Here is a 109,784-nt window from a genome sequence, read left to right as displayed (position 1 = left end):
TAGGCACCCAAGTTACAATCACTGGCTGTCACGCCTGCAGATCAGATTCGGCAGGATGCAGTCATACACAGTTATGCATGCAAGACCAGAATCAGGCTCCAGCAAGTCTTTCTGTTGGCTTTCAGTTCCCATATTGGACCAGATCTTGAACTGATGTAAATCAGCAATGGAACTGCGCCAGTTGACAACAGCTGTGGATCTGGCCCATTGTGTTTAACATGACTAATGACGCACCATACCCTGTGCTGCAGCACCAACTGGTGGCTAGCCAGGGCTGTTAACTGCACAGAATCTGTTGGCACAGGAGAGCTGAATTCATTTGCTTTTTGTCCCGACAGAAAACACTTTGTAGTTAATCCAAGCACGTGCCAATCCTCCTATTTACATTGATTTACCTAGTCACAGATGAAGATAAGAAAATCACTAGAATTTAATACGCTCACACACTTTACATCACTGCCACTCTCCAGGGTGGAATCGGAGTGTGGGGACTTAATTATACTCTTAAACCAACGCCACTAAATCAAGAAAAGAGACAGTTAAAAATAGAAAAACATTTAGTTCAATTTATTTAGCAGCATCTTTATTGCAACAAAAAGGATTTGTAATAAAACGCGGCAAAACTAATGTTTCCACTTGACATGATTAAAAGCCATGTAGCTAGAAATGGAGGGAAACCCACTGGGTGTGAGACATGCAATTTTGTTAATACAAGGCAACGCTTAAACAGCAGGCACTTCATGTTCTCAATTAAACACCTGAACTTCTACTGTGCAGAACACCAAAGTAAAAACCACAGAAAGACCTGTCCTTTCAGAAGGGCGGCCCGAAGCACCCCAGCGGATACAGGACTTGTATTGACAGGGGTCTGGTAACTCAAGTAAACAGGCAATTCAAGGCATATTCTAATCTGGCTGATTTTCCCCCACCTTGTCATTGCCTTCTCCATATTCAGTGTCATGCTAGCAGCAAAACATACTGCTCTCCACATGGAACACAATGCTCAGCAAGAAACACAATCAATTATTTTACTCTGACAGGTTGTCTCAGGACCCTATTTTGTCAGTTAAAATCACAGCTGGATTCTTTGCTAGATGCAACACACCACACATACACAGTTCTAAAGAGTTAAATCTTCAGCGCGTCAAGCCCATCCGGAAAGTCTTTGCTAACACTATTCCCAAATGCCCCTATTAGCAGGGAATACATTTTCCATTTTAGTATAATTAAGGTAATTTATTTTCAAAGCTTCACATGCTGATCAGAATTAATTGTTTCATTAATATTGGACAGTAAACGGAGTTTATAAAAATGAAGTTGTTTTAGGTAATGAGTAATATATATAGATATATGAATACAAATGATATATTTGGAAATGTGGAAAAAATGCAGATTATTTGCCCCAATCTAAAATGTTCCCTGCCTTCCCTCCTATTCTTTATTAAAAGGAAGATTGCCTTAAGTAACGGAAAGCACTTCAAAACATTACACCATAGAATCTGTCCCCACTGAAGCCAACCGAACTCTATTCCAAACAATGAAAACAGTCAGAAAAGATATGTATACTGGCATCCCTATTCAACACCACTAGTCCCTCAGTCGTCAAAACCCAGCCTTTAATAAATGCTCTATTGTTTTTCAGCAAAAGTTAAATGTGTAATTTTATTAGTCACAGGATTGGGTGGTAAGATGCAAAGATACCTACAGCCGTAGAAAAGAGATTTACATTCAACACTTAGGGCCCACTCTTGCTATCATATACCACTAGGTGTAGTGGTTATTGCTGGGAGTAACCCCGCTGAACTCAAGAGGTATGTCTACACAGGGATAAAAAAAAACTGTGGGCTCATTTGGCTCAAGCTTGCAGTGCTAAAAATCTGTGTAGACATTTGGGCTCAGGCTGGAGCTCAAGCTCTGGGACCCTTGACATCTACACAGCAATTTTTCAGCCACGGAGCCCAAGCCCCATGAGCCTGAGTCAGCTGACCTGGGCCATCCAGGCTTTTTCTTATCCCCATGTAGACATCCCCAGCTAGGGATTTATTTCGTGGGGCAAGGTGGTGATCTCTCCTCCATGGAATATTCTGTTCTCATACTTCCTGCCTAGGGAGTTCACAAGCCCTGCTTAACATTTAAAGTAACATTACAACTTCGCCATTTTGAAAGTAAGTCCACAAACAATTTAAAATAAATCCAAACATAAAATATCACGGGCAACTCAACTCCTCTTGGGTGAAAATGCCATCTCACCAGTCCAGAGATTTTGGACTTGGATTTAGGCAATTCCAAGCATCCAAAATGCTGCAGTAACACTGCCATCATTCACAGTACTCCAGACTGATACTGCAGTGACACTGCCATCATACACAGTACTCCGGACTGATATTGAACTGTAGCATAGGAAGACTGGCTTACAGTTGGCAATAGGTGCAGAACTGCTGATCTTAGCTGTGGCTCGTCCCTCCAAGACCAAGCAGGATATAGTATTCTTATCTAGTGAGCAGCGTCTCCAGTTTTGATGGACTCACACTTAGTATTTCACAAGGCAGTGCTCATTCCCTGTGGACTAGATTGTGCCCCTTTAAATAAAACAGGAATTCAGTCATTATCGTCAAATGGGAGCTGGATCAGACCCTATGGGATATACCTTTCATTACCGTTACATGTGGCAAGCATCCTTTGTACAGAAATCTGAAATACTGATAGTAAATCCTTCCAGCATTTTCACAATGAAAGAAAACATGGAGTTTTAAAGTGCCTGATAGCTGTAAAGGAAATTATTTTTGTAGAAAAGGAAAACATAATTTATGTTGCAAAACAGAGGACATACTTGGTACTTTAATAGTTTTCTGATATATATTAAAATAAAGAGAATGCATTATTAAAAAGTTACATGTAAGCAATGTTATGTTCAGTGCTAAACCAAAATCTAGATCTGATTACCAGAATCGCATTTAATTCCGCCTTTGCTGTAAGCACTGTTCCATAGAGGCCGTTCTGTACAAAATAATTGATTTTTACTTCAGAATCATACACATTTATATTCAAGAGAGAATCTCTGGAGGAGGAACAAAAATATACCCCCAAACGCCAGTTAATTTAACATTGAACAAAATATAAACAACCTTGGAAAATGTGATACCATCCATGTGTTATTTTATACATATACGTATATATGGACTGACGCAGGGGACGTCTACACAGCAACAAAAGAACCTGCGGTGCGAGTCCCAGAGTCCAAAGCCTGAATGTCCGCACTGCTACTGTTAGCCTGCAGTGCAAGCCTGAGTCAGTTCACCTGGGCTGTTAAGACTTGCTACCCTGGGTTTTCTTTTGCTGCGTAGACATGCCCATAGATATATGCATATATACACCTCAGCATAAATACGTAAAGAACCAGGTGGGATACCATAGTAACAAATTTGTAGTTTTTATACTAACTGGCACACTGTTATTCTTCAAGCTTATCAATGTACCAGCTTGTCTGTAAATACTAACTACAGCACATGCCATAGGATGGCTAAAAACACCAGCTTTTTCTGAAGCGAATTCACTTCAGTTACAATAATTAGCTATTGTTGGTACAGAGAAGACTGTGTAGACACTGGGCCCCTTACATTCCCCCAGTTCCCCAAAATAAAAACCTATAAACCTATTTTCCATATGCTATTGGTGTAAATTACAGGACTTTAAATATCATCAGTCCAATTCAGAATAATTGTGTGTGATCTGGGGAAAAAACAAACAAAAAAACACCATATACGCTTACAGGAAGTGTGTTTGCTTTGACTACCTTTAGCATAAGCCAATGATCCTGATTCTGATGTCTCTTATACAGCTCCTATATCCAGGTGATTCCACTGATTCCAGTGGAGTTATTCCCAATTAATACCAGTGTCACGAACACCAAAGTCAGGGCCTATTGTTTTAAATGTTAGAGTTCTAGGGTCTGCTGATCATTCATACACCTACACAAGTTATTAAAGCACATTGCTACAATATTTGGGGTATTTCAAGTAGGAACACAAGCCACAGGGCATCCAGATTTCAAAAGATGAAAAGAGAATCTTGCTCTGCTTCTCTCTCTGTAGCATCAAAATAGAAGGGAAAAAGTTCTTGGTTTTTTAAAAGAAAGTACCTAAAAATGATGGGAAGCTAACGCAGAAACCCCAGGCACAGTTTTCTGGTTTAAAAGTAATAATTTGACTATGGAGTTCTATTTTAAGCAACATTTTGAAAGTTAAAAGTATTTTCAAACACTTCACATTTTTCAGCCAAGTCCATATCACAGTTAAAACCACACTAGCAAAGAAAATCGTGCTTTAATGTGATTTTACATTGCAGGGTGCTAGGTTCTAGCAGCATTACCTTAAGCAACACAGACAAGGGTTTCTCTCGGAGGACAGCATATGACTATGCTACACCGCAGTGCTAGAGATGGCTCAAGGGTGATGGAGTCTGTGTATGTGTGTATATATACATGGGAGCAGGGTGACAAGGACAAACTTTCTCAACACTGATCTGAGAATAATGCTAGAATAATGACAACAAAAAATTTAATAAAACACCATTTGCACTGCTTCAACGTAGTGTTGATAGGCCCCCATCTTACCAACTCCCCAGTGGACACTTGCACTTAGGTGTTGGAATTTTAAAATCTTAGTGGGGGAATATTTATATACCCACCTGCTGAGATAGGAAAGTATTTTGAAAATAGCTCCAAAATACACATTGGGACAAAGTCCCTGGGAATAGGCTGTATTTTTAAAATATGAGAAATATACCGAGTTTCAGCTGTTTGGCTTAAAACTAGTTTGTGTCTCAGCATACAAGGCTAACTTTTCTGCCCATGTTATTGTAAAATACATTTTTCACCTCCCTGTGTGAAATCAGGTACAAGCTGTTTATCACACTACAAAAGAAAAAAAGCAGCAAGATCTGTACTACGCAGAGATGAGCTCACTGAAAAAACTGGCCTGATCTTAGTTAAAACCAAATTATAATCTTCTTCAGGAGGCAGCTAAAAAAAGTGTTTCTTTTTAAAAATAAATTATCCCCAATGTCTGGTTATATAATGTGTCTAATGTGCAGCTAATTCCTAATGAACATCCTAATCCCTTGCATGAGGCATAAACTATTACACATTACATTTTTAAATGCTATCCAAGTTGTAACCAGACAGATTTTTGCCATGAGTGAGCGAATCATCCATTACCACCTTGTAAGAAACTGAGAAACACACTGTAAAAAAATACACCAATTAGACTCGCACAGCTCAGTGTTTTCAGATGGTGAAGATACGGTGTGCTGGAAATGTGTTACTGAATTTTCAGCTTCTTCCAAAAGAATTTGCATGGTACTGCTGCATGCCACAGACATTTGATTTTATTTCCATTTTAAAAATTATTAGGCCATTGTACTGTAGTTTCCTTGTATGGCACCTAGTTTACTTTAAAAAAAAAGTGTGTGCGCGTGTGTGTGCAGATGTGGCAGGCACCAAAATGCAACATTCTGTTCTATTTTCTCTAAAGATCAATTTCCTCATTTGGTTAAGCAGCCAGTGTATCAGAGTTCCACAGAGGTCACAATTACATTGCCTTCAGGGCAGCAATGTGAGAGCCAAGATTCTCTTGCAGATAATGCAGCAGATGGAGTTCATAATGCTCTCCAGACTCGGGGACCCTTATGCTGTGTCTTTCCTGAGGGTAAATCTAAAATAGAAAATAAAGAGTCATGAACACACACAACTGGCTAACAGCAGCTCTGAAACCAGCTCCCTGACACAGGTTAATGATGTGCAAGGACCTGGGTGAGCGATTAGAGAAGCATGTTTGACATGGAGCAGGGGTTCTTGGCCCTTTCCACATCCTGACCTCCATGTTACAATGGGGGGGGGGGAATGAGGGGGAGGAGAGAGAGATTCAGCACCCCTCTCCCAAGTAGCAATAAAAAAAGGGAGGGTGGAGGCAACCCAGGATCTAGAGAAACCCATTGGCAGGGAAACCATTAGTCTCTATAGTAAAATACTGGATCAATATGCGACTTGAACATTTTTTGTTGCAATAAAAAATACCAAATAAAACTGTCCCTGTCTCTTTGATGGAAGGGTGAAGGGGAGAGAGGGAAGAGCTAGAACCAGGTCGATGCTGAGTATGTGTCTGGCCTGACACCCCCAAGAGCAGGGCAGCAGGCTGGACGGTCGAGCAGCATGGTTAGGGAATATCTACGTTTTCTTCTTGGTGCAGGGATTGAAACCCCAAAATCCCAGCACTCAAAGGAGAACTTTCCCTTTTACAATATTCTTATTTATCTATAGAACAGAACTTGGTGGGGAAAAAACCTACAACTACTTCCTTCCTCTTCCAAATCCACAGCAAGTGTAAACACAAATGAGTCCAAATGGCTAAACCAAATGTTAACACACTTCACTGTCCATCCTGATATTAATTTTGAGCTGGATGTGGAAAAAACATTCAGTTTTTAGAGTAGGCTCTTAATCCCCCAGTCTCGTCATTAGATGTTTATGGTCCACAACAGATCAAATACACTCCATGTGTTCCAGCCTGGGTTTCCTCAGCCCTACCACAAACCAAAGCAGAGCTGTATCATCTTCATATTCAGGTTCTCACAGTTTAGAAACCACTTACCTGTAAATCATATGGTTTTCCAGCCCTCACTAAAAAACTCAGCAATATACTTGTGTGTGCAAAGTGAACATTCTCGTCCAAGAAGCCATGCAGCAGCAACAGACGGTGTGGTCTGAGAAAGGCAGGAGAAAAACGTTTAGGTGCTTCCTGGAATTTTCCAGTCAGTCATTCTGCAAACCGTGTGAGTCCCTTACAAAAATATTAATTATAGAAACACTCCTTTTGGTTTAAGCATTGCAAAACAAATGGCCCAATCCTGCAGACTGCTCTCAGGCAGGAATACCACTGGCTTCCAATGCCAGGCTTTCCTTCCCTGGGAGTTTTTTGCATATACAAATCAGGACTGGGCCTTATATTTGCATATCTACTTTAACCTCCCCAGAAACATTTTTGAGCGGGGATACTAAAATTGGTTTATATGCGCTCAAATCGCCACTGGACACTAATTCCTTAGCAGGACATAGCAATATCTTTGCATTCTAAACACACACATACAGATATGCCCTTACCTCTAGGATAAAGCATTTTTATCAAATACAACTTTTTGCCTAGTTCAATGCAGCTCAGACTGAGGAGCTAATTACATAATTGAAGTTATGTCTGCCATTTCTTTATGCATAAGAGATATTCTTTAATTACACCCAGTATAAAAGGGATTACTTGGAAGGGCTGTAATTATGCAAATGTTCATTCAAGTTTATTACGTGGTGTTTTAATACTGGCATTTATGGTTTCAGCATTTAATTGCCAAGAACTAGGAAATAAAAATGTGGGTGTAGGTTTGAATGTCACTGGCAGGGGGCGGGGGAGAGAAGGCACTGAACTTACTCTGAAGGAAACTTCTCCGCTTGCATGGCCACTGATCCTAGATAATATCCCTGCTCGTTGTGATCAGGATGTCCCATGTAACGCTCTGTGTAGCCCGTGTCATAGAATATCCACAGTGTGACTGGCGCTCCAGCAATGGCAACCTGGAAGTTCCAACAGGATCATCGGCATAAAAAAAGGGATACAGGCAGCACAGCTACTGACAATGTCCAACTGTGATCGCCCAAAGGAGGCACATAACACCCACGGATATTTATGTGAACTCCGAAAAGAAACCAATGCAATGATAAAGCCTGCTCTGAAAGGCATTGGCAATAAGGTAACCAATCAAAAATAAAAAGCAATGGTAATTTAATGACCCAACACAAAGCAACAAAGCACCTTTTCCAACCTAAGTGACCTGGAAAAGGCACCGGGGGGGAACATCTCTCATCCTCCCTCTCACACACACAGGGCCAGAGACTCCGCTTGTATAACTCACCATGGCTCCATTGAAATCCATGGCTCTACAACCATTTACACCAGCACAGGCTCTGGCACCAAAAGCCTCTCTTTGGCTTGGTCTACACATACAAGTTTTACCACCATAGCTACGTTGGTTGCGGGAAGAGGGGGACTGATCTTTCACTGACATTTTCACTGGGCTTATACCAGCTCCCCAAACCAGCATAAGCTGTACCAGGATAAGCACTTTTATACGTATATAATTGCATCCGCATTAGCTATACTGGAATGACCATACCAGCATAGAAAAGGACTTGCATTAGAAATTCAAACCCTGTTCGTCCTTGAAGGCCCTTTGGATGAACAAGGAACTACACTGAAGAAGTGAAACCCGAGGGAGAGGGGAAGCGGTTGTCATTGAGACCAGTGAAAGGTCTGGTTTTTGTCTGCAATACCTCCATCCACCAAATGCCTGACAGATACCTGGAAGAAAAAGCTCTCCAGGATTTGACAACCCCAGTCTCTTCAGTTAAGGGCTGAGATAGCTACCACGCCACATGTCAGTATGCTCCTGGGAAGACCGCCAACAAAGCCAGGAAAGGGACTTGACATTGCAAATATTTTTTAAGGTAAAATAAATATTTTAAAGGTCTTTCAGGCCTGCTTTACACATTGCAATGAAGCAAGAAGAGCCACAAAGAACAAAATGCATACTATTAGTATGACACAAAAATCAACAATTATAATTGTATTTTGCACTTCTTTAGCACCTTTCATCTAAGAACCTCTAACGCAGAGGTGGGCAAACTATGGCCCCGTAGGCCACATCTTGTCCGCGGGACCATCCTGCTCGGCCCCCGAGCTCCTGGCCCAGGAGACTAGCCCCCGGCCCCTCCCCTGCTGTCCTCCCTCCCCCGCAGCCTCAGCTTGCTCCGCCTCCGGCACAATGCTCTGGGTGGCGGGGCTGGGAGATCCTGGGGCAGCGCAGCTGCAGAGCCCGGCCTGACCCGGTGCTCTGTGCTGCGTAGTGGGGGTGGCATGGCCTGGCTCCAGCTGGGCGGCATGGCTGTAGTGCTGCCAGCCACCGGTGCTCCAGGCAGCGCAGTAAGGGGGCAAGGAGGGTTGGATAGAGGGCAGGGGTGTTTGAGGTGGTGGTCAGGGGACAGGGGTGTGGGATAAGGGTCGGCGCAGTCGGGGGGGACGACACGGGGGTTGAATGGGGGCAGGGATCCCGGGGGGGCAGTCAGGAAGGAGGGGGAAATTGGATGAAGCAGCGGGGTGTCGGGGGCAGTCAGGGGACAGGGAGAAGGGGTGGTTGGATGGGGCTGGGGTTGCGGGGGGGGGCTGTCAGGAATGAGAGGAGGGGTTGGATGTGGTGGCAGGGGTCAGGGAACAGGGAGTGGGGTGTGTGGATGGGGCCAGGGTCCCAGGGGGGCCGTCAGGGAACGGGGAGGGAGGAGGTGGAGGACAGGCCACGACCCCCTCCCCAACCGGCCCCCCATACAATTTACAAAACCCGATGCGGCCCTCAGGCCAAAAAGTTTGCCCGCCCCTGCTCTAATGCCTTGTCTAGACACAGAAGCATCACTTTAACAATACCAGTATAAAGTATATAACATCGCTAGTGTGGACACAGTTATACCAGTATAAAGGTGCTTTACACTAGCATAGCTAATCCTGTATTGGAAGGGGAATAATTGGCTATACCAGTATAACTGAGTCCACACTAGGAGATGCATTGGTATAAACTATAACTGTTTAAAAAAAAAAAAATTCTCATGCTGCAACCGACAGTTATACAGAGACAAAATCTCTGAGCAAACAAAGATTGCTTTGCAATCGCTAACTGACATTCACAATATGCTATGGTATAGGAACATACCATTCCCGTATTACAGACGGTAAAACAAAATGACTTATTCAAGGTCACACACAGAGTCATATCTGTTTACTGTAATATATCCTGAAACTCAGATTAAAAATATACGGTATCTTGAATTTGAAAGCAATAATTTTGTAACATAGTGAATACTGTCTATGTTCAAAACAAATCTAAGTACAAAAGTTTGAATTGAAATATTTTCAGGTCCACACCAGGTAGAAATGTACTTTGGAAATGGAAATTTACTCTGCGGTAACTCTGTTAGGTCCAATGCCCCTCCACTGTTTGTATCTTGGGGTGAAATAAAAACCAGACTATTTTGCACAAGCATAGCACTCACTGTTTACAGTTCAAAAGTCTTTGTATCTACAAACACATGGGACATGGAGATATAATCTGATTAAGAAACATCCTTCCTGTGCCACAGAGATAAGCCCACGATACATTAACGTACCCTGAAGAGGTCTGACCTCTGCATTAACGCCATCAGCGACAGGTATCCTCCATAGGACCAGCCATGAATGCCAACTCGGTCTAAATCAATGAAGTCATACTGGGATGCTAAATACTGCAGCCCTTCCACTTGGTCGTCAATTTCTATTTGACCCTGTTGGATAAAGATTTTTTTTTTTGGTTAGTTCTTGACAAAAGGATTCTCAGAGTTTCCAAACAACAATCAGCTTTGCACATGATGATTAATGATTTCTATTGCAGTACCACTTAGGAGCCTCATACCAGGACTGGGCCCCCATTGGGCACATACAAACATGGAACCAAAGGATTGCCCCTTCCCCAGAGGACATGTAGGTAAGTACATGTAAGGACACCTTCCCACCACCCCCCTCAGCTTCCTCATGGGAAAACATTCGTACGTGTGGTGTTCTGGTCTGTGCTGTTCTTGTTTGGGGAAAGGGGACTGACTTAACCTCAGAGACAAATTCCTCTACAATATCTAGGGCCAGATTCTGGCTCTGTGCATCAAACTGGCACAACTGCCCCCCTCAAAACACGTGCACATCATCCCTGCAAAGCAACACAAATTTGGCACTTCCTTCCCCTCCAGAGCTCGGGGCTGAGCTGGTTTCCTCTACAAACAGGACCCTAGGAATCGCCAGGCCCCATAGTGGAGCGATCCATCATCTGTCTGAAGGTATCCCACCTTTGCATGGCCAGCGGGAGCAGGTTCAGAAAGACCACAATGGAAAGTTAGGGACTAACTCACCCATGTCAGAGGTTGGCTTATACCCTGAAGCAGATGCGGTTATACGCCTTATATTTTATATCCTCTCTCGCTATCAGTTTTCCTCCCCAGGTCCATACCGGTTGGATGTGTCCATCCCCCTCACAAGCCCAGGGAGAAGAACACTCTACAGTTTTGCGTAAGAAGCACTGGAATCACTGCCAGAGCACTAAGGCAAGCTAGCTCGTTAGCCTTCTTCCGTAGGATGACTCACCAAGACTCGCTCCCCCTGGCTCCCCATCTAAAGGCCAAGGAGCAGGCTGCATTGCTCAGAACCACGTATGCCAGTGTCCCAACATCCCACCACTTACCATTTTGTATTTAAAGGCACCTTCAAACTTAAGCCCTCGGTGGCAGGACCCCCTGTTGTCAATTACAACAACTACGTAACCCAGCGAGGCCAGTGTGTTCAAGCGAAAATACTTGACTCCTTTAAACCGATTGTTCACCAGCTGCACCTGGAAAAAGACAACTGGAAATATTAACAGAGCGACACCAGATAGACCACTGGAAATAAGTACAAGGGGCTACAAGCTACCAAATTGACTGCTCATCTCTTAATCCAATTCAGGATTGTTTGGTACCGTCCCCAGTGTCTCAGCTCAAGTCATGCACACACAGAATTTACCACCTCATTGTGGGGGCTGTAACAAATCCAGGCCCCTTGTCTTCGCACCTCTCTTTATGAACATGTGTAGAGGTACCGAGTTCTCCTTTGCAGGGGTAGGAGCCAAGCGGTTCTTCCCAACATCTTCCCCTTGAGAATCACAGATCAGGTTCAGTGCTACACGGCAGCCTTCCAAAATTCTACTCATCCCCCTCATTTGAGGAGAGTTTTTCCCTGCTCCCAGGTATATGAAATATTGGGTTTTCCAGGACCCAGGTGAATCATTTTGTACGGGGGATGGTAAATCCTCATGGTGATTTTGCAGGACTGCGGTCCCACATTAGATTTATTCCTCCAGCCTTACTACCTTGAAGATGCTGTGCATTTCTCCCACACCAGTAAAATTAAGTTACAGAAAATGCTTTAAGTCTGTTTCATGATCAGTCAGGGTTAATCCCCACCACAATCCCATCTCAGGAATAGTAAGTACAAGAGACAAAAATTAGCAGGTATTTCTATTAGCCTCTTTACACTGCACTCACCTGAGGCCCTCCGTATATGAAGAGGACAGTGGGGTATTTCTTCCCAGGTTGTAGGTGGTGAGGTTTGTACATCATGCCATACAGTGTAAAGCCTGAGGAACTCTCAAAGGAGAAGATTTCTGGGGGAATGTAGTCCGGAAGAGGACCTGCAGGCAGGCAAGAAGAAATGGGCCCATTTTAACAAGGATCTGATGGACAGTGGAAGCTCACAGCCCTGCCTACACTAGAGATGATGCCAGCATGAGGCAGGATTGTTATGTGTTTTACGGCCAGAAGGGACCACTATGATCATCTAATCTGACCTCCTGTATAGCACTGGCCATAGGACTTCCCTGGATTAATTCTTTTTTGAACTACAGCACATCTTTCAGAGAAAGATTTAATCTTGATTTAAAAGCTGTCAGTTATGAAGACTTCACCACAACCCTTGATAAGTTGTTCTGGTGGTTAATTACCCTCAATGTTAAAGATTGGCCCCTTATTTCTAGTATGAATTTGTCTAGCATCAATTCCCTGCCATTTGATCATGTACACCTTTGTCCGCTAGATTGAGGAGTCCACCATTAAAGTTTTGTTCCTCATGTACATACGTGTTTCTGGCATAGTTCTAATGCAGTTTCTTCCAGATCCCCCATCTCCCAAGAACTGTGTTAAAAAGTCACTGAGAGGAAGCTGGCACTACAGGAGGGAGGGGAAGGGGTTTAATTTTGTCTACAGCACACTTAGCACTGGAGTGTCTGCACCATGTAGGTCCAGCACAGATCCAAACCCTCCCAGAGTTCAGGGATGTTTGGATCTGTGGGTTTTCATTAGGCCCATTACTGGCTAATAAGGGTCTCATTCACAAAAAAGTTCTGAGGCAGGGATCCCATGCTAGATGCATTCTAGGAAGGTTTCAGCAACCCCAGCAGGGCCAGAGGTGAACTCTTCCACCCTTTGTGGAGGTCTACACTGTACTCACAGAATGTGCTCGCCACTTGAGCTAGCTAGCTCTGGTCCCAGAACAGAAGCTACAGCTGGACAAGACTCCCTTAATTGAGCTGATTTTTCTGCAGGGGAGAGTGGGGCACTATTGGAATCACCTGCTCCTAAAATACATTTAAGATGATTATGAAAGAGAAAACTTCGTGTGTCACCAAAAAAAAAAAGTAGTATGCAATCAGCCCATGTTCTCTATGAATGAGACATTTTAATTCAGATCCCTATGGCACAGTGTAGATGTTGTTCTGCCCCGGGTAGTTTCCTACAGTTACCTTGGCTAAGGAACTCTGGGTGAGGCATGTCGGAAGCATGATCTGTGCTTCTGAGTCAGAACTGAGACTCCCCCTCCTGCACGCAGGCAGCTGGTAGAGAAGCAGCAGCTTGATGAAAGAAATCATCTTCTGACCAAAGTACAGCACATCGAGCCAAATTCAGCTCTGTCACATCAGTGTATGTTACGAATCACTCCATTAGTCCCTCAGCGTGGCTCCGGATGTACAGCAGATTTTAACTCAACGCCTAAATGACACTTGGCCGTGGACGTTGTTAACCAGCCCAGGAGCTAACTCTGCACATCATTATCTGCAACAAGCTCCAAAATAAAAAGCAGCCTTTGGCCACCACAAAGGTACAAAACTGGTGGGGACACCCCCTTCAAATCTAAGAGTTTTCCAAGTACATGTCCTATTAGCCCTGTACCTTTCAAATGGTTTGGAACATCACTTACAAAAAGACCAGTGTTTTGTTGATAAGGCCCAGCAGTACATTCAAACTTATAACAGACTCGAATACTGTGGCCAGCTACCCCCTCCAGACGTCAACACAAAACCAAAGGCCAATCCAGCAATCCTTACTCGTCACATATTCCCACACAAGAGCAGCATGATCTAGTTCATGAAGAGGAACACAGAGTACTGATGAGCTGTAGCTCACGAAAGCTCATGCTTAAATAAATTTGTTAGTCTTTAAGGTGCCACAAGTACTCCTGTTTTTTTTGCGGATACAGACTAACACGGCTGCTACTCTGAAACCTACAATAAACATGAAGCTAGAAGTCTTGATTGGGAATCTGAGGCAGAACTGTAAAGGAGAGCCGAAGTTATTACCTGCCGAATCTAGAATGGTGGCCCAGAATTCCTTCGTTCTGTGAGCAACATCATCTTCAGAACCAGTCAGCCTGTACAGTGACACACAGTGCGGGTTCTTCTGGTTACTGAATTTACTGATGAACATGTCACAGTCCTACACAGAGATGACAATATTTTCTTGAACAACACAGTGAAGAAACACGAGCCCAAAGCTCCTTTACTTTTGCACTTACAGCTCTCTGAAGAAGCTCGGATCAAATAAAAATTGGGAGTTCCAGCTCTTGTGAGAGAGGAGATAGTCTTAGGGGCTGTAGTTTTACTCAGTTACAGGCAGCATAGTAGCCACAATGGTGTTAATATTCCAAATGTTCTGCCAGACACTGAAAAATGCACCTGCAAAATTAGCGGTGGCATTAGTCCATGTCTGCAAGTTGGCACCGATTCATGCCATTCGCCAGTTTGCACACCGAGAGGTCAGGTTTCTGTAGTTGCTAATATATGCCCATCCCTGCACCCACGGTTTTATAACAGATTTAAAAAAGCTGAAGCCAACTTCCATATATTTGAACACAGCTAGAGCAAGGCGTGCCAAAAACCACCAGGCCCAGCTCTTTCCTAAAAGAGAGTCCCACAGAATACAGATACCTGACTAACGGAGCAGGCGTGAGAGTAACTACGGTCCGTCAGCCGCTTCACCTCTCCGGGATTCTCGTAGCTAACGACGTACAGGTGATGCTCTAAAGGGGAATCCTTTGTGCCTTCAAAATACACCAGTTTCTTTGCTTCATCCACGCGGATCTGCCAAAAGAATCCAAATACAACCTCAGTTTGTACCAGCCAAATCACTGAGCTACCTGCACAATGATGCCCAGGACTCTGCCCCCACCTCCCCAGGTGGTTACAGTTAATTTAGAGCCCAGCAATGGACAGAGCTAGTACAAATTAGCCCTTCCAATACACACAACTTTTCATATGTCAACACTAAATTTCATTTGCTACCTGGTCTCCCAGGTCTGTCAGGTCCCTCTGATTTTCCTTGTTTTCTCTGGTCTTGATTATCCTAAAAAATTCTGTGTCACCTGTAAATTTCCCCAATTCACTGTTCACTCCCTTTCCCAGATTATTAATACATATATGTTACAAACAGCAGCCCCAGCATGAAACCATAGGGGCACCTGTCTTTCAACTTTTTGCCATGGTACAAACTGACCATTTTTTCCTACTCTTTGACTATGTAACAGGAACAGCTTCTGATCCATGACAGTTCATCTCTCACCCCACGACTACTTGGCTTCCTTAATAATCTCTTAGAAGGGCCTCTATCAAAGGCCTTTTGAAGGTCCAAGCAGCGGATTCTCTCAGATCCACTATTTTATTGACACTCAAAGAATTCTAGTAATTCAGAAGAGAACTGTTTTCTTATACAGAAGCCAAGCTGGTTAGACCACGACTCATGCTAATCCAGGTGTACTGTAACTATTTTTAGTAATTATTTCAACCAATTTCTCTGGTGCTCAAGTAAAGCTGATTGACCTATAATACCCATGATCGCCCCATACATCTTTTTCAAAAACAGGCACGACATTTGCTACCCCCTAACCCTAGCGTACAGCTACTGATTTTAATGAGTGGTTGTATATTTTTTCTTAGGGGCCCAGCCACCAATTGCAGCAAAAATGGTCTCCAAACAGAAATTGTTGCGTTATCAAGATTGCCATCCCTTACATAAACTGCAGGAATTTCAGCTCTACTCAACTCATTTCAACTCATATTTTTTTTAGATAACAGAGAAACGTGGTCAGAGCTGAGTAACCACAGACATTGCTCACTCGAGTTCTTTAACATTTAAAAAAAGAAGCGATTATAAAAGTAGTGTGTATTTTATCCCAGCAGGAAGAATTCAATGCAAAACCTCAAAAGTGGACCTGGAGACACGAATATTGGGCCTGCATAAAAAGGAGAAAGAAGAGGCGAAAGCTGAAAAGAGAGCAGTGCTGCCCAGGTGTGTGTTAATCCCTTTGGGGGAAAAAAAAAAAAAAGTCCTCCGATACAGGACAGCAGCTGGATGGCTGGGGCTTCAGCCCTTCCATCCTACTGCTCATGAGGTGCTTGGAAATTTTCCTTCCATCTACTTGCAGTGCTATTTCTCTCCCCCTTCCACCTCCCTGCAGGTCCATACTTCATTATGAACCTCTTTACTAGACAGTGGCAAACTCTTGAGAAACAAAGAGCACAAAGCAAAGGAAATCATCAGCTAAAGATGCCTCTCTGTGCTGCTCATCTCCATTATCGAACCAGAGACTCAGGGCTGGAATGGCAAGTTAAATAATGAGCTAAGAGGACAAGCAGCACTTTTGCTAACATTAAAAGCAAAGCAGCACTGGCTACTTCTTTTAAAAGAGAACTGGATAAATTCATGGAGGTTAAGTCCATTAATAGCTATTGGCCAGGATGGGTAAGGAACGGTGTCCCTAGCCTCTGATTGTCAGAGGGTGGAGATGGACGGCAGGAGAGAGATCACTTGATTATTACCTGTTAGGTTCACTCCCTCTGGGGCACCTGGCATTGGCCACTGTCAGTAGACAGGATACTGGGCTAAATGGATCTTTGGTCTGACCCAGTATGGCCCATTCTTATGTTCTGCTCACCAGTTGAACCAATCAATCACCCCCACTTTTGTACTTAAAGCTGTGGCTTGACTGGAGACCCAGTTCCACTATTAATTCACCAGGGTACTATTCTCCCTAGGCAGACTGTCCACACAAGGTCTACCCTCCACCCACAGCCTTCCATTGGGCTTTAGTGGCCCAAGAGTGGTGCCTAGTCCTGAAAGGTGGACAGATGTGGAGCACAGCCCTCGCGCTGGCTCTTTGCCCAGGGGTGAGTTTAACCCAGAATGAATACAGCTTGGGCAGGTTTCTCGATATTGCCCCAAACCTGACCTCAAGAGGTACCCCATGCATGAGAGAAGGGTGACTCAGTTTCCAGATTCCCTACAATCTCTTGCATCTCTACTGCATCATATATGTGGATTTCCATGTTAGTTTTCTGATGTGAAAGGTCTGATTATGGGGGCAAAATTAATGAGTTTGTGAATAGCACTTTTTATTCAGCAAACAGCAAGGTCACAGCATGAGCCTAGACAGCTGAAAGACTTCAAGCCATTCCAGGCAGCTTTTCCTTTTCTCAGCCTCTCAGCAATCCTGCCCTTCACAGAAACTACAATATGGGCACTTCTCTTCTCTCACAAAGGGTGGGATGCATGGCCAAGACACCAGGAGCAGAGCTACATGAGGAGTGTCCAGCCTGCGTCTTCTCCCCAGCCTCCAGAACCAAGTGTGTAACCTTCAGCACGAGAGAGGTCATTCCCCTAAGAAGAAAGTCCCCAGATTGTGCCCAGAGCCAGTTCCCATTTAGTGAGATGTTCTGGCAGGCACAACGCCAAGATCGAATTCACAGGTTTTAAGGCCAGAAGGGATTATCATGATCCTATAGTCCTGCGTAACCCCAGACAAACTGAGGCGTCCTCCATACAGCTCTACCATTCTATCTAGATCCTCACCACTACGTGCCCTGGCTGTTCCTTAGCCCTGACTGGCTCCCTCTCTAGTCAGAAGAGGGTAGCTGTATAGTCTGGCAAGATAACCACGAGGGACTTAAAATTAGTTGGGTCCTAGTTTGTTATATAACCCAGAGTTTAACCCAGGCTATCACATAGGCCTGACAACGTATCCTACAGATACAGATCTTCATTCAAGTAAAATAAAGGGACGTACATTGGAACCATGTCTACCAAGCACTTCCCATTCTCCACTGGTAACTGCTAATTCCTCTTTGATGGGACACTTGAAGTCACCTATAAACAAGACACATACAATTAGAGATTTTATACTTTTCCATCACAACAAAGCCTTACAAATAGAATTTCACCTTTCAGGCTTTGCTTGCTTTAACCTAGTCACAAACAGGGGTTGGGAAAGAATCACATCCCTGCCACTCTCGAGCGCAGCATTACACAGCTGGCTGGAGTGTTCCAGGAAGAGATCACTGACATACGGAAAAAATAGCAAAGAATTCTCAATTCAACAGTTTCTCCCTATCTCGTTCTGCAACCTTGGATGTTTCCCTTTCCCACCACACTTGCACAAAAAGGCAGGTTTTGCGCTGAAATATGCGAAACCTGATCTATGGAATTGGTAAGGGTAAGGTGTTGAAAATGAGGGATTTTGCTGGAAAAAAATAGCACCATTTTTGATCAGGTCAGCTCACTTTCATTCAAAAATAAGTTCTATTTTGAGTGAAGCTGCAAAGTCGAAGGATTTTGCAAAAATCAAATGGAAGAGTAAAACTCTGAAATGTCAAGGTTTTCTAATTTCCCCAAGAACATTACACACAGCTTTATGTTAAATGGAAATCTTGCCTTCCTCAGAAACATCAGCTATTTACCACTGTCAGAAGTAGGAAGTCAGGCTAGACAGACCAATAGACAGAACAGTACTAGGTTTAGTACCAGAAAGAACAGCACTAGGTTTTTAACCAGTATAGGAATAATGAGTTTTATTTCAAAAGGGGATTTTACCTTCTGAAAAAAAATCAACTGCCTGACACTGGGACGCTATTAGTAAAATTAGATGCATCTTTCTTTAGTATGCAGGACTGAGCATGCTGTCCTCACATAGCAAATAGATCAATAGTATCCTAATTGTCTCCAGGCAGAGGCTGCAATGTAGGAGTTTAACTGAAAGAATACACCGTGTAGCAAGATGTGCAAGGGTTCTGTACAGAACTGTATTGTACACCTGACTGGGGCCGAAGTTTGAGCTAACCTTGCAAGTAACTTTATTTTATTTAAACTGAGTGTTCCTGTGTTTCCATTTGCAGCAGCTGCCAGTATTCTTCTTCTGTTAATTTCTCTGCCATAAGAACTTAAGAATGGCCACACTGGGTCAGACCAATGGCCCATCTAGCACAGGATCCTGTCTACTGACAGTAGCCAATGCCAGGTGCCTCAGAGGGAATGAGCAGAACAGGCAATTATTGAATGATCCATCTCCTGTTGTCCAGCCCCAGCTTCTAGCAGTCCGGGGCTCAGGGACACCCAGAGTATCTTGGCTAATAGCCATGTGGGGACCTATCCTCCATGAACGTATCTAATTCTTTTTTCAACCCAGTTATATGTTAGGCCTTCACGACATCCCCTGGCAATGAGCACCACAGGTTGACTGTGCATTGCATGAAGAAATACTTCCTTTTGTTTGTTTTACACCTGCTGCCTGTTAATTTCATTGGGTGACCCCTGGTTCGTGTGTTATCTAATGGGATAAATAGCATTTCCCTAATCACTTTCTCCACACCACTCTACCATATCCTCTCTTAGTCGTCGCTTTTCCAAGCTGAACAGTCTCAGTCTTGGTAATCTCTCCTCACATGGAAACCATTCCATACCCCTAATCATTTCTGTTGCCCTTCTCTGAACTTTTTCCAATTCTAATATAGCTTTTTTGAGATGGGGTGACCAGAACTGCACACCAGTATTACAGGTGTGGGCATACCATGGATTTATATAGGGGCATTATGGTATTTTCTATCTTCTTATCTATCCCTTTCTTAATGGTTCCTGACATTCAGTTAGCATCTGTCCAAGAAGCAGCTATAATAGACACAGCACTATGAACAGTCTTTGTTAGGGCCAGCACACTGGGTATAGTGGTGTGGTCTTTATTTCCTTCCCCACCCTAAAAACAGGCCAATTTTTGGCCCCAATCAGATATCGAATACTTCTAGGCATGAAACCCAAGGCACATCTTTTTACAGTGCGGTAAGCATGTGCTCTTTACTTTAAATCTCTGTATTGCAATCTATGCCTAGAGGCAGAGAGGAGACTGTTATTTTTACACGTTACATGCCAACAGTCCATACACAGTTCTGTACACCAAAGAGCTTTACTACTTGGAGACCCCAGATTTCACAGTTTATTTCTCATTGGACATGACCCACATCACTACTAGACTGGTTAATCTGCAAGACCAGGACAGCATGTCAATAAGCCCATCATTTATCTTGACCAAAAAAAAAAAAAAAAAAAAAGGCCAACAGAGCACATTTCTCACTTCGGGCTGGGATGTGGGCACTTAATTCCCATCTGTCCCTCTGAAAAATCTCCCCCTTTGTTAATTAAGAAGAACCATGATTAAAATGAAGCCCGTTAAGTACAGAATATAGAATTATCTGTGCCATCCATCCTTCCTCCTGCTACAAGCATACAGGCAATGCTGAGCCAGTGAGCAGACCCAGTGATGTCAATGACACTAGTGCTATATAAAAGCTAGGGATTATTATGATTATGATGTACATGCTTCAAAACTTTGCTGGATGGGGGCCAGGCTACACTAGGAAGGGAGGAAGAGATCTGTCCCGCCCTCTGCAGTTACTTCACCAATATTCGATGGCAAGTGCCCAATTAAAGAGAGATCATGGTATTGCTTACTTGGAGCAGGGAGACCTCCACATGATCGCTTGTATCTGCTCTCCTTCAAAACCGAGGTGATTTTGTACAAGTGCCGGAACCCCGTTTGACATTCAGAGGCGAAAATAAACTCTATCTCGTCTTGGCGGGTTTGAGGGAAAACGTGGAAGATATCATGGATCTGCAGAAACAAAGCAGTTTGTTCATGGCTATCGATAGGACTTGGACCACAATGGAGTCCCTGTGCAATATTACTTCTCACTGATCCGGCACAGACAGCTGCAGGAGATGCATGTTATACCGTAGTGTAGGGGTTCTCTCAACTTCATTCTGTGGACCACTCTGGGCAGAAAGATCCTCTCTGGGGTCTATCCCCACACACTCATTCAAGGGGTCTCATTCTGGAGAGCAGATGGAAGGGTTCCAAAAACCACCTACAACCCATAATTTGAGAACCACTCCTGCAATGGATTACCTTGCAGATTGCCGTGTACATTAGCCACATGGGCCGTGCAAGCCCAGCCAGTGTCTTCACTCGCTGTCCTGCTTTCCACTGTCCTTGTCACCATCCCACTCCTTTAGTGCCAGCCCACAGAAAAAAACTCTACCAAGTTCTTTCTTCCCTGCAGTCCCTTGCTCAGATCAGGAGGCAGTTGAAGGGTTCTGCAGAGGAAGATGGGCAGCCTCTGACAGAATGCTAGCTGCAGAGAAGTTCTATATTCAATGGCCTCTTATTTTGAAGTCTGCAAGGCAGACCCTGGAAGGGAAAGGTTATTTCAGAGAAGAATGGTGATCTGGTGTTAGTCACCTTTTGCTTGCCCTCTGGGGGATGGTAATTTTAGGTACATGGAGAGAAGGAGCATTCACATGGTTTCAGCTGAACTGTATGAACCACAGTGGGAAAACAATTAGCACGCTGGGGGGAAAAAAAAGAGACTATACGCCCACTGGTACAGCTCTCAGCCCCTGAGCGAGCGAGAGACACACATCTTGATACATTGCAAGTCTCATTTTATGACCACAAAGAGAATACAGCTATATACAAAGTGTTCATTAAAATGCCCTGTTAGAGAGCATGATCACTGCTGAATGATCTAATTGTAATCAGTGTGTGATGTTTCCAAGTCCTACTGTGAGTAGACAGTTCCAAGAAGATGGCATTTCAGGGAGATCAGTCTTACATCTGTGCCATACTGCTGCAATGCTGTAAGCAGCTCCCTTTTTATGGTGTTGCACTAATGCTCCAGAAACTCTCATACATTTCACACTGCGAGGTTCTACAGACTGTAGGACAAGTGTAAGCGTATTATATAGGACAGCCCCAATGAGCAAACCTTACAGAGGTAGAGGGTGAAGCACTGTGAATAATTTTAATAAATGAGAGAATTTTTCAATGTGATTAATAGATACTGAGGGACATACCGGTAACTCTGTTTTAGGTAAAAGGACGGTTTTAGATAGTTGTGATTAGGATAATCATGTGGGCTCTTTGGTTTTGTGCTTAATTCTAGAAAATATTCTGTGCTCCAAGCATCAGTCTGGCGGAATCTGCTGTCAGTGACAGATCTAAGGAGATCTTAAGGAGCCTGAGTCTAATCTAATGCAAAGCTGACAGCTAATGTAGTCTAATAGACTGGGTGCTGGATGGGTTCTAATCTAAACTCTGCCACATGAATTTGGACATCATTTGCCCTCTCTGCTTTCCTAACCTTTTCCTGGTTGCTGCACATTTGGTATACACTGCAAGCTCTTCAAGGCAGGGACTGTCTTCCTGTGTGTGTCTGTAAAGCACCTACCACAACGGAGACCTTTATCCGGATTGCACCCTCTAGGCACTACAGCAGCGCAAATAATATCAATGCCATTAAGAGTGCGACAAATAATGCCCATAACTACATACTGTTGAAGAGTCTAAAAATAAAATTCTTACATTTATCCAGATGTCTGTTGTTTCTTCATAAATAATAAGTGGCGTGACAGAGTCAGGCACAGCGTCTATTAGTTTCTGTCTTTCCATAGCATCATCTTCTACTGCGATAAATAATGCAGGAGAGACTAACACTATCTGTAGCCGTGTTTGGGAGCGATCCAGCAAGATGGACCAGGCACTATTGCAGAAAAAAATATTAATAATTATGAGTGCATTTTTTCCTAAGTATTAGACAGCTGAGAGAATTGTATTTGACTCTCAATAACACCAAGCATTTTGGTGGCATCAAGAATGGTCAATTTCAGATCCAGTAAGAAGATGCTTTTAACTTTGGCCAGGTAAAACAAATTTTCCCTCTAGCATTTCAAAGAATCACGTCAGCTCTGAAGTAGGGGTAGAAGAACTAGTTTTGCCCACTCAAACCCTGTGGTTTCTAAAGCTCAACTGGCTCAAATGTTACCAGATTTGGATTCTGCTTAGGGCAGAATGTGGAAATAGGAGCAAAGAAAAGAAAAATCTAAAGGGAAGGCGGAAGCTGAAGTTTGTAAACTGAAATTTAAAAGCCACTTGTGAAGATATTTCTAGTCTTCTTGGATGCTTAAAAAAATTATCCTGAAGCTGAAATGGCTCAACAGTGTCCTCTCCAGCAGATCCAATCAGCCTGTTGATAGTTACCCATGTAGCCTTGTTAACATTTCTGTAGGAAGCCAACCAACACAGGAAGCAGGCTCCTGAATTTCTTCCATGTTAAAAAAAATGTTAAAAGGAGAATGTCAGCTTTTGATCCAAGAGGTAGGATAAGTACAATTCTTGTGAGTTAGAAACACTGCACCATCTTGTCTTTAGGGTTAAAAGTTTCATGCAAATGTAGTTAGCACTTACAGTGGGGTTTCTGGCCAATGCGTTTGGTCAGCAACGATGGTCCAGTGGTTAAGGTGCTAACCTAGAACTTGGGAGCCCTGTGTTTGATTCTCTCCACGTCCACAGACTGCCTCTGTGACCCTGGGCAAGTCACTCACTCTCTCTAACACTCAATTCCCCATCTGTAAATGGGGATATCATCACTGCCCTGCCTCCCAGGGGGATTGGGAGCTGGGTTCCCTCTAAGCCACATGGCCGCCCAAGAGTCAATCAAGTGCACACATTTGATTAGCAGAGCAGCACACATTCAGCAACATGTGTTCAGGTGCCCTGCCCCCCACTGCTCTGCAGCCACATTGCTCTTGCCTTGAAGCCCCTGGCCAGCTGCTCCCAGGACCCTCCTGCTTGCTGTACAGAGAAGAGGGGGCTGCTGATGTCAGGGTGTCACCCTCCTGCCACCCAGATACCCCATCTCCGCAGAGCGGGGGTGGGGAGACAGGGCTCAGGAGCAGGACGGTGCTTCTGGCAGCTGCTGCGGTCTGAACAAGCCGTCTGGTGAGTGCTGCTGTGCTTAAAGAGACAGCATACGGTCTCTCAGACTTCCCCAGCAGCCAGCACACACACAGTCTCTGTGTCTCTCAGACACATACATACACACACTGTCCTCCCAACACATATTTGTGTTACTGTTGTTATTTTTTGGTACTTCCTGCAAGGCACATATATTCTCAGTCACTGTATTCTTTCAAAGTGCTATTATTTTAGTTTTTTACTGGTCTGTGCGTTTCATCATTTTATTTTTCTCTTCTGCTTAAATTTAATTCTTTGAGTAGTGAGTTCTAAAATGCCTAACCTGTCCTGGCTGCAGCAATTATCCCTATGGTAACTTATTAAAAATACATATTATATTTAGGGTTTTTGTTTCTACTGGCAGTGCACATCTGCACATGATATCCATATTGGTGCACGTAACAAAATTCATTCCGCACATGGATGGAAAAAAAATCCGAGGGAACATTGCTTGGGAGGATAAATACATGGAAAAGACTGTGCAATGCTCCGCTACTATGGTGATGGAGTCAGATAAGTACCAGAGATTGATTTGACTCTCTTTGATTTTGATGATGTGCTCCCATCCCCTTCTCTCAAACCAAGGTGGAGCGATGCATAAACAAGAGGAGGCTTAGGCCAGAGGGAAAGACAGAGCCCAGAACAGTCCATTTCTAACCATCTCACCCCAACCCCTGTAAGCAGACACAGGTTTAACATACGCACTATTTTCCTTCTGGAGTCCACCCAGCTCTGGCAATATACTCGACTCCTTCAAACAGGATCTCAAATGGCTGCACGAGTTCTTTATCCACGACAGCTGCAATCTGTTGAAGAAGACAGCAATTCAGTGATACTGAAATAACCTCACCAAGTTACAGTGTGTGAATGTGAGTGTGTACGTACGTACGTACACACACACACACCCACCCACCAGGTATCTGACACTAGAGTGGGCCTATCTCGTTTGAAACACTGATCCACAGATAAACAATTTTGACAATCGCGCTTCAAAGAAGTCTGTTTGCTTTAACATGAGATACTAACTAAATAAAAAGTCATAAGTGTCAAATTAACGTAGGAAATAAATGAACCTTAAAACTTACTCTTCCTTCAGCATCAACTGTTATTTCAGACATCTTGAAAGTGACCTTTGGATTTGCTGTACCTGTAAAACAGACAGGCATTAGCAGTCACACACAAACTGTGCAACAGACAATGTGTTTGCCTCCAGGAGGACATACCCATAATGTTCTGAATAATTCCTAAATTCAGCTCATATAGAACTGAAAAAAAAGAAGAACAGAACGCTCTTCAGCTGATTAGCCTAAATGTGCTGTCTGTGCAGAGCATGAATTCGGGTCAAGGAAAGTAACAGACACATCTGAGATTTAGGGAGAGGAGGAGGCAGCAGCTCTCCAGAACAGGTGTTGACCTGTTTAGACTTGCAGCATGATCTTCACATGCAGTTGTAAGTTAGCTCTCAGCATGCTTCTGTGTCAGTTCTGCCTACCCACTTCCAAATATCACAGTGCTCGTTTCCCACCCTCCTGCTGCAATACACCATCTGTAAAAACCCAAGCCTGGCTGCTGGATACTCTTACTCTGGATACTCTTACTATTCCAAGGGCAGTGACAGGCCCACTGGCTGTAATATTGGGTCAGGAGCACACAAAGTTGGTGGCCCAGACTCTAAGCAGAAAGTGTCTGGTCCTGGAGAGTGCCCAGGAGCACCTAATGCTCCTAACCTCCATGCCACATCACTAATGCACTGCCAGCAGCTAAATACAAAACCCTCAGTGAAACACGTGTGATCACTCTGCAGAGTTCGCACTGAGATATTGCAAAGAGAAACAATGCCACACAGTCAGATAAACATATGAGAGCAGCTCCAAAAGAGGGAAGACATAGCAGTGTGTTGCCAACTCACAAGAGGCCTAGGTTCAGCAGTGAACTTGGGACCTACACCACATTGTGGCTGGAAAGCTGGCATAGCTGCAAGTAAGTAGTCTGACCTCCGTGGAGGCTGCTTCCTGAGACATATTCAGTCCACAAGCACAGCAGTCAATTAAGGAGCCACACAGGCAGCATCATTCATACAACCTTGTCTTTGGAAGCTAGGGTGGGCATTACCATAAAACAAGAGGAATACGAGAGCGTCCCAGGCGATGAGACGAGGGAAAGAGGAGAGAAGACAGCAATGGTCTCACCTGTTTTGGGATATCTAAAGGAATCTGTCCTCCTGGTCTCCAGCATGGGGGACGTGACGTGAATAATTTCCACCTCTGACTCATCATTTTCTTCATAAAGAATCCTAAGAATTTTGCCTCCGGTGACAGCTAGAAAGGAACAAATACATTTCACATTCAGCACAGCTGTAATAGTATATGTATCGTACACAGCAATACTGTTCCTTTGGGTACTAGTGGGGAAGCTATATCATATACCACATGCTCCAACTATCCAGTAAACTGTATTTGACCTTTCACTACACCACACAATCTTGAATCTCTTACAAATGCTGTTATCAGGTGGGTTAGTAAAAATCTCTTCTTTCCAGGCTACGTGTCCAGAGCATGAGCTGACCTCTCATGAAAAAGAGAGAGATTAGCGTCTCGGCTATATATTGTATGTACTTCCCTTCCTTTGTTCTTTTCTCCATTACTACTATAGGGACACTTGTCTACAAGCAAATCTTCATTCCTTAAGAGCTTATCTCCCACTCTGAAATCATGGTTTTGTCTGGGGCATCATGCATTAAAAAGCAAACTGTTGCAAAGTTACAAACAGAGGGTCATACCGGAAAGTGCGCTGAGAAGCAGGAAGTGAAATTAGGCAGTGGCGCTGGAGACATTTCCACACAATTTCTAGAGAATGTCTGACACTGGCAGACCACATGCCAGCTCATGCCAAGGCCTGATCGAGCACTGACAAGCGTATAGCCAGAAACCAGTCTTGCCTATCTGTGTGTTCGCATTATCAAAATAAGTATTAGATGTTAAGTTGATAAGAATGTGTTTAGTGTCCTATAAAATGCTTGTAGGATGCCTCATGTATTGTTCTCACTCAACTACACCCCACGTTATAACAGCAAACATTTGCACTGTATATACCCCTGCAACAAGTAACCCATCAAACAGAAAGAAGCCTCAAGTAACATAAATGGAGGACTGTAGTGGGAAGGTGCTAATTCCAGTGCATTTCAAAGCCAGCAGTCATTGTGTGTGATGATGGGAGATCAATAACTGTAAACACATTCCTCACTCTCCCATCATGAAAGGAAGAGCTCATGTGGGTAGACAAACTGTCAACTTGTTTTCTGTGAGAAGAAACTATAAATATGGACCCAAGGAAAAATTCTTCATCTCTGGACAGTTGGGATTCTACAAGGGCAGAATAGCTGAACAAGAAAATGGAGATCCCAGAGTTATTCTGGGCAGCCCTGAGAGACTTTTGGGAAACTGGCAGATTATTCCATCTGTTACCATTTGGAATTACAAACTGTGACTCACCTGTGTCTATATATTGTACCTCCTTTAAACCTCTCAATAACTCATTTCTTTTTCCTAGCTAATAAACCTTTAGTTAGTTCACTATAGAATTAGCTACAAATGTTGTCTTTGATGTGATATCTAGGATGCAAATCAACCTGGGTGACTGACTGGTCTCTTGGGACTGGGTGTAACCTAAATATTTTCTGATTTTTGGGGTAAGTGACCATTTATCATATAGTTCAGCTTACCTGCATGGCAAGCTAGACTGGAGTGTCTAAGGGGACTGTCTGTGACTCCACTGTAAGACTACTGTAGTACTTAGGGAGATCACATTTCGTACTCGGTTGGTGAAATCTAATTATAGAACATACCACCAGTTTGGGGAGTCTGCCCTGAGGTAGGCACTCCTGGCCGTGAGCCACTCCAAAGTGACAACGTTTCATGCGTGTCAGACAGACTACATTTAGCACACTTACTTGGCTCAGCATTCGGACACCACCAGTAGCCAGTGTATCTATCAAATTCTTCCTGAAGCACAAAAGTAGCTACCCCAGCAGATCTGGGATCCTCTTCTAGGTTGGCCAATTCTGAACAGGCAACATGAGAAAGAGTTAGCTAAGATCTGAGCTCTTCTGCTGCCACAGCACCTAAAAACACTCCCAAGTTGTGTTTTCCCAACCGTTGGCCAAACTCACCCCTAGGATAAATTGACTGGAAGAGGAAAACAAGTCTTCCTGCTTTCTCAACTTCCAACCAGTTTCTCAACTTTGAATGAACTAGTATTAATGAAGAAAATATTCTCTTTGCACCTGCTAGCTTAACTAAAACCAAAAGTAATTATGGCAAAAGCTTTTCTGCACAACAGAAACTGGAAGCACTTACACTGGGAAAAATGTCAAAATGGTACCAGCATTCATTCCTGAAAATAATATAGATACTTAATGCAGTGCATGACATTGTGACTTACTTATAAAGCTTGAGTTGACCTCAAAAGTTAAAGATGTTTTCCCTCTGCTTCCATATATAATTGAAAAAGCAGCACCCTTAAACTATTTAAAATTTGAGGAGGGCATTATTTATTTATATGGATTTTAGGAAGTTAAGACCTTAACACGGGTTGTCAGTTTCACATTTAATGGGCTTACGTTTAAAAAGAAGAATGTATTTAACTCTTAAACATAATTTATTTTTAATTGACTTTTAACCACCCTGGAAGTGGGTATTTCCCCTGTTCCTTCATCCAAGTCACACGCCGGTATATCTGTAAATTACAGTTGAGGGCAGAAGCGAAGGAAGAGAAATAAATTATTATCTGAACATGAGGCAGAAGCCAGTGTGCAAATCAGAAGCACTTTAGATAACTTCCAAGAGCTTTGCAGCATGTCTGGTCACTGGTGGGAATTCTCCTCCAGTTCTGCCCAGCTCACAGCGCCTTCATTCTGAAGGAAGCAGTCACAGGGAAAAGGGAAAACTTTGGGTTCAACAACAAAAGCTTCCCTGATGCATTCAGCGAATGAGCCACCTTGCCAGACTTCATGGACATGGAAGTGAATTGCTCCACAATGCCAGCAGAAGAAACGCAGAGAACGTGATATACAGATGGCCAAATTCAGCCCTGGAATAACAGGGCCAACTCACATGAATTTCAATAGAAGCCATTAATGCCAATGCCAAATTTAGTCTACAGCAGTGTTTCCCAAACTTGGGACGCTGCTTGTGTAGGGAAAGCCCCCGGTGGGCCGGGCCGGTTTGTTTGGCCGGACCTGCGGACGCGGCAGGTAATCGCAGCTCCCACTGGCTGCGGTTTGCCGCTCCAGGCCAATGGGGGCTTCTGGAAGCAGCGCGGGCTGAGGAACATACTGGCTGCTGCTTTCAGCAGCTCCCATTGGCCTGGAGCAGTGAACCGCGGCCAGTGAGAGCCGTGATCGGCTGGACCGGTGGACGTGGCAGGTAAACAAACCGGCCCCATCAGGGGCTTTTCCTGCACAAGCGGCATCCCAAGTTTGGGAAACACTGGTCTAAAGAATATTTCCCCCCCCCCCAACACACACACACACGGCGGAAGAGATTAAAGATCTGGATTGTAAATTGAACATGCATTACCGTTATGGACAAAGGTTAGCCTCCTTTCTTCTCTGGTTAGTATATTAGATATCCAGATGTCATTGCTATGGATAAATGCAATCCAGTTTGGATCAGCTGGGCACAGTTTTGGATCCATCCGTATGTTTGGACAACTGGTCTCCACTAAATTGGGCCTTAGGGGCTGTTGCTGTTTAAAAGAATAAAAGATGAATTAGACAGCAATATAAAACACGACAGCAGGAGCTGAATTGTGTTATTCTGTTCATCTCCAAAAAGACGGATGGTTTCCATTAAGTATAGATACAAGTGTCACTGGCAGGTACAGTAGCCAACTTCTACTTGCATTCAAATGCTGGAGCTTAGTGTGAGAGGAATCCAATCTTTTTTGACCAAGAAAAACATACAATACCCACACACTGTCGGTAGGGAAGCTTCTGCTGCCACAGTGCCTATTGAGTGGTTCCACAGATGCCACACTAACGCCCCTAAGACAGACATCTTTCATCAGCGCTAGCAGAAAGTCAGCTTGTTTACAAAGGCTCAGTGCACTTAAAAAAAATTGCACCCTGATGGATGAACTGGCTGAAGCACACAATTGCCTCATTTGCTAAACCCATTGAGAATGCAGCAGCATCCATCAGATGATATGATTAGACTGACATCAGGCATATGTTATATTAAAAAGAAATTACTCTGGCTTGGAAGGCGGAGTCCAGCTTCAGCACTTAGGCAGCAGTGACCCCAGCTGCTCTTTCACAAAGTTCTCTTCTCAATTCTGCAGCCCAATCTAATGAGTAGCAACCTTGTAACAAGTAATTTCATGGAAAGCCACTTACACTAAATTCGGAGACTGCTACTATGCACATTCCCTTATCTTCTCCCTTCTGCTCAACGTTACTAGCAGTCGACGTCACGTAATTTCCCCCCTCAATCTCTAGAACGCATTTCAGTGACCCTCAGCATTATTAGCGCATACATAGGTGGCTGCTTGATCTACAAATCTCATTGCCTTGACTCTTCTGCAAACAAATTCCTGACAGTACATTAACATGTGGATTAGCAATGTGCATGAACTCACAGTAAATCCATGAGGGCCACCATCTTTTACGTGGTAAATTCCACTGCCAGCCTGAAACAGAAAGGTGCCGCTTTCTCTGTGATAATCATAAGAGGCAATCCCGACTGTCCCAATGCGCTTTCTCTCTCGCAGTAATTCTTCTTCGCGAGAATACATCCCGTAGTCTAGAGAAGCCTGAATAGGAAGAGAGAGGAGAAATCATCTGGCTTGCTCTACTTTTTACTTGGTATCCTCATGTACAGAAAGCATCTCCTCTGGCACCAAAGAGCCAAAGATGGCTGGCTGCTTGAGTAGCATCTCTGGTAAACAAAGAAACGTGTTAATCCAATGAGAATCCCACTGGCTGCAAGCAGTCTGCTCATGCTTGTGTCTCTGTCCTCGTACCAGTAACTCTGGGCCAGGTTCAGATCTCACATCATTGTAAACCCGGTTGTAATTCTGCTATCAATTTAAATGGAGTTATTCCCAATTTACACTAGGGAGAACAAGAGCAGAATAAGGCCCTGTCTGAGCAGAAGTCCTGCTGATACGAGGTAGAGGTAAGAGTCTGTTTAATAGTGCCCCTTTGGGTGGAAAGGAGGGTAGGCGCAGAGAGTGCCCCTCTGGCTTTTATGTCTAGCAGTCTGGGAAGTCTCCCTGCAACAGTCTTTGGGGATCTTATTTGAACTAGGGTAACAAATGTTCATGAAGTCCCTCGCAGATGCAGCGGTTTTCTTTGTAGGATCTGCACTACCTTTTTCCGGTGTCGGTGCATGGGCAGACATAGGCCTATTTTGTCCCGGGAGTTTTACATACACCCTTTGAGCCAATGGACAGGAAAAGAGAGAAGAATGTTCCTCCCTGCTGGTTTCAGATCTGATTTCTCAAAGGAAGGATGGAAGCCAAAAGTAACCTTGGGTTGGCCTACACATAAGTTGCACTGGTTTGACTTGGGGCTTGCCTACATGAGAAAGTTGCATTCATATAACTTGAATTGTTCTAAACAGAGTTAAACTGGTGCAGAAAGGCTGTCTGCACACTCAGTTCAATACAAGAATAGCTCGTTTTGTTTTTTTTAAAACCTGCTTCTAATCAATTTGAGCCAGGGGTGGCCAACCTGAGCCTAAGAAGGAGCCAGAATTTACCAATGAGCCACAGTAATATGTCAGCCGCCCCCCCCCCATCAGCTCCCTCACCCCACTCCCAGCGCCTCCCACCCACCAGCAGCCTCGCTGATCAGCGCCTCCCCCTCCCTCCCCGCACCTCCCAATCAGCTGTTTCATGGCGTGCAGGAGGCTCTGGGGGAGAGTGGGGAGGAGTGAGGGCATGTCAGGCTCAGGGGAGGGGGTGGGAAGGGGTGGAGTGGGGGCAGGGCCTGTGGCAGAGCCAGGGGTTGAGCAGTAAGCACCCCCCCCGTCCCATTGGAAAGTTGGCACCTGTAGCTCCAGCCCCAGAGTCGGTGCCTATACAAGGAGCTGCATATTAACTTCTCCAGAGCCACAGGTTGGCCACCCCTGATTTAAGCAAAACCAAAATAAGCTGCTCCTTCACCAAAATAAAAGCATCCATAGAGCCTGTTAACGACATCAGTTTAAATTCACACTAAGTAACACCAGTGCAACTTTCTTGTGGAGATTTAGTTAAATTGTTGCAAGCTTCAATGTGGACACACAAACTGGTTACACTGGTTTTACTTGCCCTTACAGCTGCAAGCTAAACCAATATAAGCGAAATTTCAATGAATTTAAAGAGTATCCAGCCAAGATTGCACCAATTTAACTAAATCAGTTTAAAACTCACCCCCTTTTGGTTAAAATTAGGCAACTGTGTGCACGAACCAGGCGCTAGAATGAGCAAGTGTTTGGAAATGCTGAGGGAGCTCTAGGTTTACAAGATTCTGCCTAAGGAGAAAGATGCAACTTGGGCAGGAATGGCGCTCAGAAAGCTGCACATTTTGTCCATTTTCACTTCCAGACCCCAAAAACCTAGTGAGAGTAGGTTTCTGTTTGCAGCAAATCACTAGCGGGTGCTTTACTGCTATACAGACAAGGTCCACACATCAGGCATGTCCGCTGGCAGCTCGATGGTTACGAGGCAAACAGAACTTGCTGTAAAAGAATTAAAAATGTCTGCAGTGACTAGAGAGGAAAAGTAACAACACAGAGTTTAACTAACTCGAGCTAAGATCCACAGTGATTAGTTGGGAGGGATGAGAGCACCAGAAGAATTTTTAGTAGGACCTACAACCTCATGAGGGGACAGACCAGTAACATCCAGGGTGCTCACATCATAGCTAATGCCACAGGGGCAAGTCCTGCAACCCTTCCACACCAGCAGTCTGCTGCAAGTTTGCTGAGGGGAAGGACAAGACACAGGGAGACCACCTGTGCACTACCGAGTATAGCTCGGAGCTCCAACATGATCCCCCAGCTGCTTCTGGTCCTCAAGTATATGGATCAATTGATCAATAACCCCCTCCACTGCATGGTATTCACGGTGGGCTACTGTAGTCTTGCAGCTGACACAGCAGCCATACAGTAGACTGGTAGAGGCGGATTCTGGGGAAGGCAAAAGCTGTAACACCTTTAAACCGACGGTATAATCAGAAGTCACCTGGACTCACTAGAAGTGAGGCTTCTACAATAAGTCCCTTGCTCTCCCTTCAGAAAAATTACTGCAGCAGATCTGCTGGAAGCTATATGCATACCATCCAGAATAGGATTTTTTTTTTTTTATTTTTTTTTTATGATTTACAAAAGGCTACAAAATTCCTACAGTTGACAAGACAAGATCTTTTTAAAATTTAACAGTAAAGAGCTTAGCTAAGCATGAGGGAAAGTAAAAACATTTAAGACCTTAAGACATTCACTGCACAGCCTGTTGATGGCTCACAACTGCAATAACTCCAACATGTCTGAGCAGCATGAATGTCTGCCATGAGGGAAAGAAGGTGTTGTCGTGTTCACATACCTGAAAGAGATCCAAAAGGGGTTTCCAGGAAAGCATTAGGACTTCAGCTTTGTTTATGGTTTTGGGAATTTCTGAATAGAACAGCGTGTTCTCCCTGTTCTCGCCAGACATGGCTATAAAGGAAAAAAGGATTCATTCCCTGTTATTAAAGTATGACAAATGCTCTCCCAGGAGCTGATAAAGATAAGCCAAAAGACGCAACAGCAGCATAAGCAATTGCCTTCCTAAGGGGGAACCACTGAAACACACTGCAGCCTCACTCACAGCATGGGATGGCGGGGGGGGGGGGGGGTGCTGCAAGCAGAAGAGGAGGAGGGGACTGTAAGTGAAGTTTTGGAACAAGGCACCATACCAAGCACAAAGGCATGCTGCCACTAGAACATGGACATTCTCTGGAAAGTGGATATCAGGACCTGTTACATTTCAAAATCAAGCTCCAGCAGCAGGGCTTCGTAATTATTAAACGCTCTATGCTGGATTACAGAGTCATGCCCCTTGCCTCAAATGGTATGTCTACTCTGCAGTTGGGACAGCAAGCGTAGGCATAACCAGGCTAGCTTTGCTCAAGCTTGCTCATTAAAAACTGGAGTCTAGCAGTGGCTGCACAGGTGGTGGCATGGGCTAACTGCCTGAGTACATACCTAGGGTCTGAAGCAGGACTCTACTCAGGTGGCTAGCCTGTGGCTACACTGTTATTTTTAGCAAGTTAGCTTGGCTATGCCTATGTGTGGTGCAATCCCAGCTCCTGACTGCAATGTAGACATACCTCAAATGAGAGGGTTTCCTGCTACCTTTTGACAGGGTTTCTCCATCACCCCAAAAAGTACACTTGTTAGACAAAACAAATCAGCATGTTTTTAATCTGCAGCATGGGCATTGGACTAGATGACCTCCTAAGGTCTCTTCCAACCCTAATATTTTATGATTCTATATTTTATAACCTTTAGGGCCAACTCCTGCTCCTACTCAAGTTAATGGGAGTTTTGCCACTGACTTGATTAGCAGAAGGATTGGACCTATTTACGAATCACTTTCAACATAACAGTCACTCTTCTGCCTGAACATTTTTTACCTCCTTTTGTTAAAAGGAGCCCATGAGATTTTTCCAACATGAAAGACCAATTTCTCTCTATTTCTCATTGTTTACTTTGTATCTAGTCAGTTTTGCCTTCCTCTGTTTCAGACAGACGCTTTCCCATTATTTGCGTGGGTTTTTCACACAGCAACAATGGAGGAAGGTATATACACCTTTTAAATATATAAAAGAATGTGATAGTAAAACTACAAGGAGCATCAGGGTAAGTGCAGTTCCTGACATTCCTGTTGGGATATGTAAGGGTTAAGGAAAGACCTGGAAAACTGCTATCATGGTAATAGGGAGTAGGCACGGGCAGGCACTATTTCTTTGCTTGATAGATAAAGTTGACATCCCTCTCCCTTCCCTTCTGCTTGTTAATACTGATAAGCATTGCACCTGCATAAGGAATGTGGGTGCGTAAAGAATACCCTTGGAGTAAAGAAGTGTTATCTCCCCCTCCCTTCCTTTCCCAGCTACATAGATGAGCTCAGGGTCATGGCCCCTTCCTCCCTTCCCTGATTAAGGGAACTTGTGGCTACAATTACTGCAAAGAAATGCATCTTCAAGGTAAAAAAGTCTGTATAATATGCTTACTGCTGTAAACAGGGACAGGTATAATTAGATTCAGTATATAGCTATTAATATTCATTATATGGGCGTTCATATTATTAAATAAGGGTTTGGGGGGCATTGTAGTAAATGTGGGTATTTACAAATTAACTTAGATAAAAGAGTGTGATGTGATGAACTCAGTGCTTGGGTCGAGGGGAACAAGTACCACAATAAAGAAGCCTTTCACTCAATCCGCCTCTGGGTCCTCCTGCTCAATCTCTAACAATTCCTTTAAAAGTATTGCTATAAATGGATGAAGTTTCAAGTTGACCGTGTCCATTAAACTGCCTCACAGGGGTGCTGTGAAGGCCAGTTAAAATATTACTAACCCCCTTTTTATGAGTGGGGAAACTGAGGGGGACAGATCATCAGTTTCAGGTCTTGGATCAGCGTGTGGGCAGACTGTGCCCCCATGTGGCACTCCATGGATTTCAACAAGGTTCCACACATGCATTCTGAATTGCTAATCAGACTCTAAGGGTACATTTACACAGGAATAAGAAACACACAGCAGAGTCGCAGCTGGCTCAAATCAGCTGATGTGGGCTCAAGGGGCTCAAAATTGCTGTTTGGACTTTTGGCATTGGGTTGGAGCCCAAGTGTTTACACAGCAGTTTTTCAGCCCTGGAGCCTGAGCCAGATGATCTGGGTCAGCCACAGGTTTTTATCCCCATGTAGACTTTCCCAAGAAGCAAGCACTGGAGTTAGAATTCAGCTCCGGCTCCCTGTTCCCTGACCAGGGCTTCACCTCTCCCCGCAGACTGGATTTTTCATGTTTGCTACTGTGGCTTTTGGATGGAAACATTCAGATACCACAAAAGCCCCGCCCCCTAAGCTAAGCCCCTCCTCATCACCTGCAGTACCTTTCACACTATAAAAATCACATGGACGTACTAAAATTGGCACAGCATTGACTTAGAACCCCAGATTTTCCCAGGTTAAGTGAACCACAATTAGTAAAAATGGGCAAGAAGTGAGGAGAAGAAGCCAAGAATAACCATTTGAATACATCCATTCACTAGAGACGCCAAAGAAACTACAGGAAAAACAAAACATTTCATTTGCGTAAATATATATGCCCCCATTTCTGCATATCCTCCCAGCTATCTGCAGTGCCCCTGAAAATATGCTCCATCTGTAACAGTGGCGTTGAGGTGTATAAAATTACGCTTACAATTTCTCTTTTTAGAAGGCCAATATGCAGATATGCTCTTTCCCCCTCCACCAGGATGCAAGCAAATAGGTAAAACACATCAAGTTCTACCAGTGTTGGGGGGGAGGGGGAGGAATCAAACTTATTTTCAGTAGAATCAAGTGCATAACAATGAGAGACATCAGCCCAGAAAGACCTCCACGGGCAGCTACTCCATCTCCCCAGGTAGTGAAGGGTTGTTCCCTAAAGAACACTTTCTAAATCTTTGTCCAGTTCTAAGAGTCCCAAGTGATGACGTTTCCACCACCCTCCCTGCTTTCCTTTGGGAGATTTTTTCCCCCCACAAATGTTAAGGCCTGAAAGGACCAGGACGATTGGTTAGTCTGACCAGCAATTCTAGCATCAAGCCCATAACGAGCCGTTCTGGTATTTCTGTCCAATACATTTTTATTCACAGGAAGAACACTAAAACCACCACTGAAATTGTTTGGGTTTGAATCAAGACATGGGACACGCTAGCAACTTACCCAGATAGTAGATCCTATCTGAATGGGGTCCTTCAGGGTCATTTTTCTTCACAAACATGAAATCATGAGGAGCCTTGGCCACCATGTAGCCATGGTATTTCCTAGTGTCTGTAAGCAGTTTTTTAAGCTGACTCCAGGAATATCTCTCTACATAGAAGGGTTCCAGCTTTGGCTGCTCCTCGGCCTCAGCATGCTCCTCGCTCTCAGCCGTTCCAAAGATTTCGAGACCCAGCTGTTCAGTTTCCATGGCTGCTGCCATGTTGCATGTTTCTGGAAGAACGAGACACAGGGAACGCTTCAGACAGCTGCCTTTTAGTGTGCTGGCAAATATACTCCAAAAAAAAAAAAAAAAAAAAAGAAAGAAATAGCCCAGTGAAAACAATACAAACAAACTGCTATTTCAATACAAGTTTTAAACAAAGATTTTTATTTTTGAAAATACCTTGTTGTCATTCAGGCCCAAACCTTTAAGCATGAGATGTGGGAATGGGATTAAGCACTATGTAGATCAATGTATATTTTATAAAAAGTTTCCTACTTTTGTTAAATAGTTGCTTACTCTCATTTTACAGAGGAGGTACAACAATGATTCCTTGGTTCTTCTTTGTTAAATCTTGCATGGTTACTTTTCTCTGTCGTTATCCTGCATATGTTACCAACCTTTATAGTATAAGCCTATATTACAACCAATGATGACTAAGGTTGTGCAGCAGTCGGGGGGGAAGGTTCCAGATATTCTATATGGAGCCATCCAACTGTGCACAGTTGACCGATGCAACCACATGACCTTATTAACGTTTTTCTCCTCTTTGCAGTCACTTGATAAGTCTTCTTTCAAGTTAGATCGTAAGCTCTTCAGGGCAGAGATCAAGTCTACTTGTGTGTAGTGCAACCTGATGGTAACTGGGGCCTTTGTGCACTGCAATGCTGCTACTGCTAAATAATGATGCAAATATTACCATAACTATTGACACTCAGGTTCAACATTCCCTAGACACAAGATAGTGCAATGCCATTGTGTCATTAATTTCCAGTCGAGCAATGTGAACATCCAGCACGAAGCCCAACTCTTGTTTTGTGTTCTCCCAGAGACCCATTTCAGAAATTAACAAACTGAGCTAATGTTCAGTTTGTCAGGCTGGAAAGCCATCAGCATGGAAACTGAATTGCTTGTTTGCTCCTAGAGGAGATCCCTTCAGTGCAGAAGAAGGTGCGGGGGGGGGGGGGGGAAGAGAACCATAGGGAAGATGGCGTTGCTATGAAGTGTAACGTACCTGTTCTAGGGACAGAGAGGGCTCCAGCATCCAGGAGTGTCAGTCCAGCACTTTACACAGGCACTAAAACAAAAATAAAATACTTTATTTTATAAAATGAGTGCCATGTTGCTACGAGTCCCAGTTATACCACATAGTCACACAAGTCCAAGCTCCCAGGCAACTATAATGCACACAGACACATTAGTGTGCCTGATATACACAGCAACAACATACAACGGGTGAGCTGAACAACAACTGAAGACAGCCAAAGCAGCTGGGTGTGACCTGGACCCCAGCCCATTATAATACAAACAGCTAAAACTCAGGGGCCTGAGTAGGACATGTTTGGAAAAAGTTCCAGTTTGGCTCCATCTTTGCAAAATAGTATTATCTGGAGCTTATCATCCGTAGATCTCAAAGTGCTTTACAAAGGAGGTTAGCATCATTATCCCCAATTTACAGATGGGGAAGCTGAGGCATAGGGAGAGGAAACGACTTGCTGGGACTAAAACCCAAGTGTCCTGAGTCTCAGTTTCCAGCCACTAGGCCTCTCCAAATAAATCTCTGCCCTGTTTTTCCTTTGTCCAGGCCATTAAAGCACAAAACAGGTAGCAGAAATTAAATGCCTCATCCATCACAATCAAAGCACATTTGGATGAGTGTCCAAAATCTTAACTGGGTTAAAACAATGCTTTGCTCATAACCTAACAGAACTTAAGAGGTCAGGCCTCGCACTTGCATCAGAAGCCTCTTGTATATTTTGTAGAGTCCAACAAAATTATTTCTGGTTATTTCCACCCACTTACCTAGGTAGGTTTTCAAAATTCTGGAATGTTTTCAACAGCTTTTAACAGGCAGATAAGCATGAAAAATGTCTACCCACATAAAAAATTGAAGTCAATGGGATTTTACATAGGTGCAGGGGTCTGCCCACGCACAGCTAAATTTGAATTACAAATGTCATCAGCCCCTTTCGCTTAGTTGACACTCACAACCGCCCCTCCAAATCCTCTTCACTCCCTTCCCAAATATATTTAGGACATCAAAATAACACTTGCTTAAGCCCACTTAATGGCATAACTGCATCGTACACAGAGGATGGAGACGCAGCGAGGGATTAGATGCCCACATTTGTGTTAACCACCACAGAACAATATCTTATGAATAACATCCTTTGGAGTGGCTTAGCTGTGCAAGTGTCAGGCAGGTCAGGTTTTAGAGCTTGCTGAACACCCATACATCTGCCCACACAGCCAATTAGGAAGACACATTTTCTTGTTACAGCTACAACTTCTACGCTATTCAAATGCATTAGAAGTCAAGAAAGGATGTTGCAATAGGAGAGGAAGCTGGAGTATGACCAGCCGAAAACAAACAGCTTTCAGTCTGTAAGAGTCAGGCATCTGTGGCATGCCTGGCCCTGAAAGCTGCCTAGCAAAGGGTGGCAAAAGGGATCATTTCCTCTTTTGGAAAGGGAGGCAGCGTAGCTTAGAAGACAGAGCACTGGGCTGGGAGGCAGAAGATATGGGCTCTATTCCTGACTTGATGCTGACCGGTTAGGTGGACTTTGGCAAGTCACTTTCCCCTCCTTGTGCCTCAGTTTTCCCACCTGTAAAGTCTAATCATACTGACCTCCTTTGTACAGCACTTTGAGATACATGGATGAGAAGGGCTGTATAAGAACTTCTTATTAATATTACTTTGCTGATTCTTAATTAATACCCTCCCCACCCCCAATCTCTCTTTATATTAAGGGGAGCATAGAGAAAGGCTACGATAACTGCTTTGGGGGTTGGGAAGAATATGAGATACCTAAATGGAAGGCCTGAGATTTTTTCCCCTCAACCATACTTTAAATATCCCCAGTGTTAACTGGAGTGTGAGTGGGGTGAGGAAAGAAACCACTCAGGCCTGACTGGTCTCTCTGGAGGGTATTGACCCAGATAGAAGGAGGCTCTGTCCAAGCCCCATTGCATTTTACTCTCATGCTTTGAGCTCGGTCTTCCCAACAGCCTTCCCCACCTGGCAGTGCTGTCTGCACAGCAGCTCCCTGTTCAAACATACCCTGCCAGAATGCCACTATTGGCATGACTCATCTGGGGAAGGGTCCTGCATGTGAGTGGTATGTCCGGGGAGGGAAGAAGTAAGTGCAGGCACGTGGAAAGGGAAACATCCCCCCGTGTGGGGCACAGGTGCATGGGGGCAGGGAGACCATTCCTGCAGATAAGTCCCTTGGCGCTATAGAGGGTATGAGAGTCCAGCAGATAAGGCCCTTACGGGAAGAGCCCTTTAGAGGGAAAGGGGGGAGGAGAAGTTATTACAAAAGACTTTATGTAGGCAGAGGGGGAGGGAGAGCATGGGGGCTAGTGTGGGACCAGCAGTGGGGAGCAGGTGGGCACATATGTGTGGGGGGGTGTATGGAGCCCTGCAGGGTTGGGGGGACAAAGTGTGGGGGTTGTGAGGTCTGGCAGGTGGGAAGGCACAGCAGGGATGCATGTACACAGGTAACAGGGGGAGTCAGCCCAGGGGGAGTCCAGAGGTGAGGAAGCCCAGCCATGGGTGTGTAGCCCCACTAGGGAAGGGGCACAGGAGCTCGGTGTGTGTGTACATTTGCAAGGTTGCGTATGTGGGGAGCCCAAGGATTGTGTAGCCCTGAGGAGGGATGGGACGGGGAGGGGGGCTATGGGAGTGGGAGCATTCTCAAGGTAAAGAGAAGCATGTGTTGTGGAAGAGGGAGCGCTGGCTGTGAGTAGCCCTACAGAGGGGGCGGTGGGGGGGAGCGCTGGCTGTGTGTAGCCCTACAGAGGGGGCTGAAGCACTGGCTGTGTGTATGTGGCCCTGCGGGGGGGGGGGGCGGCACTGGCGGTGTATGTGTGTGTGTGGCCCTGTGGGGAGGGGGCGACACTGGTTGTATGTGTGTGGCCCTCGGGAGGGGTGTGTGGAGACACTGACTGTGTGTGTGGCCCTGCGGGGAGGGGCGGCACTGGCTCTATGTGTGTGTGTGTGTGCCTGCCCTGCAGGGGACACTTGTGTGCGTGCCCTGCGGGGGGCACACACTGGCTGTGTGTGTGTGGCCATCAGGAGGGGTGTGTGGAGACACTGGCTGTGTGTGTGTGTGTGTGTGTGTGTGTGTGTGTGTGTGTGTGTGTCCCTGCAGGGGGCACTGGCTGTGTGTGTGCGCGCCCTCCGGGGGAACGTGGGGCGGGTGGTAGCCTTATGGGGAAGCTGCGCTTGCCTCTGCATGTGGCCTGGCCCGGCCCGGGGGGGGGGCCGGCACTGGCTATGTGTGTGTGTGTGGCGGGGGGAGTCGGCACTGGCTATGTGTGTGTGGCGCCCTGCAGGGGAGGGGAGGCGGCACTGGCTGTGTGTGGGGCCCTGCGGGGGAGCGCGGCACTGGCTGTGTGTGTGTGTGTGTGTGTGTGTGGCGCCCTGCGGGGGCGCGCACTGGCTGTGGGGCGCGGGGGCGCACTGGCTGTGTGTGTGGCGCCCTGCGGGGGCGCACTGGCTGTGGGGTCACCCTGCGGGGGCGGCCCTGGCTGGGGCCCTGCGGGGGCGACACTGGCTGTGTGTGTAGGGGCGCCCTGCGGGGGCGCACTGGCTGGGGGTGCCCTGGCTGTGTGGAGGCGGCACTGGCTGTGTGGGGCCCTGCGGGGGGCACTGGCTGTGTGGGGCCCTGGGAGGAACGTGGGGCGGGTTGCAGCCCTATGGGGAAGCAGCGCTTGACTCTGCAGGTGGCCCGGCGGGGGTCGGGGCGCGGGCTCTATGTACAGCCCCGAGGCTGAAGCTCTTCTCGGGGGCGGGGGCGGCCCTGCAGGGGGCAGTTGCAGCCCCGCGGGGAGAGGAGCCCCAGGGGCGGGGGCAGCCAGCGCCCCGCGGGGAGCATGGGGGTACCGGCCCTGTCGCCACGGTGACAGGCGCGGCGGGCCCGGCGCTCGGGCCCGGGACGCGGCTCCCCCGGCCCGTTACTCACAGCGCGGCGGCGGCGGCTGGCGGCTCCCGGCGGGGTGGCGCTGCCCGCGGGCCCGGCCGCCGCGGATGGCCCGGACTGGGGGCGGTGATCGCAGCCGGTGCTTCCGTGTCCTCGAGTCCCTTCGCTCCGGAGCCGCCCCGCGCGGCCGAGCGACACTGCCCCGGCAGGGAGGGAGGAGGCGCTGCCGGTGCGCAGCGCGCCCGCCTCCTCCTCCTCAGGCGGCGCCGCGCTGCGCCGGGCCCTGCCCGGGCCTCCCGCCCAGTGCGGGGACGGGGCCCACTCCTGCCCCTCAGCGGGGGCTCCGTGAGCCTCGGCTGGGGGCAGGCAGTGGGACACCCCCAAAGCAGGGGCAGCCCCGGCTCTTTTGGCCAGGGCCAAATGTCCAGACACCAGAGAAAATTATTAAAAAATAATAATGATCAACATAAATAAAACAGAACCCCCACCCTACCAACTCAGTGCCGGGTCCAGATTAGCTGCTCAAGAAAGGGAGTCATTGGGGAGAGTCCTCTGAAAACATCCCCTCTGTGCAAAAAAGCAACCAGAAGGTTGGGAATCATTAAGCGAATACAGTACAAGAAAATATCCTATTGCCGCAATATAAATCCATGGCACGCCCACATCTTGAATACTGCCTGCAGATGTTTTCGCCCCATTGCAAAAAAGATATATTGGACTTGGAAAAGGGCAACGAAAATGATTACATGTATAATTAATCTCTCCTCAGATGGAAGCCATTCCAGATTGCGACTTTTCAGCTTGGAAAAAAAACGACTTAACTAACTTCTGAGGATAAGAGTTGTTTACAAGCCCCAGGTTACTGAAAGCTTTTCCTCAAATAAATATGTTAGTCTCTAAGTTGCCACAAGTATTCCTGTTCTTTTTACTACAAACAGGGGCATTGGTTAAGGAAGGGGTGTAGTACCCTGAGGCTTGTACCAGAGCCCCTAGAGTAGTTAGTCAAACTGGGTTTTCCAGAAACTACGCCAAAGAACAAACTTTTGGTATAAAAAGATGAGCTTGAGCTGACACAGGGCGTTCATTTTCATCCAGCAAACAGCAGGATTGTCCCAGAGGGTCCGCAGATCTTGCAGAAGGGTTGAAAAGTTTTTGGCTTAGTAGGGCCCCATAAGACAGATAGGTTACCTCTGGTGAGCTTTTAGCAGGCATATAGGAACTATTATCATCTTTAAAATACATGTACTTTGCTGAGAAAGAGCTTGTGGGGGCACCCATAAAAAGAACAGAGCCAGGTGCTGTTCTTTTAGCAGACCGGCTTGCTGGGGGATACTCAGTGTAGGACAGGGATCTGAGCAGACTTCAAGCCCCCATTCAGAAGGGAGTGAGGCAAAAGGTCCCAGCTCAGAGACAGGTGACAGCTGGAGACCTGATGGGGTATTCCTGGAGTGGCCCATGGGGAGGAGACAGAAGTGCAGTTACCCTGAAACTGTGACACTCACAATCTACTTTGCTCCACAGCTTTCAGAATTTGGGGGAATTTATGGGGAATTTCAGGGGAAATTTCACTGCTTAATCAACAATGCCTTTAAGAATCAGCTTAGTTTCCATCCCTCTCAGCTGTCCCATGCAAACATCAAATATTTTTAGTATTACTAAACCTGTACCCTAGGAGTTAAATGGTGCATATTTGGCAGGTGTTTAAAAAAAAAAAAAAGTCCATTGCTAACCATAGGATTTGATGCCAAATAAAACTACAAATCTCAACCCAACCTGAACTGTGGAGCTGCTACCAATACCTTTCTATTTAATGAAATCAGATATGCTAAATCCCTAAACCAAGGTCAAAGACAACATTACACGTGGTAGAAATGAATGCCACCTCAACTCAAGTGCCTTGGTCCCATCTGCTGTTGATTTTTGCACCTTTTGCATTGTCAGTAGGAAATAAAAATGTAACACTTGACCCTACTACAATGTAACTTTTTCTTTTAACAAGAGCAAACAGGGAAAGGAGTAAAGTCAACCCAAATTGTCCTATTATTCCATGACTTCCATGCACTGTCCCATCTCTAAGCACGGCAGGAGGCTGATCATGTCACATATAAAGGGTGTCGACATAATGTTGTATATACTGGCAGTGTTTGGAGAAAAGTCAAACAAGGCACTTGCCTCACTGTGTTTAATTTTAAATTGAGACGTGTTTGTGTGTTTCCTTTCATGCCCGTGTTTCTTTGAATAGCTGATGGGATTGTAAAGCAAACACGGGAACCTATCAATCTAATCTAGCTGTTACCAGCCAGTTTGCTTTCAGGACATCCCAGAATTAAAATGTTCTGCAGTCTATTAGGTCCCTGTCTTGCAAGTGGATCTGTGCTGGTGCACCACACACACACCTGCAAGGATTCATGTCATGTCAATTGGGCTTTATACAGGCACAGGAATACACCTCTGTGGATCTCACTGCAGGAGTGGAGCCTTCATTTGTATGATGGATAGATCTGGAAAGGGCCCAAGAGAAATTCAACAGACGGAGAATTTAGTCTCATAAAATAAAAAGCTAACTTCAGGGTTAAACACATATGTCTGTTTTCAAACACAAAGAGATTGTCCACTGGGTGGAAACCAGAATCACTATTCACCATGACAGCTCTGTAGAAATAGTAACAAATGTATGCATTGTGAGCCCAGTCCAATGCCTGTGGAGCCTTTCCATTGACTTCAATGGGTACTTGTGACATACCAGGGTGCAACTGAAACCAGTGAGGGGCAGGGTCACCCCTGTCCTGCAAACTTGGGTGCCTTACAATACCTTACAGAAGTAGCTCCCACCTGGGCCACTCACAAACAGCCTGCCAGCATGCAAGCCCCATGCTGAGTGTCTGACAGCCACACTTGACTTACACTCTGGGTTTCACCATCCTTGGTTACACTGGAGGGAGGGAGAATCCAATACACTCCCAGTCCTGGATTTTCCCCCCAGAAATGTATGTCTTCGTATGTCCAGCCTTTTTATGGACAGTTGAAATACATGACATCTGTTATTCCTTTAAGGGAATAATATGCACCAGCTTACCACCCTAATGGAGCAAAGAGTCCTGTGGCACCTTATAGACGAACAGACGTATTGGAGCATGAGCTTTCGTGGTGAATACCCACTTCATCGGATGCATGTCAGACTAACACGGCTACTCCTCTGATACTTGACACCCTAATGGAGTTACTCAGACACTTTAACTTAAAACACACTGGATTAGATAATAAACTTGTTTTATTGTTTTAACTACAAAGATTTTCAGTACAAGTAATGAGGCAGAAAAGTCAGAAATGGTTACAATAAAGATTAAAATGTTTTCCAGCACCTAGCTTAACAAAACTATATTAGATTCAAAGCAGTTTCTCACCACATGCTTACAACAGCATTACTGACCAAACTTTCAGGTCTGGACCCCTTCCCCAGAGTCCAACAGCAGATTATTTTGTCTTCTCAGGTGTGGAGAGTGATATGGGCAGGGGGAGAAAAAGGGGTCTTGGGCTGTTTGCCCCTCCTTTTTGTAGTTTCAGTCCCAGTCTGAAAAGCATTTCCAGCTGAGAAGCAAGAGACAGAGGGTCTGGTGGAGAAAGGAGACCTCATGCTGTTTCTTTGCTAAGATGCAGATCTCTTTGTCTCTGGGATCAAGGAAATCTGAGGGTCCTCGTTGTCCTGACAATCTTTTCAATGATTTATCATTAGGAAGCAACTGTCAGCATTCAGGGATGCTAGCCTCAGCTGTCTTCAGGCCAGTGGACACGCTATGTCCCACGGGGAAACACCGATCATCTCAGCTAACAGTGGATGGCCTTCTCCAGCTACGAAGGACATAGATCCAACCCACAGCACTGTCTGAAACTCAGGAGGACTTGGTGTTTGTGCCCTCAAGACACTGCTGTGCCTCAGAGGAATCAGACTTCTCAGTCAGGATCAGCACAATTTTATCCACAAAGTGGCACTAAAGTACTTCACCGAGAGAGAAACCAACTCTGCAGCTAAGTGGCTGCTGCCAGGTTTAACCAGGCTATCAACTCCCTGGGGTGGCACCTCTAAGGGCTGCTGCAGGGGAGATGGAGAAGACTCCCTCCACTTCCAGCATAGCCACAGCTCCAGAAAGGCCACATATGGCTACTCGGTCTCAACTGACAGCACTCAAACTGCATCCCTCTCCCTTCATCCACCACGGCACATCCCTAAACAGAGGTGACCTATATGGGTGAAGCAAGGGGATAGGTCAGGCAGGAACCATTGTACTGATGGGCAAGGCCATAAAGATCACAATGAAGAGTCCCATGTGGCCTTTAATGGAGCAGCGTATTGGTCCAAGAGGAACAGGGAAATCTCTACCACCCTGTTCCAGCACTGTCATGGAATCAGAGAAACGGAAGGGACCTCAAGAGGTCATCTAGTTCAGTCCCAACAGTCATGGCAGGACTAATTATCTAGACCATTCCTGACAGGTGTTTGTCTAACCTGCTGTTAAAAATCTCCAATGACGGAGATTCCACAACCTCCCTAGGCAATTTATTCCAGTGCTTAACCACCCTGACAGGAAGTTTTTCCTAATGCCCAACCTAAACAGCCCTCGCTGCAATTTAAGCTTATTGCTTCTTGTCCTATCCTCAGAGGTTAAAAAAACAAAACAAATTTTCTTCCTCCTTGTAACAATCTTTTACATACTTGAAAACTGTTATGTCCCCTGTAATGTCTTCTCTTTTCCAGACTAAACAAACCCCATTTTTTCAATCTTCCCTCATAGGTCATGTTTTCTAGACCTTTAATAATTTTTATTGATCTTCTCTGGACTCTCTCCAATTTGTCCACATCCTTCCTGAAACGTGGTGCCCAGAATTGGACACAATACTGCACCTCAGGCCTAATCAGAGCAGAGTAGAGCAGAAGAATTACTTCCGTGTCTTGCTTACAACACTCCTGCTAATACATCCCAGAATGATGTTCAGTTTTTTGGTAACTGTGTTACACTGTTGACTCATATTTAGCTTGTGGTCCACTATGACCTCCAGATCCCTTTCCGCAGTGCTCCTTCCTAGGCAGTCATTTCCATTTTGTATGTGTGCAACTGATTGTTCCTTCCTAAGTGAAGTACTTTGAATTTCATCCTATTTACTTCAGACCATTTCTCCAGATCATTTTGAATTTTAATCCTATCTTCCTAAGCACTTGCAACCCCTCCCAGCCTGGTATTGTCCACAAACTTTATAAGTGTACTCTGTGCCATTAATCTAAATTGTTAATGAAGATATTGAACAGAACCAGAACTGATCCCTGTGGGACCCTACTCAATGTGCCCTTCCAGCCTGACTGTGAACCATTGATAACTACTCTCGGGAAACGGTTTTCCAAACAGTTATGCACCCACCTTGTAGTAGCTCCATCTAGGTTGCATTTCCCTAGTTTGTTTATGAGAAGGTCATGTGAGACAGTATTAAAAGCTTTACTGTCAAAAGCTGTCATCAGAGCCAGACAGGGGAACCAAAAATCACCTGGGATAATCCCCTTATAGCCACATAGTCCTGAGCTGGGCCAGCATGGCGCTCTGCACAGACACCCAGTACAACCTGCCTCAGCAACTCCAGAGCCAGAGCAGCCAGAAACCTCATCAATCCAATTAGCCTCCTCCTGGGGGCATCAGTCCCATCAACGCAACAGGTGTGGTACAACCCCTTGTCCCTGCTGCACCAAGCACCGGTGCTGTCCATAGCCCCACTGCTCCACACATCGATGCTGCAATCCCTAGCCTTGCTGAACAGGTGACCTGTCCCCTGGCTGCACCAAGCCCTAGTGCAGTACCTGGCCTCGCTGCACCATGCACTGCCTAGCCTAACGGCACCAGTGCCAACCCATGGCCCGGCTGCACCATGCACCGCCTAGCCCACCTGCACCAGCGCCACCCATGGCCCGGCTGCACCATGCACTGCCTAGCCCACCTGCACCAGTGCCAACCCATGGCCCGGCTGCACCGTGCTCCGGTGCTACCCGTGGTCCAGCTGCACCATGTACTGCCTAGCCTAACAGCACCAGTGCCAACCCATAGCCCACCTGCACCATGCACTGCCTAGCCCACCTGCACCAGCGCCACCCATGGCCCGGCTGCACCGTGCCCCGGTGCTACCCGTGGTCCAGCCGCACCAGACACAGTCTAGGACGTACCAAGCCCTCGCCTGGGCCCAGCCCCACAGGGCACCTGACTCCCGCAGATGGGCAGGAAGAGCCAGCGGCAGGGCGCGTGCGCACCGGCCCGCGAGCTCGCTCCGCCCCGCGTTCCGGGCAGCCACCCCGGCCTCGCCAGGCGCCGCGCGGAGCTGTGGGAGCCCGTCCCGTCCCGGCCGGTTCCGGCCGCCGCCATCATGCAGAGCCAGAGCCAGAGCCTGACCCCGCACGTGCACTGGGCGCAGCGGCACAGCGAGCTCTACCTGCGGGTGGACCTGAGCGACGTGCAGGTACCGCCGGGCCCCGTGTCCCGCCCGGTGCACGGGGCAGGCAGCCCGGGGAGCCGCCCCCACCCCGCTATACAACGCTCCGCTTGCATGCAGTGCGCGTGCAGCCCAGGGAGACTCCGATCCCGTGCACAGCAGGGCATGCAACCCAGCGAGCCTCCCCCTCCCCATGCATGGGAAATGCAGCCCAGGGAGACTCCGATCCCGTACACAGCAGGGCATGCAACCCAGCGAGCTCCCCTCCCATGCATGGGAAATGCAGCCCAGGGAGACTCCGATCCCGTGCACAGCAGGGCATGCAACCCAGCGAGCCTCCCCCTCCCCAGGCATGGGAAATGCAGGCCAGGGAGACACTCCTTCACTTCTGTACTATGCCCCTGTCCCAGGCATGGTGTGTACAGCCCAGGGAGACACCCCATCCCTCCTGCTCGACAGCACCCCTCTCCCATTGGCTGCATAAAACCCAGGGAGACCCTCCTCTCCTTGTACAGGGCTGACCCATCCTGTGCATGGTGTATACAGCCCAGGGAGACTAACTACACTTCCCCCCATCTCATGCCAGGTGCATTAGGCATTTGGCTCCAAGAAAAAGGCTCGAGCACCACAGGTGTAACTGGAACCTGCGCACTTTGCTGCTTGACGCTCCCAGGCTTTTCTGGGTCATATTCTGAATCCCGCTCAATTACTACAATCCTGGCATTAAGCAGTTTGTTTGAAACGGGTACACGCCTGCCGCCTAAAACATCTTCTCTTTCCTCAGAGCCCCGAGATCACCATTACGGATAACGTGCTTCATTTCAAAGGTAGGTGACTACATTTGTTTTAAAGTTAATAGCATTCCTGACCCCTCTGCGCAGGGGTGGACCCCTAGCGACATGCGGCCTAGCTGGACAGAGGGTAGGATTGCCAAGGGATTACTGGCCACAACTTTTCTAATTTCTTTTCTTGGTCATAATGATTTAGGCCCCGATCCCGGACCCCTACACTTGCCCAGAGGAGCTTGAACATCAGAGCCTGTAGGCAGAAGTGTAACACAATACAGCTGGAGCTGGTGGTTTGGGGGTTTCAGATAAATGTCCTAGGTATAGGTGTAGTAGTTGATAGGATCACCACTATTTTTTTTTAAATTAAATATGACCTTCTACAAAAACAAACCAACTGTGCACCACATTTAAATATGTCAGCTGATTTTCCATGCATCTTTCCCTAAACTTCACATTGAAAGCAGTATTGCTGTCACAAAGGCCTTGTGTGGAAATACTATCAGGTTTTGGACCAGGAACTAAAATTCAATTTGAAAGGTAAATAGATTCCTTTGTAGAGGTTTTTTGTTTTGTTTTGAGTGAGCAGTTCAACCTTAAAGGACTGAGTTTGCTGTTTTGCTTGTCAGGTTAGTGCTAGGCACACACTGTTGCTTTTTTTGCATTAGGAATCTACTCTGTATCTTTCATACTGCATCCTTGAGCCTGTTTACCACTCTTGTGGCCCTGAAGCCTATGGTAAAAAAGTAATGTGGTGGCTTAGATTGTATCGAGCTTGATGTGGACAGGATTATTTTACAATGACAACCTTTAAAATGGTATATTTTTTGATGAGCCTGCTGGCTTTCAGAGGATTTTATGGGGAAGGACCTGGCTTTGGAGGAGACTGATGAATCCTGGCGCGTATTTGCACTCTGTCATCACTGATGTTTTAGGGATTTCACCATTGCATCTTAAGTTGGGCAGCTGATCCTTTGCTGAGATTGCTCCCACTGGGTGGAACTTGCTCCTCCCGGAGCCTCATCCATTCCTGCCTCACAGGAAGGTCCTTTTCCAGCACTCTTCTCTGTCATAGCGAATGTCGACTCCCCATAAGGCACCTAGCGCATTTTTAAATGTCACTTCGTTAAAAGCGAATGAAATTCTAAAAATCTGTAACGCTGTCTTTGCATGTCCATTATTAAATAGTTTGATCATGCAGCACATTGGAGCAGGAGAGGGCACTTTGTAAATATGATTCAGTGTTTGTTTAAAGTACATTTTGCAGACTGTGGGGGCGGGGGGGGGGAGAGAACTCTGTAGTATCTTTAAACTGTTTGTTGCTCGTTTTCTTTTAGCCCAGGGTCATGGTGCCAAGGGGGACAACGTATATGAATTTCAGCTTGCATTTCTAGAACCGGTCATGCCCCAAGTATGTATTTTTTTCTTCTATGTTTTACAAAAGAAAAAGTATTACTGTTAAAAAAACAAAAGGAAATGGCTATGCTTTAAATCTCCTGGGATGCTATTTAGAATTGTTGCTTTGCTTCCTGATGCTGTAACAGATGATTTTACTAATGTTTGATGTTCTAAATGCTGTACATGTTCAACACCCTGTCTTTGAGCCCGATTCCGCAACCTTTACTCACACGGCTCTCACGCTGCTCTCATAAATATGGGTTTACGGGAACATGGCTTTAAATTAATTACAGAAGCGAGTGGCTTAAAAAAATTTACTGGAGCAGTAAAATAGTAGAGAATCTAGCAGTTTTTCTGAACTAAACATCCCAGGTTGGGGGAAAATACCATCCGCTGTTAAGTTAGCATATGTGAAGCGCAGCCTCTCTGCAATAAATCAATAACACCTCTTAGATATTGTGACCTTGCTAAAAATCTTGACGTGCTCTCATGGCTTGTACGAATTACTCAGAATCCCAGCACGAACATGTTGCAACTCTCTTACTGTGAAGCGCTGTTTTATTTCCTGTCTTGTAACTGGTAAGATTGACCCTTCCCGGCACACCAAGATCTGCCTGTCCTTTTAGTCACAGGGGGTCCTGCAGAACTGATCTTCACTCCCAGTGGGGAGCAGCTGTAGCAAGACTTGTCCTGGCTTTTTTTTATTTGCCCACTCGGAATAGCTGCAGTAAATCTGGGAAATTCCTTCCTTGGGGCAGATAGAACTTCCCTTCCCATCTCGCTGAGCAGAGAAGAAAGGGGAGGAGGCACTTCCCTTGAAATGCAGAATTTAGCTCCGATCTGGAGAGGTAAATTGCTGAATTCCAAGGGAATTGCCAACTCATCAATATAGAAGTGAAGCTTTGCAGTAAAAAAAGCAAAAGTTCTTTGATTTACACTCCCCTATAATCAGAGTTCCAGGCCTTGTCTACCCAAAGATTTGCAACAAAATAACAAAAGGTGAGAATTAAAATTGATCTATTGTGGTGCCTGGGTACTCTTAGAGCAGAATAAAAAAGTGTTGATCTATTTAACTAAAGTCAGCTGGCTACTACACTCTAGTCGCTCCTATTCCAAGATAAGTGTCCACTCACAAAACGGCATCGAAATGACGACATTGGCTTTAGCAAACTGATTTAGTTAAATTGGCACAGGCCTATGTGGGGACCAGCCATTAATCTAACCCCAAATCGCTCTGAGCACGTCCTGCTGTATTTGTGCACCTGCACAGCCTCCTTGCCAATGCATAACAGTGTCTTTTCCCTAAGAGGCTTGACATGTGTTGAAAATCTCTGATAGAGACCTAACAACATGCTGGCAGGCTGTGCGGGTAATCTGAGGCCAGGACTGGAGAGCGAGCTATGGCTCCCAACGGAAGTGGCATCTTGAGTGTCATATTACTAGACAGCATGGAAATCTAACCAGAGGTGGTCAGGAGGGAGAATTGGCTGACTGGGAAGTACTCCAGCACTGCTCCTGCTTTAAGGGATGATTGTTCCATTAGTTTCTGTATTACAAAAACAACCCCCCCCCCCCACTCCTATCCAAGGGAGCTCCAGTGACCTCATCTGCAGTGGTACAGCACACGGGGAGAGGTGGCCTCTGAGGCCATATTGCTGCAGATGAGGTCACCGAGGTGCTGGAACCCACTGGACCAGCACAGCTGTGCCAGCCAAAGTCCATAGCGTAGATTCAGTTACAGTTACAAAACAATGCTTTGACTGGTATAGGAGGAGCGCTTTGCTCATAGAGTGTACCTGTAGTCCTATACCAGTGAAGCACTCCCAGTGTGGACTCAGCTATTTCTGGCAAAGTTATGGTATAGTGAAACAAGCTATGCCAGTAAAAGCACAGTTTTGCAGATATCATTGAATCTGCACTAGGGACTTTTGCTACACCCCTATGTTGATCAGGGAACTCACCTCTTCACAGCCCTGGCCCACACAGGCGTGCTGGCAAAAGTCCCTAGCATAGACCTGGCCTTAGGCAAGCAGGTCCCAGCTCACTTGTAGTGCTATAGATCAAAACCAACATCTTCAAATCCCTTGGAAGCCATTAGGCACCCAGGGCAGGTCACAGCACTGATAGAACATGCTAATTAAAGGGCTGCTGGGTTTTGCACCAGTGTGAGTTTCTGGATGGATCGGAGATGCAGCCCCATGCAGAGTGCACTGACAAAGGAGTGGAGAATGGTAGCAGGGGGTGAATGTGCGTAGAGGAAACCACTGTACTGTGCTGGTGCCACATAGGTTGGAGAAAAGCTGTTGCTCTCCAGTCAGCTAGTAGGTGGGAAATTGAGCCACCCCAAGATTGCAAACTCAAACAACAAAACATGGAAACACCCTTACTGAGAGGCAGATCTTACCTTCTAGTTGCCTTCTCCAGTCTTCTAGCATCTGTCATATCAGACTGAGCTCAGCCAGTCGGCCCTCATTTGAGCTAGACATGGAGTAAGGTGATCAGCAGTACTGGCTGACTTGGAGGGGAGAGAGCAGGGCATCACCAGCACCCTCAGACAGGAGGAACAAATGCCACCATCTTTTTAGATGACTCAGCAAGAGCAACAGAATCCTCCTCAAATGCTGCAGTGATCTGCAGGTGGGTGAGCACCACCTTGCAATCAGTGGTAACAAACCATTTCCTATTAGCTGATGGAGCTAATGATCCTGCCGTGGACAGATGACTTTCATCCCTTCCTTCCCAAATCACCTCACCAGTTTTTTCAATAAATTTAATCAAGGGTGGGGCCGGCCTGTGACTAGGTTGTTGAATAGATTAAGAGCCCCATGGTTGTGCAGCTCAGCTGTTTTACATCTTCCCTAGAAATATCTGTAGGTCCAGTCACTCTAGTTCTCTAACCACAGCATCAGCCTTATTGACATGATAACCTACTGTCACAGGGTTAAATCTGGGATGTTTGCAGGTGGCTCCATACTGGTAGCTCATATTTTCAGAGATGGCTGCTAGCCAGCTTGCAAGTAAACAAAAGTCTTTAACTGTCCATTAATTATCCATTGTCTCCACCACATCCAAGGAGAGCCACACAGCTCTGCTGCCAGAGGGAAGTAATCAGAGCTCCTTCCCCACTCTGTGATGTATGTAAATATCATTAAAGTAGGTGTAGGAGTGGATGGAGGTAGGCCACGCCCCCCTGGCTATACTAGGATAGACCTGGAATGAAGGACCATTCACTGAAGATGCACCTGATCATGTGTCTCAGGGTGGTTGAGTTAGAAACAATTTAACTTGCCTGCTTGAAGAAATTAAGGTTTGATTAAAACTCCAGTTCCTTCATAAGACCTCAAAAACATGAACACTTCAGTTCCAGAAATGAGATTTTGGACCTAAAACTTGGAAGTTTAATTGTTGTTATTTTATTTCAGCCCCATTTTTAACCCGAACTCCGCACATGCGCTCCTCAATACGTACTGTCCCTCGCTATCAAACAGTGGGTTATTTTAGTCTTGTGTGCATTGTAATCTCCTATATTGAGAATTTCAATTGGCAGAAGCCTTGGCCCTTAACAGTTGGAGAGTCCTGGACAGACGGTATCTAGCTAATAGCTGGAATAGGACACAGAGAGGCAGTTTTGTAAATATATTTAGACAATCAAGGATATAGTAGTTGTTTTGTGGGGTGTTCAAAAATACTGAGGGTGAAAATTCCACAAGGCACCTATCTGGTCCTTTGTGGCAGGTTTCCGTACCACTAACTTGCTGGTTAAACTCAGGCAACTGACTGTTCTCTCTGAGGGGGGGCAGGTGTCATAGTTAGGAGATGGAGTTACCGTCCTGTATGAACTAGCCCCAGTAGAAACATGGAGAAGTGGCTTTCCCGCCATTTGCCCTGGTTCTTTGGTACTTTCTAGGTGCCTGGTCCATGACCTTCATGTGCAAACGTGTGGTCACCAGTCTGGGTTTTTCTCTGTCACAGGAGCTGATAAAATAAGAAAAGCGCAAAAGAGCTGAGAAGTTTTCACTTTGACTTGCAGCTACACAAGCGGCCTCTCGGCACTTCCATATTTCTAGGTTATTTTAAGACCTTTTAAAATTGGGGCAGTTGCCTCTTGGGAAAGAGAGACCCCTTTCTTTCAGTTGTTACCACTGTACGTTTTGTCAGTGAGAACTCACCGCAGCCAGTTCTAGCAGTATCTTTACACTTGGCCTGAAGTGTATTTATTAAGGAGGATTGGGTGGTTCAGGGTATGGCTAACAGGCCCCAGCACTTTTTGCATTCAGGTCACTGGTTGATTGATAATTACCCTCTAATGCAGTGTCACCAGCCAGTCGATCGCGGTGCATCTGGCAGTGAATCTCAGCCACTGAGACTGAGATTGTCAGAGGCTCCATGATGAACCGGGCGATCGCGATCAGGTTGCCAACCCTCCTGCAGCCAAACCGGGAATTGGGCCACTAACAACGTGGCGGCGCAGTGGGGCTAAGGTAGGCTTCCTGCCACTCCCAGAAGCTGCTGCCATGTCTGGCAGCGGCTCCTGGAGGGGAAGGGGGCGGTTCCTGTTCCCAGCCAATGGGAGCTGCGGGGGCAGTGCCTGCAGACAGGGCAGTGCGTGAAGCCATCTCCCCCTCCCCCGGAGCTGCTGCCGGACATGGCGCTGCGTCCGGGAGTGGCGTGGGGCTAGGGCAGGCAGGGAGCCTGCCTTCGCCCTGCTGCACCACTGCCCGGGAGCTGTCTGAGGTAAGCAGCGCCTGGTCAGAGCCCACACACCAAACCCCTCCTGCCCACCAACCCCTTCCCCCAGCCTGCCCTCCCAGAGCCTGCATCCTGCACCCCCAGCCTTGAGCCCCCCGCACCTGAACTCCCTCTAGAGCCTGCACCCCCTTCTGCACCCCAAGCCCCAGGTCTGAGCCCCCTCCTGCACCCTGTATCCCTTCTGCACCCCAACCTGCTCCCGGAGCCAGCAGCCCTAACCCCCTGCCAGAGCCTGCATCCCGCACCCCAATCCCCTGCCCCAGCCTTGAGCCCCCCACACCTGAACTCCCTCTAGAGCCTGTGGCTGTGGATACTGAACTGCCTTCTCTCCCTTACAGTATATCGATCCTGCAGTTGGGGCATGATCGCCGCTCACGCAGCCGAGCTTGGTTTAATCTAGCTAGCTCCAGCCCCAGAGCTGTGAAGCTGCAGCAGCCTGGGCTTCCGTGGGGGCTGGCTGCTAGCTGGAGGAAAACTAGCTCAGGTTTGTCTGCGCAAGCTGCTCACTCCCCGTGACTGGCATGTAGACAAATCCTTAGACACAACCCCTCTACGTCTGGGCTGGGACAGCACGAATAAGCCGCACTGCTGCTGCCTGTGTTATATGTATATGGATGATAGACGACTTAGCTCTCCAGAGCTGTCAGCACAGAACCTTTCACCAGCCCTGATTGAATCAAAAACATTCTTGTCATGAGGGCTCCAGTTCTAAAGAGGCCCGTGCTTGAGTCTGCCCCGCATTGTGTGTTTCGCAGCTGGTGTACAAGGTGACTCAAAGGCAGCTGAACATCACCGTGCAGAAAAAAGAAAGCAACTGGTGGGAAAGACTCACCAAACAGGAGAGGCGCCCGTTGTTCCTAGCCCCTGATTTTGATCGCTGGCAAGATGAGTCGGATGCTGAAATGGAACTCAAAGCAAAGGTCAGGACTCCGCGCGCTTTCGGAGCAGTCTAAAATAAGCAGACTAAGAAATACATGTCCTAAGAAATACATAGACTTTTGCCACCGAGTTAACGTATTTATATTTCTGTTTATTTGGAGTGCTGTCTAGTGTGCTGGTTGCAAGATCCAAATGAAACAATAATAAACGGATTCAGTCTAATGACCTGTAACTAAAAGGGGGAGGCACTACTAGGTGAGGGGTTTGGTTTCAAATGAGCAATATCTGTAAGTTATACACAGAGGCCCCAGGCTGGATCAGAGTCCCATTGTGCTAGACGTTATATAAACATAAATGGATGGTCCTTGCCCAGAAGAGCTAACAATGTAAATAAGCTGAAATCCATGGGGTAGCTGATGTTGGCAGAGGGCTCAAGCTATCTGGCCTACCTACAAACCAAGGTCTCCAAAAGGTGAAGTGCCTCGCCCTGAGAGACAGCCTGCCTCTGCTCTCCTTAGACGAGACTGTCTCAAGCACGGGCTCGCCTTTTGCTTGTGCTGTTATTAGAGTTGGCCCCAAATCAAAATGCTCCCAAATGGATCTGGCTCTGAACCTGGCAGGTTATAGCCCCTAGGCCAGTGGTTCTCAAACTTTTTTTCCCACGGACCACTTGAAAATTGCTGAGGGTCTCAGCGGAGCACTCAATGATCTTTCCAAATGTTGTTTGTACCGTTAGCTAACTATTGTAAAGTGCTTCGGATAAAAGCGCTATATAAAAAAAATTAACGTTTTTTTTGTTCTACAAATAAAAGCACACCACTCACATTTTATTATCAATAGTCTTACCTTCTAGTGCGATGGATGCGCCCTCTCTCCCCCACTGCAGCAGCCCCCAAGCTGGGGCTGGGAAGGAGGGGGGTCTCTCCCCTGCCACAGAGCTGAGGCTGGGAAGGAGGGGGGGGGTCTCTCCCCTGCCACAGAGCTGAGGCTGGGAAGGAAGGCCGTCTCTCCCTGGCAGCCGCAGCTCTGGAACTGGGGAAAGTCACCTCTTTCTCTGGCCTCTGCAGCCCTGCACATCCCAAATTCCGCCCCCGCTTCTCTCCCCACTGCCTCTCCCACCTACCCTCTATTCCTCCCCAAGGCCACCACCTCACCTTACATACGCTTCTTCTCCAGGGTCCACTCACCTAATTAGTGGAGCCATGCCTGCGCAGCTCCACTAATTAGGTGGGTGGCCCTTTGTTCTTTTGTGTGCGGCCGCCCAGGCACGCACCTTAGAGGGAACTATCCGCGGACCATCTGAATGGAACTCGCGGACCACAGTTTGAGAACCTCTGCCCTAGATAGTGTGTGCTGTTTCCTCCAGTCAAAGACCAAGAGAGACTCCATCCTTAGAGGTTTTTAAGGCCCGGCTTGACAAAGCCCTGGCTGGGATGATTTAGTTGGGGTTGGTCCTGCTTTGAGCAGGGGGTTGGACTAGATGACTTTCTGAGGTCTCTTCCAACCCTATTATTCTATGACTCCCTTTCTAAAACATCCCAGCCTCGCTTGTGTGAAAAGCAGGAGTGTCCCAAGGTTGTTTCTAAAATAAGGATTTCTAGGTGGAGTGTCCAGAAGTAGCCTCCTGAGCCACCAGGTTGGCCCTGTGTTTACATCCAGCTACGTGGTAATTCAAATGCTCTCTACAGCATTCAGAATGGTTAGCAAAGAAATAACAATCTCTCTTGGAAAGGACGCAAGCACCCATGCAAAGTGTGAGTGGTGTCAGTTCTACAAGAAACACTGCCCCATGGTCAGAAGGACAAGTCTATTTCTTCCATCCTAATGACCACGTAAATTATACAGGATATAGCAAAGGGCTATTTTGATTTATATGGTAATCCAGAGTGACGTGACTTCTTCCCAGGAGGTAACAATTGTTGGTGTTAAATGGTCTGAAGAGAGCGAGAGGACGATTTCACACTTTCATAAAAAAAGGAACAGTTTTGAGTGGTGGTAATGATCAAGAATTAACATGGAAAATGGCAGTTTTCACAGGAAAAAACATATTCATTAGATGAAAATATATAACGGAGGTTGCATAGCTGGTTAGACAACCATTAGCTATTGCAGTAACACTCTTTCCTGACAATGAAGAATTTGCAGTTTTGCCTCGGTGAAAAATTTAACACATTAGACTAGTAAGAGGATATTAGCTGAGTCTAAAACCCCACTAGCTTTGCAGCAGAACAGTTAACTAAATAGTAGCTGCTAATTTCTGTATTGAAATACTACATTAACACCCTTTAAAACTTTACCCCTAATTTTTAGGAAGAAGAAGAAAGGATTAACAAAATCCGAATTGAATCCAGAGTCCCTAAAGACCGTAAGTGACTGTATCTTTAAATTGGTTGGGTTGATTTGGTGGATAAGATAGTGGCAATAGTTTGCTTATGCACACCATAGGCAAAATATTACCTCTGTAAGCATGCACTTAAGTACTTCCGATGCTATCACAGTTGTGTTGATAGACGTGTTGTCTCTCTAAAACTAGCATACAGCACTTTATTATGTATATAACTACTTACAAACTTAGTAAAACCACACTACTGTTTCACAGGGGATTTGATAATTTTTGTCATCAATAGTGCAAACAGGTGATGTGAAAGCCCAGCCCAAGCTGAGATAGGTGCAGCATTCCTGTTATTTCAGTGCTGAGTTTTCCTTGAGTCCACATGGCAAATTGTTTGGTGGTCCTGTATTATCTGGAATAGAGTGAAACCTTGTTTTCTCTTGTAACCCATCTTCAGATTTGAAAGGCTAACTCACTAACCCACCTCACTACTGAGAGCCAGTTGCACAAAATAGGAATGCTGTTGCCTTTTGCTAACACGATTGTTTAACATTGATTGTAGCTTTCAGACAGCTGAAGAGAGGATATTTGTTCATGTATAACCTTGTGCAGTTTTTGGGGTTCTCCTGGATTTTTGTGAATATGACAGTTCGCCTGTTTATCTTAGGAAAAGGCAAGTAATAAGCACTATTTTATCCATGCTATTTCTTCCTCCTTTCACCCTTTGCAGTAATTTCTAAACAATGACATCTAAATTAAGCCACATGAAACTGTAAATACTTAATTGAAATGCACAGCAAAACCCTCCCAGAAGTTGTTATAACATTAAGGACAGGACCTGTAGATAATCACATATCCTGTGATGTATGGGCATCAGTAATATTTGCTGTAATCTGTAAAAGCTAAATTTTAATTTTAAAAAAGGAAGTGCGCTGCGGGGTGGGGTGGGGAGATGAAAACTGTCTCACTCGAGGCAAGGTGGGTGATGTAATATCTTTTATTGGACCAACTTCTGTTGGTGAGAGAAACAAGGTCGGTGTGGCTTGAAAGCTTGTCTCTGTCATCAGCAGAAGGTGGTCCAGTAAAATATATTATCTCACCCACCTTGTGTGTCTACTGTCCTGGAACTGACATGGCTACAACTCCACTACCTCACACTCAAGACAGACATTTCTTACCTTTAGAGAGCCAGTATTACTAAAAATGGATTGGCTTGAATGTTATTTTACTAAAAGATCCAATTGTCCATTCTGTTAATCCACAGCACAACCCTCTTTCTTTTCCATATTATTTACTGAAATAGCTCTAATTGTCCTTGCATTGGAGGTTAGACATGATGACCCTTGCGGTCCCTTCTAACCCTACGATTCTGGGATACTGTCAGCATAGGACTTTTACTTTGATCGGGTAAAGTTTTTAAGGCTTTTACTCTGACTTCCACTAGCCTGCAGATAGGCTGAACACTACATTTTCCCAATCCAAATCTAGTTCTAAAATCATGAGTGAGTTAGTATATGTTGGGGGCTGTGTAGTTAAGCTGACTTCCCCCAGCAGGCAAATTCAGATGCCTTAAAGCGGTCTTTTGTTTCTGATAGATTCCTTCTACGATACATTTCACACCATTGCTGACATGATGTATTTCTGTCAGACGCTCGCATTTATAGAGATCCTGAACTCACTAGTAGGAATCGTCAGGTCACCACTTATACCTTCTTTGCTCCAGGTAATATTTTAAGATTCCTCGCACCCCAGGTTATTACAGTTTATATTGTGATAGTCTTAGACATGACTGTGGGGGGGAGGGAGGTGAGGAGGAAATGGCATCAATTTGGACTTACCCCTGGGATATCTTTTGCCCCGTAGGTAGGAATCCATGCTTCCTAGCCTGGGTTGGTAGACTACCTTCTTGGGTTGTGTGATGAGACAAGGAGTTGGGGCAAAGACAAGAACACCGGAGTGGGGGTGGGGATCCTCATGCACTTGGACCAGCTGAACTTCCCACAGCAAACACACTGTGCTGCGAAAGGTGTGGCCACCTTCTCTCTCTGCGTCTGGGTTGGCCCCTAATACAGCTGGTCAGTGTGTACAAGGACTACAGGCTTAGGAAGCACTTCCCCAGCCCACAGCTCAGCTCCAGGGGCACGTGCCCTGGTCTTCCAGCACCACTAATATGCCCTGGCCCTGACCCTGAACTGCATGCGCCCAGGGCTCAAAAGGAGCCTGTGCTGTGTATTTCTAGTGGTAGGGGCTCACTGTTGCCCTCTGACTGTGCCGCATGGGTATCTGTCCAGTATACTTACATGTATGTGTTGGGGTTTTGTTAAACAGGTACTCGGAAGAAATTTTGTCTTGTTTATTGTCCTTGGAAATGTGGAGGAAATGCAAAGCAAAGCGGTGGTGTTCTTTGTATTTTACTGCTGGAGTATTATTGAGCTATTCAGGTTTGTAGGATTTTCCTTTGACATGCATGGAATGCCAGGGCTCTACTGAAAAACAGCCATTGCTTTCAAATAATTTTGATTTTGCCATTAAGAAACACCCTGTGGCATTTGCATTATAGCCCCTGCTGGTAAAACATTCCTTGGACTCAGATTTGCCACAGCATAACTGTCTTGCTAGCTTCCTGTATCTGGCAGAGTCTGGGACTGATTCCAATGTGAGATGCGAGAACCTATGTTGCTCCGTGTCTGGGAAAACTTGCTGTTATGTTCCTCTACCCATTTCCAGCCCTTGGTAGGGAAATCTCATTTTCATGTCACTTTCCACAAGAAATTCAGACCTTTGGCTAAAGAATTTGATGGATTCTGGAATTTCTGGTGTTCGTCAGGAAAAACTACATTGTATTCTATTCATTTTTTGGGATCTAAATTGAAATATTGGTTGAAGAAAGCAGGCAGTTAACCCTATCCAGGTTGCCAGGATAACAGGTCTAGTACTGTAAGTTGTGAGAGGAAAAACATACCTGCCGCAGCTCCGTATGAAACAGTCCCTTTTTAATATTCGTAATCATTATTTACAAAGAAGATAATAGTTAAACGAATTTATCATGTTTATCATGAATATTTGACATTCACGACATCATACAGTGATTATGCCCAATATTGTAACTTAAGAGGAAAGTTAAACTTTTAAGTAATGTCTGTCTTTCAAACTTTGAATTTTATTCTAGGTATCCATTCTACATGCTTTCCTGCATTGATATAGAATGGAAATTACTAACTTGGATCCGATATACCATCTGGATTCCTCTCTATCCTTTAGGTGGCTTGGCAGAAGGTAAGCTTCAAAAACACAGCCTTGTAGATCATGCTGCTCTGTATAGAGATGAGAGAGTAATTCATACTTTGGTTTCAATGGTGGAATTGAAAAACCTGAAAACCATTAGTTTATTTTGAACCAAAATTAATTTTTTTTGACAAAACCAAAATAATTTCATTCTGATCAAACGCAAAGTTTCAAAACGAAACTGCTAGTTTTGAAGCAACATTTTGAGGGTTAGTTTCAAAATACAATGCTGAATAGATTTGTTTTGGCTTCTACATTTTCCCCCCTTGTTTGTATTTGGCCAAAACCATTTGCTGAATTTAACCTGAATTTTAATAGCTTTGGTCGCCTCACAATTGCATTTTTGGCAAATTTGTTAGTCAACTGAAAATGTTCACCCAGCTCTTGTTAAGTCAAATGCACTGTACTGTGCCTTGGTCACGTCTGAAGGGTGAAAGCTAAGGGTAATGGGCCCCAGTTCCCAGTGTTTGCATAACAAAAGCCATCGCAATAATTGGCAGCCTTGCTGGGAGTGTCAGAGAGACCTAAGGTTGGATTGGTGCAGAAACTGAACTTACCTCTGACCTGTAGAGGTGCAGGAGTGAAGCACGTCTGCAGCAGGGAAGCTTACACTTTCACTGGCCTTTCTGTACTTCGCCCTTTGGATACGTAGAGGACTTCAGTCTCCAGCTCTGTCACTTTCTTCAGCCACCCTAACACCTCCCGTAACACCTCAAGAAGAAATGTTTGGATTGCCAGGCTGGTGCATCTTGGAGCTACACTGGCGTGAGCCAGATCTCCTCCCAGCTGAAGGCACAAATGAAGGCATTGCTAGAAGCTTTGGGAAAAGTTACATGGCCTGAGCTGCTCAAAAACTAGTTACAAAGTGATTGGAGCAGCTGGAGCAAGAGTCGATGCTAGTTGTCTGCGCTTGAAATAATCCTTCTAGGCTAAGGGGGAAGAGAGGAGAATGGTCCCGTCAGGCTGTCTCCCTTCCCAAAAGAGAGAGACTATTTAAAGTGAGGTAGGAAGCACAGGCCTCCTAATAAACAGGAAGAGCAGGAGAAGACAACGTGAGGCATTGGCACAAGCAATCACCCCACACATGGTTGCACAGGAAAACAGATGCACAATTTATGTACTTTTTTTGGCTGGTTTGGGTTGTTGCTTTTCTTCGGTTCTCTGGGTTGACTTTCTTCATAGTGAGATTTGGGAGAAGCCGTTTTTCACTGTTTGTGTGTGAAAACACTGTATGGTCCCTATCCCCTCCTCCTGCCGCAGGGAAGTAGAGCTGTGTCTGGGTGCTTCGTCACTCAGGGAGTCTGGCTCAGTCCCCCGGGGGTGGAGGACGTGATGGCCGCACCCCTTAGAAAGGGCACGGACCTGGCTCTTGAATTGCACAGGGGACCCACGAGTAATCTTGGCTCCAAGACCCTGGATCTTGGGACACTCACAGGGTGCCACTCTTCCTGGAGCTCCTCCACCCACTGGCTCTGTGACCGTGCTACCAGTGGTTGCAGTGGAAGGGGGTAAAAGCCACAGTGTGGAAGTAGTCTCCAGGCTGCAGCTCCTATTCCCGTAGAGCCCTAAGTACAATGAGAGGAAGAAAGAGCAGAGCGCACTGAACCTAGCCAGCAAGGCTAATATCTTGCTGCTATGGGTGGATTCATAGCATCGCCCACCAACGCCAACAAACAAAAGTAGGAAAATATCATGACTTAGGTGCAGCTGTGTTTAAAGATGCCACTTAAAACTAGTTTGTGCTGAAGTCTCCCTAGATTACAAGAGCTGGTCAGAATGGATCAAAATATTTTACCATTAAAAGAGAACAACTTTGAGAAGCTTCGTTTTTTGACCAGCTCTCAAGTTTACCTTGTCCTTTGTATTTTGCCTATAATCTTCTTGGCCTTCTGCTTTCAGCCATGTCTCTGATTCAGGCCATTCCGATCTTCAGTGAAACAGGGAAGTTTAGTTTCACACTGCCGTATCCGATGAGCGTTACAATCAAATTTTCATTCTTTCTTCAAATCTACCTTATATTGTTATTTTTAGGTAAGTTTTTGTTGTTGTTTCATTGTGTTTCTCGCCTGTTGAAATACCAAAAGTCAGTTATGTACAAAAAAGGAGTAATAGATTGCAACTTTAAATTATCATATCTGATAGGTCATTGTTATACCGATTTGACTGAGCTTAAACTGTTGTCATACTTGTAGTGAATAGCACAGGTTAACCCAAAAGGAGACCTCAATAACAGATCACCTCGAAGCACATGCAGATACATCAGAGGCCAAAATATTACAATTATTGTATCAGTATCATTGGGTAAAAGTGGGACTTCTGCAGAATTTTGCTGGATTCTTTGTGTAGTTCAAAACTACACAGATGTTAACCAAAATACACTGATACTAGTGGAGTATGAAGAAGCAGTTCCCTGAAGAGCTTCACAGGAGGTTTGGGTTTTTTTAATGGTAGTTTAGTGTTTAACTGATCGGCTACAATTGTTTGTTCTCTATAATTATTGGAGCAATGATAAAAGTGTTGTGTGCAGGTTGAGCCTACAGCTCTGTGGATCCAAAAGTCTCATTGAAGTCAGAGGAATACAGAATCTAGCCCATGATTTTAAAATGAAAATGTTGAACTCCAAACTTGATTCCATCTGATTAAAAAAAAGACTTAAATGACACCAACCCTGTTTCTGTTGTTTAGTCTGATGTGGGCTGTTTAGGTTTGTGACACTTTTTCTCACAAGTTATCACAAGATTCTAGAATTATTTCTCCCTCCCTCCATCTTCAATACGCTACCCCTAAAGGGTGATAACCAGAACTCCTAAGCAACCCTACAATAACAAACAGTGTGGGTTGTTGCAGTCTTAACCCTACCCCAGCAAGGACTCACTTGTCTTTAGCTTTCATCGTTTTATGTCCATATGTGAGAAGAAAATCCGAAATGACTTTTAACTCAGTGCAGTTATCTGGCATAAGTACTCTGCAGTGATTTTTCAGTTCTTCCTAAACAATTATTTCTCTTTTCAGGTTTGTTTATAAACTTGCGTCACCTCTACAAGCAAAGGAGGCAGCATCTTGGATCAAAAAAGAGAAAGATGAAGTAAAACAGGGACTACAATGCTTTCCTAGACCTAACTTATCTTAATGACAGGAGCCTCTGATTCTTACAATTTTACCTATTATAATAATGGAAAGGATTTTCTACAGCTAAATGATCATGTTAGATTTCATAGTGACTCTTCAGATAGCATTCCCATACATTGTATTGAGTTCCTCTTCAATCATATACGCATGGCACTTAATGTTGAACAATGGCAATATTTAAACGTGTTTCCTATCAGTTACCATATTATAAAAAGAAATCCTAGTCGCAAAAAACTGAGCAGCTCTAACTGGGAATAGAAGAGTTATTTTTAATTGGATATTTGCTCTCTTTCAGATATTGAATGCAGATAAGGCTTGTGATGCTGGGGTATAATATTTCATACCATCCACTCCATGCTATGTGAAACTGACTAGGAGTGGGCTGAGGAGCTGAGAAATGTATTTATTAATGGTCAGTGCTAGGTCTCCTTTTTTTCAGCAGGCTTTTGCTGATGCATTTAAACCTGGGAGCAACTAGTGTCAGCATTGGACGCCACCAGCTTGTTCTTAACGCATGTATGATAGGAAGGCTTCATCTCGCTCCCCCATGGAATAGAAATACGTAGTGGTGTCCAGCAGCCCCTGGCCGGCTACATACATCCTAGCCAGTCATTAGTGGGAGCTACCTACTCCTTCAAATTTTCCTCACCAGCTGACATAGCTGCTACTTCACACAGCCTTGTGGTCACTAACTCTGCCCTTCCAGAGGGTGAGAATTTAAATGCCCAAACTCAGACACTGGAAAACCAGGCGGTGTAGGGATGAGGTTCCATTCCCTGCTATTCTTCCCCCCAGTAGCCCACAAAAATTAGAATTCCACCAGGAAATGCAGAGGTAAAGCAGGCCTCCCTTGAGGTGATCCCACAACCTTCCTACTACCATAGGGAGGCCAGCCCCTTGTCTGTTCTTTGGGAATGGTGGTGTAAGTGCTTGGCTCAAAGCCTGTTGAGAAGGAAGGAAGCACCTGTTTTCCGATTCCCTCCATGCAGAAGACTGCAGCTAAGGAGTCTGCATGCCAGGCTGGCCACTTGCTTTTGGGGTGCAGTGTTGGGAATCTAAGAAGTTAGGGACCATTTTGTTTTGTGTACCAGATCTCAGCAAATGGGAGGCAAGTGATGTTTCAGGTTTATGCCTTAGATGAATTGTAAAAGTTATTTTATTTGTTGAAAACAAAGAAAGCCCCATTGCTTAAAAATGAGCTGTTTTGAATAAAGGGTGCCATGACAAAGTGACTCCTACACCCCCACTCTGATCTGCCAGGATTTAGCCCCCTCTGACCCTTTGCATTTTCCCTGAAATTAACTAAAGTCTGATTTAAATTAAATTAATTGTAACCTTGACTACAGAACAGTTAGTTGCACTGTTGACCCAGCTGAGTCTAGTAGTCTTTCCCCCAGCACCCACTGTAACCCTTGTGCAAGTTAATTCCAGAGCAATCAATTTATTTCCATTCCACTGTTTGTATGGCTTTGTTTTACAAAAGCATAACACCAGAAAAAAAATAAGGTTGCTATATTTTCAATGTGAAATACCCTTTTCTCCAATGATTGTTATTGTGAGGTTAACACTAGAACATTTAGGTGGGGTTTTTGCAGAGACGTGGTCCAACCGCCACTGAAGGCATTCTGCAAAAAGACACCATCCTAAGGAACTTTCACCACTATCGAAGGGCAGGGCTACTCTTAAAATACTGCATCAGTGCAGCTGCAGCACTTAAGTGAAGACATACCTACCCCAACGGGTGAGTGTCTCCTCTTGGTGTAGTTAGTTAATCCACCTCCCCAGGAGGTGGTAGCTGTGTTGACAGGAGATGCTCTGTCTACACATGGGGTTAGGTCAGTATAACTGCGTGTCGCTCAGGGGTGTGATTTCACCCCTGAGTGACATGATTATACCAGTATAGGTCTGTAGCATAGACCTGGCCTAAATGTGTTAAAAGGAGCCTTTCTGTATGAAAGGCTAAAAAAGGCCATGGCCAGCTTCCTCAGGGTAGTTACACCATAATTTATACACTGTGTCACTTCTCCATACACATCTATTTGACAGTGAATGAAGGGATTGAATATCTTGGTGCCGACACTGAGACACAGCATTCATTCTTTTAATTCCTTTAAAGGGCATTTAAACATTTATGAAATACATGGTTGTGAGGGTACGGGGCAGGCACTGCAACCCGTATTTGGTGTGATTTGCCATGGATCTTCAACTACTGAGTTTGCTTGTCCTTCAGAAGGCAGCTGAATGTGTATTTCTATTAATAAAGATTTACAAGCAAAGTCTTTCATTTTGCTATTTGTACAGCCTCTTATGCAAGTGAACAAGAGCAATTTGTTACCTGACCTTCATGATGGAAAGCCTCCGTAATGCTAAACACGCATGTCCGTTCTTTTGAAACTGGAACCAAAACCACTGAAAGCTTCCATAAAAAGTTACTCTTTATTTGTTAATGTGATAGCTTACAATTTTGTTAAAAAATGAACTTTTCTCTTGCTAGAATGTAAGTTACTATCTCAAATATGAATGTCTTGAGGCAAATGAGATACCTGAAAATTCAGTAACTTTACATTTTGAAGGGCAGGGCTTAAATCTTTAAAGTCAGGAATGCAATTACTGACAGCATGCAAAAATTGCCAACTATACATCTAACCACATGCAGTATTCATATGCCCAGTCTTTGACTGGGGAAGTCAAGGGCATGCAGCTGCACAGCTGACATTTTTGAAAGCCAGGCCCTAATAGATAACACCTGCCTTTCTCTTGAGAAAAGTTTTACACAGTGCTTTTGTGCACCAATCTAATAGTTACGGGTTATGTGTGGGGTTACCTGATGACTGGTTCTCAGGAGGGGGGAAGAGGGACAGTTCTAAGCCACTGGCACCAGTCCATTGCATATGCCAGCATTTTCCTCTCTCCTCTCACACACCTTAATAATCATACTATATAACCTCCATTCTTGTTGTGAGATTTCACGAGGCATTTAAAAATACAATTTCCAGGTAAAACTCTAAATCCACTAAGAGCTATACGAATTAATCCCAGATTAAGAAACTAGATTGTTTTAGAGCACCGGTTTGCATTGATAAAGTTCTTCAAACAATATCTGAGTCAGTCCTAGAAAACAAATATGACAGGAAAATTTGGACCACTTGAGACTTAAAAGTAATGTAGAGAAGGTTCTAAAAAGTGCATCTCATATTCTTTCAGTGCCGCTACTGGAGAAGTCTGTCTGCAGTGGAGTGATGTTATGGTCATAGGCGGCATATTCAGAGGTCCCATTACTTGCTGCTTTGAGTTGCTGAGCAGCATGAGTAAGCTGAAATGCTGCATCGGGATGAGCTGTATCAGGCAGCAACGTACACTCCCTTTCCAGCATATCCGCCACTCCTTTCAAAAGGTCCAAAAACCCAAAAGCCAAGGCTGCCTTGCGTAAACGGTTGAGTTCCTGGAAGGGAGAAAAGCCCCATTTAAAGTAATCTTGATTCTTCTGAAAGGATATTTTATTCATTGCAAATTTGGGGGAAGGGGCCCTCAGGCCACAGTTCTGGCAAGCTTCCCAAGTGCTCACAGCATAAGAGTGAATTCTAGCGCTGGTGCCAGATTGGAGACAGCAGATATAGCACACTACCATGTTAGCTTTCTCACAACACCCTCCCCACGTGCCTCAGCAGCTCTCGCCCCTGGCTCCAGGGCTCTGGTGGACAGCCCTGCACTTAGCAGAAGGGTGCGCTTTGTTATCCGCTCGCTTTCAGCCAATTTGTCCAGCAGAATGTATAGAATGTGATTTCTTAGATTGTAAACTCTTAGGGCAGGGCCCATAGCCTTGTATGTGTTTGTGGAGCACGTACCAGAACCCTGGTTGGGGTCTCTGGGGGGTTGCGTCACTGCTAGGCTTGAGGGAAGAATTATGGTTGTAGTCTGGTTTTACAGTGGTATCATGTAGCTAACTGTATCTGGCTTATTGGATTTCTTGTCCTCTGCACCATGGGTGGAACACACACTGATAGTTGACTTTGTTACCCAAGTATAGGCTGCTCTCTGCCTGAGCTCTCATTTCCTTCTGTGATGCCCTTTGATCCCTCAGTACTAGTACCTGCCGCTCTCCAATTCATTCGAGAGTCCAGCTGGCAATCTGCCCTTCCCCATGGAGATGTGTACACCACCTCTGGGATACATGGGATCACAAAGACCTTAGCAGATGCTAAGGTCAAAACCACCCATTCCTCTCCACTAAAATTCACCTCCCACCCTTGCTTCCTTGGGGCTCTGGCTTTCATTATTTACACCACCAGTGTAGAATCACAATCAATCACCTCTGGGATACAGGGGATCACTCTCAGACCTAGGTCTCCCTCAACTGAACCCAATATACTGTCCTGTCAGAGGAGCTTAGATCAGGGGATTCCAGGTTACAGCTTTACCAATCTGTACAATCGGTCAAGTATCTACCTCCCTCACAAGGGCTGTTGAGAATTACCGTTTGCAAAGCACTACAAGCTCTTTGGATAGAACATGCAGAGAATTATTAACCTCATCAGTCAACGCGCTCTACAGATCAAACTTCTATCAGTACAGTCACACGTTACATGCAAACCCATAACATGCTACTCACTTTGTAGAATGTCTGAGTTTTTTCAGGGAGTTTTCTTGCATTTCTCAAGATCTTCTGTACATCTGTCTGGAGAAAATAAAAAAAAAAACCATAACTTTTGCGGGAGGCTGCAGGAAAGAACCCCCACGTATACTGATAAATAATCACTTGATCATTCCTGCAGGTTCAGTGATCAGTCACTGATTATGCAGCTCATACAAACTAACATACAAATGGTTATTACACTAAACCAGATACCAGGCAAAGCTTTCATTAAACAAATTGCATGTGCCAAGGTGTTTTAATTATGACACTTCAAACAGGAAGCTTTAATATGAATTAAAGAAAAAAAAATTACACTAGATGGAAGTGACAGATATAGAGACCGTTCTACTGCCCGAGTAAGACGACCCTTTCAAAGCATTGATAGCTTTGGTGCTCTTGCACAGTTCAGTAAGTACTGAGTTGCTACCTGGAGGCCGCTTGGTTTGATCCACACAGTGACATTCTGCGCATAACTGCGCTTGTTTTTGGGCTGTAAGGGGAAAGGGCTTTTATTGTCATCTTCACCATAAGGATTTTCTTTAGCATCTGAAAGAAAATAAAGCTTTTTAAGAATAAGATGTGGCAAGGGCATTAACACAGAAAACATCAAATGCACGAGAGACTTTAAAATCTTGGTTACTACCTGAAATAGGCCCAAGTTGTGCCATTTTCCCTAGCCAAGGCAGGGGCTCAGGACCAGGTTCAAAGAGAGACATCATGAGGTTTGATTTCTTCTTACTATCAGCTTGAGAGTACAACATTCCATGCCATTCAGGCCTACAGAAAAGAGCAGACTGCTAAGGTCAAAACCATCCATTCCACACCCCTAAAATTCACCTCCCACCCTTGCTACCTTGGGGCTCCGGCTTTCATTATTTGTAAATTATTTACACTGCCAGTGCAGAATCACAGTAACACTAAACATTCTTGTCAAGCCACCTGGGGCTCACAGCTTGGCGTGAAGTATTTCATAGATGACTGGTCCCAAAGCATCACCATGAAAAGGGACTTTTCCAAGAGAAATGCACCTCCATACCCTAACTGAACAATGGCCACCATGCCTTCCACTTTCAGGCTCCCATGCAGCAGTACACAGAAGTTGGGTATTTTGCCAGCAATCTGATTAGCTGAATTCTCATCCTCAGTGTCATCAGTGATCCCCGGACCCACCTCATCACCTTCTGTGCAAAAAAACAAAACAAAAAAAATGAGAGAGATTCACACTCACTAGCGCTGCTTTGTTTTCTATCATGCTCGACACCTTACGACCTCTACCAGGCAAGTCACCCAGCAACAGCCACCTCATCAACCCAAAGCAAACCACCCTACAGTGCAGTTCAACAGAGCAACCTTCCTTACACGCAGCACCTTCTCTCTTTAGGAAAGCTACAATTCTCCAAAGCTTCCCAGGCCATTGGCACTTTGAAAACATGAGGTATTTCAATGCTATGGTTACTGGATGTCAGCCTCCTATCTGACAAGCTTGATCCTTTGCATTAAGCCTCCAGCATAGCAGTGGCACGAACAGCTGCCATGTGAGATGCCTGGGCGTGTGGGTGGTATGGCTAACGAGGCACATCATGGCATATAGTTCTACTGCAGTGGTTTTCAAACTTTTTGTATCAGTGACCTCTTTCACACCGCGAGCCTCTGAGTGTGACCACCCTCTCCCTTATATATTAAAAACGGGCATTTTATTTTAATTTAACAGGGGTTTGGGGCTGTCAGCCCCACAGAGCTGATAGCTCGCGACCCTCATGTAACCACCTTGCGACCCCCTCAGTTTGAGAACCCCCCCATGTCTGCCCTACTCACGAAACTCAGTTTCCAAAGAGTTGCCCCGGCCTCAGTTCAAGTGAAACTTCACCTTTGGGAAACCAGACTAACATACAAGGTTCCAACACTGCTGGTTGCCAGTGACCCCTTTTAAGGGAACCCTTAACCTCTCCCTTCATATGATTCTTTTTTGTCATGAGCAACTTACTGAGTTTTAGGAGCTGAAAAACAGCTGTGCTTTAGCCATCAGCATGAGGTTCCCACAGGGAAGAAAGGTTTGGCACAAAAGAGTGCGAATACACAGAGCCAAAACCCACTAACTGCATATTTGGTCCTTTCAAATTTTCCCAAGAGAAACCTCATCATATTTCCTCTTTGCTCCACTTAAGGAAGCATAACTAGGAACCACACTGAAAGGGCAGTAGAGGCCCTTCTGAATGTAACCACGAGCACACAGCAAGTGCAGACAAAGCAAAGCCTGAGATTTACCCAACCTTCCTTACTACTTACACCAGCCTCCTAGGCACAGATACAAACGTTAACAGAGAGGAGCAGTAGCTAGTGTTCCTGAATAACAATGGATAAATCAAAGCACAAATACCAACCTCTGTATTACCCCACCCACAAGGTGGGTGAGGGAATACCTTTTATTGGACACAAGCTTGTCTCTCTCACCAACAGAAGTTGGTTCAATAAAACATTACCTCACTACCTTGTCTCTCTAGTATCCTGGGACCAACATGGTTACAACTACACTGCAGACAAGCTCTGTTCTGAAGACCATTAAAAAAACCCCCAATCATTACAAGCAGATAAAAAGATGCATTAAACATTCAGCTTGATTGCTGAGCTAGAATTATTTTTATCTCTAAGTTCAGAAAGTTCTATTTATGATGTCACTAAAGAGACACTGTCCTTTTTATTAACGGTGCTGTTTTATGTACTGATGCACTTTTAAGAATCCTTTTTTTAAGAAAAGGCAAAGAGCTTGTGTTTAAGATTTCAATTTTAATGGGCTCATCAAAAAGTGTTCTCCAAATGGCATGGCACTTATCCTTTAAGAGATCTTTGGAATGTCTGGCTCTAATCTACCACCAGCAACCTTGGAAAACCTTGTCAATTACAAACAGTGCAATGTTCACTATTAGAAACAAAAATGGCTCACCTTTGTTGAGTGCAATAGGCAGTACCAAGTGTCTAGATAATACAGGAGGGCTAGAAATATCAGCTATATCTATAAAACCAACTATTTCTAGATCTGCAAAGAAACAAACAGTCACAAGTCAGCCCTGGAAACAGCTGAGGATTCATTCATGTTAAGTTTAACATCAAAATAGGAATACTCTTCCTTAGACTGTGAGCTTTTTGAAGCATAGACCATATATAACTGCAGCACTTCACACAATGGTGCCCCAATCTTGATTGGGACCTCCAGATGCCACCATAGTATAGTAAATATTTCTGAGTAACTTTAAGATGGGCAGTTGAAAAGCAGCTATAACAGACAGAACCTGGTGTGTCTAATGGAAGTTATCTATGAAATATGCTGCTACACAACATGCTTTTGTTCATTGGTACCTAACACTTTGCCCATAGGAGAGAAATAACCAGTCATCTTTAAGAACAAAAGGGCAGAGTATCTGCCCTGATCCACTCCTTTGCACTGCTCAGGTGGCACAAATGCCCCACCCCAGGATAGCCCCAGTGTGGAGAGTCCCTAGCAGATATAAAGCCAGGATGGCCACCTTCTACACCTCTGTTGGCAGAGCTCCTGTGCAGAGGGCAAAGAAGGGGAGTGGCCAAATCATGATGCTCTCTGATTATGCCCAGCTTGCACATGGTCCTTCAGAGACCATATCCAGCTGGCACAAGTTAGAGGAGCTCTTAGGCTATTCTATCTTGTGCTAAGGCCAAGAACCAGAGAACCTGACAGCCCTCTGGTCTGTTGCAAAGAATCTGTCCCAAAGGCTAATAACATTGATGTTTTCCATAGCTAAGTAATATATTGCTTAATTAAACTCACAAAGGCATTCAATGGTTGACTGAATATGTTGTAAGGTGTATTTTAATGGATGTAGAATGGAATCTTATTTATACCAAATGCCCTTATCTCAAATGACCAGAGATCCACCAACATATGTTAAATACAGTTAAAAGTCCTCTTGTTTGGATAAGTTTCATGCCCCCGATTTCATTCAGTTGCACAGTTTTCCGGTAGTTAACTCAATTAAAAATTTGATGTATACTAATCCAAATTCAGTATAGATCCAAATAAAAAGTGTTATTACTGTGTTCCCCACTCCAGATGGATTTCTCTTGCCGCTGAAAAATCAAGGAAACTTGAATGGCATTAATTTCAGAGTTCCTACTTCATTTATTAGAACAATTTAACCTTAATGGTGCACCCATCAGTTTTTGGAAAGAACCACACACTTTTTGATGAAGAATCCATATTGTTTAAGACATGTCACAGAGCAGGTTCGGGAAGGCAAGTTACCTCACAGAGTAACCTACCATAGCACTCTACTGCCAAATTGTAAAGAATAACATAAAAACAAAAGCACACAAGGCCAAGTGCTCTGCTGAGGAGGGAAATTTACTTTGGCATAATAAGCAGGCCTGGATTAATCAATGTACACTCTGTGCACTTGCACAGGGGGCCCCTGCCCACTGGATTTAAGTGAGTGCATTGCAAGCTGGCATGCGGGGTTGCAATTCTGTCATGGGGGGGGCAGTCGGGCAAATTTAAGTGAAGGTGAGGGGCCCTGCAATTTCCATAGTGCATAGCACTCCAACATTCTTTAGATCAGGCACTAATAACAAGTAAACCTTCATTCGGTAGGTCATATTTACAAATATTGCAGAGCGTATTCTATGCATTGTGTGCATGCCTCCACAACAGAATGCACCCCCTCTTCCCAGGTGAAACTTTGGTCTCTGGGATGAATGAGGAAGGTTACACTCTGCACAATTGTTTTTACAATGAATTTAGTGGTGGTGAGAGGGGCAAATTAACAACTCTTGGCGAATGAAGACATAAGTAAGGGCAATGCAAGCTTCCTCCATGTTCCAATGTCTCAATATCAGCCTTTGGAGGGTAGTTCAGACTCTATAGAATTCAACCCTTGGTTTCTCTGCTGAGGCTGCCAACAAAGGTGCCAATTGGTTCCAACTGAGATGGAGGCGGGAGGGTTTGTGATGCAGGCAAGTCTAGTAAGAACTGCCCTGACATCACCAGCTCATTTGCCACTGAGCAGCCATTAGAGCAGGGGTGGGCAAACTTTTCAGCCTGAGGGACACATCAGGTTTCCGAAATTATATGGAGGGCCGGTTAGGGGAGGCTGTGCCTCCCCAAACAGGCGTGGCCTGGCCCCAGCCCCCTATCCAAACCCCCTGCTTCTCGCTCCCTGACGGCCCCCTGGGACTCCTGTCCCCTGACAGCCCCTGGAACCCCTGCCCCTGACTGCCCCCCACCACCCCACCCAACCTCTCCTCTCATTCCTGACTGCCCCCTGGGGACCTCTGCCCCCATTCATCCCCCCCGTTCCCCGCCCTCTGACCACCCTGACCCCTATCCACACCCTTGCCCCTTGACCACCACCCTGAACTCCCCTGCCCTCTATCCAACCCCCTCGCTCCCTGCCCCCTTACCACACCGCCCAGCTGGAGCCAGCCACGCCAACACGCAGCACAAAGCACCGGGTCAAGCAGCAGCTTGCAGCTGCGCTGCCTGGCAAGAGCTCGCAGCCCCGCCACCCAGAGCACTGCGCCGGCGGCAGGGTGGGCTGAGGCTGCGGGGGAGGGGGAACAGCAAGGGAGGAGCTGGGGGCTAGCCTCCCTGGGTAGGAGTTCAGGGGCCGGGCAGGAGAGTCCCGTGGGCCGTAGTTTGCCCACCTCTGCATTAGAGGATAATGACTTCTGCTCGCCTCCAAGCTGGACTGATTTCAGATTAGTCTCCTAGAAGTGAAAGTCTCCATATCCTGAAGCAGCCAGCCTACCTCTAAGAGATACAGCCAGAGCCCACAGCCCAGGGTGCTGTGGTGGCTTTAAGACACCTGTGGACCCTCCCAGTCCTCACTTAGATAGCTCTGAGTGGTGCCTAGATTACATCAGGCTGTATAGGGCCAGAATCTCAGCAGGATTATGTACTGCTGCCCTACTCCCAACCTGCCCCTCCTGCCCTCTACAGCAGGCTTGCAAGGGAGTCCGTGGAAGACAGCCCACAGCTGTCCTCCACACTTCCTGCACTGTGGAGATTCTCAGCTGGCCACAGCTGGGGTTTTTAAAACCCTTCTACGCCACTCTGGCCCATCTGCCAGGTGTACAGGGGCCAAAACAGGGTGAGACTCTGACCCTTTGATGGCAGCTGTCGCTGGCCATTGCAATGTTATTGGAGATGGTATTCCACTTTCTTCACACCAGAGAGAAAGAGGAGGGAACAGTCACTATGCAGGGTAGAGGATGTCAACAGAAAAAGAAAAAATTAACACAACTCAGGTTTAAAAAACAAACAAACATTTGTTACCTGTATTAATTGCTTTAGGGATGGGATCTATTTCCTCATCTATAATGAAAGGTTCTGGTCTGGGAAATACTTGCACATCAGATGTTAAGTGACCACATTTGAGAACAGCATGGAATGGTGTATAAGCCAGGTCTATTAGTTTTCTAGAACATGATCATTTATTATTAGGGAAAAAGTAATACAAATCAGTTGAAAATAAGTTTTGCAAGCTTGTTTAAGTGCATTATACTGAGCTCCCAAAATGGATTTTTTTTTTAAAAACTTGAGTTAACTCAGTAGTTCTAGCATTGTCAAATTACGAAATGCTACAATACATTACAGAGACACGGTGGGGGAGATAATATCTTTTATCAGATATTAGATAGTACCTCCCCCACCTTGTCTCTCTAATATCCCGGGACCAACATGGCTACAACATACTGCATATGTGATACATTATGACATTTATGGCAAATTAATAGCAGTTCCTGAAAAGCCTATGACCTAATCAACATTTCAAGTTGCCCAATCACTGACAAAAGGAAAATATCTAATTAAAAACAGTAGCATCAATATCTATAAAGAGTGAACAAAACAAATAGCATTAACCAATGAAGGCCAAGATTAATCAATAGTAGTTAACATATTGGACTAGGAAAGAAAAAGAAACCTATGAATCAAAACAAAACAAATCAAATTTCTTGCCTTATGCTTCTTTGTTTTCTTTACATACGTTAATTTCACAGTCATGTTAGTTACAAAAATACTAACCCAAACATGGACTGTACATTCTTCAAGCAAAGGGGTCCATCGATGGTAAAAATCTGTCCTTCCCCGTTATTTAAATCTACAAGTCTTTCCAGACAATCTAAAGAATCTGAGCTCTGGAGCTGCACACACACAAAAAAAGAAATTATACCTTTGGGGAAAAAAAACAGCATAAGAACAGAAGACGCAGGAGATTATTTTTAAGGAAATATATGCAAATGAGAGTAATAGTCTGAAGCCTGATCTACACTAAAAAATTATGTTGGTTTAACTACTTGGTCAGGGGTATGAAAAATCCACATCCCTGAGCGGCATTAAATCAACTAAGTCCCCATGTAGGCAGTGTTTGGTCAACCTAGCTATTGCCTCTCAAGAGAGGTGGATTACCTACGCTGATGGGAGAACCTCTTCCATTAGCACAGATAGTGTCTACACTGCAGCAGCACCGCTGTCGTGGTTCAAGTGTAGACAAGCTCTAAGTTAATTTAAAAAAATTAGGACAACCTTATCTTGCTAATTTTTAAGGAAGCCAATGTTTCTTCCCAAAAAGAGGTTTACTCCTAATGTAATATTTATTATTAGCCCAGAAGCTTGTCCCCATACTGGGGTTCATAATACATTGTTTCACCAAGTCAGACCTAGCTTTCAGCTCTTATATTAATAGATTCCAAAGCCAAAAGGGATCATCTAGTCTGACCTCCTGTATAACGCAAGCTATAGGACTTCCCAAAATAATTTCTAGAGCAGATCTTTTAGAAAAACATCAAATCTTGATGTAAAAATTGCCCTTGATGGAAAATCCACCACAATCCTTGGTAAATCGTTCCAGTGGTTAATTACGCTATTAAAAATGTACACCTTATTTCCAGTCTGAATTTGTCTAGCCTCAACTTCCAGCCGTTGGATCATGTTAGACCTTTGTCTGCTAGATTTAAGAGCCCATTATCAAATATTTGTCCCCCCCCCCCCGTGGTTCTTATAAACTGTGATCAAATCACCCCTTTACCTTTTCTTTGTTAAACTAAATAAATTCACAGGTTCTCAGTCTTCAAGAGTGCATGAGTGCCTTTGATAACATAATACTTTCTATTTCTATAGTGCCTTTCCTCAGAGGATAACTTAGGCTATGTCTACACTACAGATACTACAGCAGCATAGCTGTGCCACTCTAGTGACATTGCATAGACACATGCTACATCAATGGAAGGGGTTTTCCTGTCACTGTAGTTAATCCACCCCTCCAAAGGTGGCAGCGAGGTCGATGGTAGAAGTCTTCCATTGACCTGCAGGGCTATACCAGGGCTTAGGTTAGTTTGTCTACATCTCTCAATTAACTTACACATACTGCAGGTGAACGTGACCCAATTATCACTAAAAGCAAACACTTTACCACCAGATTGTTAGAATAAATCTTGGGGAGAATATGTGATTCTGTAAATGCAATAACCACTCAGTATAACAAAACCAGCAAGAATTTGTTAAAGGAGTCACCTCGTCTAGATTAGCCATGCACATGATGTATAACTTGGACGGGAAGGGGAAAGGCAGTGGAAATCGGCTGCTTTCATTTCGTTGGTTGCAAGTAGCTAAGGAGTGCCGCAGAGAGCCTCTGCCAATCCCTAAACAGCCGTCAGTTACTAGAACAACCTAGTGCACACACAAACACACACAAAAGGATACATTAGCATTTTCACCTAAACACATTTCTTCATCTGCCCCAATCCTGCAAACACTTACAGCTGTGCTTAGCTTTACTTCTGTCAGTAGTCCCACTGGGACCACAGGGCTTAGTCCTGAAAATCCCTACTCACACGAGCAGTCCTGACTCGCAATGAATTAATTACATAAGGATTACTCATGTAAGGTTTGCATGTAAATTGTGTATTTAAGCAATTAACCGTTACAAATTTGATGCGCTACATAATAAACAGACATATCTATATTTTAAAATTGAATGAAGAAAATAATGACTACGATTTATTTTTATAAGCTATAATCAGACCCTACTACTAATGAACACAGAGTAACAATTAAAAGTATGTTTTTCAGTTTTAAAAAGCCACACAGCCTTTCAGTGTAGAAACTACGCTGTCACAAGGACATTCAACTGGCTGGGCAACTCAAGAGCCTCAGAGGAAAGATACTAGAAGAGTACAAGTTATTATAATCACTCTACAGAACTCAGGGGCCAACCCAATTCCCACTGAAGCCAATATGGGCCATAAACCAGAAAATATTGGTCAGGTATGTCAGTCCCTCAGTACTTTGCTAACTATTACAGCATGTCTCAACCCTTTCTGGTTTTTCAGCAGCAGCACTAAGGCACTAATGTGATATTTTTCATCCAAATGAATCCCAAAAGTTATTTACAAAAAAACTGCACTCTGAGGTTAAATAAAATCATTGCATGTTTGCCCTCCACTGAAATGCAGCCATTTCTGGGATGGAACATTGCAGCTGTGTGGTGTTGCTGTGCACCAAAACACACCAGTTTTGGCTAGCAAGTGAGAAACACCAAATCCAGCTGAAATTAAGCATTTATTCTTTTCATCCAGATTTAAAATCCAGGTTTTAACAGGTGAGAGAATGCACTTTTTATTCCTCCCTTTTCCTCAACACACCTGTCACTTTCATAGTCTCATTAGTGCTTGTGTTTGCTCTCATGCTTGAAAATAACCTGCCTTACTGTAACAAGAGTTTGCACATTTCCCATGGCCTTTCATCCTCCAGTAACCTGATGTGCTAGCACAAATGGCCTATGGTGGAAATAAGAGAGCACCCTACTGAAGATCTGATATATGCTTGATTTTTACATGTTTCTAACTGTTTGGTTCTGATGTCTGTTTTTCCTTTTATGACAGGTGGTCCCAATCCAATGCTCAGTGGTTTGAGCACTGGCCTGCTAAACTCAGGGTTGTGAGTTCAATCCTTAGGGATCTGAGGCAAAATCAGTACTTGGTCTTGCTAGTGAAGGCAGAGGGCTGGACTCAGTGACCTTTTGGGGTCCCTTCCAGTTCTAGGAGATAGGTATATCTCCATATATTATTAATTAACTAGCTGCAAAATCAGCAAATGCAAATTGTACCCCACCCAACAATGAGGGCAAATGTAGGGGTTTTTCCCCACGAAGGAGCACTGCACGGGAGGGGAAACCAGACCCAAAGCTGTAACAGCCCAGTGGAAGTTCTGAGTCCTTCTAGTTGAGCACGACAGGGCTTGGGGATCAAAGACAGAACACATTCAGAGCAGTCCTTACTACTGCTTCAGAGTAAGGGATGCTGCTGAGCCCAGACACTGGCAGGTGCATGGTGGGGGAAGGTGCTCTGTGTTTGGCCATGACCTTACCTGCTGACTATGGCTCCCTGGGGCTGGGGAATACAGGCAGGAGCATAAACCAAGCCTTCCAGAAGTGCTCAAAGAGTTCTAGGGAACTGTTCTATTCTGTAACATGTAGGTGCATCAGGAGGGGGATGGGATCAGTCTTGAAAGGGGTCCTCAAACATTTTTCTCTCTACCACAACACTGCAGCTAGGCCAGAGATGGCAGAAATTAGCCCAAATGTTGCTGCTGATTATTTTATGGAAGGGTTGAAGCATTTTGTTGCCATAGTGGCCAACCAAATATGTTCAACTGATAATCTGCAAATACTGCAAGCTGGATTCTGAGAACAGTCAAAGGCAGCAACCAATCATTACCTGGCAGGGAATCGCAGCACCCCATTCCTGTTGCACAACATTACAAACCCCAACCAGTGCCGATTCTAAGCACGTTTTGTCATAATCATCCATGTTACTTAGGGCTTCCTGGAAAGAAAAATTACACATTATCCTGCCTGAGTGGACAATTGTTATCAGGGAGCACATGCAGCTTATTAAAAAACAGGAAGTAATTCATAAATACCTTCCCTTCCCACTGTGTCTTTATTAGGGAAGTATTATATTCCAAAGGATGATCTGCAAAGATTTTTAAAAATTGGGCTTATGCCCTTTTGTAGGATATAGAAAGCAGGCCTGAAAAAACTGAGGTTTGATTAGTTTTGTTAAGTATTTTTCTGATTTCCTTTATATTAGAAATTAAAGCCTGAAAAACCACATATTGACTGGGGAACAAGTGAAATTCTGACCTCATGAACTGCAAGCAAAAGCTGAGAGGGAAGGAATTCTGGTCCACAAAGGGTACAAACTTGTTTTTAAAATAATCCTTTGCAGGTCTACTAAGAACAGTACAGTCAAAACCTGAAACTGCGCTATTCCCTCAAGTAAAACAAAATATCTACTCCCATTGTTCTGATATTTTAACCTCCCTCCCCCTGCCCTGGAATACATGTGAAATAATAATCATTTGCCTTTCTATAGCACCTTCCATCCAAATACCTCTAAATGCTTTACAACCATTAATGGCTCCTTTACTCACAGTGAGTAGTACTTTATTACACAAATACACCCAATGAAGTCAATGGGAACACAGTTGCTGCTTTAAAAGGTACAATTTGTTGGTATCACAATGACCTTAAGTAATATAGCCTCACAACATGCCTGTGAAGTGGGTCAGTAATTTTCTACCCAGTTTATAGATGTGGAAACTGAGCCACAGAGCACTTGCCTTAGAGCCTGCCATACTGGAAGTCAGTGGCAGGGGAAGTAACAGAATCCAAGACTCTTACGTTCATATCCAGTCTTTAACATAAAACTATCCTTCCTCCCTAAAAGGAAAATTTTATACAGGATCAGAAAAGCACCACATAAAGTATCTGATGCTCCAAAAAACAGACAGAAAGAAGTACAAGCTAGAGCAACTTGGTTGGACATTTGGCCTGGATAGATTTCCCCAAGGCCACCCCTCAAAAAATAAACAGCAGCAATGAGAATGTGGGAGAATTCATACAGTAAAATGAAAACAGCAAAGGGAATTTGTTCTCAGCAATATATGTAACATCCCTGCACTCCCAGCTCCCTGCTTATGACCCTGTGACCCTCACTCCTGTCCCTGTTTGTCATTAGTTGTCCTCTGTATTTACATGAGAGCTGGGTCTGATAGCTCCTCCCCTTAGGTTGGGGGAAGGGGCCTTCCGATGTGGGCGGGAGCAATCCCAGATTCCCAATAGGTGCCAAAAACCACATATGTAGCATAATCAAACAACATGAAACTTGGAGTGCCTTGTCCAGTCTCTTTTAAAGCACTGAGAAGCTTCTGTAATTTTCAAACCTGGAGCCAAATTCCACCCTCAGGTAAGTCCACGCAACTCCCATTAGAGTCAAAGGCTTTCAATATCACATACCATTCAGGACCAAGCTGCTTCTCAGATCTTATCTCCTTTCCATATTCTCCCCACCTCCCTCCACTCTGCCAATCATGTCAGGCCTGAAGCATCCTTAGTCACTTTTCCCACTCTCTTCCTGCTTCCGCACAAAACGCCTTCTCTAAACCTGTTCACTTTATTCAAAACCCTTCCTGGAGCTCCCTTATGCTGTGTCACCTCTGGAGAGCACGTCAAAACTCACACAAAACAAGGAAGTCACAAAACCATCAGTGTATGGACATGCCTCCTCAAGCATCCCGCTGAGCTCATTACTGGAACCCTCCAAACAACTTCTCTTCATCCCCTCCTTTGCCTTCATTAGCCCTGCCTTGTTGGGTGACATCTGAATTTAGACTGTAAGCTCTTCAGGACAGGAAGTGTCTCTTTATTTGTTTTTGTAAACTACCCAGCACACGTTTGGATGCTCAGACGGCATTACAGGCAGCGCTATCACTGACTAGTCTGATCATAAAACACAATTTTCCCCTGTCTCAGTTTCCATATTTGTAAAATAGGGATAACACTCACTTCATAGGGTTGTTGTGAGGCTTAATTAACAGTGCATAAAGTGATATGAGATCCTTGGATAGGAAGCCTAAGGTTTCACTACAGCTACGAAACACACAGAATGTTTTGAAGAATTGTCTTGCTGAGCCCAGTATGTTCTTTATAAGGTGTACCTGAAGCGTGTTGTAATCTCTTGTAAAGGGAACCATCAGTTCCCAAAGCGATGAGAAGACCACCAAGGCTGTAAACTCAAGTTTGTAATTGGTGGCCATGTGCTCAAACAACATGGTCAATCCATGGACAGCCAGATGTTTCCGTTGATACTCTTCAGAGCCCTCCACAGAAACAGGCCGGGTCATGGAGAGCGACACATCCATCACCACCACAGTCGGCATGATGATCCTTTCTCTATGTTACCAAGAGGAGGGATTCACTGCAAAGGGGAAAAAGCTCTAAAGAGTGATTATCCCAGAGCACTGAAAGAGAAACATGCCCTAACCAATCCTACAGAATGGCCATGTATGTGGCCATGTCACGCTGTAGCACTGACAACACCTTAGGACTTTTACATGCTTAAAACTGTAAAGTGCCCCAAGACTGGGATATGAGGGGATGCAGAGGGTTAGAACTGGGATAAGAGGGGTAGCTAGAGGTCAGGAATAAGGGCTTGCCCATATTTTAAAATTAATTTGGATTAAAGGTGTGAATTTAAAGTGCATTGGCTATTTGTGAATAACTCCATGTGTGGACACACTTATTCTGGAACGAGAGTGCCTTCACCAATTTAGCTTTAATTCAAACTGGGGCTATGTGGTCCAAGGGGTTTATAAAAGCAGGCTGCTGAGTACTATTGGATAGAGCTGAGAGAGGAGGAGGCAAAGCAGCAGCAGAAACACCACAGAAGCACCCAGAGAAGGCAGCAAGGATATCCCAGAGAAATGCACTTGTTGTGAGCTTTTGGGAAGAGCGATGGCTGGTAAGAGGCTTGGAACTGTGAGCAAAGAAACTGTCTCCTGCTGTTTGAGTCCTTCTGTGTACAGGGAAACAGGACATTGTGTACATTCTTGTAAGTAAGCAGGATTGCATCAAAGACGCACCTGACTACATTAACAATTTCTCCTTCCAAAGGAAACAACCAACTACACCGCAAAATCAGCATGCGTCAAACAGGATTTAGCTAAACTGGAACAAGATACTCCTATTCCAGAATAAGAGTGTTCACACATGGAGTTATTTAGCAATAGTTATTCCAGACAAGATAACTCCAGTGTAGACAAGGGGGAGGGGGTTGCATAGGGCTGAGGCTGAGAACAGGAATGGGACAATGGGTGGTACTGGTGGGGTAACGATTTGTGATGTCCTGGAGCTATGTGTTTAAAGGGTCCTAGAACGGGGATAGCAAGAAAGGATCTAGACTTTTCTGAAGGAGATAAATGTGTGTGCGCAAGGAGGAAGGTGGTTAGCTAGAAAGGGAGATACAGCTTTGGGAAGGCAGGACAGGGACAGCAGGAAGGGCAGAATTTCAGGGTTCTGGGACTGAGGTGTGGGGTAGGATTCAAGGAGTCCCAGAGCTGGGATAGTAGAGATGGCTGAGGCAAAACAGGATTCAGGTGGTTGGGGGAGCAAGGAGGGCTGAAGAGGACAGGTTTGGTGAGGAGTCAGGATTTGAGGGAACCTAGGGAAGGTAGATTTTGGCAGTAGCCCAGGACAGGAGGACAAGATTCAGGAATCCTGAAGCAGCAGGGGATCAGGGACTAAGACAGGCAGATTCTGGAGGTGTCCCAGGGCTGTGAGGGGAATGACCGAGGGTCCCACGGGCTGTGAGAGCTGAGAGATGGTGATGGGGCAAGTTTGGGAGAATCTCAGGGCTAGTGGGGGGCAGGATTTTGCGTCCCAGGGAGCTCACAGGGGCTGAAGGGGAAGGTTTGGGGGAATCTTGGAGCTGGTGGGGGGAGCAGTTTGGGGGCAGGGGAAAACAAGGTTCGGGGTCCTAGGGAGCTGGTGTGAGGGAGCAGGGTTCAGTGGCGGTTTGGTGGTAGGGGGCACAGGTTTGGAGAAGGTCTTGGAGTAGGTGGGGGAAACTGAGTTTGGTGGCAGGGGTCACTGAGGGGCAGGTTCAGGAATCAGGGAGCACTGGGGGGCAGGTTTGGGGGCCTTGGTTAGTGGGAGGTGCTGTGGGAAGTTCAGGGGTCTCAGTACGGGTGCAGGGCGGGATTAGGGGCAGGTGGCACGGGGGGGGGCAGGACTGGAGGGGCCAGGGAGCCCCAGGGGGTAATGGGTCGGGGCGGTGGGGCACTGAGGGGGCAGGATCCCAAGTCCCTGGGCAGGACCCAGGGCCCGGGGTCCGGGGCCCGGTCTGTAGGGGCAGGCGGAGGCCCGCACTCAGGCCCGCGGGCGCCAGGGGCCGGGTCCCGGGGCTCTCCGCCCCACCGCTGCAGTTCGGGGTTCCGCCGCCCGCTCCCCCCCGGCCGAGCCCAGCCCGCTCACCCCGGCCCGCGGCCTCTGCACTCCCAGCCCCGCCGCCGCTTCCATGAGTCCGGCCCCAGAAACCTTCCCCCGCTGCGGCTGCCGGAACTCAGGGGCCGGGCACGGAGCGGCCCGGTCCCGCCGCAGCCTCCTGCTGCCCCGGGGAAGTGGCCCGGCAGGGGCGAGCGAGCGGGGGGAGCTCAGTGGGGAGAGGTGGGGAGCTCAGTGGGAGGAGGGGGTTTGCTGTGGGGAGAGATACTGTTGTGGGGGCAGGGGGTTTGCTGGGGGAGCTCATTGTGGAGAGGTGGGGTGCTGGGGACTGGGAGGTGCTGTGTGGTGGAGTTCAGTGGGAGGATCAGTGGGGAGAGGTGGGGGCTGGGAGGTGCTGTGGTGGGGAGCTCAGTGGGAGGAGGGGGTTTGCTGTGGGGAGATACTGTTGGTGCTGGGGAGCTCATTGTGGAGAGGTGGGGTGCTGGGGACTGGGAGGTGCTGTGTGGTGGAGTTCAGTGGGGTTGCTGTGGGGGAGCTGGGAGGTGCTATGGGGGGAGCTCATTGGGAAGAGGGGGGTTGCTGTGGGGGGAGCTTGGAGGTCCTATGTGGGGGAGCTCAGTGGGGAGAGGTGGGGTTGCTGTTGAGGGAGATGGGAGGTGCTGGGGGGGGCTCTGTGGGGAGAGGTGAGGTTGCTGGGGGGGAGCTCAGTGGGGAGAGGTGGAGGGTGACGTGTGGAGAAGCTCCATGTAAACATCTGCAAAACTTAACTCATTATCCTCCTTCAACTCCCTCCCTAAAAGTGTCCTTTCTACGATGCCTACAAAAAGCTTGACAAATAGTCCTTTGAAGCTCATAACACTTCCCAGTTTTCACAATGGTTATGTCTCCCCCCCAGAGATGTTACATACAATCCCCCAATAATATTCACACCTTTGCATTTCTAATACAATGAACTCCTAAGGTCTTTACACTTCATTCAGTACGGTTGGCCTTAGAAACTGCAGGAAATTGCCAAATCTGTCACACCCAGCTCCTGGGGTCTTGTGATTGCATGAGAATCTCAGCTTTCAGTTGAAAAAGCAAGTTTCTAGCCCTCATAGTAGCAGAGAAAAGCATGAAAATGTGACCTGAATTCAGGCTGCTGGCTCAGAAATCAGAAGGCAAATAGAAAGCCCCCAACTGTATCTATAGGTTTTTAAAATTTCATGATCTTTTGGAGCCTGACTTAAATTTTGAACACATGAGGTTGGCTACATTACATACTTATATTATGGACTGGCTCCTACTCTGCTCCGGTTGAAGCCACTGGCAAAACGTGTATTTTTACTTTAGGGGAACCCTAGATGTGTGCTTTACTGTCTGGTATGGATTGTGCTGGTGGTTGATGTAATATGTGAATTCTTCATTATCCTTAACTATGCCACTCCAGCAGAACTCTTGTCACACAGCAGAGGGAGCTCAACATGCCTTCTGCTCTACAATTTAATACTGAACAACTTTGTACATCTTGGAAACATGCCATGATTTTTCAGATCTGCAGAACACAAACAGAGCTCACTGAAGTCAATGGGCGGTGTAGGTGCTTAGCACTTTTGCAGATCAAGCCAGGAGGTTACAGGGCTTGTACATACGTGTACAATGCATGATTTGCCAAGCCACATCATGATTTACACCCAGATAATAGAGGCTAGGATCAAACTCTTGGGTTTGGTGCATACAAAAGGACCCAACACTGGAGGACTGGACTGGACCTCAAAAAAAAACCAGTTCTAGTCTTGGCTTCACTCTCCATGTGCCTTAGTTTCCCTATCTATAAAATAGGTATATTGCTAATGACCTCCTTTGTAAAATGCTTGGAGATTTACCAGTGAAAAGCACTAGATAAGAGCTGAGTATTATTATTACTGAACCACAAAGAGTCACAGATCATGGGGACTATACGCTATCTGATGGGTAAATGTAACCCACTGGTCAGTGCATGTTATGAATCCCTCATTGTGCCGGAGCCGAAAAGAGTGAGAGTTTGTTATAGCACCATCATAAAACCAAGCTGGATAGCTCAAGCTGTAGCAATTTATGCTTTTAGGGCTGGAGGGCCCAGTTCAGTTCTCAGTATCAGACAAGATGGTGATCATCACATAAGCATCTCCTTTCCAGCAGCCACAGAAAACGGCATTGGGCAGTCTCTCCTTCCCCAAGGCAGTCCGTGACTTCCCCCAGCATCCTCTTCATATATTTCAATCATGTTCTTGGCAATTAATATTCAAGGGCTTACCTTAGCCTCCTGATATTGTGCCATGGACAGGCAGTTGGAGAAATCTTCTAAAAGGAGCTGTGAACTAAAGAACTGGACTCACGCATAGGCAAAGAGAAGGAATGTGGTCTGAAGATGACCCTACCCCTAAAAATTCATCTGGGAAGGCAGAAAGAAGTTCTCACTTCCCTAATAAACATGGAGATGTATAGTATGCCCATAGTGCCATCCTGCAGGCCACATCACCATATAAACCCCAGTTAAAATGCAACCGGTCATATTTATGGCAACAGTTTAGAAATCCAGATTTGAGAATGAAGTAAGAAATCCCAAAACTGAACTTAACAACCAGTAAAGACCTAGTGCTAGGAGAGATGACCATGGCAAAGCAATTCTTATTTCTAAAGCAGCCAAAATTGTACCAAGTGCCATCCGGACATGCAAGAAGACCAGCATCTGCCCTAAAAATCTTACAGTCTTTGGCCCAACTCATGCAAGCTGACCTGCTTGCATGGTGCCTCATTGGGGCTCCATGCATGTCCTGGGTTCTGTCCACACATACAAAGGGGATGCAGATAAGAGATTTAGCACAGAACAATGCACCCCTTAAACAAACAGTTTATGCCCCCCAAATCACCTTTTACTTATTTCCATTTAGCAACACTGCTGATGGATTGCAATACATTTAGCATTTCACCCTAATGGAGAACAAGGAAATATCTGACCAGAGCTTTCATGCTCCATCGATCCTGGAGCCATTCCGTGCCAGTGACACCCCCACGTGAAATACATTATGCTGCCCCCCCCCAAGGGTTGTTCCAGCAGCCAGGAATTGCCAGAGCAATTCCTGCCCCATTCTGTCCATTCATGCCCCCTTCTGTCTGTCCATGACGTCCGTGCTGGAGGTGGGGCTGTAGGAGCCACTACAGCAGACAGAATTCTCAACTAGCCATTTCAGGTGCAAAGCAGATTTAATTTGTAGCAAAGAAGGGGTGGAGGGTCTGGCCCATTTTCCTCTGCTAGTTATTGAACTTTAGCTTCTAGCAGTGTTTTTGCTGACAGAAATTCTGATTTGGGAAATAATTGCTAGCAATGTGCGATGCTTCATTCAAATGAAACTGTGCACAAAGCCACCTGCTAATGGCAAGTACCTCAGGGGGAGATCCAAAATTTGGTGTAAATTATCATAGCTTCCTTGAAGCCAATGGAACTATGGCAGTTTATGGCAACCGAGGCTCTGTCTCCAGAAGTCTGCCACTGGGAAGATCTGTAGCATCTTACTGTCTCAGGGTTGTTACTGTTATTGTGTGTTTCATTGCAGGGATTATCTCCTGCTCTGAAACTGAGAACATCCCATAGTCTAAGACAAAGATATTTGCTTCAGAGATAGTCCCAAACCTATAAAATACTATTTAATCTTCTTACAGGCTGCAGGTATTAAACTGGATTGTCTATTCCTCCAGCAATATGCCCTTCACACCTGACCCTGTCTCTTATCAGAATTCAGCTGGGAGAGACCTAACAAAAATGGGATAATTTTCTACTGCTTCTACCCATAACTCATCTCCTTTCAGGGTGCTACATGTCAAAGAAGCCTCCAGCACTAAATGTTAGCAATGGAACATCGTTTTTTAAGGTAAGCTATGGAGCTTCATATGATTGCCTGAGAGATCTCTATTAGATAAGACAGTCTGATCACAAGGGAAAGGAATGGATTTGAATCATACTTGTAAGAGAAAGTACTCTGCTTACAAAATATTAAAATGGTGTTCAGTCAATGAGACTGGAAAAACAAGGGCTAGATCCTCAGAAGTTATTAAAGTCATTGAGCTATAACAATTTCCATCAGCTGATGATCTGCCTTTTACATGCAAAAGTTGTTTAGGTAGCTCGTTTTGGAGAGGAGAAGTAAATTGTTGTGTTTAAATAAGGGGTTAGTTCAGGTATCTTTTTCTGTTCTCTATTTTTCTTCTCTTTTATTTTCCTTTTTTTGTTGCGTTATAAAGGGTGACAATTTCCTTTACTTCTATACACGTTATTGAAGAATACAGCTGACTGTATTATTACATGCTTATAGTTAATGTATGCACATGCACAGGTACTTTTTAGACAGCAGGAGTAAGATTTATATGATCGTTCTCTCTCTCTGTAGGTACTTCTATAGCCCCCCATCACTGGAGTCTCTGAGCACCTCCCAAGTATTTAAAACAGAGATAGCAACATCTGCACCTGTCTCTTCCTTTCCCCTAGTTAGAAATCTAAATTGATTAGCTTATGGCATTTTAAATATGTGCGTACATGTGCTTGAAGAACAACTTAGTGAATGGCTTAGAGTTGTGTTCCATTTACATCCTCTGCTCATTTAATATAATAATCCCATTCTGAAAAAACTGTGTTCAAAATAATAGTTTACGATACAATACACCAACTCCAAACTGCAAGGTGAATGCTATTCACCCCCACATCAATGTTTCACCCCAATCAGAGCCCAGGCCTCTGTTGCTTTGGTATTTACAATTTGGCTCCCTCTGTAAGTATGGAAGATATGCTAATTATCCCCAAACAGACAGTGTGATAACTAGTCCATTTTGCCAGTCCTAATTTGGACAGTAGGTTTAAGAGGTGTAGCCACAGTAACAAATCAATGCTCAGCATCTTTGTTTTTACTATAGCCAGGCCTTGCCTTCTGCTTTTCTCAAACTGAAGCAAATAGAGAAATCTCCTTTTGCTTGGTTTGTATCTCGTGAGAGTACAAACGTTGGGGAGCTGCAGAGTGGCACTAGCTGGGAGATATTAGAGCAATTGCCAGGTACATTTCCAGCAACATGTCAAGCTTATATAGGTAAGTAACTGGCCTGTGTGAAGAGTGGATTTAACAGGATGGGGTCGTTCTTAGTACTTAATCTTTTATAGTGATTTAGACTGTAAGTAAGCTCCTTGGGGCAGGGACCATGTTGACTTATATGCTTATAAAGCACTGAGCAGAGTGCTACGAACTATCTGTTGGACCCAAATCAAAACCCAGATCTGAAGAACCCTGAGCTTTGTGGGGCGTAGTGATGGGGGAGAAGAATCCAGATACAGAGCTGAATGTTGTGGCTGGCTCATCTCCATTATGAGCCAAACCAAAATGCCAGATCTGTACAGCCCAAACTTTGGGAAATGAGGGGGTTGAAAGCTGGATCCAGATCTGAATTTGCCAGTTTGGGCCCATCTTGTATAATGCAAACATAATGCTAGTTAATAATGCGTTGAGTTCAGGTAGGTGACAGTAGATCCTTGCACTGTGTGTTTCACACTAACACTTCTTCTTTTGTAGGATTCTACACTTTTTGTAGCATGTAGTTCCGGTCCTGTTGAGATCCCCACATCTAGGAGCAGCAAGAGACTCTCAGTGATAGGTATAAATGTAGTTTGGTGACCAGGAGAAGTCTCCATTGGCTCCAGGAACATTGATCAGATTCATGAGCTTTCGGGAAATGCATTTACCACTGAGGAGAAGGCTTCAGAGGAACTGGTTTCTTTTTCTACTGGCTATGGTGTTGGCTTTTTCCATCTATCAGCTTCTCTGTGGCCCTAAAATTCATTCAGCACCTTGGACAGCATCTCAGCCTGAGGACCAAGTGAAAGTGACCACCAGGGACCTTTCCAGCAACAAAGCCACTGCATCGGGCAATGGAACAACAGCATCCAAGATAAGGCATTGTGTATATGTGGACCCTACGTCAACCATGCCCATCACATCATCCGTGAATGCAACCCCACCCCTAGAAAGTGTCAATCTGACCCACCTGGATGAAGAGGGAAGTTACCCAACACCCCCCTCCCATGGAGAATACCCTCAAGACCTTTTTAGCTTGGAGCAGCGCAGGAAAGGGTGGGTCATACTTCACATCTTTGGCATGATGTATGTGTTTGTGGCGTTGGCCATAGTGTGTGATGAATATTTTGTCCCCGCCTTGGATGTAATCACGGAGAAGTTGCAGATCTCCGATGATGTGGCAGGGGCCACCTTCATGGCAGCAGGCGGATCGGCACCAGAACTTTTCACCTCTCTCATAGGTGTCTTTATCTCACATAGCAACGTGGGCATTGGCACCATTGTAGGCTCAGCGGTGTTCAATATTCTTTTTGTCATTGGCACCTGTGCCCTTTTCTCGAGGGAGATACTCCACCTGACCTGGTGGCCCTTGTTTAGAGACGTCTCATTCTACATTCTAGACTTACTGATGCTCATCCTGTTTTTCTTAGACAGCTTCATTGTTTGGTGGGAAAGCATCCTTTTGATGAGTTCCTACGCCCTCTATGTGCTCACCATGAAATGGAACGTTCACTTAGAACAATGGGTAAAGGAACAGGTGAACAAGACAAGAAATACCGTGAAGGCGGCCGCTTCTGAAGACACAAAGAAGGTTAGTGTCCTCGTTGTTTTGTTGCCTAGTTGGGAGTATTTGTTCTCACTTAAAGCACAAGGAAAGGTTGAGTCTCCTTGACAAAGGGTGCATTGGACCAACCTAATCAGTCCCTTCAGAACTACAACTGTTGGTTAAGACAATTGCTTTACTTACTGATGATTGTTAAAAGGTGAGGGAACGTAATCTAAATATTAGGAAGTGAGGGGGAAATCAAGGAAAAGTCCATAATCCATTCAAAGGGGGCTCAACTGTAGAACAACTCCGACTATCCCTTAGGTGCAGCTCTGCATTTTCAGAGACATGTATGGGATTTTCCACTCAGCTGTCATTAGTGGGAACTAGATGATTCAGTCCCATTCAGTGGTGGAGATTCAGGGCCTACATTAGCAGTCGGGAACCACAGAAGACACATTAGCTTGAAATGCGCATTCTAGAAGCTAACAGGAGCATTTCTTTGGTTGTTTGAATCTAAACAATATAAGGATCACAACCCTTCCCTTTCACCTAGCAGGCTAGATCAGGGGTGGACCACATCTGGGTGGGGAAATTGTATGCAGGGTCATTAATGTAGTGCTGGGGTTGGGGTGCGGGAGGGAGTGTGGGGTGCGGGAGGGGCCTCAGGGCAGGGGGTTGGGGTGCAGGAGGGGCACAGGCTCCAGCCTGGTGCCGCTTACCTCAACTGGCTCCAGGGTGGCAATGGCGGCGCAGTGGGGCTAAGGCAGGCTTTCTACCTGCCCTGGCCCTGTGCCGCTCCCGGAAGTGTCCAGCATGTCCGTCAGTGGCTCCTGGGGGTGGGGTGGGCAGGCGGCTTTGCCATGCGCTGCCCTTGCCTGCGGGTACCACCCCCAAAGCTCCCATTGGCCATGGTTCCCCGTTCCCGGACAATGGGAGCTGCGTGGGGTGGTGTCTGCAGGCGAGGGCAGTGCCTGGAGCCCTCTGCCTCCCCAAGGGGCCACAGGAATGTGGTGCCGGCCGCTTCCGGGAGTGGCGCGGGGCCAGGGAAGGCAGGGAGCCTGCCTTAGCCCCCGCTGTGCCACAGGGCTGGCAATCCCCCACGCCGGATTGGAAGCCCTAATGGGCCGGATCCGGCCCGCTGGCTGTCGTTTGCCCTCCCCTGGGCTAGATGCTGAGCAGTCTAGGCTACTGACTCCTGTGGTATATGAAAACTATGTGTAATTGTGGTATCATCGCACCTGTTCTGTACAGAATTTGAAAAGGAGCAGAGACCAAAGAATGATACCGAAAGGGATGAGTGGCGCAGAGAGTGCGCAACGTAAATCAGGAGACATGCACAAATACTGCAAGACAACCTGATCTAATGGGAAACAGTTTTTCTAAGAGTTTTGCCATTTTCTTGAACATTTTCCAGCCCCCTCTTGCTCTCCTAAAAGAAGCTGAACAAAGGCAGCAAGATTGGGCTGGAGATCCATGGTTGGAGGGTGGGTCAGTGTGGGGCCCAGGAGCTGCCAGTCCATGAATTATGCTCCCCTCTGAACATGGCAGATTTCCCATAGGAAACCCGTATGTAACCTCAGCTGCATGCATACATCGATACACACATCATAGTCAACAGCAAGAATCAAACATGGGGCCTTCTGCACCTAAGGCACAAGCCCCTGCACTTTGAACGAAGGGAGAATTCTAGCTGTGAGACAGCAGACGACTGTGTAGGTGCTGGAACCAGCCATGAGCAAGAAATGTGATCCCAGACTCCATGTGTGGCAGGCACATTGCACAGTGCAGGATTAACTCCCTCTGCACCTGCTCTCCCTCTCAGAAGATGGGTAAGGCATCTTCTTATCCAGCTCCTCAGGAAGCATGGCAGGAGGAGAGGCCATCCTGGGTCTGGCACAAGATCCATATGACTGTGTTTTGTCTTACTCACAGACCCTGGGGATCTATAGGGTTTCCAGGCCACTCCCCCTACCCCTCTATGTGGCCACGAGCTCCTCCCCACTGAGGCAAGTGTGTGACTCCAGTTCTGTGAGCAAACCTCATAGGCAGAGATTTGAAGACACTTCCATGCAACGGCAGCGTCCGTGCAGGTTGATGAAGAACTAATGGCATTCCCACAATTTTATATTCTTGTTTCCATGTAGCAAGACAATGGGTCAGTTGCAAGGGATGGAGCAAAGCACTCAGATGACAGCAAGAGACTGGAGGTAGGTGGATATAATAGTCTGTGCAACACTATATGGATCTGGATGTATTGCAAATGGAACCAGCCCTGAATTTAAATAGATGCACCAAGCAGAAACCGTTATGTTGGTCAGGAAAGGAAAGGACACAAACTCCTTTCAGAATGTGTCCTCTTCTCGGTGTAAAGAAATATGGACCAAATTCTGCCTTTGTGAACAGGAGCAGCCATGGAAACTGAGGCAGAAACTGGCTTGTTGTCTCAGGATAGCCCAGTGCTGTAATCGGATGCTACTCTCAGGGATACTGTGAGCTTGATCAGAGAGGGAGGCTGAGTCAGAGTAACGATGATGATTCTCAGTCCACTTCCCAGCAGACAAAAGCCCACAACAGATAAACCAGCATAACTGGAACTCAGGCCCCAAGCCAGCCAACAGCTTAAGCACGTGCTCAACTTGAAGCATGTGCTTTGCTGGATCAGGGCCTAACTTAGGAACCTGCTTGTTGGTAGTCTCTGCAGAGAGGCCGTGGATAGGCTATGGAGACTGGACTCCTCTCTCTTCCCTCGAGCTGGCTGAGATACATTAGTGAGGCAGGGATGGGAAATGTGCATTGCTGCTGCCTGTCCTGGCCCTGCTGATTGGCTTAGGGACATCAGTCTCCCAGGGTGTCAATCCCGCTTTCACCAGCGCTAAAAGACAGTACTGAACAACAGGAATAGTCTGACTGGGGGGAAATAATGAAGGGGCCTGGGACTAATGGCTGTGTTATCCATTCACCCTGTTCTACAGCTCATGCCATCCCTACAGCGAGGAGGCAGCTCCGCCTCTCTGCACAACAGCCACATGCGCACCACCATCTTCCAGCTCATGATCCACACCCTGGACCCCCTGGCCGAAGGTGAGCTAACGCCCCACCTCTGTGTGATTCGACACTCAGTTCTGTAGCCTGGATGCAGGCAAAGCTCACCACGATATACACAGGATCAGGTCCTTGGCTGGTGAAAATCAGCATCGCTCCATTCAAATCAATTAGGCTATTCCAGTTTGCAGCAGCTGAGGAGCTGATCCACAGCAGTGTGTGCATATAATTATTTCAGACTGGGAGTCCTTTCCAAAGCTCAGGCCTCTCTCTGATCAAGGGCCCTGTGCCTGGAGGAAATGGCACTCCATTTCTGATGTGCTATGGGAGCTGTTATTACAACAAAAACCACCCAGACCCATTCAGCATACCTGGGCAAGGACAAATTCAGCAGATCTGTTGTTGCTGTGGCGCTGAACAGTTTCCCCAGCAGATGAAGGATGACTGGTCACATAAAAATGCGCACCTTTCCAAGCTGATGGTTAATGGCACCGTGAATTTTAGCCAGATGTTTTCTTTTCACCAGGCTATAAAATAAGCAATGTAGAGATTGCTGAGGGTAAATCTGACATCGATGTGCTTTGGAAGGCTGAGCGCTCTTACTTTGGTAACACACAACTCTCTTAAAATTACAGCCCTAACCCGAGGCCTTTGGTTCTTACTGAGGTCAACTTGCTTCCAACCAGCATGCAGCATCTGGTGTTTTCCATATGATGCCAGACTCTCCCCTTATGTTATGGAGGTGGCACCATAGTGCCCCAGGATTTCCAGTGGCTGTAGGCATGGTTTCAAAATGTTAATTAAAGCGCTAGCTAATTTTGCCTCTAATATATAATTGCAGCTCTCTGGCATGTATAACAAAGCATTAAGATGAGAATTTACTTGATGTGTGAACTTGATGAAACAGTATCAGAAGTGATACTAACACCCACTTTTGATCTAGGGTTAATTAAGTACAGGGATATACATCATGTAAATTGATGGCAATCAACAGGTTATAGATAAGTGCAGACAATATCATTCACATTTCCTTTGACCCATATGAACACTCCAGTGAATTAGTACACTTAACATTCCTTTGATATTCACACAAATTAATTGGTCTGTTGCTCTGACCTGAACGGGTCTGTCAGAGTCACAGGCACTACAGCAAAAAGAATGCATCTAAACAGATTAAACTAGCAACTGAAGAGAAACAGATCAACAGTGACTTTAGGGGTTTTTCCTTGTTACACTGCAGCTGTGTTTGGCCCTCTGAGCATTACAGCTAGGCAGGAGGAGGCTGCAGAACAACAGAATCGGGGCTACCAGTTCTTTTCAGGAGGCCTTGCTGATCTCCTGGCATTGAATGCTTGAAGCCAATTCCAAAAGAGGAATATACAAGAAATTAACAAACAAACTAGGAGGGCGGGATATCTGACACTGATCTCCTAGTAGTTGTTAGGCTGCTGAAATGCGCAGGCTGACACAAGTTACCTGATAGCTTCTCCATGAGAGACAAAGCTCAGATTCATGGGTAATTTGCAAACAATAGTGCCACATGTGCTGAAGGGAAGACAGAAGCTGCCACCTGGAAGGAAGAAAACAAACCATTCTGCAGCGGGTTTGTTTATTGCTTTGCTATAGGAAACCACACCATTAGCCATCAGCAGAGACGAGTCAGTCTGGGAAGGATTAATAACATGGGTGAAGATCACAGTATTTTTCCAACAGTCTTTTTCTCACAAGTATGGCTCCTGGATTGGACCATGGGTTTATGGAGGACTTACTGAATTTAACTGGCCCCCACTGTTCAGTTACTTTGGATTATTCAGGGCCTAGTGAGCTATCTTGATAGCCCACCTGGATTAGTGTCGTCCTCTCCTCCCCCCCCCAAAAATACTGCCAAAGCCTTAACTCCGTGAGGAGTCCTGAACGCGGGCAGCGTGAATAGCACCGCCAGGATAAATGGGAGCAAGGCGATGGTGGAGCGAGGCTGCTGAATAAGCCAGAGCACTGACAGGGACTTAACCTACAAATACCCTTTTTACCTGGACCAGCCTTCAGGAGATGCAGGCTCCTTGGCCAATGACAGCCCCCCGCTTGGAGCGCATGTCAGGAGAATTAATGTCCCACTTTCAAATCACTGAGGCTGATCGCATGCAAACTGGCCAGTGGCCAGGCAGGCCTGAAGCTAATGAGTTTATCTTGATCGAGAGATGCCCTCACACTCCACTCCTAGAGGACTCCATAGTCTTAGCTCAGGCAAGGGCAGGGAGCCAACAGCTTAGTCCCGTTCAGTGCTGGGGCCTGGCTGCCCTGAGCCAACCCCTCTGCAATGCAAATACTTTATCTCCCACTAGCAGCCGGGAGAGTATCAGGGAGACAGGGAGGTCTAGTGGTTAGAGAGCGAGACTGGGCATTTGCCACAGCACCTAGCTGTTTGCATCTGTGCACAGCAATGGGGGAGCTCAGTCTTGGAGCATTCCATACCCACTCTGCACATAGTTAAATGACAATACAAGGGGTAAGGCCGCAGGGAGTCTGGCTCTGAGCTCTGACTTATCCTTTCCCATCTGTACCAGGGGGATGAGAGCTAGAGTGGGCTGGAAAACTAAAAACACAGGGCTTCAATTTTCCCAACTCCCCCCCTCCATCCCATTTCTCACTGAAATATCATTTGGCTAAAAATGCCCCCACCAACTCTGACATCCGGCTGCCTTTGTCAGGTGCTAGGAGATCGTGGCCTGAGACACTAGTGTTGCCTGATTTATGGATTATGTATTAATTATTCAGATTACTTAAGAATTCCCAGTTAACACTCGGGACAAGAACCTATCTAAGATCAGGCCCAGTATTATTAAAATTACTGTTCAGCCTGGAGCCCTGATGTGCACAACACTCACACTTAGGAAACCCTTCTGTATTTGTGATTGGTAGCTAGAGATAATACCGGACGAGCATGTGAGCAGCTATCCTCACACCATCCCCTGCAGAACAACCTGAAATGTTAATCTAGCCCCTCCACCCTCAAAACCTCTCACCGGAACTTAGTGGTGCTTTCAACCCAGGCTAGCTGGCCCATCCTGGGATCTCGCAAATGCTGCTCTCAGTGGGGCTAGTAACCTCCCCACTTTGGTGAACCACTCAAATGCTGATAGTACTCCAATGCTTTCCCACAAGGACAGCCAGGTTCTCCCACAATTCATGGGGAAAGAATTATAGCGCAGCTCAGCTTACTGCAAAGAGCGAGGGGCTGCACTCCTCAGATGTCCTAGCACCACACATGGGGGAGCGCAGTGCCCGGGAGCACATGGTAACTCAAGGAGGAGGCTTTGTGGTGTGGCTGCTCACAACTGGGCCAGGCTAATCCACAAGCCAATGACACGAGTTAACACTGCAGTGAAGAGGGGCCTAACAGCGACTCAGAGGAGTTTGTCATTTTCGTGGTCAATGAAATTTAAAGAGCATTTCTCATCCCAGGCCCTGGGTTGGCCAGGCTGCAGGCACACTGGCCAAACCTCTTCTCTAGTCACGTGACAGAGGAGCTGCTTTAGTTTTCATGTAATCAAAAACTGAGCAAAGTCAGCACTACTCAGGTAACAGCAACATCTTACCTCAAAATGCCTTCCTTCCGCATCCGCTCGCTCTGCAGCATGGACTATCGGCCCTGCTGATGCACCGGAAGGAACGCCGTGCTCCCTCTCCCCACACATCTTATCCAGACTCTCTTTCAAAGATGGTTATTTTAGATTTCAGGCAAACCACCCTTTAAGAGCTCAGGGATGATTATTGAAGTGCTAACTGCCTGGAGACTATAACAATCCTGGTCAGCTAGCAACACTAGAGCTGAAAACTCCTTGGGGCTGAGGGTTGACTGCAGCCCATACCACAAGGCTCACTGAGTGGGAGTTAATTCCTTACACCTGATGACAGGCCTGTCCCTCTTTTCATTCCCAGCAAAGTTTAAAGACAAGCTTGACATCATGAGCAACTTGGCCACGGGCAAACTAGGCTCTCAGGTCAGACAAGGAGTGAAACCAGAAGGTGAGCTCAAGGCAATCTGCGCCATTTGCCTGTAGAGTCCTTTTGCTTTGCACTGTACTTGCTCACCCCACCAGCGCTGCAGATCCAGGGCTGCCCATGAAATGTAGCTGTGCAACACACACTTCCACTCCGTGAACACTGATCACATGCAGCGGTCTATGCAAAAGCAGCCGCAAATGGTCAGGATATATACACCGGCACCAAGAGCTGGCAGTCAAGTTCATTCCTGCAGAGCCCTGGGAGTGCGTTAGTTAAATAAGCATCCAAATGGAAATGACTGGGATGAGCTGGGCTATTCAATCAGAAGGGAAGATGGTGCCATTATCTCAGCAGCTGGATGCTGATGCATCACTAATACCAGGGGGCTGCAATTGGGATTTGTTCTTTAAAACAAACAAAAGAGCCTTAGCCTGGGAACTGGGTCTGTCTCTTCAACTGGAATGTGGCAGGGTGACTCTGAGGGGACACATAGTACGAAATGTCCTGTGCAATTGTCTTCTGAATAGTTGCTGGCTTTATCTATTTCAGTAGTGATTCATAGGCTGCTTGAACTAGCATTTATAGAGGTGGTAGCTGTCCAGCGCTGCAACATGGATCTGTGCTATTCGTGGGGCTGGAGCCATCTGAAAGTGGATGGGTAAAATTCACACTGAAGTGCCCATCTCCGCAGGCACGGTGCTATACCACTGGAGTGCCCTGACCACATAGTTTGGTCTTGCCTGGGTAGATGAGGACCAAGCTGTGGTTAAGCCCTAAATAAAGATCTGTGAGCATATCCTCAGCAAATTGTCATAGTTCCACTGAATTCAGTAGAGCCACAACTATTTACCCCAGGTGAGGATCTGCCCGCTAGAGGATCTTTCCTGTATAGATGGGCCTAGGCTACATCCTGTCCATGTTACCAAACTGTGCTATATCCTCAGGCCAGATGTTTTCGAAGTCCCACTTCTATGCATCTCATTATGCAACCCCCAAGTGACACATGCCAAGGACAGCTTCTGAAAACCTGACCTCACATTTGTACAAGGTTGTAAAAACAGGATCACTAAGACTATTTTAAGGGAATTAGGTTCAGCCTGCACAGCTCAAGCCAAACCATCCTACAATACTAGTCTAGGTATGATCCTGTCATAACATGATCCCCTGACCTGGCAGATTTGGCTATATAGATGGGCCCAGAACGTATTCACTAAGCCACATTACAGCAGCATGTCAAGATCCCATTCTCTCTCAGTGCCCCTCTTCCCACCACTATGCAATATCCATGTTCCAGCACTGTTCTGAGCGGCTGTTTTTAGGTTTCTCTTGCTTTCGGTTACATGGGTTAATTACATTCCTGGAGGGACCAGCACAGAGGAGTCTGGGGATTTTTTTCCTTTGTGTTATCGGGTGTCAGCACTTTTCTCTTTGGACGTGTGCCCGGTGATTAGGGATTAAAGCCTGGCCGCCAGAACAGTCGCTTCTGAGAAACCTTGAACACCACCAACCCCTAGAGAATGCCTCTGTCATGGTGGAAAGAAGGAAGCAGAGCCCTGCATCCTGCCCGGTTGCTGAGGCTGGCTTTAATAGAATTTTCAAACTCTGTGTCCGTTAGCGATCAGCCAATCAGCACTCCTGCTCCTCGCTGTATCTGCCTTTAGCCACATGGGTATTACATAAGTGATGCCCCGGCACAAAGATGTGAGGCAAAGCTGCTGCAACAACCTTATGTCTAAGGTTAGCAGGCCTGATTGTGCCCTGCTTTTGCTGGCGCTTCATGCTGATGCGGGGAGGTCATCTCTTACTGCTGGGCCCAGCTCTCTCTTATCCTTTCAAGCAGAGAACAAAGCGGAAGCAGAATTAGCAACCACTGTTCAAGTCACGCCTGCCAGCGACTCCAACCTCAGCGTGGAGGAGGATGAACACAGTGTGGACACACCGCCTGGCGGGCAGGTATTGTGAACTGGAGCCACATGGAACAAGAGCTCAGCCCAGGCCAAAACCTCAGAGCCATGTTTGGTGAAAGAGGGCACAACCCAACTCAAGTAAATAGCCACCCTAAATAGACCATCCTTGTAGTAACAAGTTATCTTGAGTGCCAACAGAGAGCACTAGCACAAGTAACGAGTTAGACCCATTCAGCTAAGACCCCAAAATGCTCCTTCTAGTCAAATCTAGGCTCAGAGGTACTACAGCAGCGGACTGTGGTAGCCTTACGTCGTATACTGCCCTACTCCTCAAGCTGTCCCATGGATTTTGGTGAGACTGCTCAAGGAGTGACTCCGCAGCGGAAATGAGGCTATCACAACCTGTATAAACTTGTTAGAGCAAAGACTGTCGTCCTCTATGGCAGTTCTTTTTGTTTTAATGATGTGTCCTAACCCAGGGAAGGGACAGTGGCCCCTTTAAAGAGATGAGGCTATTTTGCTGTGTTGATGACCTGGTGGTTTTAAAGCCAGATAATATGTATTGTCTGTGTGCGTCCAGTGCCCAACACAATGGGGTCCTGATCCATGACCAGGGCCTCTGGGCACTACTGCAATACACATACTAAAGATATTCAGGAGTCTGACTGCAACCTCTCTGGGCGCCTGCGCTGAGATAGGATCGTTCACAATGTGGTCACATAATGGTGACCTGGGGGACGGACTGTTCTGCAAATATTTGCAAATGGGATAATCAAAAACTAGATCTGTGCCCTGGGGGACAGGACCATACTGAGTCATTCACAGCTGTGTGTGTGTGTGTGTGTGTGTGTGTGTGTGTGTGTGTGTGTGTGTGTGTGTGTGTGTGTGTGTGTGTGTGTGTGTGAGAATGCGCACACAGCTGTGGAGCTGTCAATGTAGACTTCTAGTTGTTTCAAAATGTGTTTGGGGGGGGTTGGTTGTTTTTCTGGTTCACAGCTCTCTCCGGATATAGAAGGCAGCAGCTCTGAGGAGGAGGAAGATTGTGATGATGAGAGTGAGGATGAAGATGAGGAGGAAGAAAATGATGAGCCGTTATCTCTCAAATGGCCAGAGACCCGGAGAAAACAAGCTATTTACCTTTTCCTCCTGCCCGTTGTGTTCCCTCTGTGGCTCACAGTGCCCGATGTTAGGAACCCAGTAAGATTTTACTTTCGTTATGCCACTGCGATGGATAAAGCTTTATTAGCAACAGAGACACAGGGTCCCTATTTTCCCCATCGATAGCTCGGGCCTCTATGTACCTACTTCCTACTGATGGGGGTGGGAGCTGGAGCCCCAGTTCTGGGACTGGGGTTGCTTTCAAAGGCGAGAAGTAACTGAAAGCAGGTATTCTTCCCCTGAATGGTACAAGGCAAACCAGCAGGCAATGGCTAATGCGGAGTAGCAGAGACTCCTCTGTGTCAGTCCCAGAATCCACCACTGCAGCTGGCACTCTCAGCTAGCAGAGGCAGAAGAGAGGCTAACAACAGGACAAGCCCAGAGCCTGAGCTACCCTCTGTCCTCACCAAGGAGTCGGTCGATATTGCATGGGAGGCAGATTAGCAGGGAAGCGTGGGCTTTTTTTTTTTAAAGCTTTTTTTTTTTTTAAAGCAAACCCTGAAAAATGTAAAGAAGAAATAAACAAAAATTGTTTCTGTGCCTGCGTAGCACTGGCCATAGAGTACATTAAGCGATAGGAGACTGAATTACTACACACGACTGCTGTCTAGATCCAAGGCATTTCACTAGCAGCGTGGAGTCATAGCACCTAGTGGCACTGGTTACATCAGACATTTCTCTACTGGAGCTGTTCTCAAACTTCACTGCACCGCGACCCCCTTCTGACAACAAAAATTACCACACGACCCCAGGAGCCTGCTCGAACCCCACCACCCCATGCGTGGGGGGGCGGGGAGGGACGCAAAGCCAAAACCTGAGCCCTGTCGCCCCTGGCAGGGTGGGGGCAAAGCTGAAGCCCAAGGGCTTCAACCCCAGGCCTGTGGGATGAAATGCAATAAAATATCAATAAAATAAAATGGACTGAAAACTAAGCACGGTGCAGCTTGTTTTAAGCAACCACCCAAGGTATCAGCAAAAACTGGGCACCTAGTAGAGGTGTGAAAAATCAAACAAAATGATACCAGAGACTATGGGGCCATGTTAAAATAATTGCCTGAGGTGAAGTGATGGAGGGTGGATCAGGCTGTTGGGAAGATCAGACCCCTAATCGTTTTCTTTTCAAACTTGCTTTGAACAGAGGTCTAGAAACTTCTTTGCCATCACATTTCTAGGAGCCATAGTCTGGATTGCAGCATTCTCCTACCTCATGGTGTGGTGGGCACATCAGGTAAGAGGTTCTTTTTCTATCTAGAAACAAAGAGTGGTTCAAAAAAACAAGTGTGTGTGTGTGTCGGGGGGAAATGCCCCACTGTGGCAGACACCTTTGGCCTGGACTACACCTACAAATTAAATAGACCTAGCTACATGGCTCAGGGCTGTGAAACATTTTGCACCCTGTGTAGGGTGACCAGACAGCAAGTGTGAAAAATCGGGACAGGGGGTGGGGGATAAATAGGAGCCTATATAAGAAAAAGACCCAAAAATCGGGACTGTCCCTATAAAATCGGGACATCTGGTCACCCTAACCCCGTGTGACATAATTAGGTCAGCCTAAGAATTGTTCCACTGACCTACCTCTTGGAGAGGTGGGTTACACTGACAGAAGAACGCTTTCTGTCGACATAGGAAGCGTCTATACTACAGTGGCAGCAGCACATATCTGCTGTTGTAGCATAGATATTACCCTTTGTTTTCAATGACTTTACAGATACTACCATCCAATTAACACTAGACCTTTTCTTCTGGGAGAACCCAAGTGAGAATGTTCAATTTCATCCTTTTTCATTTGACAAAGATTAATTCTTACCCCCACCCCCAGTTTCTAAGGGAGTTTGTGCAACAGTGGAAGAAATGTCAAGTTGACAATTATCTTCATCGTCTTTTTATCAATGCATGTTTCGGTGGGGGACATAAGGTTAAAACACTTCTCTAATTACATTTCTAAGAATATAGGGTCTGATATAGTGTGGTGCTGAGTGCCCCTTGCCTTAATATCAATTTGCTATTCAAGAAGAGGTGAAAGGTACTCAGCCCCTTGCAGGATTGGGGCATACCATTTGTATTTGGTGATATATTATACATCTATCTTATAGTTAATCAAACCACGAATCAACAGAAATTGTGGACACCGAACCACAGTACAGATGTCAATCAGCAAGCGGGACTGTGTCTCCAACTAAGAAGACCACTCAGAGAAAGAATTTATCATGATTTGGGCCAGTTTTAAATTTGGAGAGTAAAGATAACTCCACATCTTCTGGAGATGTTCCAAGACAGAGGTGTGCTGTGCTGCAACTGAACATGCTCCCACTTAGTCGTGCCTCAGAGGCACAACTTTGCAGTTAGAAGGGGATAAAGGAAATAGATTCCCATTAAAGAAAGGATTTCATATCAAAACAAGCTATAGAATTAGGCCATCCTGTATCTTGAAAAGCAGAAATAGGCTGCAGCCTTGAAGAGGATTTCAAATAAAATCATAACCCAAATACAGCACCAAGCCTTCAGGAACGAAAAGGGTTAATTAAATTCTTTGTTTCAAAACTAAGGACCATTGTTGCTGTTTACTAGGTTGGAGAAACAATTGGGATTTCGGAAGAAATTATGGGTTTAACAATCCTGGCAGCAGGGACTTCAATCCCTGATCTCATCACAAGTGTTATTGTTGCACGTAAAGGCCTGGGTGACATGGCTGTCTCGAGCTCTGTGGGCAGCAACATCTTTGACATCACTGTTGGGTAAGTACTAGCCACATGTTAAGAGTCACGTTTGGTTTGAACTAGAAAATGCCGCATTTCTATTCCAGTCTAATTGGACATTGACCATGTGGTGGGGCACTTCCTGACTGACCAGACTGTGGTGCACAGAACCCTGGCCGGTGGCCTGGATTGCTGCCAAGTTACCTGGTCCTGCTTCCGCCTCCTGCTCTGGGGCTGCTTCTACGGGTGCCCAGGCTCTTCATCCCTGGAGTCTGCTCAGAGTGGCCGGAACAGAGCTGCCATCTCTCTAGATTGCTGTGTTCAAGATCTCAGATCGATAAAAGAAGAGGTGGTAAAGGAGTGGAAATTTCCAGACTCAGTAATTTTCTTTCTGCTAGCAGCATCTCCCACAGTCCTGCTGCGGGTGGGCAGCGTACTCCCCTCCCGTCTGCAGTTTCCGGAGGCAGTTCAAGGCCATAGAATAGCCTGTGCTAGCCACGCGCCCTTCTCGGGCCTGCTGCCAGGCAATTCATTCCAAAGCTGTGTGGAAACTTGGAGAGAATAAGGAGTAACTAATTCCAACGCCAAGCAAGTAAGACTGTACAGTAAGTCCCTGCTTATATGGTAGGTGTCCAAATGAAATGTTGACTCTCGGCTGCAGAGCCATTCAGTGTAGCAGAATTGTGGGAGATGCTGCTAGCAGAAAGGCAATTATTGGTGAAGAAAATTTCCCTTCTGCAGCCCAGCCTCTCCCACAATTCTGCTACTCACGGGGAGTAGTGGGCAGTGGATAGGAGCAGGGAGAGATAAGAGAACAAACAGAAGGAAAAGGAAACCCCTCCCCGATTCCCCCTTTTTCCTCTTTAGGATTGCTCAGATGGCAAGGTTGTTACTGGACCACCACCTGCAGCACCCTCCTCCCTTGAGACAGGGATTTCACTATCAAAGTAAGGTCTCCATCCAGAACTTTGTTTTCTTCATCCATTTGTTGAGTCTTTTGAGGTTGAAGATGGCACTGACATCTCCAGGGCGCTTCTGAACAAAGATGATGCTGGAGTAAAATGCTGAGAAGCGTTCTTCTAGAGGAACACCTTCCATTATTCCTATATCCAGGAGATGGGAGAACTCATTCTGGACCAGCTTGCACCTGGTGGGGTTGCTGGTGATGGAAGACTGGAAGAAGGAGGGATGGAATGAAGCCTTTAGTGCACCAGGGATACTCCTTCAAGCTCTCTCTCACACTCGTCTGTGGTAGAAGCAACCCATTCATCTGAAAAGTGGGAAATCCTGTGTCCTGAGCTCAGGTTTGGGCAGAAGTACATTTGCTTATTGTCATAATGAGTCCTTCGAGGCTGCAGGAGCCCCTTAAGGTTTTCTGCTCTCTCCTTGGGTCCCTTGACATATCTGTTCTCTTTCCTCTGGAACCTCTGTGAGGAAGATGAACGAAAGGAGCATCTCTCTCTGATAGCGGGTTTGTAGTTCCTTCTGAGAGCAGAAAGGAGAGAGGGGAGGGACTGTTTAGGTTTGGCGGTGTTTTCAGCCACTATCTTGTCCAATTTCTTTCTAAAGAGGAGAAATCCTGTAAATTTAACCTGGGACTTGTTTGGAGTATCTACTGTCCAAGGAGCGAAGCCATGCGTCTCCTGGCCACCGAGCTAGATGCCATGGCTCTGGCAGAAAACCTTATAGCATCTATTGGAGCTTCTGCCATGAATGCTGCTGCTAGAGAGATTTGTCTTAAGTATAGATTTAAAGTCAGGTTGGTCTCTGCCCTTAAGGGCTTTAAGGTCCTCCAGCCACAGCACTGTGGCTCAAACAGAGCATGCGGCTGCTAGAGATGCTCAAAGGTTAGCTTCCACCCTCCTATCTATTTGATCCTTGGGGAAGAAGTCCCCTTCGGATGGACTAACCATATGCTTTGCTAGAGATGCTATGGCAGCATTGATTGGGGCATATCTGTGAGAGCATTCTTTGACTCTTGCAGTTTACAGAATCTGAGAACATGCCTCTCAACGCTTTTATCATTTTCAGGAGATTCACACACCTCCCGGAGTACCTCCTGAAACGGATGGGTGCAGGGAAATCACTGCCTCGAGGGAAGATTTGGCAGTGAGGTATTTGCTCTGAGGCTTGTGCTCAAGGGCCTGCTCAGGCTGGAACTCAAGAGTGGAGATAACCTCTTTGCATGTGGTTACAAACTTCTCAGTGGGAAAGACCCGTGTTGCATTTTGTCCATGTCCTGCTCAGAATCAGTCTGCTAGCTCTCCTTCTGCAGCAGAGGAGGAGGTGTCTGAGTCAAAGGACAGATACCGTCTATGACGGGCCCTTTTGTGGCTAGCCTTGCTTTCAGCCCCTAGAAATTTCTCCCTTTGATTCGTCTCTGGTAGGCTCACACTGCTGCAGGCCAGGGGATGGGGATTCACTGCCAGAGTTGCCTGCCTCAAGCTGTGAGGAAGGGGTGCTGATTGTGAGCCCTGCTTCTATCCCCAAGGCACTTTGGACCCATTTCAGGTTGTGGGGTGGCGCCAGAAGCCTTGTCCTTCAGTCTTATCCTTAAGGTCCTGAATTGCCCCAGGACTCTCCGTCCCCCAGGCTGGCTGAATGAAGTCCTTAGAGCCGCTCCCTGTTCTGTTCCACGTCTCCTGGTCACGCTTTTCTGTGGTGGAGTCGCAGCTTCCCAGGGAATACAGGTCCCAAGCTCCATGCCCTAGCAGCACTAGGGTCATCTGTCTGACAACAGGCAGGGCATAATTTGCCCTCTGTAGAGCCCCTTAAAGCTGCCTCACAAGAGGGAACCCCTTAGGGGTTCGCCGGGAGCTTGCATGGCTGCTCTGCCATCCCTGAAAGCTGACAGAGGCGCTTGAGCCACATGCTGCTAAATACCTGGTCCAAGAGGAAGAGAGAACAAAGCAGCCTGCTACCTACTGCCCGAAGACAAACCCCACAAAAGGCAAAGAAAAGGTCGGGAGCCCAGAGGCCCACCTCCGACTGCCCCGGGAGACAGAAGAACTGGCAGCAGGCCAGACAAGGGAGCATAGCTAGCACAGGCTGTGCTACAGCTTTGAACTGCCTCCGGAAACTGCTGACAGGAAGGGAACGGCCCATATGTAGCAGAAATGTGGGGGCTGCTGGGCTGCAGAAACAGGAGCAAAGCCAGCAGCAGGACAGGAAACACCAGTTGTCAGTGGGCCCTGACCTGTCATTAAAAGCGGACGTATTGGGAAACTAGGTGGCTGGGCAGCACACGCAAGGATAGAAGAGCACAAGTCAGCAGGAAAGAATACGGAGAGGAAGAGAAGCCTGAGCCTAAGCACTAGAGCAGCAGTTCTCAAACTGTGAGTTGGGGACCCCAAAGTGGGTCATGACCCCATTTTAATGGGGTTGCCAGGGCTAGCTTAGACTTGCTGGGGCCCAGGAGCCCTGGGCATCGGGACTCAGGTTACAGACCCCCTGCCTGGGGCTGAAGTCCTTGGGCTTTGGGACTTCATCTTTGTCCCTCCCCCACACCGGGGGCTCAGACTTCAGTCCCCCCACTGGGGTCATGTAATTTTTATTGTCCAAAGGGGGTCGTAGTGCAATGAAGTTGGAGAACCCCTGCACTAGAGAAGCACATGTATGGGAGCAGGAGTCAGAGATGGGCAGCAGAAAGAAAGCAGAGATGAGTGGCAAGAGGAGATAGTGGGATTAGGTTTCACACACCCCCGCCCAGCAGGGCAGATCACATGTATTGCATTTCAGTTTTATGGTAGCAGCTGGTGTGGTGCAGCGGGGATGTTTTGTAATAGACATGGGAGGGAACGTGGTCCAATTCATAGGAAGAAACATGGTCTGTGAAAGAGGTTATTAAAATGCAGCCCATGCTCTGAAAAAGTTTGAGCATGCCCCTCCCTAGGCTACACTGGGATCACCCAGTAGCAGTTTTCCAGGAGAGAAACAAAGATCTCTTGGCCTAATCTCAGGATTTGGAGGTAGGAGTCCCAAGTTTTTTCCCCCATCTATCACAAGCTTCCTGTGTGACTTTACTCAAGACAAGCTCCAAGCCTGTTTTCTCCATCTGTAAAACAGAGATAAGACTTATGTACCTGACTTTGTGGTACAAAAAGGTTTAATTCATGAATATTAGTAGGGTGCTTTGAGATTCTTGGATGAAAGGAATGAAAGCAAGTCCAGAGGACTATCCCAAAACTCAATTCCTAGGGTAGAAAGCAAGATAAGTCAGTTTTAGATAAAAACAACATAATGAAGATTGCACATTAAGTTTTTCTGCATGGATCTTGATACCAATTGCTTTATAGCTATGTATAAAATTCAATTTTGCATGAACTTCTCTAAGCATTCCTTTAAACTGCTTTTCCTTTACTTACAGTTTGCCAGTTCCTTGGTTCCTTTATTCGGTCTTCAATGGACTCAGCCCAGTTGCTGTCAGTAGTAATGGTTTGTTTTGTGCAATTGTTCTGCTTTTTCTCATGCTCTTGTTTGTGATCATCTCAATTGCTCTATCTAAATGGAAAATGAACAAACTATTGGGGCTCACCATGTTTGCTCTTTACTTTGTATTTTTGATTATCAGTGTGATGCTAGAAGATAGAATCATATCCTGCCCAATATCTGTATGAGGCTTGGGTGTAGCTACCATTTGGGCAGCACACGACGAGGGGATCTCCATAGACAGTACGTGTAAATGAACTTGAAAATGGGTTGGAGGTAGTTATGTTTTACTTACTTAAACCAATTGTAAGCTTACTGAAAACTGTGAAAACTAAGCTTAGTGAAACTTATTCAAATAAAGATTGCTATTAATATATTTATATGCATTAATATATATTTTTGGCCCCAATCCTGCAAAGACCCACACAGGTGTTTAAAATGTTATGCACTGCAAATAGTCCTATTGAAGTAATAAGATCAAAGACCGGGGTCCTGCCCACTTGTAGTCATTAAAGATCCCAGGCAATTTTTGCAGGAATCAGAGTATTATTAGTCTTTTGCAGAATCAGGGTCTAAATTATTAATGAAAGGGGCTGATCCTAAACCCACTGAAGTCAATGGAGCTTTGTCAGTGGGTGTGGGATCAGACCCTGATGGTGAAATTCAGCCCTGTGGAGAGCCAATGTTGATTTTCTTACACCCCCAAAATAGGGCTTAAGTGGGATGTAAGTGT

The 109,784-nt window shown here is 45.8% G+C and overlaps 4 protein-coding genes across 8 annotated transcripts; 2 read left to right on the top strand and 2 right to left on the bottom strand.

Annotated features, from left to right (window-relative positions):
- Window positions 1-2,818: 2,818 nt before the first annotated feature.
- DPP8 (dipeptidyl peptidase 8) lies at window positions 2,819-53,591 on the bottom strand. Of its 3 annotated transcripts, none has more exons than XM_039492515.1 (21): window positions 53,278-53,569; window positions 38,316-38,378; window positions 37,042-37,311; window positions 33,672-33,784; window positions 30,723-30,896; window positions 29,663-29,831; window positions 28,036-28,146; window positions 26,276-26,404; window positions 25,172-25,233; window positions 24,792-24,892; window positions 22,656-22,833; window positions 20,747-20,906; window positions 18,036-18,115; window positions 14,905-15,057; window positions 14,278-14,413; window positions 12,191-12,336; window positions 11,353-11,499; window positions 10,256-10,408; window positions 7,476-7,618; window positions 6,648-6,759; window positions 2,819-5,711 (listed from the first exon to the last, which is right to left on the bottom strand). In XM_039492515.1, exons 3-21 carry the CDS (start codon window positions 37,298-37,300, stop codon window positions 5,589-5,591), a joined length of 2,649 nt encoding a protein of 882 aa, XP_039348449.1. In that variant the 5' UTR covers window positions 37,301-37,311; window positions 38,316-38,378; window positions 53,278-53,569; the 3' UTR covers window positions 2,819-5,588. The 3 variants fall into 3 exon arrangements, 2 of the variants coding, with proteins under 2 accessions (XP_039348449.1, XP_039348450.1); XM_039492516.1 differs by lacking the exon at window positions 53,278-53,569 and adding an exon at window positions 42,268-42,445; XR_005585666.1 differs by lacking the exons at window positions 2,819-5,711; window positions 6,648-6,759; window positions 7,476-7,618; window positions 10,256-10,408; window positions 11,353-11,499 and having other exon boundaries at window positions 12,202-12,336; window positions 14,278-14,348; window positions 53,278-53,591.
- HACD3 (3-hydroxyacyl-CoA dehydratase 3) lies at window positions 48,439-67,526 on the top strand. Its single transcript, XM_039492521.1, has 11 exons — window positions 48,439-48,717; window positions 49,475-49,517; window positions 50,813-50,886; window positions 56,378-56,542; window positions 58,812-58,866; window positions 59,396-59,506; window positions 60,429-60,556; window positions 61,162-61,274; window positions 62,003-62,109; window positions 64,018-64,149; window positions 65,131-67,526. The coding sequence occupies exons 1-11, from the start codon at window positions 48,475-48,477 to the stop codon at window positions 65,205-65,207; spliced, it is 1,248 nt and encodes a 415-aa protein (XP_039348455.1). The 5' UTR covers window positions 48,439-48,474; the 3' UTR covers window positions 65,208-67,526.
- A 138-nt stretch (window positions 67,527-67,664) lies between these two features.
- On the bottom strand, window positions 67,665-85,389 carry INTS14 (integrator complex subunit 14). Of its 3 annotated transcripts, XM_039492518.1 has the most exons (12): window positions 85,222-85,383; window positions 82,908-83,167; window positions 80,624-80,731; window positions 78,420-78,575; window positions 76,932-77,050; window positions 76,182-76,324; window positions 72,822-72,914; window positions 70,917-71,061; window positions 70,524-70,657; window positions 70,308-70,426; window positions 69,857-69,922; window positions 67,665-68,689 (listed from the first exon to the last, which is right to left on the bottom strand). In XM_039492518.1, exons 2-12 carry the CDS (start codon window positions 83,127-83,129, stop codon window positions 68,438-68,440), a joined length of 1,557 nt encoding a protein of 518 aa, XP_039348452.1. In that variant the 5' UTR covers window positions 83,130-83,167; window positions 85,222-85,383; the 3' UTR covers window positions 67,665-68,437. The 3 variants fall into 3 exon arrangements, with proteins under 3 accessions (XP_039348452.1, XP_039348453.1, XP_039348454.1); XM_039492519.1 differs by lacking the exon at window positions 80,624-80,731 and having other exon boundaries at window positions 85,222-85,389; XM_039492520.1 differs by lacking the exons at window positions 82,908-83,167; window positions 85,222-85,383 and adding an exon at window positions 80,829-80,866.
- SLC24A1 (solute carrier family 24 member 1) lies at window positions 83,609-109,427 on the top strand. The gene is made up of 11 exons (XM_039492517.1): window positions 83,609-83,800; window positions 89,020-89,081; window positions 90,765-91,857; window positions 93,960-94,022; window positions 94,788-94,896; window positions 98,797-98,883; window positions 100,700-100,815; window positions 101,766-101,966; window positions 103,066-103,155; window positions 104,496-104,662; window positions 108,990-109,427. Exons 3-11 carry the CDS (start codon window positions 90,910-90,912, stop codon window positions 109,237-109,239), a joined length of 2,031 nt encoding a protein of 676 aa, XP_039348451.1. The 5' UTR covers window positions 83,609-83,800; window positions 89,020-89,081; window positions 90,765-90,909; the 3' UTR covers window positions 109,240-109,427.
- The last annotated feature ends 357 nt before the right edge of the window (window positions 109,428-109,784 follow it).

Source organism: Mauremys reevesii, linkage group 10, assembly GCF_016161935.1.
Source record: "Mauremys reevesii isolate NIE-2019 linkage group 10, ASM1616193v1, whole genome shotgun sequence".
NCBI lineage: Eukaryota > Metazoa > Chordata > Testudines > Geoemydidae > Mauremys > Mauremys reevesii.
This window is presented reverse-complemented; position numbering and strand designations above follow the sequence as displayed.

Excerpts from the sequence above, each read along its gene's own strand:
- SLC24A1 (XM_039492517.1), top strand. The coding sequence starts at position 90,910 with ATGAGCTTTCGGGAAATGCATTTACCACTGAGGAGAAGGCTTCAGAGG. Across the intron at positions 94,897-98,796 it reads CCTGGACCCCCTGGCCGAAG|CAAAGTTTAAAGACAAGCTT; the intron begins GTGAGCTAACGC and ends TTTCATTCCCAG. Across the intron at positions 100,816-101,765 it reads ACACACCGCCTGGCGGGCAG|CTCTCTCCGGATATAGAAGG; the intron begins GTATTGTGAACT and ends TCTGGTTCACAG.
- HACD3 (XM_039492521.1), top strand. The coding sequence starts at position 48,475 with ATGGGCAGGAAGAGCCAGCGGCAGGGCGCGTGCGCACCGGCCCGCGAG. Across the intron at positions 50,887-56,377 it reads TAGAACCGGTCATGCCCCAA|CTGGTGTACAAGGTGACTCA; the intron begins GTATGTATTTTT and ends TGTGTTTCGCAG. Across the intron at positions 56,543-58,811 it reads AAATGGAACTCAAAGCAAAG|GAAGAAGAAGAAAGGATTAA; the intron begins GTCAGGACTCCG and ends CCTAATTTTTAG.
- INTS14 (XM_039492518.1), bottom strand. The coding sequence starts at position 83,129 with ATGCCGACTGTGGTGGTGATGGATGTGTCGCTCTCCATGACCCGGCCT. Across the intron at positions 78,576-80,623 it reads GTGCTGCGATTCCCTGCCAG|GTTGTTCTAGTAACTGACGG; the intron begins GTAATGATTGGT and ends TGTGTGCACTAG. Across the intron at positions 69,923-70,307 it reads TCAAACCAAGCGGCCTCCAG|ACAGATGTACAGAAGATCTT; the intron begins GTAGCAACTCAG and ends TATTTTCTCCAG.
- DPP8 (XM_039492515.1), bottom strand. The coding sequence starts at position 37,300 with ATGGCAGCAGCCATGGAAACTGAACAGCTGGGTCTCGAAATCTTTGGA. Across the intron at positions 26,405-28,035 it reads GTGTCCGAATGCTGAGCCAA|CTGTCACCGGAGGCAAAATT; the intron begins GTAAGTGTGCTA and ends GTTCCTTTCTAG. Across the intron at positions 22,834-24,791 it reads TGGACTCCAGAAGGAAAATA|TGCCTGGTCCATCTTGCTGG; the intron begins GTGCGTATGTTA and ends TTTCTGCAATAG.